The 144,179-nt window shown below is 40.4% G+C and overlaps 1 protein-coding gene and 1 non-coding gene across 2 annotated transcripts; one reads left to right on the forward strand and one right to left on the reverse strand.

Moving 5' to 3' along the window:
- Positions 1-25,167: 25,167 nt before the first annotated feature.
- On the reverse strand, positions 25,168-106,036 carry LOC126476799 (ER membrane protein complex subunit 2-like). The gene is made up of 8 exons (XM_050103569.1): positions 105,882-106,036; positions 93,437-93,550; positions 62,622-62,772; positions 43,152-43,295; positions 42,861-43,017; positions 34,234-34,329; positions 27,060-27,157; positions 25,168-25,492 (listed from the first exon to the last, which is right to left on the reverse strand). Exons 1-8 carry the CDS (start codon positions 105,913-105,915, stop codon positions 25,408-25,410), a joined length of 879 nt encoding a protein of 292 aa, XP_049959526.1. The 5' UTR covers positions 105,916-106,036; the 3' UTR covers positions 25,168-25,407.
- Trnar-gcg (transfer RNA arginine (anticodon GCG)) lies at positions 70,010-70,082 on the forward strand. Its single transcript has one exon. It is a non-coding gene; the product is annotated as a tRNA-Arg (tRNA).
- Positions 106,037-144,179: the final 38,143 nt, after the last annotated feature.

Raw genomic sequence — 144,179 nt, forward strand, 5'->3', positions numbered from 1 at the left:
AGCAAAATGTGGTAGTCTTAGGGCCATATGGCCTGACACACTACCCAAACAATGCACATGGCTGCCCTGATGTGCTTGACATTGTGGTGAGGGGTGTCTGACACCTCACTAATACCACAAGTTGAGTGGCTCCCAAGCCCGACAATCTGGTGGTCACTTTTGACTGACGCTGATGGCATGGAGCGACCGCAAAGACTTTGGCAGCTAGGAAGGGTAAATTGGGAACAGTTTATAGAGGAGCTACAAGACAATCTGCATCTTGTTTTTGTTAAAAAAACACCCTTATCCACTTATTACGAATTATTCAAAATTGATCCATGGAACATGAAAACTAACTAACTTATTTATTTGTTTAAAATACTGTCATCTAAAGCTTGCTCCTGTTTCTTCCAGGCCTCCTTAGCTGTAGTTGCAACTCGTATGTGCACGTAACTGATTGGATCAAATAATAAAATGAACTTTGACTTTTCCCCAACTTCTTTCTTTGGGTTAGTGTTGCCACTATACACACAGGGCCATAGTTTGTGACATTCAACATATTTTTGTATTGATAACTCCCTAATTGCATAATTAGTATCAAGAATGTCCAAATTGCATAATTATTACATCTGGTGATTTTCTCGATGTGGAATTGATTTTGATTGGAAAGCGACATCATCTAGTGTTAAAATACAGGAAAAAAATGGAGAATAACAGTAAATATACACAATACCTGAAGTTACGTTGTTCGCACAAACTCAAAATACAACACATCATAGACTTTTCAGTGACTTTTTACTCAATTATGCACTGGTAACCGCAAAGAGGTGAGCAAGCACTCATCTGCTACCATGAAGAAAATTTCATGCAGTTACATGCAACAAAAGAAAAACCTCCTTTAACTGTTAATTACAAAAACAGAAAAATTTAACTTTACTAACACTAAAGCTCATATATAACACAGGGTGTTACCTCACAGATACCCTTATTTTGTAAGACTCCAAGAGTGTATGATGATCTGCGTTCTAATGCTCGACATAACATTCCAAAGATTTTTCACTTGACCTCATGATAAACTTTTAGCACCAGGTCACATTTGCTTTGAAGAGGGTTTGCAGAGATGATGTATAAAGAAATGTAATGTGTGTCAATAAAATCATCACCCATTTCACCTCTGCCTGTCACTTACTTTGTGAAGAACACATTATGAACAAATATTTCACTTACAACATGTACATAAATGATGGTATTTACAATGTCCTGATTAATCCAAAATTCCTACTAAATCAATATCTGACACAGTAGTTAATGCCAGTCTTACATTTACCCAATGTTTATTGGCATGCTTCTTGATTCTCAACAAGAATGTCATTCATCAACAGCAGTTTTCTTTCCATACCTATATTATTTGAATCAATCACAAAAACATTTGCTTCTCCCAGTTTCTATGATTTACATTTAAACCAGATTATCAGATTTTGAAATTAAATCTTGGAGGGGATGGGAGGGGGGCGGTGTTACCCTGTTGTACTACAATACAAGTCTTTAAAATATTGAGTACCTTTAACACAATACGGTACTTCATTGCATGTTCCCTTGCACCTCACCAACAAGGAGGTTACACCTCATATAAGGGGGATTAACATCTAGCATCTAGCAGGATGTATTGGATTCAACATGGCAGGCTGGATACCTATCACGACTGTGGTTCATCATTTCACAAAATTGCTGCTCATGATGGTGGGGATATTACGACTGTCATGCAAATATTCTGGAGGGTCAAACTCAACATGATGCAGGCTCTCAATGTCCCCACGTGACTAGCACTCCTGGATCAATATACTGCTTGCTCGCGCATGTCTCATACCTAAAGTTCATGAACAGGCTTGTTTGCAGTAAGACGAGTATCTACAGACAGTACTATGACGTTTGTTGTACCATGAAAAAATGTCAGCATGGGAAACATTACTGCATCTTCCCTTGATGCTGCAGCAGAGAAAAGTGTGCCGACAGTGGGCACAGGAGTTGTATCACGTCATCTCAGTTTGGTGTTCAGTATCACAATGCACATATCCATGTTACTAAGCTCCAAGGGGAACAAACGTTGTCAGATTGTATTTATCATGGCCATGTAGACCTAGCTTTAGATATAAGGATATGACGATGACGTTGCCACTGAGAACACACCACCATCACCTCTGGTTCATATACCCTGTAGTTTGGACAGCACCCATTATATTTCTGACATGTTAAGCCACACACATGTGTCACCTCTCAGCCAATTAAAATATATGAACACAGGTTTCCGAGAGACTGGCAAACCACCACTCGCCAACCACTATGACTGATGAACTCTGCCTCACAGCTGAAGCAGCATACGATGAATGTACTCATATCTGTCATCAAATCTCACTTTGACTTGGATCCCAGCCAGGTTAGTGTCCTGGTTGCTGCAAGAGGTGGCGGCCCATGTAGTAAATTTTGCATCATGTGGAGCTCCAAAGCCCCAATAAATTATACAAGGGTAGAGCTGAAGGTAACACAATATCATTTTATTACCAACAAATTTAATAGGTAACAAAAGAAAACAAAAATGAACTTACATCTTCAACCCACTTTTCTAGGCGGTCACCAACATTCTCAACACATTTCTCCCATCGTGGTATCAGTTTCAATATGCCCTGTTCATCTAAGCTTGTTTAGTTGGAGTACAGCCACCTATAGACTGCTGACTTCACTTCCAAATTTGTCGAAAAATGTTGGCCAGCCAGGAATTTGTTCATGGCACCAAACTGATGAAAGTCCAACAATGCAAGGTCAGGATTGGTTGGATTTAAAGAGGGGGAAAAAGGACCAAATTATGAGGTCATCAGTCCCTTCTTCTGAATAAAACAATGCCAAAAGCGTGAGAATAAAACAAATGAGACTGACTACTCAGAACGGAATGAAAGGAAAAATCACAAGAATTATGAAGGGCAACAAACATGTAAATGGACAAAAGGGGACAAGGAAACCACATAAATGCATGAAACGGTATGAAGAGATTAAAACAACAAAGCAGATTACCATGGCTGGCTGACCATGAGAATAAACAAGGAGAATCCAGCTACTCTGCAAAACATTGAAACCTCCACGCTAGAAGCACTAGGGTGGAGGACACAGAGAGACAAAGGACATGCACTAAAACTTAGATCAAATGATAAAACCCACCCTCACAAATAAAACTAAATCAGCCAATGAGGCACTGTCAGATAAAATTAGCAGCAACAAGTCCGGTAACCCAAGACTTCATCGCTGGGCAGTCAAAGTGAGACAGTGCACCAGAATATGGGCCACTGTCAACCGGGCGCCACATATGGGTCTTCACGGCGCAGGAGGTAACTGTGGGTCGGCCAAGCATGGCCAATGCGGAGCTGGCAGAGGACAACTGATTCCCTGCGAGAGGCTCGCATGGAAGACTTCCACACATTCATAGTCTCCTTAATGACACGCAGTTTGTTGTGTGTACCATCATGCCATTCCATCTCCCAAAGCCGAAAAACCCTACGACGTAAGTCAGAATGCAGGTCGGGTTCAAATATGCCCATCTCCAGAAGCAGTTTCCGCGTAACGTGTTTGGCCAACCTGTTGGCAAGTTCATTACCTGGGATTCCGACGTGTACTGGGGTCCACACAAACACCACTGAATGACGGGACCGGTACAGGGCATAGATGGACTCCTGGATGGACGCTACCAAAAGATGGCAAGGGTAGCACTGGTCCATGGCTTGTAGGCTGCTCAAGGAGTCAGTACACAGAAGAAACGATTCCCTGGGGCATCAACGGATATACTGAAGGGCACGAGAGACGGCCACCAGCTCTGCAGTGAATACACTGCAGCCATCGGGCAAGGAATGATGTTCAAAATGGCCTCTGTGGACGTAGGCGAAGCCAAAATGGTCATCAGCCATCGAGCCATGGTGTAAACCACTTCAGAGCCCCAGAACACGTCAAGAATCGAGAGGAAGTGACAATGGAGAGCGAAAGAAGTAACTGAGTAGTTAGGGACATGTGAAAGCTCCAGACAAATCTGCAGCCTAGGTATACACCATGGAGGTGTATGCGGATGGACCTGGATGGGGGGTGGTAAAGGGAAGGACTCCAGTTCAGACAGAAGGGATTGCACACGAACTGCAATCGTTAGCCCTGACCTAGGCCGCTGATGCGGGTGATGAACTGCCATGGGAGGGAAAAGGAGATGGTAATTTGGATGCTCAGTAGAGCTACAAATGTGTGCAACGTAACTGGTGAGCAGGTGTGCACGTCCGATCTGCAATGGAGAGACTCTGGCCTCCACCAGGACACTGGTCACCGGACTCGTTTTAAAAGCTCCTGTCAGTAGGAAAACTCCACAGTGGTGCACTGGGTCGAGTAAACGTAATGCTGAGGACACTGCTGAACCATAAATCAGACTCCCATAGTCAAGGTGAGACTGACCAATGGCTTTGTAGAGCTGCAGCAGAGTAGAGCGATCCTGTTGGTGTTGCTCAGGCAGCGGAGGGCATTGAGGTGCTGCCAGCACTTCCACTTAAGCTGATGAAGGTGAGGTAGCCAAGTCAATTGGGCATCGAAAACCGGTTGTAAGAATCGATATGTCTCCACTACAGTGAATGGATCGTCATGAAGGTAATGTTCTGGTTTCGGATGACCGGTACAACGCCGACAGAAGTGCACAACACACGACTTAGTGGCCGAAAACTGGAAGCTGTGGGGGAGAACCCATGACTGCACCTTGTAGATGGCTCCCTGTAGGCGCCACTCAGCAACACCAGTGCTGGTCAAGCAGTACGAAATGCAGAAGTTGTCTGCATACAGAGTGGGTGAGACGGACAGCCCCACAGCTGCTGGTAGACTGTTAATGGCCACTAAAAATGGAGATACACTCAATGCAGAGCCCTGCAGGACCCCATTCTCCTGGATATGGGAGTACTATGGGAGGCGCCAACTTGGACACGGAAAGTATGGAGCTTCTGGATAAAAAATGGGAGCAGGCCTCAGAGATCCCACCCGTATAATGTGGCAAGGGTATGGTGTCACCAGGTGGGGTCATACGCTTTGCATAGAGCAAAAAAGACGGCAACAAGGTGTTGGCGTCTGGAAAAGGCTGTTCGGATGGCAGACTCAAGGCACACAAGATCTACATGTCCATGGTTACTATGCAATTCACACTTAAGTGCCTGGCAGAGGGTTCATCGAACCATTTTCATACTACTTATTTACCATTCCACTCTCGAATGGTGCGTGGGAAAAAGGAACATCTAAATCTTTCCGATCGAGCTCAGATATCTATTATTTTATTATGATGATCATTTCTCCCTACGTAGGTGGGTGTCAACAAAATATTTATGCATTCGGAAGAGAAACTTGGTGACTGAAATTTCGTAAATAGATCTCACAGTAAAGAAAACCGCTTTTGTTTCAGTGACTGCCACCTCAACTCACGTATCATATCACTGACACACTCACCCCTATTGCGCGATAACACAAAACAAGCTGCCCTTCTTTGCACTTTTTCAATGTCCTTCATCAATCCTGCCAGGTAAGGATCCCTTACCACGTAGCAATATTTCAGCAGAGGACAGACAGGTGTAATGTAGGCTGTCTTTTTAGTGGGTTTGTCGCATCTTCTAAGTGTTCTGCCAACAAAGCGCAGTATTTGTTTTGTCTTCCCCACAATATAATCTATGTGGTCTTTCCAATTTAAGTAGCTCATAATTGTAATTCGTAGGCATTTAATCGAATTGACAACCCTTAGATTTGTGCGATTTGTTATATACCAAAAATTTATCAGATTTCTTTTAGTATCCATGTGGATGACCTCACACTTTTCTTTGTTTAGTGCCAACTGCCACTTTTCGCACCATACAGAAGATTATGAATGGTAGAGTGGCCCTGGCAGAAGCCACCTTGACATGGAGCCAATAGCCCGTGTGATTCCAGGACCCAACCCAACCGCCGACACACCACACATTCCAGCAGCTTACAAACATTGTTCATGAGGCCGATAGGACAATAGCTGTCCACATCAAGCGGGTTTTTGACGGGTTAGAGCACTGGAACGATGGTGCTCTCCCACCATTGCGATGGAAAGACGCCATCACACCAGATCTGGTTGAGGATGACGAGGAGATGGCGCTTGTAGTCAGACGAGAGATGTTTAATCATCTGACTGTGGATCCAATCCAGGCCAGGAGCTGTGTCAGGGCAATGTGCAAGTGTGCTGAGGAACTCCCACTCCGTAAATGGGGCGTTTTAGGGTTCACTGTGGTGGGTAGTGAACAAGAGGACTTTCCTTTCCATCCGCCGTTTGTGGGTGTGAAAGGCTGGGGGGGGGGGGGGTAGTTCTCCGAAACAGAGGCTCGAGCATAGTGCTCAGCAAAGTGCTCGGCAAAGTGCTCGGCAATTGCATTTGCGTCGGTACATAGCATGCTGTTGATGGTAATGCTGGGGACACCTGTTGGGGTCTAGCACCCAAAAAGATGTCTGATCTTCGTCCAGACTTGGGAAGGTGACGTATGGCACCCAATGGTCGACACGTACCTCTCCCAACACTCCTGTTTCCATCATTTTACAAGCTGGCATACACGGGCACGGAGACACTTAAAGACTCTAGGGAGGAGTGTCACTTATGTTGCTGTAGAGCTCGCCAATGCTTTGTAATTGCCTCAGCGACTTCCGGCGACCACCAAGGGACTGTCTTTTGCCGGGGGCACCCTAAAGAGCGAGGGATTGCATTTTCTGATGCAGAAACAATTGTGGTAGTCATCTGCTCAACCATCACATTGATGTTACCATGTGGAGCAGAGTCAACTGTGACCTCAGAGGTCAAAGTTTCCCAATCCGCCTTGTTTAAAGCCCGTCTGGGCAGGTGTCCATGGGCCTGACGCTGGGGCAGTGACAGGAAGATGGGGAAGTGGTCACTACCACACAGGTTGTCATGTGCTCTCCAGTGGATAGATGGGAGAAGTCCTGGGCTGCAAATTGATAAATCAATGACCGAGTAACTACCTTGAGCCACACTGAAATGTGTGGCGGCCACAGTATTTAAGAGGCAGAGGTCGATCTGATACAGTAAAGTTTCGACATCTTTGGCTCGGCCAGTAAGCACAGTGTCTCCCCACAAGGGGTTACGGGCGTTAAAATCTCCCAAAAGTGGGAAAGGTTTAGGGATATACCGGCCATTTGACCATCTTCTTCTGTGCAGATGCACAAATGGTGCCCGAACTCTTACAGGAATTGGCAAAAAGCCGCAAGTAATGAGTGTAATGTGCAGGGGCATTACGAATATAGTGCAGGGCAGTAAGTTGGGAATGTGGGTCTCATGGGAGGTGAGCCAGAGATAAGTCCCTACAGTCACACTATCCTGTGTGTCCTCGGTGGCTCAGATGGATAGCGTGTCTGCCATGTAAGCAGGAGATCCTGGGTTCGGCTCCGGGTCGGGGCACAAATTTTCAACTGTCCCTGTTGACTTATATCAACACCTGTACGCAGCTAGGGGTATTCATTTCATTGTAAGGTTTAGGGAGTTGATCAATCAGTGCAACTAATACATTCAGGGGTACTGCACCATGTGGAGGAAGATATATACTGCAGACAGTTATTTCCTGTGTTGTCCGTATTCTGACAGCCACAGTTTCAAGAGGGGTTTGAAGGGGCACAGGTTCACTACAGACTGAGTTTAGGACATAAATGCAAACTCTACCTGACACTCGATCATAGTCGCTACGGTTCCTGTAATATCCCTTATAGCCATGGAGGCCACCTCTCATGATTGCCGGGAAGAAGGTTTCCTGGAGGGCAATGCAGAAAGCAGGTGTAAAGCTTAACAGCTGCCGTAGCTCAGCCAGACAGTGGAAAAAAGTGCTGCAATTTCACTGGAGGATGACATCATCGTGAGACTGGGAAGGCATGGAACATTCAATGAGGCAGTTTACACCTTACGGTCACCTGCTGCCACCGATTTTTGGCCTGAGCAGTCTATATCCATTGTGTCTGAGGATCTGGCAAGATCAAGGTCCTCAGTAGACGCCAGAATCTCCACCACATCCTCAGCCGCAGAGCTTGTAGGTAGCATTGGTGTTGGCGCCACAGCAAGTTCCTTGTTCCTAGGGGTCTTCTTTTTCGATTTCTTGTGCTGTTTCTTGGGTTTCCCTGGCTGGGAGGACTTCATTGAATCAGTCTCCGAGACTGAGAATGAGGGTGAAGCCCTACGACCAGCTGCTTTTGGGCTCTTCAGCCATGGGCAGGTGTCATCTTTCGCACTAGCAGAATCCTGGGAATGGAGTGACTCAAGGGACCCCTACTTAGCGAGAGGAGCCGAAGAAGCACTACACTTCTCTGGCTCAGCAGTGGGAACTGAAATCCCCCGATGGTAGGAGAAGGCGGGGGGTGGGGGTGTTGCTCCCGAAGTAGGTGTTGCGGGAGCAACAGGGAGGGAAGTGCCCCCCACCATTAAGGGGGCAGGTGTAGTCTCCCAGTTCTGAGAGGTGACAGGAATTCAAGGAACTGATGGGGTGAGAACTGTTCTTGTAGCAGCGGCGTATGAGGAGGTCATAGCCACAGAATGTAGGCTCTCAAATTTCCTCTTAGCCTCAGTGTAGGTCAGTAGGTCCAAGGTCTTATATTCCATGATTTTCCTCTCATTCTGTAAAGTCCTGCAGTTCGGCGAGCAAGGTGAATGATGCTCTCCGCAGTTGACACAGACGGGATGCGGGGGCATGGAGTATTGAGATACAATGGATGTCCTTAATCTCGACAGGTGGAGCTGGAATTACAGCGGGAAGACATATGGCCGAACTTACAGCACTTAAAACACTGCATTGGGGGGAGTGATATATGGCTTGACATCACAGTGGTAGATCATCACCTTGACCCTCTTGGGCAATGCGTCACCCTCGAAGGCCAAGATGAAGGCACCGGTGGCAACTTGGTTATCCCTCGGACCATGATGGACACGCCAGGTGAAATGAACACGTCGCTGCTCTAAATTGGTGTGCAGCTCATCGTCAGACAGCAAAAGAAGGTCCCTGTGGAATATAATACCCTGGACCATATTTGCGCTCTTATGGGGCTTGATGGTAACAGAAACATCCCCCACCTTGCCACAAAGGAGTAACGCCCGTGACTGGGCAGAGGATGCTGTTTTTATCTAAACTGACCCAGAACGCATTTTGGACAAGCACTCCACCTCCTCCAAACTTGTCCTCCAAATGCTCCACAAAAAACTATGCTTCATGAACATGAAAGATTACCCATCAAATCTTGTACATATGAGGTACCGAGGTGAATAAGCTTCACTGCCATCCTTAGTCTGGCATTCCTCTCATGGCGTGGCCAGGGAGGAGAATGACTTGGGGTCATATTTCTTAGCATTTAAGTTGGACTTTGCCTGCTTAGAAACTGCTGGTGGCAGACCACCAGCAACAGATCACGTACTACGCTTCATGGCGTGTCATCTGCCCTGATGCCACCCACTCCGACCAGGGACCTCCTCACAAGCGCCACCCAGCCGCAGCAAAGGCCACCTGGCAGGATGGCCATTGCCGGAGTCCTGATGCCCCAGGGTGACAGGCATCTACTCCTTGGCATACAAGGGGAGTTAATGGCGCAAACATCAGCAGAGCGATCTCTGTGTTGTCAGGGGGCTACAGCCAACAGGGTAGCCCCACCACAACGGACTGGCTCCTGTCCTGGATATGAGGTACAAAGAAGTCCATGGTCATTGTTGGCACCGGAAGTGACACTGCATAGTGCATGGTGGAAAACACACCCAGGAAGGAGTCCTCACCCAAGAGATGGAGAATGGGCAGGACTGCAATGTGACAAGGAGAAATTTGGCTAAAGATCTCAATGCACAATGGACACTATGCAACACGTAAGGTGCGCTTCCCCAGTTGGCTCACTCTTCGGGAAAATTTTGAAAAATGGAGGTAAAACCCTACAGGGGACCATCACATAAAGACCGGAATGTGTGCAAGTCCTTTTAGTCGCTTCTTACGACAGGCAGGAATACCTTGGGCCTGTTCTTACCCCTGGACCTGCACGGGGGCTGCAAGGTCAGGTTGCGTGTTGGATGCTGGAGCACTTCTCATCTATATTTGGTGATTTTCTAATGAACAGGAGTAGCAACTTGGGGGCGAGCATTTCATGAAGGAATTTCACACTGTCAGCATTAACAGTGTGGCATTTGACACAAAGGACACAGTGCAACTTAACATTCAAAGTGGTCCACTGTTCAATGAGGTCCACCAATAACACATCATGCATGTCCCAGAACACTGTCACAAGCAGTTTCCTAGCAGATAGATCCACTTTGAATTTCTTTTTGCAGTGGGAACCGCCATGTTTCTACTCATATAGATCTGCTCGGTTTTGTGCATGTGATGGTACAGCCACAACTCATTACGAGTGACAATTACTTTCAGAAAGTCACGTTGCTCTGTGGCGTGATCCAAGCTTATCACCATTTGCTGAGCCTTGGGGATATTTGTCAGGTTCTTAGGCACCCAGCAAGCACTAACTTTACACAATTTCAACATGTCATCAACAATATCGTGCACTACATCAAAAGAATCATTGCACTGTGGCAATAAGGTTTGTAGTTTCACACACTGGCCATTCAAAATTGTTGCCTCAATGGATCCGTCATTCTGCGAGATTGCAGCTGTTACCGGCCACCTGAAACATTCTGTGGAGTTGCAGCTGTTACTGGCCACCTGAAGTGTGGCGAATTACTAAGGTTCACACAGCCCTCTTGGAAGAATTCACATCACCTGGAGACATTGCTACAGTCCATACAGTCATCCCTGTCAATGCCATACAAATCCCTGTGAATTTCACTCAGTTTATGCCCTTTGGTCCACAAGTAATTAACACCACTTCACTTCTCTTCACAAGTTGACGACGGTAACATGCGCATCATGTTTATTTCATAGTTCAGACTTCTCTCAATAGAGCTGCAAAAGAAAACAAAATACCCTCTGTAGTGCAAACTTCAAACTACATAATCATGAAATTTCAACATTTCAGCTGCAAATCATTGCAGGTTACCTTCCGAGCTTCCCTCGTACATGTAGTTTTCCTACTCACTGTAAGCATAATTTTGTTATTTGCTACCTTTCCTGGCCAGGAGTGCATATTTGATCATTCTCTTATGCTATGCAAATGCTGTTTTATCTAAAACTTCCAACAACGCAATTATCTAACTTCATGCACACCACTATCAGCTGTCAAGATTCACATAAAGTCAGAGTTGTGTGGACTTTACACGCCGAGTACAAATATTCTGATAAATTGTAACAGGAGTGGCTAATGAGCCATTCTTTTACATAGTTTTCGAATAACTCTGTAGCTTCAATTTCCTGTCTGTCATCTACCAGTAACCTGCAGTACAAGTTTTCCGAAGATTAAGGATCAATTTCATAACTGTGAATCACTTTTAAGTCTGTTCCATTATTCTATGGGCTTTGTCAGATATGTTTGCACTTTTTATAGACCTGTCTCGTCGGCAAATGTTGCAATTCTCCAATCTCACAGTTACATCATCTGTCAAATGAAATTTTCACTCTGCAGCAGAGTGTGCATTGATATGAAACTTCCTGGCAGATTAAAACTGTGTGCGAGATGGAGACTCTAACTCGGGACTTTGCCTTTCACGGGCTAGTACTCTGCCAACTGAGCTACCCAAGTGTGACTCATGACCTGTCCTCACAGCTTTACTTCCACCAGTACCTCGTCTTATACCTCCAAACCTCACAGAAGATCTCCTATGAAACTTGCAGAACTAACACTCCTGGAAGAAAGGATATTGCAGAGGAATGGCTTTGCCACAGCCAGGAAGTTTCATATCAGCACATGCTCCACTACAGTTTTACTACAAAACAAAGATTATAATCAAGATAAAAGTTATTAATAAGAGTACTAGGATGACAGATTGCTCATGAAGTTGTTGGTTCAGCTTCATTATCTGAAGCCTTTTTAAATAATTCATTTGGTGTAGTCCTGAGAGAGGATTTGTTGCAACAGTTCACTGAATTAGCCAACAGAGCAAGGGGACCTACAGTTTCTGTAGGATTTTTGTTAAGATTATTAATTTAATTTTAAAATTTTTGTAATAATGATACAATTAGTATATTTATTTATATAAAATTTTTACCTTGTAAACTTATTATAAGGAACTAGGCAAAATTGATTTCCGCCTGTTTATCAAAAACATGTCCTCTTGAAAATACTTTGAGGTCTGGCCTGCTCACTGAGCGGATTTTTAAAGAGCCGCAGTATTTTGACAGTGCAAAGATAGCATAATCATTACTCTCTTAATTAGTGGCTGGAATGAATGGCTTGACGAGAAATCAACTGTCTCTTAATAAATTTTTGAATTTAACTTTTGAGTCAAAAGGCTTAAATTCTTCTATAGGACGAGAAGACCCTATAGAGCTTAACATTTTGCTTTTATATAGTTTTTTTGTTTGTCTTTCTATATTTAATGATGATGTTTTGTTGGGGTGACATGAAGGATAAATAAACTCTTCATTATTATATCATTGATTTATGTTTGTTGTTTTGATCCATAATTTATGATCATAAGATTAAGTTACCTTAGGGATAACAGCGTAATTGTTTTTGAGAGCTCATATCGACAAAGCAGATTGCGACCTCGATGTTGGATTAAGAAAAATTTTGGGTGCAGGAGCCCAGTAATTAGGTCTGTTCGAATTTAAAAATTCTTACATGATCAGAGTTCAGACCGGCGTCAGCCAGGTCGGTTTCTATCCTAAGATTATTAATCCATATTAGTACGAAAGGACCATATGGTTGAAATATTTTTTATTATATTGATTAATATTAACTAATTTACTATTTTGACAGATTAATGTGTTGAATTTAGAATTCATTTACGTAGATTTTTTCTACAAATAGTATTGATACTTTATGATTTATTTACGTTTATTTTAAATTTTTTTATTAGTTATTTGTGTTTTAATTAGTGTTGCTTTTCTAACTTTATTAGAGTGTAAGGTTTTAGGTTATATTCAGATTCGTAAGGGTCCAAATAAGGTAGGATTTGTAGGAATCCCACAACCCTTTAGTGATGCTATTAAGTTGATTTGTAAGGAGCAGCCAATTCCTATTATATCTAATTATTTACTTTATTATTTTTCTACTGTTTTTAATTTAATAATTTCTTTGGCTGTTTCAGTAATTTTCCCTTACTTAACTTATGTATGTTCTTTTTCTTATGGTTTTTTTTTATGTCGCACTAGATTAGGTGTTTATACCATTATGATTGCTGGTTCATCTTCTAATACAAATTATTCTTTATTAGGTTCTCTTTGTTCTGTTGCTCAAACAATTTCATATCAAGTTAGTTTAGCTTTAATTTTATTATCTTTAATTATTTTAATTGGTAGTTTTAACATGTTTGATTTTATAAATTTTCAGCTTTATTGTTGATTTGTTATTATTTCTTTTCCTTTAGCTTTAGCTTGCTTTGCTTCTTGTTTAGCCGAAACTAACCGTACTCCTTTTGACTTTGCCGAAGGTGAGTCTGAGTTAGTTTCAGGTTTTAATATTGAATATGGTGCAGGTGGCTTTACTTTAATTTTTTTAGCTGAGTATACTAGAATTGTTTTTATAAGAATATTATTACATTTAATTTTTTTAGGTGGTGATTTTTTTTCTTTTATATTTTTTATTAAGCTTGCTATTATATCCTTTGGCTTTATTTGAGTTCGTGGTACATTACCATGGTTCCGTTATGATAAGTTAATATACTTGGCTTGAAAAAGATTTTTACCTTTATCTTTAAATTTTTTTATTTTCTTTGTTGGTTTAAAGATTTTATTTATCTCATTCATTTAGTGAAATTTTTTAGGAAAAGTTAATAGAAGAGTTAAACTTCTAGTTTTATGTTTTCAAAACATATGCTTTTCCTAAGCTAATGAACTTATTATTCCTTAATTAGCTTATCTCATGCATTTGCAACATGGACATTAATTAAGAAGTATGTAAAGTAAATAATTGTTAAGATTTGCCCTGTTATAATGTAAGGTTCTTCAACAGGTCATTTACCAATTCATGTTAATAAGCATACAACAATTACTATAATTCAGAATAAAATCTGATTAATAGGATAGAATTGGATACTTTGGAACGGTGTTTTATTATAAAATGGTAAAATTATTAAGATTCTAATTGATAAGAATACTGCAATAACACCTCCTAACTTATTAGGAATTGATCGTAGAATTGCGTATGCAAATAAGAAATATCATTCTGGTTGAATATGAACCGGTGTTACTAATGGATTAGCAGGTACAAAATTATCTGGATCTCCTAGGAGGTAAGGATTAATTAAGCATAATATAATTAATAATGATGTTATTAATACAAATGTAATAGAATCGTTGAAAGTAAAGTATGGGGGAAATGGGATTTTTCTCAATATCACCGTTTAGTCCTAAGGGGTTATTAGACCCTGTTTGGTGAAGAAAGAATAAGTGAATTGCAGCTATAGCTGCAATAATAAATGGTAATACAAAATGGATTGTGAAAAATCGATTTAATGTTGCGTTATCAACGCAATGAATACCCATTGAACTAAATCTGTTCCTAAATATGGAATTGCTGATAATAAATTAGTAATTACTGTTGCACCTCAAAATGATATTTGACATCAAGTAAAACATATCCTATAAATGCAGTTGCTATAACTAAAAATAGAATTACTGTACCAATTAATCAGGTGTGTATGTATATATAAGATCCATAGTAAATTCCTCGTCCTACATGCAAATAAATACAAATAAAAAATATAGATGCTCCATTTGCATGTAAAGTTGAATAATTCAACCATTATTTACGTCTCGGCAGATGTGTACTACACTACTAAATGCTATTTCAATATTTGATGTATAATGTATTTGATTTAAATTATCAAGCGTAACCCTAGCAGGGACCCAAAACTTCATCAAAATGAAATATTTGTTGGTGCAGGTAAATCAACTAAAGAGTTATTAATAATTTTAATTAAAGGATGTCTTAATTGTAAGGGTTTATTCATTAGTAAATTATCTTATTTTACGAATAGGCCCCTGGTTAATATTAGTAATTTTAACTACTGCTAATAGTGCTAAAAATAAATAAATTATTATTATTATTGTAATAATGAATGTTGGTCTGTTATATAATTTTTCTAAAGATATTGTTATTTCTTGGTAATTGATTGAATAATCAATATTTATAGTTTCAGTATTTTTGAAAAAGTCTATAACTATTGTTATATCTAGGATAATTAATGTTGATATAATAAATACTGATGTTGTTAAGGTAATAATTATGGTAATTGATTTAGGTTGAAATATTTCGTTTGATGCAATTCTTGTAATATAAATAAATAGGACTAGTATATCACCAAGAAACATTGAAAATAAAATATATGATAATCAATATCTGTCCATTATTGTTCCTGTTATTAATCCAACTAAAAAAGTTTGTAGGATAATGAAAAACATTATTGATATTGGGTGTCTCAATTTAATAAAATTAATATTTATTACGTTAGATAGTGATATAATTATTGTTTTAATCATTTCAGTGGGTTAGTTTATTTAAAATATTGGTTTTGGGGACCGATGATGGAAGCTTTTTCACCTCTGAAGTTTTAAAAGTGGGGGCTAGACTTATTTCCGGTTTACAAGACTGGCATTTTTTTTAATCTATTAAAACTAATGTTTATATTCTCTGTTTTTACATCTTTATTGGTTTATTTTGCTGGTGTTTATGTTTTTTCTTCTAAACGTAAACATTTATTGATGGTTCTTCTGAGATTAGAGTATATTGTTCTTTCTTTGTTTATATTAATTATTGTTTTTTTTATTGAGTTTGATTATGATTATTTCTTTCCTGTTATTTTTTTAGTTTTTTCTGTTTGTGAAGGTGCTTTAGGTCTTTCTATTTTAGTTTCAATAATTCGTTCTCATGGTAATGATTTTTTTAATTCTTTTGGACTATCTTTATGTTAAAGTATTTATTTATAACTATTTTTTTGATCCCTCTTTGTTTGCTGAATAATTGTTGATGGTTGGTTCATTCTTTAATGTTTCTGTCGGGTTTTGTTTTTATAATTTGTGTTTATTCGTATGCAGATTTGAATATAATTAGATATTATTTTGGTATTGATTATTTTTCTTTTAGTTTGATTTTGTTGAGTTTTTGAATTTGTTCTTTAATAATTACTGCTAGAGGTTCAGTTTATTTAAGTTCTTATCATTCTATTTTTTTTGTCTTTATGGTTTTAATTTTAATGATTATGCTTTATTGTTCATTTGCTAGATTAAGTCTTCTTTCTTTTTATATATTTTTTTAGGCCAGATTGGTTCCTACTTTACTTTTGATTTTGGGTTGAGGTTATCAACCTGAACGTTTACAGGCTGGTGTTTATTTAATTTTTTATACTTTGATTGCTAGATTGCCTTTATTACTGGTTTTATTTAAGGTTTATGATTTTTCTAACACTTTCTGTTTTCCTTTATTGGTTGATTTTGGTTCTTATAATTTTATATTATATGTGTTTATAATTTTGGCTTTTTTAGTTAAGATACCAATATTTTTGGTTCATTTATGGCTTCCTAAGGCTCATGTAGAGGCCCCTATTTCAGGTAGAATAATTCTTGCTGGTGTTCTATTGAAGTTAGGTGGTTATGGTGTTTTTCGTGTTATAAAGGTTATTTCTTATTTGGGTTTAAAGTTTAATTCTTTTTGATTATCTTTAGGTTTATCTGGTGGGGTTATTGTAAGATTTATTTGTTTTTGTCAGGTTGGTTTAAAGTCTTTAATTGCACATTCTTCTGTTGCTCATATAAGAATGGTTATTGGTGGATTGACAACTATAAATTGGTGAGGTTGTATAGGTTCTCTTTCCTTAAAGGTTGGTCATGGTTTATGTTCTTCTGGATTGTTTTGTTTATCTAATATTATTTATGAACGTTTAGATAGACGAAGATTATTAATTAACAAGGGTATAATTAATTTAATACCTAGAATGGCTTTATGGTGATTCCTTTTGAGATCTTCAAATATAGCTGCTCCCCCTCATTAAATTTGGAAGGTGAACTTAGATTATTAAATAGAATTATGTCTTGATCTTCTTTTAGATTTTTTGCTTTAATTTTTTTATCTTTTTTTAGAGCTGTTTATACTTTATATATGTATGCTTATTCTCAGCATGGTAATTATTATTCTGGGGTTTATACTTGTTCTCTTGGTTATTTTCGTGAATATCATCTTTTACTTTTACATTGATTGCCTTTAAATATTCTCTGTTTAAAGGGTGAATATTTCTTTGTTTAATTAGCTTAAGTATTTTAATTAAAAATATTGTTTTGTGGAATCAATGATATGAAGTTTTTCATCTTAGGCCGTGAATTTATTTTCTACTTGTTCTTTGAGTTTTTTTTCTTTATTCTTTTCTAGAACTATAATTTTTATTTTAGGTATTTATTATTTAATAATTGATTATAGAGTTTTTGTTGAGTGGGAACTTTTTAATTTAAATGGTTCTATGAATGTTATAACTTTAATTTTGGATTGAATGTCTCTTATTTTTATATCTTTTGTTATATATATTTCTTCTTTGGTTATTTATTATAGAGAAGATTATATATCAGGTGAAAAGAATATAAATCGTTTTATTGTTATTGTTTTAATATTTATTCTTTCTATAGGGTTCTTAATTATTAGTTCTAATTTGATTAGAATTTTGTTAGGATGAGATGGTTTAGGTTTGGTTTCTTATTGTTTAGTTATTTATTACCAAAATGTGAAATCTTATAGTGCTGGTATATTAACTGCACTTTCTAATAGTATTGGTGATGTTGCTATTTTAATTTCTATTGCTTGAATATTAAATTTTGGTGGTTGGAATTATATTTATTATTATGATTTTATTTCGAACTCTTTTGAAATAAAGCTTATTACTATATTAATTGTTTTGGCAGCTATAACTAAGAGAGCTCAAATTCCCTTTTCTTCTTGACTTCCTGCTGCTATGGCTGCCCCTACTCCTGTTTCTGCTTTAGTTCATTCTTCTACTCTTGTAACTGCTGGAGTTTATTTATTAATTCGTTTCAGACCAATATTAGATACTTATAATTGTGGTTGATTTTTACTTTTGATTGGTTGTATAACTATATTTATGGCTGGATTGGGGGCTAATTTTGAATTTGATTTGAAGAAGATTATTGCTCTTTCTACTTTAAGACAACTTGGTTTAATAATAAGAATTTTGGCTATAGGTTATCCAAAACTTGCATTTTTTCATTTATTAGCTAATGCTTTATTTAAGGCGTTATTATTTATGTGTGCAGGTTCAATAATTCATTATTTAAAGGATTCTCAGGATATTCGTTTTATGGGCTCAATTGTTAATTTTCTACCTTTAACTTTTGTTTGTTTTAATGTCTCTAGTTTGTCTTTGTATGGTATACCTTTTTTGGCAGGTTTTTATTCAAAGGACTTAATTCTTGAAATGGTTTGATTAAGATGAATTAATTGTTTAATTTTTTTCTTTATTTTTTTTCTGCTAGTTTAACTGCTTCTTATTCATTTCGTTTATTTTATTATTCAATATCTGGGGATAATAATTTTTATTCTAGATTTTCTTTTGATGATAAGGGTTATTATATTTCGTTTGGTATAATTGGTATATTATTTGTTGCTGTTTTTGGTGATAGTCTTTTGTCTTGGTTAATTTTTCCTATTCCTCATGTGATTGCTTTGCCTTATTATTTAAAGTTTTTAACTATTACAGTAGTTGTTTTAGGTGCTTATTTGGGTTACCTTATTTCTAAGTTTGATTTTTCTCATGATTTATTTTCTTTAAGTATGCTTTCTTTTGTTAGATATATTCCTTTAAAGTTAGGTTATTATTCATCTAAATCATTTGATTATGGTTGAGGTGAATTATTTGGGGGTCAAGGTTTATATAGACTATTTATTTATTTAATTAGATATATTCAGGGTTGATATGATTCTAATTTTAAGATTTATCTTTTAAATTTTATTTTATGATTATTTATTTTGGTGATATTATTTTTCATGTACTTAAATAGCTTATAATTAGAGCGGGACACTGAAGATGTTAAGGAAGTATTTTTACTATTAGGTATTTATAAATATAGATATATTATTTTTACAGTGAAAATGTAATGTTTTATCTAAACTATATAAATTTTATAAATGTTAACGGAGTTTAACCGCTAATATAAAAAGTTAGCAGCTTTCATATTGGCTTTACATTTCCTTAATTGGAACTTTATAGTTCAATTATATTATTAACAGTAATACGCCTCTTTTTGGCTTCAATTAATGAGAATAAGGGTATTTTATTTACCAATCTTCCAGGTCGAAACTGACTGCAATATTTCGCTTCTTATTCTATTTAAGGTTGATTGATTACATCGATACTTTTTGAATGCAACCCAAATGTTATAGTTAACTACAACCCTTTATTCTGCTCATTGTAAGGCTCCTTGATTTCATTCATGGTATAGTCCTCCTAATAGGACTAGAATAAAAAATATTCTTATAATGTTCAGATTATAATGTCTGAGGTTTTGAAAATAATTACGATTGGAAGAATTAGTGCGATTTCTACATCAAAAATTAAAAAAATTACTGCGATTAGGACAAATCGTAGAGAGAATGGTATTCGTGCTGATCTTTTTGGATCAAAACCACATTCAAATGGGGATCTTTTTTTTCAATCATTGATTAAATTCTTTGATAATGTTGTTGCAAGGATTATAACAATTATTGGAATAATAAATCTAATAAAAACTCTTGTAGATAGAATTAGGATTGTTTTTCTTGATTTATATCAAGATTTCTGATTGGAAGTCAAATGTACTATTTATACTAGAAAAACAATTATCTACCTCATCAATAAATAGAGATGTATAAGAATAATCATACTACGTCTACGAAGTGTCAGTACCATGCTGCTGCTTCAAATCCAAAGTGGTGTCTTGGCGAGAATTGATTTATTGAGTGTCAAAGTAGGCATGTTGTTAAGAAGAATGTTCCAATAATTACGTGGAGACCATGGAAGCCTGTTGCAACAAAGAATGTTGATCCATAAACTGCGCCTGCAATAGTGAAAGGTGCTTCTGAATATTCGTATGCTTGAAGTATTGTGAAATATAGTCCTAATAATACTGTAAAAAATAGTCCTTGTAATGCTTGAGTATGGTTAGATTCTATTAAACTATGATGTGCTCATGTTACAGTTACTCCTGAGGCTAAAAGAATAGCTGTATTAAGTAATAGAATTTGTATAGGATTAAAAGGTTGAATTCCTATTGGAGGTCATAATATTCCTAGTTCAATTGTTGGTGCTAGTCTTCTTCTGAAGAAGGCTCAGAAGAATGAAACGAAGAATAATACTTCTGATGCAATAAATAGGGTTATTCCTCATCGTAATCCAATTGATACAAACCCTGTATGTAGTCCTTGATATGTTCCTTCTCGAACTACATCTCGTCGTCATTGAATTATAGTTAGTAAGGTAATTCTGAATCCAATTATAAATAAGGTGATGTTGAATAGGTGAAATCATTTTGCTAATCCTGATACCAGGACTATTGCTCCAATTGCTCCTGTTAGTGGTCAAGGTCAATAAATCTACTAAGTGGAATGGGTGATTTCAGTGAGTTGTTAACATAGGTTAGTATACTTCTCTAGAATATAAAGTTCTTAGAATTGAGAAAACATAAGCTTGAATTATTGCCACTGCTGATTCTAGAATTAATAGAAGTATTTGTCCAATAATTAGTAGTGAGATTAGGTTTATTGCTATAGATGGACCTGTATTTCCTAGTAAGGTTAATAGTAAATGTCCTGTAATTATATTTGCTGCTAGTCATACTGCTAGTGTACCAGGTCGAATTACATTTCTAATTGTTTCAATTAATACTATGAATGATATTAATGCAGGTGGTGTTCCTTGTGGAACAAAGTGTGTAAATATACGATTAATTCATCCAAATAATATGAATCTTAATCATATAGGTAGGGCGATTGCAAATGTTAATGCTAAATTTCTTGTTCTAATAAAGATATAAGGAAATAATCCTATGAAATTATTAAATAGTATTATAATAAAAATTGAGATAAAGATGAATGTTGTTCCATTAAATGATTTTGGTCCTAGTAGTGTTTTGAATTCGTTGTGTAAGGTTAGGTTTAGTTTATTTCAGATAATATTAATTCGTGATGGTGTAAGTCAGAACATTGATGGGAATAATAACAGTCCTAAAAATGATCTAGTTCAATTTAATGATAAATTGAAGATGTTAGTTGATGGATCAAATGTTGAGAATAAGTTTGTTATCATTTTTAATTTAAGTTTTTTATCTCAATTGTTCTTTTTTCTGCTCTTTTAATAATATTAGGTTTAAATGAGAAAAAGTTTATTTGATTAAATAGGATCAGGGTAGCTGAAAATATAATGAATAGGGAGAGGAGATATTTGAGGGATTTAGATTTAATTTCCCCATCAGAAGTAGTCGTTAATTTACTATTGTTTGGTTTAAGAGACCATTACTTACTTTCAGTCATCTGATGTTTCAAGGTGTACTAATTGTTTAGTTATTTTAGATTGACACTCTAATGTTATTTATTTAACTAACTCCTTAGATTATCTTAGATAATCACTTGATAAATAAATTTACTGAAGTTCTTTCAATTACAATTGGTATAAATCTGTGGTTTGCTCCACAGATTTCTGAGCATTGTCCGAAGAATAACCCAGATCAGTTTATTGTAAATGTTCCTTGATTTAGTCGACCTGGTGTTGCATCAATTTTAACTCCTAATACAGGAACTGCTCATGAGTGTAGAACATCTGATGCTCTTGTTAATACTCGTACTTCTGTATTTATTGGGAGAATTGTTTGGTTATCTACGTCTAGAAGTCGGAATCCATCATTTTCTAAATCTTGTTCTGGTGTTATATAAGTGTCGAATTCTACATCTATAAAGTCTGAATATTCATATCTTCAGTATCATTGTCGTCCAATGGTTTTGATTGTAATTATTGTGTCTACTGAATCATCAAGTAAGTATAATAGTCGTAATGATGGTAAAGCAATAAAAATTAGGGTAACTGCTGGTAATGCTGTTCAGATTGTTTCAATTAAATGTCCATGAAGTATGTTTCGGTTTGTATAGGCAATAAATAATATATAACTTAGGGCATAACCTACAATTACTGTAATTAATAATAATACGACCATAGTATGATCATGAAAGAATGATAGTTGCTCCACTAATGATGAAGCTCCATCTTGAAGGGATAAATTTGATCATGTTGTAATTTATAATCTTTTCTAATAAAAGGTCAAAACTTTATTTGTTGAGCTTAAATCACTGCACTAATCTGCCATATTAGAATCTAGAAATTAATGGTAATTCTGAGTAACTGTGTTCTGCAGGTGGGTTATTTTGTAGCCATTCTGTTGATCTTATATTAGCTCTAAATATAATTGCTCGGTTTGTAACAATTCTTTCTCATATAATTACAATGAATATAATAATACCTACTATAGAAATTGTAGATCCAATTCTTGATACTACATTTCATTATGTATATGCGTCTGGGTAGTCTGAATATCGTCGTGGTATTCCTGCTAACCCTAAGAAGTGTTGAGGGAAGAATGTTAAGTTTACTCCAATAAATATAATTGTGAATTGGATTTTTAATCATGTATTGTTTATGGTTAATCCTGTAAATAGTGGGTATCATTTAATAACACCTCCTATAATTGCAAATACTGCTCCTATAGATAATACATAATGGAAGAGGGCTACTACATAATATGTATCATGTAATACAATATCAAGTGATGAATTTGCTAGTACTAATCCTGTTAATCCACCCATTGTGAATAGGAAAATAAATCCTAGAGCTCATAATAATGGTGGATTGAACTTGAATTTAGTTCCATATAGTGTAGCTAGTCATCTGAATACCTTAATTCCTGTAGGTACAGCAATAATTATTGTTGCTGATGTTAAGTATGCCCGTGTGTCAACATCCATTCCTACTGTAATATGATGTGCTCATACAATAAATCCTATTAGTCCAATTGATAGTATGGCGTAAATTATACCTAATGTTCCGAATGATTCAATTTTTCCTCTTTCCTGACATACAATGCGTGAAATAATACCAAATCCGGGTAGAATTAGAATGTAAACTTCTGGGTGCCCAAAGAATCAGAATAGATGTTGGTATAAAATTGGGTCTCCTCCTTCTGCAGGATCATAGAATGATGTATTTAAATTTCGATCTGTTAATAGTACGGTAATAGCTCCTGCTAAAACTGGAAGTGAAAGAAGGAGAAGAAGGGCTGTAATAGCTACAGATCAAACAAATAAAGGTGTTTGATCTAAAGTTATACTTTCTGATCGCATATTAATTGCTATTGTAATGAAGTTTACTGCACCAAGAATGGATGATACACCTGCCAAGTGTAGTGAGAAAATAGCTAGATCTACAGATGCACCTCCGTGTGCAATAGCTCCTGCTAGAGGGGGGGGGGGGGGGGGGGGGGGTAAACTGTTCATCCTGTACCAGCACCGTTATCTACTATAGAAGATGTAAGAAGGAGGGTTAATGAAGGTGGTAATAATCAAAAACTTACATTATTTATTCGTGGGAATGCTATATCTGGTGCACTAATTATTAATGGTACAAGTCAATTACCGAATACACCAATTATAATAGGTATTACTATAAAGAAAATTATTACAAATGCGTGGGCTGTAATAATGACATTATAAATCTGATCATCTCCAATTAGAGACCCTGGTTGACCGAGTTCAGCATGAATAAGTATTCTTATTGATGTTCCTACTATTCCTGCTCATGCTCCAAATAGGAAGTATAAAGTACCACTGTCCTTAAGGTTTGTTGAAAATAATCATTTTTGCAGTAAGATGGCTGAATTTTAGGTGGTAGACTGTAAATCTACTTATGAGATACTTTCTCTCTTACCATATTTTGGTCTTATATTCAATTATGATTCTAGACTGCAATTCTAGAGGTGTAAAATTTTACTAAGGCCTAAAAGATTATTCTTTTAATTATAACTTTGAAGGTTATTAGTTTAATTAACTTAAGTCCTTAGTATAATGAGATTAGAGTTGATGTTGAGATCAACCCTATTGTTGAAATTATTACTGTTATAGGAAGAATAATTCTTGATTTTTGAGACTTTATAGATCCTGAATTTTCTGAATTAAGGCTGAGAATCTAATACGTATGTAATAATAAAGTGTAATTGTAGTTAGTACGACCATAATAGTTATAATGTTGTTTTCTATTAATGATTGTATAACAATTCATTTTGGTAGGAATCCAAGAAATGGCGGTAAACCACCTAGAGATAGGAGAGATAAGAATATTATGAATTTAATTTCAATTTTTATATTTCGGGCTGAATAAATTTGGTTTATGAAAAATAGATTTATTTGCTTAAATAATAAAACCATAATTAATCTTAGTAGTGAGTAAATAATAAAATATAGTTCTCAGATGTTTTCTCTGACTGTTACGGATCTAATTATTCACCCTAAATGTCTAATTGAAGAATATGCTAGAAGTTGATGTAGAGATGTTTGATTTAAACCCCCTATTGTCCCCCCCTCACCCCCCCCCCCCCCCCCCACACACACACACACACACACACACACGTGTGCACACCAAAATTGATATGTTAGGAGCAGGAAAAATTATATATACTTTAAAGAGGCAATTAGCAAAAGAACACAAATGCAATAAGACAAGTTCAAAAAACTGTAGAGTGTGGCAATAATCTCTGGAAAACTTCAAATAAGAGAAAGTCAAAGAACTGTATATTTACTAAATTACACATTTGAGACTACCAATGATTCCTTCAGTCAATTACAATAGAGAAACTGCATTTGTGATGGCAGGGCATTTCCACAAACTACAATTAAACAGTGTAAACTAATTGAATCGTCAAAGATACTCACATAAATAATAAGAACTATGGAAACTATTACTCAAATGACAAATGGTAGTAGCTCAGTATATAGCTTCCGAGATTACAAGAGCAATGCAACACATAATAATAGAAAATGATTTTAATTTTGCCAAAGATCAAGATTCCACAACTGCAACATTGTTTATAGTTTCCATCACTGCATATACAATGAATCATTCACTATTAACTTAAAATAAATTATACACATTTATTAACAATTTCAAAGTTCACAAATAACAGTGTGTAAAGACATCATTTTTAAAATACTATAGACCTTACAACAATAAACTTAAGTAAAAGTAAAGCATTGAACTTTCAAATTTTATGATGTTCCAGAAATTTGCAATGAACTAACAAGGGATTCCAGGGATGCTACCTGTTTTTTATTTCTACTCTGCCTCTCATACCTGCAACATAAAAAAGTGCTAAAGATTAGAGAGGGATATATCCCAACATGTACAATACATTCTGACATAAAATCAGCTGTTTTTTCACTTAACAAAGTGTCTTGAAGAGTAATTAAAATGAATCTAGAATTGAAGTTTTAACTGGTAATATTGTTAATTTGTACAACGAAGATGATTTTTAGTGGCAATGCAGAATCACAGGAAAAAAAAAAATCACAGCACAGTGCAAAGAATTTAAATGCTATGGAAGTGAAGTATCAGAGGCATGGTCATTGTCAGCTGGATTTATTAACACTGTGAGTCTAATGTTTAAAATAAAAATTATGAATTTAATTGCTAGTTATTACTTAAGGTTCTTGCCAAAGTACGGTCAAAGTCAGTACTTAATGTTCCATCAAAATCAGAGTCTTTAAACGCAGAGCACCAGCACAGACAAGAAACTAGAATGCAATCAGACATGGCCTTGTGTAACAAATGTAGTTGGCATTCACCTACTCTGATTTAGAAAAATTTAAATCAAGAATGATCACTGGGGTTTGTACCCTGTACTGGAACACAAGAATTTTTACTGAGAACGAATGTAACAATTGGATGATGTTTATTAACATTCAACAATGGTTGTAAGAAAGAAAAAAAAACCTATTCATAGAGAGTTTTCAGTACATGAACTGTTTGTTATAAACATGGTTCTACTAATGGAAATATGTATTCAAAGTGATTAATGGAAAATCTCATATAAAGATGTGAAACAAATACTAACAAAGAGATAGAGGGGCTGGCCAGTACTTACCTCAGCTCAGTACAGCTGATAGATAACACAAAACAACAGAAAATTTACATTCCTAACTTTCGGAACTTTGTTCCTTCATCAGGGAGGAGACGGGGAAAAAAGGGAACCCATGGGTTGTGAGTAACTAAATCCACTTTCCCTTCTTCCCTTTTTCCCCTCTCTCCTCCCTGATGAAGGAACAAAGTTCCGAAAGCTATGAATGTAAATTTTCTGTTCTGTTTTGTGTTATCTATCGGCTGTACTGAGCTGAGGTAAGTACTGGCCAGCCCCTCTATCTCTTTGTTAGTATTTGAAATATTTATTCACCCATTTTCAGCCTAAATATTAATTTCAATGGCTGTCTTGAATAAAATTTAAAATTAATCACAATATTTTTTTCCAAAGTTGAAGAATGTTACAGCTAGTACTTTAGAAAGTTTGAGCATATACGGGCTAAGGGGGCAGGGGTCCTTATAAGCTGATTAATCACTTCTAAGAACTGTTCAACAGCCAAATAGTTGTATAAATTTTGGACTTGTATAATTGTTAAATGGAATGCAATTCTCTTGCATCATATGATTTGATTGAATACTACAACATGTGGAGAGACTCAGCACATTGCTTTGCACATATAATCATTTCTTTGTAGCATTATAACTTATACACTGACTCAATTTCATTCCTTTGGTAATCGCCTCATGGTGTTGAAATTTGAGTAAACATTACAGTAACTCTAATAATATTTAAGGTCAATGTGACATATCATTTTTCATTCACCACTTATTAAAATGGCCATACCTGAGAGCAATTTCATGGAGAGCCCACTTTGCTAATTTCTGTGCTTCCTTCTTCTTTGTTGATGTGCATTTAGGTGACAAACCTATGTTGGTTGCTGCCTAAAAGAGAAAATTTCTTTTAATAGTACATGGAAACTCAGTTATTACTTAAAACCGATAGTATTTCATAAATCAAACAATGGAAAATCCAGGATGGAATGTAACAATACCAAAGAAGGAAAGTTGCTACTCACCATATAGCGGAGATGCTGAGTCGTGATAGGCACAACAAAAAGATTCACAGAATTATAGCTTTCGGCCATTAAGGCCTTTGTCAGCAGTACACACACACACACACACACACACACACACAAACGCAACTTGCACACACATCTGCAGTCTCAGAGAGCTGCAACCACACTGCAGTAGTGTATGTGTGTCTATTGCTGATAAAGGCCTTAATGGCCGAAAGCTATAACTGTGTGAATTTTTTTGTTGTGCCTATTGTGACTCAGCATCTCCGCTATATGATGAGTAGCAACTTTCCTTCTCTGGTATTAGTATTTCATAAAGTCATTTCAAATGTAGGTTCCTCAGAAGGTGCTAGAATGACTTACTTTGGTTACTTAAAGTCTCTCATAGCTTATGGCCTAGTTTTCTGGGGCAAAACTAATAGAAAAGGGCTACTCGAATATTGTCATATAGCTCCACAGGGACTCACTGTAAATCCCCATTTAATAAGTTATGCACACTTACAGTGCCATTGTTGCATCTATTCAAATGCGTGTTGATGAAAAATTGTTGGAGACCTGCAAACTAATAGCAATTACCATTGTTATAACACACATAACTGTGGATCCTTCCATGTCAAGTGAGCGAGAACAACTCATACTCTGACACGTAAGCTATTTTGATATCATTCTTTATAGCGCACTGCCAACATACATAAAAAGGTTGAAGGAGGAAGCAGCTTTTAGAGCAGAGTTAGAGAAACATTTCTTGCTGATAAGTATTTCTACAGTGTAAGTAAATATGTTAGCTTACAGACATATTAGTCCCTCACTTGTTGAATACTTTTAACAGATGTGCTACCTATGATGTGTGTGTCTTTGCGTGAGAATGTTTGACATGCTAGTATTCTCTATTCTTTACTTCAGATTAAGTGCGGTTCACTTCTTCCGAGAATGAAATCAGTTGCATGAACAGCTGCGATACTTTAAGTGTTGGCAGGTGTTCATGTGTTTACATTTTCCTGAAGTGCAAATATATGAGTTTATAGCTTTCAGAAGTTTAACATAACATAGTTCCATGTATTAGTTGTACCACAGATTGTATTCCTTGTGCCTGATACGAGGGCTATTCACAAAGTACATTACATTTTGGAATTAAAAATAAATAATGTATTGGAATTTTTTTTTATTATATACAGATGAAAGCCACACTTAAATACTACTTTTCAACATAGTTGCCATTTAAATTAAGGCACTTATCATAGCGATGGATGAGCTTGGAAATTCCTTCATCGTAAAATTCGGCCGCCTGCGCCTTCAACCACGTGGTTACCTCTTCTTGAAGCTGTGCGTCATCATCAAAATGCTGCATAGCCAACCACTTCTTCATTGCTGGGAATAAGTGGAAGTCGCTCGGTGCCAGGTCGGGACTGTACGGCGGATGAGGAAACAACTCCCACTTAAAAGATTCGAGAACTTCACGAGTGGCATTTGCCGTGTGGGCTCGGGCGTTGCCGTGAATCAGCAAGATCTTTGGGCCCAACTTTCCCCTGCGCTTGTTTTGTATTGCTCTTCTGAGGTTGTGCAGAGTTTGGCAATACCTTTGAGAGTTTATTGTAGTGCCTCTTTCCAGAGAATCCACAAAAATCACACCTTTTCTGTCCCAAAAGACAGTCGCCACATGGTTGAAGACGCAGGAGGCCAAATTTTATGATGAAGGAATTTCCAAGCTCGTCCATCGCTACGATAAGTGCCTTAATTTAAATGGCAACAATGTAGAAAAGTAGTATTTAAGTGTGGCTTTCATCTGTATATAATAAAAAAATTCCAATACTTTATTTATTTTTAATTCCAAAACGTAATGTACTTTGTGGATAGCCCTCGTATATTCTCCTTGTAGACCAGGTACACGCGGTTTTATTTCCAAATCATATACAGAACCAGGAACCTAAGGCCGTGTTAACGGAATGGACTCACATTCAAGGGGAGTGTTTCCCATCTGGCTGCCCTGACTTAGGTTTTCCATGGTTCCCCGAGCTGCTAAGGAGAATGCCAGGGTGGTTCCCCTGTAAGACACCAGGTGATTTCCTGCCCTATCCTTGCCTAATCCTATCCTACTCTGTGTGCATCTTTTTTCTGTAATGTATCTGATATGTCCTATACTGCTGTGTTAAATGGTCAAAAGGACAAATAAATAAATATACAATCCTGGAAATTGAAATAAGAACACCATGAATTCATTGTCCCAGGAAGGGGAAACTTTATTGACACATTCCTGGGGTCAGATACATCACATGATCACACTGACAGAACCACAGGCACATAGACACAGGCAACAGAGCATGCACAATGTCGGCACTAGTACAGTGTATATCCACCTTTCGCAGCAATGCAGGCTGCTATTCTCCCATGGAGACGATCGTAGAGATGCTGGATGTAGTCCTGTGGAACGGCTTGCCATGCCATTTCCACCTGGCGCCTCAGTTGGACCAGCGTTCGTGCTGGACGTGCAGACCGCGTGAGACGACGCTTCATCCAGTCCCAAACATGCTCAATGGGGGACAGATCCGGAGATCTTGCTGGCCAGGGTAGTTGACTTACACCTTCTAGAGCACGTTGGGTGGCACGGGATACATGCGGACGTGCATTGTCCTGTTGGAACAGCAAGTTCCCTTGCCGGTCTAGGAATGGTAGAACGATGGGTTCGATGACGGTTTGGATGTACCGTGCACTATTCAGTGTCCCCTCGACGATCACCAGTGGTGTACGGCCAGTGTAGGAGATCGCTCCCCACACCATGATGCCGGGTGTTGGCCCTGTGTGCCTCGGTCGTATGCAGTCCTGATTGTGGCGCTCACCTGCACAGCGCCAAACACGCATACGACCATCATTGGCACCAAGGCAGAAGCGACTCTCATCGCTGAAGACGACACGTCTCCATTCGTCCCTCCATTCACGCCTGTCGCGACACCACTGGAGGCGGGCTGCACGATGTTGGGGCGTGAGCGGAAGACAGCCTAACGGTGTGCGGGACCGTAGCCCAGCTTCATGGAGACGGTTGCGAATGGTCCTCGCCGATACCCCAGGAACAACAGTGTCCCTAATTTGCTGGGAAGTGGCGGTGCGGTCCCCTACGGCACTGCGTAGGATCCTACGGTCTTGGCGTGCATCCGTGCGTCGCTGCGGTCCGGTCCCAGGTCGACGGGCACGTGCACCTTCCGCCGATCACTGGCGACAACATCGATGTACTGTGGAGGCCTCACGCCCCACGTGTTGAGCAATTCGGCGGTACGTCCACCCGGCCTCCCACATGCCCACTATACGCCCTCGCTCAAAGTCCGTCACTGCACATACGGTTCACGTCCACGCTGTCGCGGCATGCTACCAGTGTTAAAGACTGCGATGGAGCTCCGTATGCCACGGCAAACTAGCTGACACTGACGGCGGCGGTGCACAAATGCTGCGCAGCTAGCGCCATTCGACGGCCAACACCGCGGTTCCTGGTGTGTCTGCTGTGCCGTGCGTGTGATCATTGCTTGTACAGCCCTCTCGCAGTGTCCGGAGCAAGTATGGTGGGTCTGACACACCGGTGTCAATGTGTTCTTTTTTCCATTTCCAGGAGTGTATTTAGCTTCATTAAGAAAATGTAACATTTGACAATGTGTAGTTGCCACAAATGGGTATTAAGTAGAAATGTGTGAAGTTTCATGATGTACAGGTGCCTCTACTGTGAGCAATACTAAATTTCCAGTAAGGAATGCACAGGTATTAAAAAAGCCATCAACTTTTTAATCATTCTGCTAAACAAAAAAGCTGTGCTGTTGTCTTAATGGTGGGAACATTATGGAGATATCTTTTGTTCCGAGGTAAAAAGAAACTATACAAGAATTATGTCTCACCACCGTTTTGGTCTAATGTCCCTTCTTTTTTGAACCTATTAGTAGTTTACCAGACCAAAAGTAGTCCAATTTATTAAAAATTAAATATGTACTTGATATTTCCTCAAGAAACACATGATTAAAAATTTGTGTTTTACCTTCTATAACATTTCAGTCAACTTTGTTGTTTTAATACAATACCAGACACGTCTGTACCCTCCTTGTCCCAACAATGTGTGGGCACGTAACTTATGAAGTAGTAAATGGAATAATTTATACTGACAATAGTGTGATATCACTGGCAGCTTGGCTGTCTGATGTGATTATTTTTTACTCCTGTCCACCCTCCTATCCACCAGTACACTCACTCACTCACTCACTCACTCACTCACTCATTCATTCATTCACACACATCCTGTTCAGTACATCTCACTTTGAGACAGCTTTTACAATTTGGGAAGAAGCAAAGTTTTACATTATCATAGATACCTCATGGACTGGACTTCTTCATTTTTCTTCATATTTATAAGATCTGAAGGTTGTACCCAGGCATCATGTGGGCATTTGCTACATGTTACAGTTTTCACCAGTGGGACACAATGTAGTGCTTTTATTCAGAGATGCTTACAGCTGGTAAAAATGGAAAATAATGCAGACTGTTTTTTAATCTCCCATGGACAACAGATGATGATCATTTTTTGTTTAATGGAAATGGATCACAATTGTAAACTGTACCACATCACCTTGGAAACTACTGACTCATAGGGAAGCTAACAAGAAATAAATTATAGTATTCTGACAAATAACATTTTTTGTAATGAAGTACAATCCTGTATCTTTCCATGCAAGTTATATCATGCACTTGGCAATAGTTTTTGAGTTATTGATCTTTCAAGTGTTGTTTTACTTTTGGATCATCTGGCATTTTTTTGTTTATGAAAGGCAGGTAATGTGTGACAGATCCATTATATGAAGTGCATTATGAAAGCACTTGTAGTTATAAAAGAGAGCACTGAAATGAAACAACAGAGCTGTCACTGATGTAAACACTCTTCTAAGAAGATTTTTGTGAAGTGAACAGGCTTCCCACACGAAATACTACTACTACTACTACTACTACTATACTACTACTAACAATAATAATAATAATAATAATAATAACAATAATAATAATAACAATAATAATAATAGTAACCACTTTGTGCACCAGTTACAGGAACATAACAAAAGAATCATGGATAACTAAAGCCTAATTTAATTTATGAGCAACTACTGGCTAAATAAAAACAACAACAATAGTAATAATAATAATAATACCTGGTGAAGTAGTTACAGGAACATAACAAAAAAATCATGAATAATTAAAGCCTAATTTAATCTACAAATAGCTACTGATCCTGAAAAACAAACCACGTACACACTAAAATTAAATTGGGCTTTACACACACACACACACACACACACACACACACACACACACACACACACCTGTGCTAGGCCAAGAAGAACACCCTGTAATATAAGATTGACTGGCACCCACCAGAACTATACCATGTTTCCCGCCTCTAGGCAGACTAAATATATTCAAGTGATCTCATCTGCTGGATACATACAGCAGTGTAGGGGGTGTATCACATACAGTAATTTCATGCTGCAATGAAAATGTAGTTACTTTATAACTGACAAGACTATAGTGACAAAGACTGTCTTCTCCATTAGACAAATTTGCAAATTATTAGTGGATGTGTCAGTCTTAATTGAAGCAAGCTTTGGGGTACAAGGTAGTCATGCTAATTAATAAGCAGAGATGGGTGCTAACCATATAATGTGCTGGGTTTCACAGCTGACACAGTCCATCAATTCTTTTTTTTAACTATTTAAAAACCGAAGGTTCCCAAATGAGCAATGGATGATGAACATAACCAGAAGAGATAGAAAAACAAACAGGTTGATAAGAGAAAAGGCAGGAGTAGGAGATGTGTTAGTGACTTATGAAACTGAAATGGAAATGGGCTGCTCATATAGTAAGATGAAGTGTTGGGAGATGGAGAATCTATGTTGGATTCCCCGTGATAAAGAAAATGTATCATGAACAACCTATTGGAAGATGGACTGAGGACAAACAAGAAGGGTGGATTTAGATGTCAAAAGATGATGGATGGAGAAACCTGTGAGAGGTCAGGTCTATACCCAGTAATCGATGATAAATGGTTGATCAACAAAAAGATGAAGAAGATGTGATGATAACTCTGAACTGATTTTTAAACCTTAGTTTACAGCTGTTATTCTAGTGCAAAACATGCTGTAAGGATGACACTATCCATACAACTGACAGATGCATGCAAGAAGTCTGACTGGGTTAATAAATAAGAGCAAAAAGCGAGTAAGATTCTTGACAAATTATTTACTGATGGATTTTCCAGACATTCTGAGTTTTGCAGTAACAAAAGGAAAATTTTAGACCACGAATGAACATGTGCAACAACAAATAAACATCTTTTTACCTACACTTCTTTTTACGCCTCATACCTGAGACATCAGATTGTCTCAACTTTTGATCATTCTGAAACTGGTTTTATCCCTTTCCTTTAATGTAACAAAAAAATGGCTCTGAGCACTATGGGACTTAACATCTGAGGTCATCAGTCCCCTAGAACTTAGAACTACTTAAACCTAACTAACCTAAGGACATCACACACATCCATGCCCGAGGCAGGATTCGAACCTGCGACCGTAGCGGCCCGCGGTTCCAGACTGTAGCGCCTAGAACCGCACGGCCACACGGGCCGGCCCTTTTAATGTAACCATTTTTAATCAAATGTTTCTGTTCCCAGAGAGATAAGATGTACTGCAGCATACAATAACTTATTTGCAGTTTGTAATCTATACAGATACTGACAGCATATGCAGAGGAGGCAGAACTCACTGTCCAAATCAGAAATTAGAGTAGCAATCAATACTTTGTTATAAATTATGTAAGCAAACTGTTAACTACAATTAATTCTAACTTTTACTGTTTCCAACTGCTCGAAGAGCACACAAAGAAGAGAAAGTAAGACATAAATATAGATAAAACAGTTTAACTTACCAAAAATAGTCCATACAAAGCTCTCATGTTATTTGGATTCAACTTGATGGCTTCACAGTAATGTGCACGAGCAAGTTCCATGTTTTCAAATCCTCCCTGAAAGAACAATAGAAATAACCTGTTTCTAGCAGTTCTCAAAACAGCACTTCATAACTGTTTGCAACAAATCTCAAAACAGGTGCTGGCTATGACAAAATAATTATAATACAATGGATTATTTGCAGCAGTCCTTGCATAATTTATGAAGTGGACAATATATACAGGGTGATTCACAAACTAGGCAAATATTTTAATATGTTATTCTACAAGTAAAACTAAAGAAAAAAAGTTCATATAAAGATAGGTCCTCAAATGTATAGATATGGAGTTACAGCTAATGAAAGATTTTGCCTGAAGTTTAGCAACTTAATTAACATGAAGCCATCACAAAACTGTAAGGGGTTAAAATAAAGCACGATTTCCATTTATTTTGTTGTTATTGGCCTGATGACTCTAATAAAACATGTCCCAGATGTGTATCTGCAGTAGCTTTCCAGAACTTCCAGAGAAGCAAAGATTATTATATAAGTAGATTTGTTTACTTTCCATTAAGAATGTAGGAACATTTATGTCATTGTTGGCAACAGTTAGTGAGTTGTTTCAGTCGTTTTCCAACCTTGAAAGGAGTCCGTTTACTGTATTGTTCAGTGAAAGAACATAATACCAACAGTGTATTTAAGTGAAACCACATAGTAACTATTGTAGTTTGTAGATTGTTATTGGATTCACCAGATATAACAACAAAATAAATGGAAATCGTGCTTTACTTTAACATTGTACAGTTTTGTGATGTTTGTATGAACTTTTTTCTTTAGTTTTACATATAGAATAACATGTTACAGTTTATGCATATCTTCGTGAATCACCCTGTATTTCTACGTGGTAACTGGCTTGGGTTTAATCAAACTTCTGCCTGGTGTCAAAACACTGTAGAAGTACTGGGAGGTTTACAAGCACCCCCCAAGGTAATAAGATTGGGAGTCATTCAAATAATGGTGGGAGGCTATTATCGAGCTTCTTGTATGAAACTTTAGTGCAGCCTATTACATTTAAATTTACAAATATTGTGAAAATATATCCTTATTGGGAGAACTTTAGTGATGTGTAGATCATGTATAAAGGAGACCGTGAATAGGATGCTAGTGCAATCCATTCTTGAGTACTGCTTGAGCATTTGGGATACCCACCAGGTCACATTAATGGAAGATACTGAAAATTCAGAAGTGTGCTGCTACATTTGTTGCAGGTAGGTGATTCTACTGCCACCAATGTACATTTCGTGTAAGGACCATGAACATAAGATGAGAGATATTGGGTTGCATAAGGAGGCTTATGAATGGCTGTTTTTCTATCACTATTTGTGAATGGAACAGGAAAGGAAATATCAGTAGCGGTATGTCGTACCCTCCGCCATGCACAGAACGGTGGCTTGCAGATTATGTACACAGATTTAGATATAATATACATTAACAATAAAATGCAAGACCTTGATTGTAAGTGACAAGTGAAAAACTTCATGTTGGGCTGGCATTTGTCTCTCTCCATATAATATATACAAATAATATATAAATTCAACAATAATCTATTAGAAGAATTACTACAGATTCGAAATAAATCAAAGTAAGTAAGTTTGTTTGTTTCAGAAATAAGTTATTACACGAACAATTAGTGCAGCTTCATTGCCAGTAAGCAAAAGGAAGGTTCTACATACTGGACACAGACGAGTTAATCATGTTTGACCGACTGCCATGTCATCCTCTGCCAATGGTGCCATCGGATGTTGTACAGAGGGGTGTGTGGTCAGCACAACACACTCCTGGCCATTGCTGTTTTTTTTTTTTTTACTACAGAACTGCTACTATTCGGTTGAGTAGCTTCTCAGTTACCCTCACGAGGCCGAGGGTTTGCCATACCAATCCTCCCACTGATGAAAAATCCCTTGAGTTCTGGGAGTCAAAGCCAGGTCCTCTGCATGGCAGTCAGCAGTGCTTACCACTCAGCTATGCCAGTATTTGAAATTAAATGCTGGGTGCAGACACTGTCTGTTGTTGAGGTTAGTTTCTACTAGTTGCTACTAGACAATATCATGTAAAATTAAAGTAGTTTAGCTACAGACATTACTACATATATTACTGTATTACAGCAAGAACACAGCCAAGTTAAATTTCTTTTCCAAAGTCAACAAAAGAAAAGTACAAAATAAAAGTGGTATGGATTATATACGGGTGCTGACAGAGTTTTAGACAGCAACAATGGAAATTCCTGGATGGATAATAAATAAAACAAAAGAAAGGCAACTGTTTACCTACAGCTGACTGATGTGTGACACAAAGACAGCAGAAAGTGAGCTCTTGTTTTTTCTCTAGCAGAAGTACGCACACGCACATGCACGCACACACAGATGCACAAGCCTGTGACTACAGACAGGAAGACTCACCCTTGGCCATGGGCATGTGCGTTTCGGTATCTTTGTGGTTGTGTTTCTGAATGTGCATACTTTAACTATTTAACTAGAGAAAGATAGAGGGCTCACTAGCTAATAAAATGCTGTTTCTGTTGCATGTTTCTATGCACCACATATCAGTGAGATGTAGGTGAAGAGTTTTAGATAGTATATTATGAGGAAAAAGAGATTTGTTCTAACACAATTATCAAGTTTTTTCCTACAAGACCATGTCAAATCAACACACCTATTTTACTTCACAATTTTAGATTTTGCTAAAATTTAGTGTAATTATAGTGGGTGCTGAGACTAAGAAAAATTCCAAATTTAAATTTTTTATCTCAAACCATTCCTGAAATATTGCTATGTAAACTTTTCAAAAACCAGCCAAAGATGAGTGAACAGACTTTTTTTAAATTGCCCTAGGAGCTGCTCTAATTGAGATATAGAACTGGGAAAGGTGTCATTTTGCATGCTTTTTCCAGGGATGTACAACAAAACATAGCTTCTAATTAATAATCTTTTTCAAAATACTAATTAATATTTTGATTTTTTTTTTTTTTTTTTTACAAAAAGTACATAATTGAAAATTTTCAAAATATTTCCACAGCGACTTCATACTGTTGTAAGTCACATGGCAAGATATAAGTGTGGGATGATGATGATGGGTTCATTGTTAAAAAAAATTATTCCGGACTCTTGTTTTTCACTAACAGCTGTAGTCTGACCAAACTGACCTTTAACAAACAGGAATTTCATTAAAATATACTGAAAGGTAAGTAAAAAAAAACTATTAGAAATATCAAAACATCACCTTATTAAAACAAAACTAATCAGCATATATTATAATTGATTGCATATTTTAATTACACACAACTTAACTAATAATATATTAACTGATGAAACAAAAAAGTTTGAGCATTTAACTACAAACTGAAATGAAAAAGTACAAGTATTTACATTATAGTTCTGGTCCATGCTGTTTGGAATGAAACTATTAAAAAAATTAAATACATAATGCTTGTTTTTGAGTAACAGCTAAATTTAACACAATAGTTACTAACAGTAATTTTGAAAAAACTTTCTATAAAACATAAATTACCGGTAACACTAACCTGAGACAAAAATTAAGTTCTGAGTTGAAAGCAGTTTCCCAATAAATTGTCTTGGAACTTCACAGATTACATTTTAATAAAGTCGAATGGGTTTGGTTTACACCACTTTCATTAAGAATGTATGTTCTCCCTGTCAGAGTAAATGGATTTACTTTTGTGAGAACATCTACAACTGACACCCATAGGACATCTGCATGTGCAGGATAGGAGAATAACTTAGTTGGTTGGTTGTTTGTTTTGGGGAAGGAGACCAGACAGCGAGGTCATCGGTCTCATCAGATTAGGGAAGGACGGGGAAGGAAGTCGGCCGTGCCCTTTGAAAGGAACCATCCCGGCATTTGCCTGCAGCGATTTAGGGAAATCACGGAAAACCTAAATCAGGATGGCCGGACGCGGGATTGAACCGTCGTCCTCCCGAATGCGAGTCCAGTGTCTAACCACTGCGCCACCTCGCTCGGTAAACTTAATTGGTCCACATGAATGAAGGAAAGTTGTTTTCACTTCATCAAGTTCTTTGTATTTTTCTAAAATGTACCCAAGACACCAGTTTCTGCCACATACAGTGGTGACATAGCCGGATACATCTTGTAACTTCAGTTTGTCTGGTGATGTAGTTACTTCCCTCTCCCAACTCTGCATATCACCTGAAAAGTATTTGAGTATTAACTTTGATGTAGTGTTGGGAATGAAAGCATGAAATTGCTGTGTTCCTTTGATTGTCAATGCCCCTTCAAGCCGACTTTTTAATAATATTTCTGAAGCAGCATAGTCTTCTTGAGTGGAATATGCAAAATCAACATTTGTGATATTATCTACTGCCAACTCAAATAGATCTTGTGGAGTTTGGATCTGATTTTGGTACGGCCTTTGCAGACTTGCACGAGCTGCCAGTCTCTTAACTGAATCCCCTACTCCATCACAAGGCCCTTTCCCATGTGCTGTGGCTGAAAAGTGCCACTCAGCTTTTATGTTGAAGCCTTCTTAATGAAGGCAAAGGTTCACGAAGTTGTTCTTATTTTTGTACTGAGCAGCAGAACTGTCAGAATAATAGTATACCCTTTTTGGAAGCTTTTGGAATTTATGTGATAGATAGGAAATAAGCTGCTTTTGAAAGGTGTAAACCGCAACTGTATTGTGCTCCAGGCAATCGAAAACAATTACAAAGCTCAATGCCCAATTTTGTCTTCCTGTTTGTAATATATAACAAAAGGATGAATGGTAATCTGTTGTCTTGTTCAGCGGTAACTCTGAGCTTCATCCTGCAGAACTATACAAATATTTTCTGAAAAATCACAAATGACAACAAATTCAGATTACGTAAGGTTTTCTCTTGTGGAGTTAAAGAATGTTCATTGTTGCTTGGCAATGAAGTCATGTCGAATCAAAGTAGACATCTTGCTACAAAATAAATCTATGTATTCTTCTGAAGTTTTCTGAACACTTTCAGATTACAGTGGTCAATCCACTGTCGGAAATGAACTCGTTCAATTAAGTTTGCATCAAAAGAGTCTTGTAAAATTTTATGTATGACAGTTTCTCCTGGGCAGTATTCACAGTTTCCCAAGTTGCAATCAACTGATGATGGGTTGTGTGTTTGCAATGCACTGCTTATAATTGTTTAAGCTGCTGCTGTTTGTTACTATATTTAGTTTGGAATTTTCTATCATTAATTTTATGTTTTGGCGAGTTGTGCACACAGAGACTGTGTGTGTGCGCGCCACTCCAGCCAGCAAATACACAATGTTTCGGCCTCAACTCAGCAAATTTAGAGAAACTTGTCTTTAAAATGTTTGTAAACTTCTCTAAGGTTACACAAAATAAGTATTTTTGATATTTTTAACTTCCACTTGTTTCTGTAACAAAGAACTTTATGAAGTTTCTTTAATACCTGGCATTGCTCGGCTAACTTCACCATTTTCATAAAATGAATGTACAGTTTTGACAGTTTCTGTTGGTAAATACTTTCCTGGTTTTGGGTTTGGACCTTCCATGAATCCTTTCTCTTTCAAAAAGTTTCTGGATTGCTGAACAATGTAATTAGGAGCATTAAATTCCCTCATTATTTTCCTGACACTCCACTTTTCAGGTAAAATTGTAAGAATCATTAGTTTTTTTGCTCTACTTATGGAATTATTAAAGTTTGTTTTGATATTTTCAAGAACAGATTAATCAGTATCAGTATCTGAGGATGACGTTTCAGCAGCAACAAAAAGTTTACATGTCACTGATGAGATTTTTTTCACTTTTGATTTGGCATAACACATAGATGTTACTTTTTTCTAATCAACTGGGGACTCACCTAGTTCTCGAAGTGATGTTTTAAGTGTTTGAACTACCACTGAAGTTGCAGTGAAGTCAGGGTCTTGGTCTGGGATGATTATCTCTGATCCAGAAGAATCTTCTTCAACACTTCTATCACTGATGGGCTCTGGTGTATTTTTCAATGTGGTTACATCTTTCCTACATTTATCACAAATCCTGCCACCACTAGGTAATTGTGGAAATAATTTGAGCATCCATGCTGTGACATTTCTCAGTTTTTTCCTGTCTCTAATAAAATGATTTGACTTCTTCAGTGGATTACAACACTGCACTCTTACCACACCGCACTCTTACAACACACCGCACTCTTACAACACCGCACTTGCACTTTTTACTTGGTTCCATATAGATACAAAAACCACTTATAAACTCTCCTTCAATTTATAGATTTACTTGTAAATGAACTATTAAATATACTAGATACAAATTGGTCAACACAGAGGTAACAATTGATTTGCACTAAAACCACAGTGCACAATAATGCTGTAGGCGCATTAAGCCTTAGAAGGTAACAGTCTTATATCCTCTCAACAGTGGCTCCTGTCTCTGAATGATTGTACAGATATCAACCACGGTGCTTGTTTCAACTTGTTCACAGCCTGCTGCATACATGGACAGAAACACAAGTATGCTCAGCCTTCGTACAGTGGCTAAAGTCTGTGCTAATGAAATGTGTATTTTTGGACCAGAAGTATTACATCAATAGTCTACTCTCAAGTTTTTCACACCTTATTTAAATCTTAGCTATAGGTCCCACACTCAACATTTCGTTTTCCCAGTTAATAGACTATTACATTAAACTGTAAGAAACTAAAAATATTAGCAACCAATGATAGAAAATGGTGTTTAGTTTTGTTTCAAGAAGGCGATATTCTGATATTTCTAGTACTTTTTTACTTACCTTTCAGTATATTTTAATGAAATTCCAGTTTGTTAAAGGTCAGTTTGGTCAAATTACGGCTGTTAGTGAAAAACAAGAGTCCGGAATAATTTTTTTAACAATGAACGCATCATTGTATTGTATTGTATTGTATGTTAAGCGGGGACCTATAAAAATCAGAGAGGCTCCATCGCCGCAGCAGCCGCAGTAGTCCACAACCCCACGACGACTACCGCAGTCCACTTCACCCCTCCGCCGCCCCACACCGAACCCAGGGTTATTGTGCGGTTCGGACCCCGGTGGACCCCCCAGGGAACGTCTCACACCAGACATATGTAACCCCTATGTTTGCATGGTAGAGTAAGGGTGGTGTATGCGTACGTGGAGAACTTGTTTGCGCAGCAATCGCCGGCATAGTGTAACTGAGGCAGAATAAGGGGAACCAGCCCGCATTCGCCGAGACAGATGGAAAACCACCTAAAAACCATCCACAGACTGGCTGGTTCACCGGCCCTTGAGACAAATCCGACAGGCGAATTCGTGCTGGGGACCAGGCGCTCCTTCCCGCCCGGAAGGCCGTACGTTAGACCGCACGGCCAACCAGGCGGGCATGAACCCATCATTATCCCACATTTATATTTCACCATGTAATTTTCAACAGTATGAAGTAGTCATGGAAATAATTTGAAAATTTTCAATTATGTACTTTTTGTAATAAAATTAAATCAAAATATTAATTAGTATTTTGAAAAATAAGAAGCTACGTTTTGTTGCATATCACTGGAAAGAGCATGAAAAATACTGCAAAATGACACCTTTCCCAGCCCTTTAGCTCAATTAGGGCAGCTCCTAGGGCAATTTTTAAAAAGTCCATTCACGCATTTTTGGCAAGTTTTTGAAAAGTTTACATGACCATACTTCAGGAATGGTTTGACGTAAAAAATTGAAATTTGGTATTTTTCTTAGTTTCAGCACCCACTATAATTATACCAACTTTCAGCAAAATCTAAGAGGGTGAGGTTAAATTTTTATTGAAGTGTTTTGATTTGACATGAAATGACCCACATGCTAAAGTAAGAAAAAATTCGCTCAGACAGAGAGGCTAATGTAGACAGGTGACCCGTCAGTGATGCCAGCAGCTTCTATTGTCAGACTGCCAGAAAGAGAACTGGTAATGTCTCTGACACTATATTTCATCCTTTACATTACAGACAAATGCAAGTCATTTACTGACTTTAAATTGTTCAGTTGTAGAACGTCCTCAATAAGATTTTGATTATTATGAATACTTACTGCAAAAAAAGCCCAAATTTTATACACTTACACTTTTTATATACTCATGCATTTTATATCACAATATTGTGAAAAGGAAATTTGCTACCCACCATATAGCGGAGATGCTGAGTGCGGTTTCAGTTGCCTGAAACTGCAGTCGTGTGTGCGAGTTGCATTTGAGAGAGAGAGAGAGAGAGAGAGAGAGAGAGAGAGAGAGAGAGAGAGAGAGAGAGAGAGTTCTGTTGACAAAGGCCAACGGCCGAAAGCTTTAATTGTGAGAGTCTATTTGTTGTGCCTATCTGCGACTCAGCATCTCTGCTATATGGTGAGTAGCAACTTTCCTTTTCATAATATTGTTACATTCCATCCTGGATTTTCCATTGTTTGGTACACATTTTACATACTTGTTCATCTCAAACACAGTATCACTGTGTAAGCAAATAAAATGAGGCAACAGAATATTAATGAATATATATTCCCTGCTTCAAAAGTATTGCTTGAGTCAATGTAATTATTTAATGGCGTAGGTGACAAAAATAGACAAAACACTAACCTGTGTATACTTTATTTCAGCATAACGCTGATGTATTAAATGAGAATGTGGATTGTGCAGTAACAATTCTTCCATACAGAAAGCCGCACGAGCTAAATCTTGTTCCATTAGGTAGAGCTCACAAAGTTCTTGCCAGCCTTCTTGGTCACTCATAAACCTATACAAATTTTTGAAATTGTGTCTTTCACCAGAACAGTAACGAAAATCATCATCATATGAAATTGCATCTCTTTTTTAAGCATATTTTAACACTGAAAAGTAGGTCCACAAGTATGAACACCAAGAACTCACTTTTTCAGGTAGTCTGTCAACTCTTTAATAGCTTCTGGAATCTTGCCCCTTGCTTTAAAAATTGCTACACGCCTTTTTCGAGGTGCTGCATTAGTTTCATCTCTTTTGATTATTGAATCCAACAACTCTAGTGCTTCATCATACCTGAAAAATAATACTATTTTATATCTACATACATGAAGTCTTAACTTATTAAATGGCTGGTAATAACAACACATTCTGAAACATATCACACATTGACTACCTTGGCCAAATGATTGAACTGCTTCCAGACAGCACGCTAAACGTTTGAAATATTATCTCATTTTTGGTCCACCTAAATAAAAAAAAAAAATTGCAAGGAGTCTCGTGTGATTGCTTAACAACTCACAATATTTCTGGAAGTTTTGGTAAGAAACGCTTACACCATTTTGAAGAATCATCGCTGCTGGTGAATCTTGGGTCTATTGTTATGATACTAAAACGGAACGACAGAGTACAGCACGAGTCCAAAAGGGTCAGTTTTGCCCAAAATAAGCATGCGTCTAGAAATCAGTCACTAATGCTTTCAAGATCACACTGTTTGATTATCGTTGCGTGGTATATGCACAAGTTCCCTGTGGTTGGACAGTAACTGCACAGTACTAGAAGAATGTCATTCAACAACTGATGAAAGATCATATCCTAAAGAAATGGACAGAACTCCACAGAAAGTGGAATTTGCATCAAGACAACATATGGCCTCGTGCTGCAGCAGCTGTTATGACTATTAGGTAAGAAGGGCACTTGTACAGCCCCTCCCCCTCCCCCTCCCCCTCCTCCTGCCACCAGCCCACCCACCCTTATAACCCTGAAGTTGCTATATGTGATTTTTCTGTATCCTACTGCAAAAAATGACCTCATGGGATGTCAACTAGACTCCGAAAATCAGATAGTGAAGACTTTAGAGGCAATTTTGAAGTGATTATGAAGAAATTGATTTGAGGATGTCTTCCAAACATGGCTGAGAACACAGGACAAGTAATTTGCTCTTATTGGTGACTATATTTAAGGGGAAAATTTTGATTTTGATTGATTATTTGGTAAAAAAGTTTTTTTCAGTTTCAGTCTCAATCTTTGCTGAATGACCTTAGTAATACATTACCAAGCCAAACTATCAGGATCAACAGTACTGATCTGTCAGCAGAATAATGTATACGGGAATCAACTCTTGGCCTTTTGAGTCCTATTTCAAGCAGTATATTATTCAACTTCAGATTTGATTGTTGGCTAGCTTACTTCGAATCATACACAGTCTTATGTAAGAAACGTATCTGGACACTTCCTGAGTACATCTCTGGTGGTGACATACATTTCAGTGTTAACACACCCTAAAAAAGGATATGTACAGCATCCATCATATCCACATCTAGGTTGTACTTAGCATCCGAAGCCAAACAGGTAATGAACTGAAGAGTACCTTACAAGTGGTGAGTAGACTTCCTCAATCAGCGGCTTTTCTTTGAACATATCCTTCGACCACTAATCTTGCCTTATGTAAAATTATTTCTCCTTCCTCATTTGTCCTCGTTTCAAATGTCCACTTAAAAGGTAAAATACTTTTTCCTTCAGGAAGATATTTATCATGAAGGAGTCATATTCTTCATACATCACTATCTTCCTCAGACATGGAACTGAACAAAATAAACTGATGTCATCCTCCTGTTTCTCTCTGTATTGAATAATCTCTTTCCTTGGATGCACGCCGTAATCTTGTGTCAGTTATCCATCGATCTTCTCCCATGAAGTATGTAGGCATCAGCATCATTGTCATTGTCATAGTCATAGTCATCATCTGATCAACATTCAACGTCATTGCTCCTACTCGTGATGAATCACATTTAGAATCACACACTGATTGCACTGCTTCTATATCCTCTTAGGATTTCTGCTGTTTAATTTGTTCAGATGGTACAATGCTTCCCTCAAATGCACAAAGTAAGTACATTTTATCGCAGTTTACGGCATTTTCTAAAAATTCCACGTTTCTACTTTTAATGAAAATGTAAGTATCAAGACAAACCAGCAGACAAAATACTTTGGTAGACTCACAATTGCCAACAAATACAAACTTTCTGGACCCTAAATCCCTTTTTTGACATATTTGCTTTGGAATTAATCTACTAACTTCTCAGCCAAAAATTCGTATATGTGACAAATCATATTTCCTGCCCGATCATACTGCCAAAGGTGTCTTTCCATTAATCACTCTGGCAGATGATCTTTAATAATATAAGAAGCTGTCACTGTTGCTGCCGCCCACAATTGTATAGATAAACATTCATCAATTAATATAAACTCTGATCTTTCCAGTAGTGTACTGTTCATGCACTCTGCAAGCCCATTCTATTGAGGAGTGTATGGAGTAGTCACATGATACTTAGTACAATTTTTGTTCATGAATTTTTTGAAATTATTGTTACAGTACTCCTTACCATTATCTGTGTGAATTTTTTTTATTTTCTTCTCAAGTTCATTCTCCACTAGGTGTTTGTAAGCCTTGAAAGCTTCTAGAAAATGCACATATATAATTCAGGAATAATCATCTGTGAGAGTAATGAAATATTTCATGCCTCCCAATGATGCAGTTTCCATGGAACCAAATTAGTCGGTGTGAATTAACTACAATGGCTGGGAAGCTCTTGAACCATCATTATTGAATGGCAGTCTGACTTCCTCCATTTCGAGATGTCATTCATGTGACAAGTTCTTTACTACTGGCTGGAGACATACTTACACCCTTGGTACAATCTGGCACTTTATTTACATCTGTAAATGTCCGATGTGCCGATGCCATAGGATAACAGCATTTACATTTTGAGAAGTTAGGTTAGCAATCACTTCTCTGAGTGTGTTTAGTAAATAAAAATTATCTGTCAGTGTCGTGGAGAACACAAATGTTCCCTCCCTGTTGCGTATATTACTTGGGATCTATTTTTTGACCACTGCACAAACTGATAGCGGATTAGCAGCAAGTTTTGCTAAATATGCTATAGGGCAGTGTAAATGGAAAACTATTTACCATATGGGTATCCAATTTTATAAGAATGATGTGTAGACTGTGCGCTGCAGTATTTGCTTTGCTAGTAATGTCATTACTTGCCATTAGGCACCAGTACTGGTATGGCAATGTAAGTTGAAACCCAAGCATCAGTGTGCATTAAAGTTGGCGACAGTCAACATGAGTCTGAACAATGTGAGCAGGGCTTTATCCGTAAAGCTGTATTATGAAAACAGCTGTAACAGCACTGCGGCTCTTCATGAGTATCAACGCTTTAAAGGAATATGGACAGGTTCTCTTTCTGCATTGGGGTTGAAAAACATGATTTGGAAGTTCGAATTAACTAGCTACTTGGGAATTGGTACTGGGAGAGGCTAACAGCCAATTGCACCACAAATTGTTGAAGAATTTACTATTGCCATGGCTGAGAATGCTGGATGCAATGCACGATCTTTGTGCAGTGTCATGACACCTGAACATTCCATGGTCCTCCATTTAATATGTGCAGCGAACAATTGTGAAATGGTTTCTGTACAAACTTTCACACTATCATGGATACAAATGGTCATCACACTGACAAGGGAACCTCCCCATCGCACCCCCCTCAGATTTAGTTATAAGTTGGCACAGTGGATAGGCCTTGATAAACTGAACACAGATCAATGGAGAAAACAGGAAGAAGTTGTGTAGAACTGTGAAAAAATAAGCAAAATATACAAACTGAGTAGTTCAAGGGAAGATAAGCAACAATAAGGACGATAGGAACGCAGGAGCGCCGTGGTCTCGTGGTAACGTGAGCAGCTGCGGAACGAAAGGTCCTAGGTTCAAATCTTCCATCAAGTGTAAATTTTATTTTTTTATGTTCGGTTTATGTGACAAACTCTTATGTTTTCATCACTTTTTTGGGAGCGATTATCACATCCACAAGAAAACCTAAATCGGGCAAGGTAGAAGAATCTTTTTACCCATTCGCCAAGTGTACAAGTTCGGTGGGTCGACAACATATTCCTGTCATGTGACGCACATGCCGTCACCAGTGTCGTATGGAATATATCGGATGTGTTTTCCTGTGGAGGAATCGGTTGACCTATGACCTTACGATCAAATGTTTTCTGTTACCATTGGAGAGGCACGTCCTTTCGTCTACTAATCGCACGGTTTTGCAGTGTGGTCGCAAAACACAGACACTAAACTTATTACAGTGAACAGAGATGTCAATGAACGAACGGACAGATAATAACTATGCAAAAATAAAGAAAGTAAAATTTTCAGTCGAGGGAAGACTTGAACCAAGGTTCTCTCGTTCAGCAGCTGCTCACGCTACCATGGGACCACGGCGCTTCTAAACACACTTCGTCCATGATGTTGCTTATGTGGCCCATGGACCACTCAGTTTGTATATTTTGCTTATTTTTCACAGTTCCACACAACTTCTTCCTGTTTTCTCAATTGATCTGTGTTCAGTTTATCAAGGCCTATCCACTGTGCCAACTTATAACTAAATCTGAGGGGGGTGCGATGGGGAGGTTCCCTTGTGAGCAACATTTGTAAACTGGAACATAAAGACAGTACGCAATTAACAAATGTTACTGTCTCATGTGGAAATTACAATGTATTTCTTTTATGGTTGATTCATTATTTTTCTTCCACATGTCTTACAAATGTTCCACAAGTTCCATTGCCCTACAATCACTCATTTCACATCGGGGTTGTCTCAAGTAGCAGAAGTTAGCTGCAACCATCCGGTAAATCACTTACCCAAATTCTCCCACGATTTAGCATCAAACTGACAGTTCTCAAATTTTCTACATAAAGCAGTGTCTTGCTGGCAAAAGTTATGACAGGTATCAGTGGGCTTTGTACATTATAAACTCAGTCACATTGATCTGTCATATGCATTGAAGCACCTGAGTCCACATACCATATGTCTGGACCCATTGAATGTGAAGAAGCTGTAAAACCTGTGAAAAATTTTATCTTCTTGAGATTTACTTATTTTTTTCCCTTCTATGTTACACAACTCTGTCCATCAATGAGCCCATAACTGTTGCAATGAAAGCACAGTAACTTCCTGCTGCCTTTCACTGCATTTTGCTTGTGTGCCTGTTTTGCTTATACATGCCTTTTCCTGTGCAGAAGGATAATCTCTCTGGATTTGTTATTTTTTTATAAAAGCTTTGTTTTTATAAGGTAATTTTGTTCAAGCCTCTTTATCTCTGAACTATTGCAACTTACATCCTTCTGAATCTGCTTACTGAATTAATCTCTCAATGCCCTCTACAATTTTTGCCCCACCAACACTTCCCTCCACTACTAAATTGATGATCCCTTCATGTCTCAGAATGTGTCAGATTGAGCCACAAATTTCTTTTCACTCCAATTCCATTCAGTATCTTCTCATTAGGTACACACACCTAATCTTCAGCATTCTTCTGAAGCATCACAATTCCAAAGTTTCAATTCTCTTCTTGTCTAAACTATTTATCATCCTTGTTTCACTTCCATATATGACTTCACTCCATACAAATACATTCAGAAAAAGATTTCCTAACACTTAAACCTACATTTGACATTAACAAGTTTCTTTTCTTCAGAAAAGCTTTTCTTGCCATTGCCAGTCTACATTTTATATTCTCGCTGCTTCAGCCATCATTTTCAGTTATTTTGCTGCCGCAATAACAAAATTCATCTACTACTTTACATGCCTCATTTCCTAATCTAATTCCTTATGAATCACCTGATTTAATTAAACTACATTCCATAACCCTTGTTTACCTTTTCTTGGTGTTCACTTTATATCCTCCTCTCAAGACAACGTCCATTCTATTCAACTGCTCTTCCGAGTCACACGCATACACTATCGGTATATCAACAGTAAACCTCCCCAGGATACACAAAACTTCTCTCGTAGCATCTGAAACTGGAATTTGTGCAGTATTTTCAAAATTTTCTCACACGAACAAAACAGTCCTGTGATGAAATGCACCACCCTTTGCTGGATCTTCTTTCTTTCTCTCCCTTATTTATCTAGCTTGGTATGGTCCCGAACTGATGAGCGATACAAACTGGTCGAAAAAATATTTGATAAGCTACTTCCACCATGGGTATATTACATTCATTATGATTCTCCCAATGAATTTTAACTTGGTACATATTTTCCCACAGTTTGTTTTAAGTGGTCATTTCACTTTAGGTCAACCTGGACGGTTACTCCTACATATTTCACAGTAATTCCTGTTTCCAGTTATTTATTGCCATTAGTGTAACTAAACAGCAATTGACCTCTTTGCCCATTCTGCTACTTCGTTATGTTTATCAAATGACTTTTTTTATATAAACAATACTCCTGCCAATTTTTGGTGCTTTAGCAGAATTGGACAGACACTTTAAAACCCCTTTTCAATGAATCTCTGGAAACTGTATTATTTTTTCCTTAAATATCGAGTTATCTCCAATATGGTAATGAAGTGCCACATAATAGAAATTTCGAAGTTTTGAAGCAACATAGTTACGTCTATTTGACCATAAACATACACAACTTGACACTAGCAAATCCTAATCTACACTGAAGTACCAAAATAACTGTTATACACATGTGTATTCAAATACAGAGATATGTAAACAGGCAGGATATGGGACTGCAGTTAGCAACGCCTATGTAAGACAAGTGTCTGGTACAGTTGTTAGATCAGTTACTGCTGCTACAATTGCAGATTATCTAGATTTAAGTGAGTTTGAATGTGGTGTTATAGTTGGTGGACGAGCAATGGGACACAGCATTTCCGAGGCAGCGAGGAAGTGGAGATTTTCCCATATGACCATTTCACAAGTGTACTGTGAATATCAGAAATCTGGTAAAACATCAACTCTCCAACACTGCTGCGGTTGGAAAAAGATCCTCCAAGAACAGGACCAATGACTGGATAGAATCCTTCAACATGACAGAAGTGGAACCCTTCCACAAACTGCTGCAGATTTCAATGCTGGGCCATCAGCAAGTTTCAGCGTGCAGACCATTCAACAAAACATCATCAATATGGACTTTTGGAGATGTAGGCCCACCCGTGTACCCTGACTGCGCAACACAAAGCTTTATGCCTCACCTGGGCCGTCAATGCTGACATTGGACTGCTGATGACTGGAAACATGTTGCCTGGTTGGACGAGTCTCATTTCAAATTTTATCGAGCAGATGGACGTGTACGGGTTTGGAGACAACCTTATGAATCCATGGATCCTGCATGTCAGCAGGGGACTGATCAATCTGGTGGAGGCTCTGTAATGGTGTGGAGCATGTGCAGTAGGTTGATATGGGACCCCTCATACTTCTACATAAGACTCTGACATGTACATAAGCATCCTGTCTGATCACCTGCCTCCACTGTGCATTCTGACAGACTTGGGCAATTCCAGCAGGACAATGCAACATCCTGCACATCCAGAATTGCTACAGAGTGGCTCCAGGAACACTCTTCTAAGTCTGAACACTTCTGCTGGCCACCAAACTCCCCAACATCAATGTTATTGAGCATATCTGGGATGTCTTGCAATGTGCTGTTCAGAAGAGATCTCCATCTGGATTTATGGACAGCCCTGCAGGATACATGGTGTCAATTCCCTCCAGCACTGCTTCAGACATTAGTTAACTCCATGCACTTCTGTGTATTTGCGGGGACCCTACACGATATTAGGCAGGTGTACCAGTTTCTTTGGCTCTTCAGTGTGTATACACGGGCATGCTGAAAAGTAATGCCTCTGACTTTGTTTTACTAATATTCTACATCTTTATTCTTAATGTTTACATATTTATATCTCAGTATAAGGTAATTGGATGAAAAAAAAATCTACTCACCAAGCAGCAGCAAGAGAATGCACACACATATATATATATATATATATATATAAAAGATTTTACTTACGCAAGCTTTTGGAGCCAGTGGCTCCTCCTTCCAGCAGAAGGGTGAAGGGGAAGGAAGATGGGTGAAGGGAAAGGAACTGGTGAGCTTTAGGAAAAGTGGTAGTTTGGAAAAGTCACCCAGAACCCCACGTCAGTGGAGACTTACTGGATGGGATGAGAAGCTCTCCAGTTGTTCTCTCTTCACCCTGTTCCTACCCCTCCACCTTTCTGCCAGAAGTGAGCTACTGGCTCCAAAAGCTTGCATAAGTAAAAGCATTTTTAAATATGTGTTCTCCTGCTGCTGTGTGGTGAGTAGATTTTTTTATCAAATCAGTTACATTACATTTTTACTAGTTTCATTGTTATATTTATATCTCAACATAGTCACGATGGTGATGAAAACATTTATCTCGACAAGAGAGCAGTTTGTTGATACCGTCAATGAAGAATGTTTGACTTTGTTAACAGAGCCACAATCTCATCCCTGTTTGCAACACTTCATGATTATCAAAGTGAAGTCCTCAATGACATTCTTTAAGTTTTGGAAATCATATGGGGCAAAGTCGGGACTATGTAGGATGATTGATGATAGTGAACCCAATGCTTTGGACTGTTGCAGATGTTGCAGTGCTCTGTGTGGTCTGGCATTGTCACTGTACACACCTTTCATTCTTCATTCTCTGCAGTTAAAAACTCTAGTACAGCCTGCTGTTTCTCACCACCAGACAGAGGTACATTACACACAGGCACATTACATGCTACAATTCAGAGTGTTCTAGCAGCAGAAGGTCACAATTTGCATCAACAAAATGGGAAAACTCGACTGAGTAGTGTGCATGACATGTAATACTACAAACAATATTGAGAACAGAGTAAAAAATTTGGAGGCATTACTTTTCGGTATTCCTTCATATTAACTGATGAACCAACCTGATTTCGCACTGGTAGCTCTAAGTATTATGGCTATATGATCAGTCTGGAATAGTGATAATTAGACAATGTATTTTAGGTAAAAACCTATTTTGTTCCTCATTAAATAAAGGCAATAACAGTTGTACATACACCAATTATGCCAATTTACGATCAAAAACGCTGGTTTTATAGCACCTAAAAACACCTAATTTCAGGTTAGTACCTTATTGTACCTAGACTTTAAAAACCCAATTAAATGAAATCTTTTATGACTAACATTCTCTCGTCGTCTTCCCAGCTAAGAATGACAAATATTTTATCGAAAATTGTAATCTTACAGTACCTAAAATAGCTAATTTCATGTTAGACCCTGACTGTACCTAATTTTTAAAAATCCAGTCAAATAAAATTTGTAGGACTAAAGCTACTCTGCTGGTAAACCGGCTGCTTAGAAAACAGTAATTGAATGACAACTGGTTTGTTTGCATGCGTGAACGCCAATTGTGAGTCAGATGACTGCATACGCCAGGCTGTAACAGCCCACCCTGCTCCACAGAGCATTGTTGCTCACTGTAAACCTTCAAATGGGCCAGCAGGGCACTGAGGAGGTTTGTGATATGCCTCCAGTGCCTTCCTGCCCTGTCAGAACAGCCTATTGAAAACACCTGCACCATTCAGTCGGTCAGCGTGCTGCTAGGATGTGGTGTAATATTTCACAGCTACTGGATTTTTAAAAATTAGATAGTCAGGTTCTAACATGAAATTAGGTATTGTAGGATTTTTAAAAATAAGGTACAGTCAGGTTCTAACATGAAATTAGGTATTTTAGGTACTGTAAAATTACAATTTTCGATAAAATATTTGAGAGTCAAGCATGCCGAAAATAGCCAGCTCCAAATCATCTCTGATTCGTCATTGGTTACAAGAATTTCCTGGTTTCTCTACAGATGAAAGAGTTATTCGCTGCAATGTGTGCAACAAAGATGTAAGTAAAATGTTAATCTTTTATCTGCTACGTCCACTCAGAGAACAGTGATGCCACTGTTTTTCCTGAGTTAACTTTGACCAGACACATGCAAATGCAGAAATATTGTTTCTAAACCCTCAATGTACATTACTTCTGCTAAGTAGATCTTGTATGTAAATTCTCCCACAAAGTCTTTCTCATTTCTTTTTGTTTTTATGCATGTTCTGAACAGAGGTCGCATTTGAGTCAGCATGTTGCAGGGATTAAACACCGGGCAAATTCAAAAAAATAAATAAAACTTGCCACAAAGTTTGTAACTAAACTAAATGCAACAAAAACAAATTTCACATTGACCTTTGTTGAGCCATTGTTGGAGCAAACATATCATTCAATGCAGATGAAAAAAGCCCAATTCAAAAGCTTTCTAGAGAAATACTGTCACTGCAGCATTCCATCAGAATCCACACTGAGAAGTAACTATTTCGATACTTTATATGAAAATACATTGAGCAGGAAAAGGGAAGATATATGCAATTCATACATGTGGATCTCTTGTCAATGACACAATTGACAGACAATGTCAATAGGTGGTTAATTTGGTTGTTGGAAAGTCAGGTCCAGACACTCGCTCTGTATCTCATCTGATCTGCAGCAAGGGGCTATAAATGATTAACCAGAAAGCAATTGCTCACTTTGTTAATGAAGTTCTCAAATTACTTTTCCATGACAGTCTAGATGAAAATAAAGTACTTGATAAAGTACTTGCAAACTACACTGATGCACCCACATACATGACTGCTGCTGTTAAATTGTTGAAAGTATTTTCCCAGCCTTGCTCCATATTACATGTCTTGCCCATGCCATGAATTGTGTAGCTGAGATGATACATCTTGAATTTCCACATTTAAATAAGCTAGTTTCAACCATCAAAAAGCTTTTTATTAAACCACCTACAAGACTCCAGTTATTTTAAGAGGAACTTCCCAACGTACCACTTTCACCAGAACCCACACTTACTCGCTGGGGAATGTGGCTACAAGCCATGGAATATTACAGCGAGCATTTGGAAGACATTAAAAACATTGTTCTTAAATTGCGGGAGGAGGCAGTGAACATTACTTCAGCTAAAGATCTTCTAAAGGACCCAACTATTTCCAACACCACCGCATACACAAAATCTCATTATGCATTTTTGGTCCCTGTTATTAAAGCTCTAGAGTGTTCAGGAAAACCAGTCCACACACAACTGAGACTGATAGAAGAGGTGACAGAAAAAAATCAACTTGGTCCCAGGTTCTATTGGTATGATAGTTAGTAAAAAAACTACAGACAGTGCTACAAAAAAACCCCGGACTGACCACCCTCTGCACAATGGCTGACATCCTATCAGGTAAATCAACAGAACATGAGTGTGCAGTCCCATTTTGCCTAATACCCTCATTTAAATATGCCCCGGTAACATCTGTTGTCGTTGAATGCTGATTCTCAGCATATAAGATGCTATTAACAGACAAGAGATACAGCTTCTCTACAGAAAATCTGGAGAAAGTGTTAGTAATACACTGTGACTGTAATTATGGACATGGACAATAATATCATGTGGATTTTTGTCAATCTATTTATCTTTCTACACAATAAAATGTCAGATTTTGGTCATTTATTTTCTGATTTTTATAACCCATTTTTGTAAGTGATAGAACCTATTTTAGTACCTAATTTAACATTTTTAGAACCTAAAAGTCCAAGGTCTAGTGATAATGTTACATACAAAAACCTTCCCCCCCCACGAACCATAGACCTTGCCGTTGGTGGGGAGGCTTGCGTGCCTCAGCGATACAGATAGCCGTACCGTAGGTGCAACCACAACGGAGGGGTATCTGTTGAGAGGCCAGACAAACGTGTGGTTCCTGAAGAGGGACAGCAGCCTTTTCAGTAGTTGCAGGGGCAACAGTCTGGATGATTGACTGATCTGGCCTTGTAACACTAACCAAAACGGCCTTGCTGTGCTGGTACTGCGAAAGGCTGAAAGCATGGGGAAACTGCAGCCGTAATTTTTCCCAAGGGCATGCAGCTTTACTGTATGGCTAAATGATGATGGCGTCCTCTTGGGTAAAATATTCCGGAGGTAAAATAGTCCCCCAATCGGATCTCCAGGTGGGGACTACTCAGGAGGACATTGTTATTAGGAGAAAGAAAACTGGCATTCTACGGATCGGAGCGTGGAATGTCAGATCCCTTAATCAGACAGGTAGGTTAAAAAATTTAAAAAGGGAAATGGATAGGTTAAAGCTGGATATAGTGGGAATTAGTGAAGTTCGGTGGCAGGAGGAACAAGACTTTTGGTCACGTGAATACAGGGTTATAAATACAAAATCAAACAGGGGTAATGTAGGAGTAGGTTTAATAATGAATAGGAAAATAGGAATGCGGGTAAGCTACTACAAACAGCACAGCGAATGCATTGTTGTGGCCAAGACAGACACGAAGCCCACACCTATGACAGTAGTACAAGTCTATATGCCAACTAGCTCTGAAATTGAAGAAATTGAAGAAATGTATGATGAGATGAAAGAAATTATTCAGTTAGTGAAGGGAGACAAAAATTTTCTAGTCATGGGTGACTGGAATTCGATAGCAGGAAAAGGAAGAGAAGGAAACGTAGTAGGTGAATATGGTTTGGGGGTAAGACATGAAAGAGGAAGCCGGCTGCTGGAATTTTGCACACAGCACAACTTAATCATAGCTAACATTTGGTTCAAGAATCATAAAAGAAGGTTGTATACATGGAAGAAGCCTGGAGATACTGACAGGTTTCAGATACATTATATAATGGTAAGACAGAGAATTAGGAAGCAGGTTTTAAATCGTAAGACATTTCCAGGGGCAGATGTGGACTCTGACCACAATCTATTGGTTATGAACTGTAGATTAAAACTGAAGAAACTGCAAAAAGGTGGGAATTTAAGGAGATGGGACCTGGATAAACTGAAAGAACCAGAGGTTGTACAGAGTTTCAGGGAGAGCATAAGGGAACATTTGACAGGAATGAATGGGGGAAAGAAATACAGTAGAAGAAGAACGGGTAGCTTTGAGGTATGAAATAGTGAAGGGAGGAGAGGATCAAGTAGGTAAAAAGACGAGAGCGAGTGGAAATCCTTGGGTAACAGAAGAGATACTGAATTTAATTGATGAAAGGAGAAAATACAAAAATGCAACAAATGAAGCAGGCAAAAAGGAATACAAACGTCTCAAAAATGAGATCGACGGGAACTGCAAAATGGCTAAGCAGGGATGGCTAGAGGACAAATGTAAGGATATAGAGGCTTATCTCACTAGGGGTAAGATAGATACTGCCTACAGGAAAATTAAAAAGACCTTTGGAGAAAAGAGAACCACTTGCATGAATATCAAGAGCTCAGATGGAAACCCAGTTCTAAGCAAAGAAGGGAAAGCAGAAAGGTGGAAGGAGTATATAGAGGGTCTATACAAGGGCGATGTTCTTGTAGACAATATTATGGAAATGGAAGAGGATGTAGATGAAGATGAAATGGGAGATATGATACTGCGTGAAGGGTTTGACAGGGCACTGAAAGACCTAAGTCAAAACAAGGCCCCTGGAGTAGACAACACTCCATTAGAACTACTGACAGCCTTGGGAGAGCCAGTCCTGACAAAACTCTACCATCTGGTGATCAAAATGTATGAGACACGCGAAATACCCTCAGACTTCAAGAAGAATATAATAATTCCAATCCCAAAGAAAGCAGGTGTTGACAGATGTGAAAACTGCCGAGCTGTCAGTTTAATAAGTCACGGCTGCAAAATACTAACGCGAATTTTTTACAGACAAATGGAAAAGCTGGTAGAAGCCGACCTCGGTGAAGATCAGTTTGGATTCCGCAGAAATGTTGGAACACGTGAGGCAATACAGACCCTACGACTTATCTTAGAAGCTAGATTAAGAAAAGGCAAACCTATGTTTCTAGCATTTGTAGACTCAGAGAAAGTCTTTGACAATGTTGACTGGAATACTCTCTTTCAAACTCTGAAGGTGGCAGGGGTAAAATACAGGGAGCAAAAGGCTATTTACAATTTGTACAGAAACCAGATGGCAGGTGTAAGAGTTGAGGGGCATGAAAGGGAAGCAGTGGTTGGGAAGGGAGAGAGACAGGGTTGTAGCCTCTCCCCAATGTTATTCAATCTGTATATTGAGCAAGCAGTGAAGGTATTAAAATCCATGGAGAAGAAATAAAAACTTTACAGTTCGCCGATGACATTGTAATTCTGTCAGAGATAGCAAAGGACTTGGAAGAGCAGTTGAACGGAATGGACAGTGTCTTGAAAGGAGGGTATAAGATGAACATCAAAATGAGGATAATGGAATGTAGTCGAATTAAGTCGGGTGATGCTGAGGGAATTAGATTAGGAAATGAGACACTTAAAGTAGTAAAGGAGTTTTGCTTTTTGGGGAGCAAAATAACTGATGATGATGGTCGAAGTAGAGAGGATATAAAATGTAGACTGGCAATGGCAAGGAAAGCGTTTCTGAAGAAGAGAAATTTGTTAACATCGAGTATAGATTTAAGTGTCAGGAAATCGTTTCTGAAAGTATTTGTATGGAGTACAGCCATGTATGGAAGCAAAACATGGACGATAAATAGTTTGGACAAAAAGAGAATAGAAGCTTTCAAAATGTGGTGCTACAGAAAAATGCTGAAGATTAGATGGGTAGAACATATAACTAATGAGGAGGTACAGAATAGGATTGGGGAGAAGAGTAGTTTGTGGCACAACTTGAGTAGAAGAAGGGATTGGTTGCTAGGACATGTTCTGAGGCATCAAGGGATCACCAATTTAGTACTGGAGGGCAGCGTGGAGGGTAAAAATCGTAGAGGGAGACCAAGAGATGAATACACTAAGCAGATTCAGAAGGATGTAAGCTGCAGTACGTACTGGGAGATGAAGAAGCTTGCACAGGATAGAGTAGCATGGAGAGCTGCATCAAACCAGTCTGAGGACTGAAGACCACCACCACCACCACCACCACCACCACCACAACAACAACAACAACAACAACAAAAACCTTCCTCATGCATTAGTTTATCTATTAGTGAAAATTGTATCACAATCTCCACAGTAGTTCCTGAGATTGGCCTACAGATACAAACAGAAAAATACAGCAGCAGTTCAATTTATAATTTGTATACATGCCACATACTTTCATTAATTTAATACGTATTTATTTCAAAGCCTCAGGCAAAAACACCAATTGGCATCTCAGTTGAAAGACAGCATCAAGAATCAAAAAGAAATTGCTGTATTCAAAAGCTGTTTTATTCAGCTACTGGTACAGAATAAAAGATGGGTAGAACATATAACTAATGAGGAGGTACTGAATAGGATTGGGGAGAAGAGTAGTTTGTGGCACAACTTGAGTAGAAGAACGGATTGGTTGCTAGGACATGTTCTGAGGCATCAAGGGATCACCAATTTAGTACTGGAGGGCGAATGCTGGTTTACAAATCACTTGTCAATGTGGACGGCACTCTTGGTGCTTCGACATCTTCTGCTAAGGGTAAAAAGAACGAAGTAAGGGGAGTAGGTAAAACTACTCAATTTGTTCTTATTCATGGACCTACTTTATTTTGTGGTGCGAAGTTAAATTTTTCTTTAATGAAAGTTTCATCTTCTTCCAGTTTGGGTAACGGATGGATAACAGTTGCTTTCGTTGCTTGTAACAATGCAGGGAGAGCCGGTTTGGAATCCTTTGAAACTCGTGAAATTTTGGCTTACCGTACTATACCTGTTTCTGAGATTATTATTGCTAGTGAGGGTTCCTACCTTTTACCGCACGGGAGTTTGTTTTTGTCTTGTCATAGACGTTGTAAGATAAATTCCGATTGTAGTATTCACTTATGAGTGAAGGCTAGTGGTCCTTCTTCTTTGGAAGATTGTCGCATTGTGGGTGAAGAAGTGTACTTTACTTTTTGCTGCCAGCATAACATATTGAGAAAAGTTATTGCATTAGCTGGCTGACACTGGGTAGAACCAGCTCGTCCACACTAAATGAGGAAACACCGTTTCTCAGCTGCAGCAAAACTTAATCCAGCTGAATCCTCATCCATCAACAGGGTCTTCCCTTCTCCCTCCCACAACTCTGCTTGGTTCTCTATTTAAGCACATTTTACTGATGTGGAAAAGACAGGCTATTATCATCACAACAAAGTCCTGATATGTCACACTTGCTGCAATATTTACGGCAGCATTCAGAGAAATCATCATTTCCTTCTACAGAAACTGATACTGACCCACAGTCTGCAGGGTTCAACACAGTCCATTTGGTTACAGCATTTTAGGCAGCAGCAAACATTTGCATAACCTATAAAACATTCTTTTCATGACATCCTTTCTTTTGAGGAATGAAGTTGACCGCTGCACAACAGCCATTCTTTATTTAGTTTCCACAGGATGAATTATGCCCAGGTCTAGAGGCTTCAGCTGTTTTGTACAGTTAGCAGGAAGATACACATCAACATTCCTGAGAAATGGCATTATGTTTGGTTGTGCAGGACATCTGTCAGTCAAGAATGACATTCCTTCCTGCTGCACCCATCTCGGCATCTAAATTCCTAAGAAACTTCATAAAAATTTCAGCAGTTCTCCAGAGACACACAGTAGTTTCCTCATATTTTTAATAAATTAGGGGAGACCCCACTTCTGCCAAGACTGAAATTATTTCTCATAACCTTATCAGTTGTAGCAAAATATTCATACTCCAATGTTCAATAACTTCTAAGTCCACTCTCTCTGTATAGTCTTTTTGTTGCCTGTCTTCTAAACCTCAACTTGGGCCATCATTAAAAGTTTTGACCTGCTTTTAGGAAAGAACTGAAGCAATTCATCTGCAATCACACAAGTTGCAACTCTCTCTTCTGTTACCCATTGTCTCTTCTTCACCACAAATATTGCATGGAATGACAGAATCGAGAGAACTGAGGCTCAAACTGTATGTAGCCTACCCACTTCCAGTTCAGATAATTGTACATATCTGACTGGAACAGGTAATTGTCCAATTAAACTGTACACACCTTTAAACAACAAAGCATGACAGTTCTCCCTTTTTAATGCAGAAGGGTGGTGACTTTCAAGATTCAAAAGTGCTTGGTTATTTTTCACTGTATACTGCACAAAGAAAACAATGCCAAATTGTATTTCTTTGTCGCATTGAAGAGTTTAATGTACCGATTGAGTTCAACATCACAAACAATTTTCAGTTGTACTGAGTCTTAAACTTTCTTCAGTGTAAAATTCAATATTCAGATAAGAAACACAATGTGATCAATTGGTGCACTAGTATCTAATTGTAACATTTTCTGTGACATATCACGTGACTCACACGAGGAAATTGGCAGTTGTTCAAAATTATCAATCAAATATTATGACCTACCTACTGGAATAAGAGTCAACTTTTTTTCCTTCAGGAATTTAATGCAACTGATTTGAAAAGATTGGGAATTTTGTGGTAACTGGGTTTCTGTTTCCAAACTATTTAGTATTTGTTCCTTAAAGCAACTTTTGCTAAACAATTTCAGTAACGATGTTCTTATGGCAATTTTGGCAGGACTGTACCATTATGCTGAGCCCTGCAAAGTGATGTGAGTCAAGTATTTGCATATAAAAAACTAATGATTACAGCATCAATTAATCTTTAGAATAATACAGAATGGTGCAGAGAAATGAGAAAATCTGAAATAATCAGAGAAAATGAAGGGAACTTCAAAACTTTACCTGATGCCGAAATGAGTGTGCTATACGAGTGAAATTTAATTATGCTCCGCTTTTTAAAAATTGCACTATTTAAGTGTCGTCCTTTCGCTGGATACATTCATTAAGTCAATTCTGAAGTTTTTGCACAGTGCAGCACAATGTGTTCTCCAGGATGCTGGCAACGTTCTTTTCAACTTGAATCTTGAGCTAGGCAAGTTTTCTTGGTCTAATCTGGTACACTACACTCTCCAACAGTCCCCATAATAAGTAGTCACAGACTGAAAAGTCTGGTGATCGACGTGGTCACCTGATGTTAGCATTCCTTGAAATCTTGTAATCCCCAAACAAACATTTCAATATACTTGGGGAGTGTGTGAGATAGTTCCATCCTGTGGAAACCAGATGTGCTGAATGTCACGATTTGGGAGAGAATGGAGCCTTGGTCCAAAAATGCCTCTCTCATGCTAGCATAACAAAGAGAGATGTCACACAGTGAAGCAGCCTCCATCTTCAGGGAAGTAAGGGCCTGTCATCCCACGACAACACAGCACATTGTACAGTAGCTAATGCGCTGTGTGATATCCATAAATTTTGAATAAAGTTAGCATTCTCACTTATTTTAGCCAAGAGGATTTCACAAAACTGTATGTGTAGGATCAGCTGTGGTCATCAGTCTCTAGGGGCTTACACACTACTCACTCTAACTTACGCTAAGGACAACACAGACCAATGCCCGAGGGAGGACTTGAACCTCCGGTGGGGGGAGCCGTGCAAACCGTGTCAAGGCACCTCAGGCTGCACGGCTACCCCACACAGTTGTATGGGTGAAATTGAACGTTACGGAGTATTCTTTGCACATTCCGATGTCCAAGTCACAAGGACGAAGCAATTTTTTACACTGAATGACGAGGATCCTTCCCACTGCAGCCTGCAAAGTATAAATGTTTCCTGGGGTATGTACCGACAATACACGCCCCCTGGGCCACTTTTTCAAAGCCCAATCAGTTTCTTCAAAGCTACAGACCCAGGTGTTGGTTGGTTGTGTGTGAAGAAGGAACTTGACCACGGGTTGAGGGGAGAGGGCGATGGGGTTTGAGATCTCATAATGATGCTGAAACACACTTCATATAGCTGTCACATTGTCACCAATTTTGGTGTGCACACTCACTGTGACTACACTCCTCTGCAACTAAATGTCCATTACTACTTGATAGTATGGCATCTCCCTCCTTCCCTCCCCCCTCCCTCCCTCCACAACCACTCATTCTTATTGAATATACAGGGCTTCCAACATCAGCTTCAAATGTTCTTGGTTCTCTGCAACACCCTGTACAAATACAGACTTTTTAAGAAATTACTACATGCATAATGTTTGCCAAATCCCATACCTATTTATGATGACTTGTCCATATCATTGCAAAAATGATCGAAACATAAATATGTAAGATAACTGTAGTAGCTCTTGTCTGCTTTAATACTGGCTACGTGTTTTCGACAGCCTCCATTTCCAATCCTAATATTGGCATCAGCACAGAGCAAGAGCTATGTGTGCTGTCTCCCTCCCTTCCTCCCCCCCCCCCCCCCAACATTTTGTACAGAAACTGTATGATAATACATAACATGCACTAAAATTACTGTATGAAACACCCCCCCCCCCCTCTCTCTCTCTCTCTCTCTCTCTCTCTCTCTCTCTCTCTCTCACACACACACACACACACACACACACACACACACACACAGAGAGAGAGAGAGAGAGAGAGAGAGAGAGAGAGAGAGAGAGAGAGAGAGAGAGAGAGAGAGAGCCCGTATCCTCTTACTGACTGAGCAAACAGATCATAAATTGGAGTAAACACAGTATTATTTTATATTTTATAATCAATTTAAAAATGGTCACAACATTTAAATGTACCGTTCCATTGCTTCCAACTGAAGAACTCTAAGACGTCGGACTCTTAAGCTAGTAGGAAATTCTGTAGAAAGTGTGTGCACACATCTGTCTGCGACATCCAGTCTGTTACAGTCCAAGGCTGCAACACAGACCTGCTCAAGGACCAGCAACCCTTTAAAAAAAAAAAGGTCAGGATAATGAAAATAATATTTTTGGAAAAAACAAAATGAAAATTGATTTTATTGCATGATAAAAATAAAGTATGTGTAGAAATAGTTTATTAAGATTATGTAACATTTCATACAATAAGAAACACTGTTCACTTGCACCCATAATTTAGGAAACACTGAAAAGTAAGGGAAGTTGTTTTTGTCACCACTAACATGCACCAACCAAGATGTTTCTGGCATCTAAGCTGAAATGTGCACCTCTTCCCTCATTTTAAATATTTGTCACTTCAAGATTACAGATTGTAGAGTTCCTGTTACGAAACTGCAAAAATTGCAGAGATGGCTTGTGTAAAGAAATTTGAATGAGATTCATTTCTACTTTTGTGATTTCAATTGCAGTTTTAAAACATAATGTTACCAGATATACAAGAATGCTGAGAGTTGAATAATTTGCCACTTATAGCTGACTCAAGTTCCTACAATGTCACTGGTTATACACTTACAGAATGTATGTATGGTAAGTCTCCCCTGACCCACAGTTCTGGGTGACTTTCCTGAAATCTACCCCTTTTTCTAGACCTCTCCAATCCTTTTCTTTCACCTCTCTTCCTTTCCCTTCAACCCTTCTGCCTGAAGGAGGAGCCACTTGCCCCAAAAGCTTGCCGGCTACAACCATCTTACGTGTGTGTTCTGCCGCCGCTTGGTGAGTAGATTTTTTACATATCCATTAAATAATTTACAGCTTATAGCTAGTGAAAAGATGGCATCCAAGCTTTCTTGAAAAAGCTAAGGTGGCCTGGGCTGTCATTAGTACTCTATTGAAAATTGTGTAGATATTAAAGATAATTTTAAAGAGGACATTGGAAACAAACTGCATGCTACAAAAAGTATAAGTGTTTATTCACAGTTGTAATACTTGTACATATGTATTATTAATCTTTGAAAGTTGTCCGTTGTTAGTGTAGAAACTTCTTGAGTTGACTTCAGAGGGTGTTGCTTGTGCTTAATGGTACTACCGATATTTGAAATGTTTTAAATAAATTTTCTGTTTTAAAATGCATTTCATATTTTATTAACGTGGTAGCAGGGATGCACAGTTGGTAATGTTTCCACAAATTGTGACAATTTTAGTTGATTTTAATGGTAATTTGACATTACAGAATTGAAAATAATCACACAATGGCTGACGAAAGACAGCAAATTGATAAACAGACTGGTGAAGCAAATTGGGGAACCTGGGGGATTATAATGAGAACTGCTTTAGAGTTTAACATCCTGTTGATAGCAGGTTATTAGGCATTGAGCACAAGCTCTGATTTGAAAGGATAGAGAAGGAAATCCGCTATGTCCCTTTCAGAGGGATCATCCTGGTATTTACCTGGAGTGATTTAGGGCAATTGCAGAAAACAGAAATCAGGATGGTCAGATGTCCTGAATACAAGTCCAGTGTGCTGATCTCTGCACCACCTCTTACAGTCTATCTTGAGACTGTGACAAAATCTCTGACATTGTATATGGTGATATGATTAAGCTGCAAGTAAGTGTGCAAAATTATGAAACTGATCTTGCTAAAAGGATTGACATCAATGTAAAATGAAGGAAACAGCTAATTCTATCCCTTGACACCAAGCCTTTATACTTTGTATTTGGGAATTCAAAGCTGCCAAAGATTCGGGATAAGCTACATAGGATTATGATGTTTGCACAGCATAAAACATTGATCTGCTTAGACACTAACTTTGTAACATTGTGTGGTTGTATACGAGGCCACCTAGCCAAATTTGATTAGGTAAAATCTGACTTTATTGGACAAAATGATCAATGGCAGAGACCTTTGTGCACAATTTTTGCTAAAAGAGTTCAATTATATTTAAGTTACATGGCATGATTTACTTACTGAAGAGAAAACGGAATATATTATTAAAAAAAGGAGTTTAAATTATAAACTGAACGTAACAGATCGTGATGATGAAAATGTTGCAATGAGGTTGAAAAAGAAAGTTAACAAATAATGGTGAAAGCGCATCAAACTTCATCTGAAGCAGATGTATCAAAAAGTCTCATTACAAAAAGAGTGAAGGTAGAAAATGCTTTTCATGTGACAAAGTGGGTCACTAATCAAAACAGTGTATAAATGTTCAGTTTGTCTTAAATGTAAGAAAAACAACCACTGATCAAATGAGTGTACTAGCACAGAGAGTAACATCAGTGGGAAGTTTAAGAAGTTCTTGCCACACAAATACTTCAAAATTTGGATGAGAGACAATTTTTCTGTAGATGCAAACAAACTAGATTGTGACAAGTGGAACAATGACAGCAGTGTGCCAACACATAACAATCAACGTGATTGGAACATTATATTTAAGCATCTGAAACTCCAAGGAAGATCGATAGTGCCAAAAATGGCGTACAAACTGAAGTATATGACACAGGTCCAATAGATTACAGGTATTCAACGAACAGGACAATATTCTGAAGAAGACTGGTTTGCTGAGGTGGATCCTTTATTTTCTGTTACGAAAGCTATACAAAAAGGAATAAATCAAATAACTGGTAATGAGTGCAATCATGGATATTTTTCAATGATTATATTGCAATTGTTGTTGCTATTCTAATGGCAAAAATGACTTATTGTTTGGCTGTTCATCAAGAAAGATCTTGTGTTTTGTTGAAACTGGTAATGTACTGAGATGGCGTGGAAAAATGCTACCTGCACCAGTTTTTGAAGGATTGTGGTATAGAGGCAATAACTGATACAGTTTTATGAGGGTGTGCACAATGATAAACATCATTAGATATTATTTTATGAAAGAGCGGAGAAACCCACTGAATGTGTAGGACTGGTTTACACAGATGTTAGCAGACAAAGGTGAAAGAAAATGATTTGCAGGGCCATCAATACTTTGCTGTTTTTAAGGATAATTTTTCCACTTTCCGGATGATGTACCCTTTGCGACACAAAGATAAAGGTAAAGAAAAATTAGCACTGTTTATTAAAATAATAAATGACTGAGGCTGAAATTACTCTTAAAGAATTACAGACAGACAGTGGCAACAAGTTCCATAATAAAGATGTACATAAGCTTGCTCATTCAACTGGACTGAAACATTCAATTACTGCATCATATACTCTTCAGCAGAACAGAGTTGCTGAGTGGGAAGATAAAATCCTTTGTGAGATGGCATGTTCTTGGCTCTGTTCTGCTGAATATCTACCAGAATCATTGTGGGGTGAGGCAATTTTGGCCCCAACATACACTTTGAATCGAATTGTTCAAATGAAAATTAAGGGTACAACTCCAACTGAAATATTTTTGATGAAAGAAGATCTTTTGATAATGTGGTATTTGGAATAGAATGCTATGCTTGGATTCCTACAAGAAACTGGAAATGCTTTGAAAGTATATGAGGTTGGTTATGATAATTGTGTGTGTATGCAGACATGTAAAACTCAACTGCAAACAAATTGCAAAAACCACTTACTGGAGAGATTAAAAAGGTTGTCGATCAGCCACCACAGTTGAGGCTCATTGCTGCTGACTACCAAGCAGAGGACATGTGTTCAATTCTCAGTACTGCCATGGATTTGGAGGTACACTCAGGCTTGTGAGGACAACTGAGGAGGTACTTAACAAATAGCAGTGGATCCCTGCCACAAAGACTGGCAATAGCCATGAGAGCAGTGTGTTGACCTAAATTTTTCCATACTGGAGGATGATTGGTTGGTACTGACAATGTAGATGAAAAGGAAGATGCTGCAGAAACTGACTGTAATAATACTGACTTTAAAAAGGGTGATCAATGGAATTGTATGAATGACACTGAGGGACAAGTTGACAAAAACTTGTAAGCAACAAATGAAGGCAAAGGAAGCCACAATTCTTCTTCTTCTTCTTCTTCTTCTTCTCCTTTTCTTCCTAGGCTAAAGCCTATTACCTTCAGTACCCCTCATTCTACCCTGAGGTGGTTGCTCCATCTTTTTCTTGGATGGCGAATATTTCTTTTACCAGCTGGTAATTTATCTCTTACGATTTTCACACTCTCCTGTTCATCGATCCTATCTATGTGCATCTATGTGCACGTTCCATTCATACTTTCTCTTATGTACCCACTCATTAATGGAGTCCGCTTTACATCCCTTTCTAATGCTTTTCTCCTCCCCCCCCCCCCCTCCAGCTCACAGTGTCATCCCTGTAATTCTTAGCAGATTTTCTATCCTGTGGGTCAAAAAGTTGTTTTGTTTCCCGTCTTGTCTGAGCTGTGTATGTCATAATTTGTCTCACTATTGTTTTGTATATTCTTGCCTTTGCATCTTTTTCTTTATGCTTGTTTTTCCAAACAGTATCATTTAAACACCCTGCCACTTTATTTGATTTTGCTACTTGTTCTCTAACTTACTTTTTGACAATTCCACTGCTGGACAGATCAATATCAAGATACTGAAATATTCATCACCTGTTGAAACTTTCAGATTGCATCTAATTTGTTCCACTGAAGTGGTCATACATCAGGTATTGTTCTCTAACTTACTTTTTGACAATTCCACTGCTGGACAGATCAATATCAAGATACTGAAATATTCATCACCTGTTGAAACTTTCAGATTGCATCTAATTTGTTCCACTGAAGTGGTCATACATCAGGTATTTTGAGTGGATATGACCATATTTAGGTTTCTGGCTGCCACAATAAATAAATGTATAAGTTTCTGCATGTTATATTCGCTGTTTGCCAGCAGAACTGCATCAGTATAACAAATGTTTTTTATTTCTTCATCCCCCATTCTATAACCACTACCAGCCAATACCTTCCTTTATCACCTTGTCCATGACTACATTAAAAAGTAGCGGGCTCAAAGAGTCATCTTGCCTAATCCCACTATTAACAGCTATGCAGCTAGTTACCCTGGAACCAATTTTCACTTGGCTGTATTTATTGGTATAAATGTCTTCAATTGTTTTTACTTATTTGGAAGAAAAACCCCATTTGTAGAGCAGGTTTACCGCATCTGTTAATTGAATCCTATCAAAAGCCTTTTTTTAAATCAATAAGACAAAGATAAGCTTGTCTATTGTATACAACGGACTTCTCTATAAACTGTCTAAGAATGAATGCTGTATCTATGCATGAACTATGGGATCTAAAACCACACTGCTCTTCTGCAAGGATTGTAATACTTTTCATTTATTTTCCTTTTGTTATGAGTTTAAGGACTGAACTCAGTAGATTTATCCTTCTGTAGCTGGATGGCTCTATCTTATAATTTTTTTGTACATCATCAGGATTGTAATACTAGTTTTCCATAGATCTCTGTTAACCAAATTGGTTAATTGTTCAGTTAGTGTACACCCTCCATACTTTAGTAATTCATTGGGGATCCTATCTTTCCCTGGAGACTTTCTACTTTTTAACAAAGTTAAAGCTTCTTGTGCCTCTGCATGTGAAACAGTTACATCATCATTTACTTGTATACAGATCTCTCTTCATTTTCCTGCGATTTTTTACCTTTACACAACTCCATTAAATATTTAACCCATTATTCCTCATTTACTTTCAAAATTTCATTTAATTCTTCCCTCTGCTGACACATCATTCTCCAAATTTGTTTCTGCAATTCATAGAGGTCACAATTTATGTGAATGACAGAATTTGGAGAGACCATCATGTTACTATGATGATTCAGCCCATCAACCAACCAAGATTAATGCTTCTTTGTGAGACATCAAGGAGTTACAAAAATCAGTGCAGTGAGAAAATTCTAAATAAATGGAAGAAAGCAGTGGAAGAAGAAATGAATATTCTGAAGAAAAATAAGACACTGGAACTAGTTTACAAGACTAAAACTAAAAGGTGATTGAAAATCAACACGATTCTGCTATAAAATTAAATGAAAATAATGAAGTGGTTCGATATAAGACTTGACTGGTGACAAACAGATATAGTCAATGTTTTGGAATTGATTACTTTGACACATTTAGCCCTGTAACAAGATCTGAGACAAGAGCCCCCTGAATGTTGCTATTTAACATGATTGGTGTGTAAGTCAATTTAATGTAAGAACACCATTTCTCAACAGTATTTTGAAGGAAGAAATTTGTATGTATGAACCAGAGGACTTGGATAGTGGGTCACCTCTTTTAGTGATAATGAACTCTATTGAGAAACATTTGGAAGTCTGATGTATTTAGCACAAGGTACAGGACCAGATTTATAATATGCTGTTAATACTGAACCAAGAGTTCAATACTCACCAACACAAGAACATTTTACATTGCTCAAAGGAATATTCAGGTCTTTTAAATCAACAGTTACAGATGGCACAAACTTTGAGAAGGATGAAGTCTGCAATATTAAAGCTTATGGTGATGCTGATCATGGTTGGGACAGAGGTACAAGCTGATCAACAAGTGGCATTCTACTCACGTTTCAGGGAGAGCCAATTACACAGTGAAGTAAATTACAGCAGTGTGTTGATCTTTGCACAATGAAGGAAGAACATGTGGCTGTATGTGATGCTTGCAAATCTTTTGTGTGTTTAGATCAACTTCTAAATGAAGTTACAACTGTTGTGAGTCCTCAGTTTCTATTTTGCAAATAGACAACCGAAGTGTATCAAATTTACTAAATGATCTGGGTTTTATGAATGATCATAACATGCAGAGACAACAACTCATTATATCTGCCAAGTAGTTAGTGAGAAGAAAGAGTGAATTACACGTGTTACAGACGATGAAGGAACTTGTTAGTATAGTGTCTAGAAGTTTATTAGTTATTTTTACAGAAACTTCTTGAGTGCACTTCAGAGTCGCATTGGTTGCACTTTGGTAGTTTTGAAAAGTTCCTGCAGTATTGTCATACTTTTGTGGCATTTTAAAAAATGTTCTGATTTAAAACTGCATTTGACATTCTATCAACGATAATCTAGTACCACTGATTAAGTAGTTTACACCTTCTTGTTTTTTGGGAATGGGACAAACACTGCTACACTGCAAATTCCTATAGTAAGCAACTTACCAATATGAAACTTCCTGGCAGATTAAAACTGTGTGCCCGACCGAGACTCGAACTCGGGACCTTTGCCTTCGCGGGCAACTGCTCTACCACTGAGCTACCGAAGCACGACTCACGCCCGGTACTCACAGCTTTACTTCTGCCAGTACCTCGTCTCCCAGCTTCCAGGTAGGAGGTAGGAGACGAGGTACTGGCAGAAGTAAAGCTGTGAGTACCGGGCGTGAGTCGTGCTTCGGTAGCTCAGTGGTAGAGCACTTGCCTGCGAAGGCAAAGGTCCCGAGTTCGAGTCTCGGTCGGGCACACAGTTTTAATCTGCCAGGAAGTTTCATATCAGCGCACACTCCGCTGCAGAGTGAAAATCTCATTCTGGAAACTTACCAATAAATACACATGGTACACAAGCTCCTGGAAAAGAAAGTATGATTTTCAGTGTCTCTTAGAGGGAATGAAGGCTAGACCTTAATGTCTCACTGATACTGAGGTCATTAGAGACAGGGCACTTGCCTGGATGAGAGAAGGAATTGGGTGTTGATTTGTTAAAGCAAACCATTCCACAGATTGCTTGGCTATAGTCAAGATGATATAAGCAGATCCCTGACGGATGCAAAGGGCTAGGCACAGCAGCTTTGCATGCCTACCTCAACCAATCACGTAATGAGATTTTGTAAACCTCTCTATGGAAACACCTCACCTCAGTGTTGTTGCAACTCTATACAAGGCTCTTGTCTCACTTACAGCTGTTTGTGCTTAGCAGCTGAAAACTGGAAATACTGCTGCTAGCTGTCAGGGATCTTATGCTGCCTCTATAGAAATTTAGTGTAGTCAGAATCAATGCACTAATAACTGAATAGAATGCATGCAACATTAACAAAAGTCATGGGATGCAGGAAACATTACGCAACTGCAATACTAAAAGAGAGAATTGTGTATTTTAATGGAAGTGATCTTGAGTCATGGATAGGAGAGGTAAAGACATGTATCTGAAGATACCACTGATAAGAAAGTCAGCTGTTTTTTTTTGTCATCAGTCTTCTGACTGGTTTGATGTGGCCCGCCATGAATTCCTCTCCTGTGCTAACCTCTTCATCTCAGAGTAGCACTTGCAACCTACGTTCTCAATTATTTGCTGGATGTATTCCAATCTCTGTCTTCCTCTACAGTTTTTGCCCTCTACAGCTCCCTCTAGTACCATGGAAGTCATTCCCTCATGTCTTAACAGATGTCCTATCATCCTGTCCCTTCTCGGTATCAGTGTTTTCCACATGTTCCCTTCCTCTCCTATTCTGCACAGAACCTTCTCTTTCCTTACCTAATTTTCAACATTCATCTGTAGCACCACATTTCAAATGCTTCGATTCTCTTCAGTTCCAGTTTTCCCACAGTCCATGTTTCACTACCATACAATGCTGTACTCCAGATGTACAATCTCAGAAATTTCTTCTTCAAATTAAGGCCAATATTTGATATTAGTAGACTTCACTTGGCCAGAAATGCCCTTTCTGCCATTGCTAGTCTGCTTTTGATGTCCTCCTTGCTCCATCCATCATTGGTTGTTTTACTGCCTAGGTAGCAGAATTCCTTAACTTCATCTAATTCATGGCCATCAATCCTGATGTTACGTTTCTTGCTCTTCTCATTTCTATTACTACTCACTAACTTCATCTTTCTTCAATTTACTCTCAATCCATACTCTGTACTCATTAGACTGTTCATTTCATTCAGCAGATCATGTAATTCTTCTTCACTTTCACTCAAGACAGCAAAGTCATCACCGAATTGTATCACTGATATCCTTTCATCTTGAATTTTAATTCCACTCCTGAACCTTTCTTTTACTTCCATCATTGCTTCCTCTATGTACAGATTGAACAGTATGGGCGAAAGGCTACATCCTTGTCTTACACCCTTTTTAATACAAGCACTTCGTTCTTGGTCGTCCACTCTTATTATTCCCTCTTGGCTGTTGTACGTATTGTATATGACCCCTCTCTCCCTATAGCTTACCCCTACTTTTTCCAGAATTTCAAACATCTTGCACCATTTTACATTGCTGATTGCTTTTTCCAGGTCGACAAATCCTATGAACGTGTCTTGATTTTTCTTTAGTCTTGCTTCCATTATTAACTGCAATGTCAGAATTGCCTCTCTCGTGTCTTTACCTTTTCTAAAGCCAAACTGATCATCATCTAGCACATTCTCAATTTTCTTTTCCATTCTTCTGTATATTATTCTTATAAGCAACTTGGATGCATAAGCTGTTAAGCTGATTGTATGATAATTCTCACACTTGTCAGCTCCTGCCATCTTCAGAATTTTACGGATGATGCTTTTCCGAAAGTCAGATGGCATGTCGCCAGACTCATACATTCTACACATTAATGTGAATAGTCGTTTTGGTGCACTTCCCCCAATGATTTTAGAAATTCTGCTGTAATGTTATCTATCTCTTCTGCCTTATTTCCTCTTAAGTCCTCCAAAGGTCTTTTAAATTCTGTTTCTAATACTGGATCTCTTATCACTTCCAAATCGACTCCTGTTTCTTCTTCTATCAACATTGGACAAATCTTCCCCCACATAGAGGATTTCAATGTATTTTTTCCACCTACACACTCTCTCTTCTGCATTTAACAGAGGAATTCCTGTTGCACTCTTAATGTTATCACCCTCACTTTCAATGTCACTGAAGGTTGTTTTGACTTTCCTGTATGCTGAGTCTGTCCTTCTGACAATCATTTCTTTTTCAATGTGTTCACATTTTTTCCTACAGCCATTTCGTCTTAGCTTTCCTGCACTTCCTATTCACTTCATTTCTCAGTGACTTGTATTTCTGTATTCCTGAGTTTCCCGGAACATTTTTGTACTTCCTCCTTTCATCAATCTGCTGCGCTAGTATTAGTCTTCGTCATAAGAAGGTGGAATTTTGTTAAAATTCAGCAAAGGCGCAGTTGGGCGATGAAGTCTGGGGCCACTGGCAGTGTGTGGTAATAATCGGCAGCCAGTAGGCCTGGCAGAGTAAACATGGCACGGAGCTGCAGCAGCATATTGCACATACAATTTGTTTGGTGTGAAGCAACAGCAAGGCAGGGAACTGCAGCGTTGCTTGAAGTTATTGCGATGTATGAGGTGGGGCACTAGGCCAGAGCCAGGAGGGCGATGTATAAGTGGCTGACATGTGAAAATTTACCCCTGCCACAGTTTCTGTCTCTCTCTGACACTATGTCAGAAGTGAGGGGAAAAGCAGTATAAATAGTCAGGCACTTTTAGCTAAAGACGAGTGTGTGCCAGGTCAATTGAGAGTTGGGATGGACCTGTGCTGGCTTACGCTTATAGGGGCCAGTCTGGCAGTAATGTTGTAAATATTCTGTGTAACCTGTACTTTATTTCTATGTACTTGTTCAGGCTGTATTCCGCCTCCAGGGAAACAACACCGGGGTCGGACGGAACAGCAGCTGGGTACTTGGAGATTGCACGGTCTGCCTGAAGGACAGCAGTGATAGCAGTCTGCAACGGGTCCAGGATGGGCCACATTCGCTTCCCACCTAACATACTGGGGTCCGGGCGAGGCGTACGCTGCGGGAGGGGCTGCAGTGCTGAAACAGCGTCAGGGATGGCGGCGGGTGTTGCCATCCGGCAAGTATTAGTGGCAAGTTTTCGCACTGCATCCAGGAGGGCACGAGTTAGAGTCCGGTCCTGTCCTGGGGGAAATGGCGGCTGAGGGCCATGGGTGACCAGTACAACCACCTTCGTCCCATGGTCAGACAGCAAACAGGGCAGAGGGCGGCGGGGACCAGAGACTGTAACAGTCTCCGGAATTGCGAGCAATTATGCGGTGCAACACCCGACGCATTGGTGAGCGGGTACCAGGCGAGTGCGGCCATCTCCCAACTGAGCGGCCTTGATGGCAGAGCAGTGGCATCAGCATACCAGGAGTTGCTGAGCTGGCTGGACTCACGGGACAATGCTGCGGTTGGCACGCCGACACTGCACTGCACCCATCGTAGTACTGTAAATTATGTGAATAAAGGATACTTCCGAATACCGCTGTATGACTCTGCACTGCCCCTTGACGCTATTGAACTTGCTCAGCCTCCTGACGAAATACGGCATGGTGGGTCCCAGCTTCAGCTCGGCCATCTGGAGTCCCGGGTTCGATCATCGACACCCCGCAACAGTGGTGTCAGAAGTGGTGCCGGTTACAATGTTGGTACCGGATTTCTACTCCCACATCTTATGTCGAGCAAGTAGCGTTGGGGTGTGCCTGTGTAGAGGGGTAGTTAAGGTGTTTGGTTGCATTTGTGATGGGTGGTCGTACACTTCTCGTTACGTCTTGTCATTTGGGAGGTGTTCGTCTGTACCATTATAGAAAGCAAAACAGGAATGTCACCTGCACATGAGCACGATGGGGATGGGTGAGTGATGTTTGATTTATTGTCATTCTTTTGTGTTTTAAGGGGTTAAGTGTCAATTAGGGTCGACTTTTTGAAGGTGTCTTTTGTAAGGCCGGAGGAGCGTGTAGATTTATCTGAATTCAGAAGAAATGGGGGACATGATGACATAGCACCTAAGTGATGTAATTTTTGTAACCTGTCAGGTCATGTATTACCGTATACAAAGTGGGTGCCAAAGAGTTGTTTTATTTGTAGCAGATTTGGACATTTGGTGCGTAATTGTTCAGAATGTAGATGGACAAAGATTCGCCGCAAGAACTAAGTTTTAGGAGTAGCAGAGTGGAATTAATACTAACAGTAGAGCTATAAACAAGAATAGTAGAAACAAGACAAGCAGCAGAGGCTGTGGCAGCGGAAGTTGTAGATGCTCTAACTGAGTAATTCAGGTATTGTTGGAGGCAATGATAAGGGACAAAGAAAAATATGAAGGATTAGTGGGTTGATTTGAGGCACTGCAAGTAGGGGAAGGGACATTGGGTGAGAGTAAATTACAAGTCGTGGAGTGGCATAGACCGTTTGACCCGGCAATCACGGCATTGATTAACCCCTTTTCAGGTAAAACAACGGAGGATGTGTCGGTATTCCTTAATGACATTATCACAATGGCTGAGGCCAATAGGTGGTCGGATGTTGTAAAGTTGAGAGTGGCGAAGTTACACTTGATAGGGGATGCCAAGTCGTAGATACTGTACCGTGAAACTTTGAACAATGTGGGGACGTTTGCAGAGCTTGAGGCTGGGTTATCCCAGAGTTTTTGAAGGGACCAGACTACTAGGGTCATCGGTCCCTTTTTCCATGAACTTTAAACACCCACAAAGAATAAGAACAAACAACGGTGATGACAAAGGGACGACATAGGACAGGAAAGACACAGACAGAGACCAGAAAAAAGGAATTAAAATCACACTGAGTGTGACAGTGGTTGGCCGACCACAGAAGCAAAAAAGGAAAAGTTAACCACCAAGAAACGCACTAAAAACCCCAGTCTAAAATCGTAGGCCAAAGGCCACACAACACAAAAAAAGGACAAACACTTAGATCAAGCGATAAAAACCCCTTGCACGAATAAAACTCAAAACTAAATCTGCCATCGCAATGTCATCTGATAAAAGTGCAGGAAGCGTATCAGGCAGCGCAAACGTCTGCCTGCGTGGAATTAAAAGCAGGCAGTCCAACAAGATGTGGACCACCGTCAAAGCTGACCCACAGCGACATAAAGGTGGGTCCTCGCGGCGCAATAAATAGCTGTGTGTCAAGCAGGTGTGGCCAATGCGCAGCCAGCACAGAACAACAGAGTCCTTACGAAAGACCCGCAAGGAGGAGCGCCACGCACCGGTAGCCTCCTTGATGGCTCAAAGTTTGTTGGGTGAAGGAAGGGTGTGCCATTCTTCACCACAGGTGCGAAGTACCTTCTGCCGCAAAACTGACCTCAGGTCACTATCTGAAAGGCCAATCTCCAAGGTTGGTACACCGACAGCCTGTTTGGCCAGCGTGTCAACACGTTCATTTCCCGGGATGCCGATATGACCGGGGGTCCACACAAAGACCACAGAGCGGCCGCAACGGGCAAGAGTATGGAGGGTCTCCTGGATAGCCATCATCAGACGAGAGCAAGGGAAACACAGGTCGATAGCTCGTAAACCACTCAGGGAGTCACTACAGATAACGAAGAACTCACCTGAGCAGGAGTGGATATACTTTAGGGCGCGAGAGATGGCAACCAGCTCTGCAGTGAAAACACTGCAGCCAGCCGGCAATGAGTGTTGTTCATAATGATCCCCTAGGGTAAGAGCATAACCAACACAACCAGCAACCAATGAACCATCAGTATAGACAACATCAGAGCCTTGAAACGCGGCAACAAGTGAAAGAAAGCGGCGGCACAGGGCCTCAGGAGGGACTGAGTCCTTTGGGCCCTGTGCCAAATTGAGCTGAAGGCATGGGCGGGGCACACACCATGGGGGTATACGCAGAGAGGCCCAGAAGAGAGATGGAAGAGGGAAACCTCAAGCCCAGAGAGAAGAGCTCTGACGCGAACCACGATCGTACACCCTAGCCGGGGCCACCATTCCGGAAGATTGACGACCGACTGAGGGAACAGGAGATGATAATTGGGATGCCCAGGCAAGCTACAAACGAGTGTAGCATAAGCGGCCAGTAATCATTGGCAGAACCGCAATAGAGGGACACCTGCCTCCACAAGTATGCTGTTGACACGGCTTGTCCAGATCCCGCTGTGAAGGATGGGGTTCAGTAACTGCAAAGCAAAAGGTGATGCCAAACCGTAAGCCAGGCTCCCATAATCTAGACAGGACTGTACAGCCGTAGAAAGGTAGACCTATTGGCACACCAGCTGATGTGACTCAAGCAACGAAGAGCGTTAAGATGCCACCAACATGTCTGTTTAAGCTGCCGAATATGAGGGAGCCAAGTCAACCACGTATCAAAAACCAATCCCAAAACTGATGCGTCTCCACCACAACAAGAGGTTCGCTGACAAGATAAAGCCATGGCTCAAGGTGAACAGTGCGTTGCTGGCAGAAATGCATAACGCAGGTCTTGGCAGCCGAAAACTGGAAGCCATCCGCTACAGCCCAAGACTGCACCTTGCAGATAGCACTCTGCAGCTGCCGTTCAGCAGCTGCAATGCCAGTGGAGCTAAAGTATAGGCAGAAGCCATCAGCATACAAGGAAGCTGAGACAGACGTTCCCACCATTGCAGCGAGCCCATTAATTGCAATTAAAATGAGGCAGACACTTAAGAGAGATCCTTGCAGTACCCCATTCTCCTGAACTCAGGAAGTCGCAACTTGCACATGGAAGGAACGATGCGACAGAAAATTTTGTATGAAAATCAGAAGCAGATCCCGAAGACCCCAATCATGAAGTGTAGAGTGGATGTGATGTCGCCATATCATATCGTTTGCCTTCTGCATGTCAAAAAAGACGGTGACCAGAAGCTGACGGTGGGCAAAGGCCGTACGAATGGCAAACTCCAGGCACACCAGATTATCGGCGGCAGAGCGGCCCTTATGGAACTCGCCCTGAGACGGAGCCAGAAGGCCCCAAAACTCAAGCAGCCTACTCAACCTCCAGCTCACCATGCGTTCGAGCAACTTCCAAAGAACGTTGGTGAGGCTAATGGGGCGGTAGCTGTCCACATCCAGTGGGTTCTTGCCAGGTTTCAACACGGGGATTACGATGCTTTCCCGCCAATGTGATGGGAAGTCACCCTCAACCTAGATATAGTTGTAAAGGTTTAGGAGGCGTTGCTGGCAGTCCACCGAGAGGTGTTTGAGCATCTGACAGTGAATGCGATCTGGCCCAAGAGCTGTATCAGGGCAAGCGGCTAGGGCACTTTCGAATTCCCGCTCACTGCACAGAGTATTGTACGATTCAGGGTGGCGTGTGTGAAATGAAAGGATCCAACATTCCCACCGCTCTTTCAGGGAGTGCAAGGCCAGTGGGTAATTTGCAGAAGCAAAACTCTGAGCAAAATGCTCTGCTAAGTGTTTGCAATTGTGTCGGAGTCATTATAGACTGCTCCATTCAGTGAAAGCACAGGTACGCTAACGGGGGGTCCGATAGCCATAGTGTCGAGTAATCTTGGCCCAAACCTGTGATGGAGAGGTACGGAGGCCAATGGTGGGAACATACCTTTCCCAGCACTCCTGCGTGTGTTGGCGAATGAGGTGGTGGGCTTGCGCACAGAGCCGTTTAAAGGCGATGAGGTGTTCCAAATGAGGGATGCTGCTTGTGACGCTGTAGTGCCCGCCTGCGATCTTTAATCGCCTCAGCGATCTTGGGTGACTACCAAGGCATAGTCCTCCGCAGAGGGGACCCAAAAGAACAGGGAATGGCAGATTCTGTGGCAGCAATGATGCAGGTGGTGACCGAGTAAACCGCGGAATCAATGGCGTCATTGGAAAGAGGCTCAATAGTAGCAATGGAGGTGAACAAGTCCCAGTCAGCCTTATTCATAGCCCATCTGCAGGGACGCCCAGAAGAGTGACACTGTGGAAGTGACAAAGATAGGAAAGTGGTCATTACCGCACAAGTCGTAGACTAGGGTTCCAGATCGAAAGGTCGATGGCTGAGTACGTGCCATGCGCCACACTGAAATGTGTGAGGGCACCATTATTTAAAAGAGTAAGGTCGAGCTGTGCCAATACTTCCTCAACGATGCTGCCTCGGCCTGTTGCCACTGATCCACCCCACAGAGAGTTATGGGCATTGAAGTCGCCCAGTAACAGAAAAGGTGGCGGCAATTGGGCTATCAGTGCAGCCATGACATGCTGCGGGACATCACCATCTGGTGGAAGATAGAGACTGCATACAGTAACAGCCTGAGGCGTCCACACTCGAACAGCGACAGCCTCTAAAGGTGTTTGTAGAGGGACGGACGTGCTGTAAAGGGAGTGAAGAATGTAGATGCAGACCCCACCAGATACCCTCTCATAAGCTGCCTAGTTCCTATAATAACCCTGATAGCCAAGGAGGGCGGGAGTCAGCATCGCCGGAAACCATGTTTCTTGAAGAGCAATGCAAAGGAAAGGGTGAAGGCTGAGAAATTGTCAGAGGTCAGCAAGATGGTGGAAAAAACCGCTGCAGTTCCACTGGAGGATGACATTGTCCATGGCCGAGAAAGGCGTGAAGGGACTGGGGAGGGAGATTACGCCAATGGGTTACCTGCTGCCACTGATTGAGTACCTGTGCGAGTGACATCCATTGTGTCAGAGTCCGGCGAGATCTAGGTCCTCAGCGGATGCCAGAATCTCTACCTCGCTCTCAGACACAGAGCTTGTAGGTTGCGATAGGGTGGGTGTCACCTCAAGTTCCTTCGTCTTAGAGGTCTTCTTCTTGGACTTTTCTCACTGCTCCTTGGGTTTCACTGGCTGGGAGGGCTTCACCGATTCGGTCTCCGGGACGGAAGGAGGATCGCGAAGCCCTACGACCAGCTGCTTGTGGGCACTTATGCCACTGCCGGGCATCATCTTTCCCACTTGTGAAAATCTATGAAGGGAGGGACCCAAGGGACCCCTTGCTTGTGGGAGGAGCCGATGAATTTTGACTCTTCTCCAATGGGTGTGAGGGGGGGGGGGGGGGGTGTTGCTCCTGATGTAGGTGGTGAGGGAGCAACAGGGTGGGTAGTGCCCCCCATGGGCAAGAGGGCATGTGGAGTTGTACGGCTTGGTGAGCCGACTGGAATTCGCTGAACTGATGGGGCTATCACGGTTGTCATAGCGGTGGCATATTAGGAAGTCATTCGCACAGGATGGAGTCGTTCGTATTTCCTTTTAGCCTCAGTATAGGTCAGTCTGTCCAGGGTCTTGTATTCCATGATTTTCCACTCTTTCTGTAAGGTCCTGCAGTCTGGCAAGCAAGGTGAATGATGCTCTCCGCAGTTGACACAGTTGGGAGGCAGGGCACATGGAGTATTGGGATGTGATGGGCGTCCGCAATTTCGACATGTGAGGCTGGAAGCACAGCAGGAAGACATATGGCGGAACTTCCAGCATTTAAAGCACTGCATCGGGGGAGGGATATGGGGCTTGACATAACAGCGGTAGACCATCACCTTGACCTTTTCCGGTAATGTATCACCCTCGAAGGCCAAGATGAAGGCACCGGTAGCAATCTGATCATCCTTCGGGCCCCGATGAACGCACTGGATGAAATGAACACATCAACGCTCTAAATTGGCGTGCAGCTCATCATCAGACTGCAAAAGAAGGTCCCTATGGAAAATAATAGCCTGGACCACATTTAAACTCTTACGGGGTGTGATGGTAACTGAAACATCCCCCAATTTGTCACAAGCAACTAAGCTTTGTGACTAGGCAGAGGATGCCGTTTTTATCAATACTGACCCAGAGCGCATTTTGGACAAGCCCTCCACCTCCCCAAACGTGTCCTCTAAATGCTCTCTGAAGAATTGAGGCTTTGTTGACATGAAAGACTCCCCATCAGCTCTCATACAAACTAGGAACCAAGGCGAATAAGTGTCACTGCCATCCTGAGCCTTATGTTCCTCCCACGGTGTGGCCAGGGAGGGGAACGATTTGGGGTCGTACTTATGAGCGTTGAATTGAGCCCGCGAATGCTTTGAGACCGCTGGCGACTGGCCACCAGCAAGAGATGATGTACCACGCTTCATTGCGGGTCATCTGCCCTGATGGCACCCACTCCGACCAAGGGCCCTCCCCACAGGCACTGCCCAGACTCAGCAAGGGCCACCTGGCAGGATGGCCATTGCTGGGAGTCACGATGCCCCAGCGAGATAGGCATCTACTCCTCGGCATACGTGGGGAGTTAACGGCGCAGGCATCAGCAGAGCGATCCCTGTGTTGTCAGGGCCAACAGGGTACATGGTGCCCCCACCACAACGGACTGGCTACCGTGCTGGATATTAGGTGCAACGAAGTCCATGGTTGTTGTCTCCGCAAAAAGCAACACTGCACAGTGCATGGTGGAAATCGCACCCAGGAATGTATCCCCACCCAAGTGATGGAGAACAAGCAGGGCGGCAATGCAACGAGAAAGGTCTCAATGCACGATGGGTATAATGGACCATGTAAGGCGTCCTTCCTCAATTGAGGAGGTCAAACCCGTGAGGGGGACCATCACATATAGGCCGAAACATTTGAGACTTAGTTGCCTCTTATGACAGGCAGGAATACTGCGGGCCTATTCTAACCCCCCGAACCTGCAGGGGAGAACAGAATAGTACCAGGTTTTCCCAGGAAAAATTGAGTGCATTAGTTATGAGAAGAAATGAGACTGTGAAGGTTTTCTCAGGCAGGATTCGAAAGCTAAATGCACAAACATTCAAACTGTCACCGAATGGGGAGACGAATAAAATGCTGTTACAAGAGGACGAGAACAGGGCGTTAGACGTGTTTTTGCGGGGAGTACCGCCGGAGATGTCACATCGGGTGAGAATGGAGAATCCCAGTGGCCTTGCGGCAGCTCTAAGGATTGCCGCATACTTAGACGAGGTAGATTATGCGAGGAAGCAAAGGGTGGAGCAGCAGAAATTAAGTGTTTTTGTTGTGGCCAGGTAGGGCATATTAGGAGGCAGTGTCAGCGTCAGTTGTGGTGTTACTCATGTGGGAAAATGGGTCACCAGGCAGTGAACTGCAGGAGTAAAAGTAAGGGGGAACCTCAGTGACAGTAGCCGTTAAACGAGAATGGGACTGCTTCAACCGTCGGAGGGTGGTCCCAGGGAAATTAGGTAAAGTGCTTGCAGATGCACAGACGGAATGCTTGGTGAACGGAAGGGAACAGAGGTTTCTGGTTGACGCAGAGCACACGTGTTTGTTGTTAGTCTAGACCTGGTTAGCAGGAGAAGGCTTGAGCCACCATGTTGTAGGTTACGTGGGGTGGTGGATAATAAAGTGGAGTCATTGGGTACGATGGTGCTTCAATTTGTGATCACAGGAACTAAGTTTAGTGAGCAGGTAGAGGTGTTACCATGTGTGGGCGAGGGGTATTCGGTGATTCTCGGGCTAGACTTCCTTGACAAACATCGTGTGAAGATAGATCTTTGGCAACAAACAGTGGAACTCAGTGGAACAATGTTTTGCATGGGGGAAACGGTTGCAAATGGACGAATGTCACAAGGTGCACTTAACGCAAAGATGACGCCAGCTACACTGCGAATGGATTCATTAAAGGTCAATCAGCAGGATTACATACTGGCAGATACAGGGAAGGTAGTCTGGGTTTCGATAAATACGGACTTACCAAAGGAGACATCTTACATGGTGGAGCCATTCTCGAGTTATGAGGAGTTGGATAATGCGCACTGTTTTGTGCAAAGGAGTTTAGCTCACGCAAGTCATGTGGAAGGAGATTATAGGGTTCCTGTAAGTATGGATAACTTTGGCAGAGTGGATTTTAGCTTCTCGAAAGGGCTGTAACTGGCCACATTGGGGGTTTTTGATGAAGATGACCTCTATAGGGAGGATTTAGATATGAGCCATAAGCAAAACGTCGATGCAGCGCAATTGAGGGGAAAATTACAGCATTTGCAGAGAGACGACAGGGTCGCATTGGAGGCATTGTTATTGACATTTAGCGATTTATTCGGAGTGGTTTACCGGCAACACTGATTACGAAGCATCACATACCAACGGAGGATAATACACCAGTGTTTAGGAAACCATACAGGGTAGCATATCATATGCAATTGCTACTAGAGGAGTTTATAGAACGACAACTACGGGATGGAATCACAGAGCATAGCGATAGTCTATATTCAAGCAATGTAGTTCTCATACCTAAGAAGTCAGTGGATGGTACAAGGAAATATAGGTTTTGTTGTGATTATACGTTTCTGAATGCGAAAACCATTTTGGACGCATATCTGATTCTGAATATCACAGACACATTGGATAATATGGGACAATGTAAGTATTTTACGATGATAGATTTACGGAGTGGATACCACCAGTTGGAAGTAAAGCCAGACGATAGGGCAAAGACAGATTTTACTGTTCCTGTGGGACACTTATCAGTATATACGTATGTTGTTCGGGTTGAAGAATGCACCGGCCACTTTTCAGCAATTATTAGATGGTATTTTAAGGGGATTGAAACCAAAGACATGTATGGTTTACCTAGATAACATTATAGTATTTTCAAAGGCTATACCAGAATATGTATCGCGTCTAAGAGAAGTTGACATTAAGTTTAGAAAAATGTAATTTTGCACAGAAACAAGTCAAATATTTAGGTCATGTAATCAGTGAACAAGGGGTTCAAACTGATCCTCGGTTAACAGAAGCAGTTCAAAATTTTCTGACACCACATGCAACGAAGCAATTACAACCGTGTATTGGGTTACGTTCATATTATCATAAATTTGTAAATTATTTTGCGAAAATAGCTGAGCCGTTAACAAAGCTTTTAAAGAAAGATGTTAAATTTCAATGGACAGAGGAATGCTAGTAAGCTTTCGATGAATTAAAAATGAGATTAGTTTCTCCTCAGGTGTCGATGTTTCCGAATTTTGAAGAAGACTTCATCTTATCATGTGACGCTTCAAATGGCGCAGTAGGATGTGTTCTGAGGCAAATGGTAAAGGGACAGGAGCATCCAGTGGTGTATGCTTCCAGACAGTTAAATAGGGCAGAGCGGACGCATTCCACAATGGAAAAGGAGATGTTGGCTGTAATATATGGAGTAACCTATTTTTGTTGTTACCTTTATGGTAGAAAGTTTAAGGTCGTGACAGATCATGAGGCGTTGAGATGATTACTGGGACTCAAGGATCCTTCTTGTCGGTTAACACTCTGGGCTCTAAAATTGAGTGAGTTTGACTTTGAAGTAATTCATAAGCCAGGGAAGAAACAAGGGAATGCAGATGTATTAAGTCGCAAGTTAGACGCATTAGAGGTAATGGGTAAGAGTATCACGGAATGGCAAAGGGCACAAACAGAGGAAGAGAAGTACCAGGGTTTTAGAACTCAACCACATTTCATTGTGGAGAGAAATTTGTCATGTAGAGTTACCAGGCGTGGACCACGGGTAGTGGTACCAACAAATTTGAGAGAGGAAGTCTTAAAGCAGGCCCATGATCATGTGCTTTCAGGGCATGGGGGTCATTGAGCAACGGAAAGGCAAGTAGCAGAATGATTTTGGTGTCGCACTCGGAGAAGGGATATGGAACAATTTTTTTTTTGTTTTTGTTTTGGTTTTAGGGCGCAAAACTGCTATGGTCATTAGCGCCCGGTCTGTGACTTAGGAAACAGTAAAAACCGAAAATGGAAACCAGCAGCAATGGGAACGAAACTCAAAAAATTGGAGAAACTAAAAGCAGGAGGAAGGCTTAAAAATTCACTACAGAAAGGGGTTGGTCGTCCCAAAAAAAAAAAAAAAGCTTCAAATGACTGACGTCATTTCACTGGCACTAATAAACTCGAGAATGCGATCGGCCGAGCGTGTGTCATCTGCGAAAATTGACGATATATCAGGCAACAGCTGTAGACAGGCGCGTAACGGAGTAAAATAGGGGCACTCAATTAAAAGGTGTCTTACCGTCCACAGCTGAGAGCAGTGGGGACAGAATGGGGGAGGATCGCCGCTTAAAAGATGTCAATGGCTAAAAAGACAGTGCCCTATCCGGAGTCTAGTTAAAATTACCTCCTCCCAACGACGCGTTCGGGAGGAAGAGGTCCAAGCACAGGGAAGAGCTTTCACTTCCCGCAATTTATTATGGGGAAGTGTCGACCAATGTGAGTGCCATAAAAAAGCAACACGACGACATAAAACGCTCCACAGATCGGCGAAGGGAATAGATTGAATAGCTGGCCGAAGAAGAGAGACTGCAGCGTTGGGCGCAATAGCGGCCGCCTCATTTCCACAGATACCAAAGTGTCCCGGGAGCCAGAGGAACGCCACCAAGACGCCCCCCAGGTGGAGCAAGCTCAGACAGTCCTGAATCTGGTGGACCAGAGGGTGCACAGGGTAAAGAGCTTGGAGACAGAGGAGAGAGCTGAGAGAATCTGAGCAGATAACATACTGTATCCGCTGATGGCGGCGGATGTAGTGGACAGCCTGGAGAACAGCGTAAAGCTCCGCAGTATAAACCGAACACTGGTTGGGAAGCCGAAGTTGATTTGGGGTGTCGCCAACAATATAGGCACTCCCTACAACTAACAATGTTTTCGAGCCATCAGTGTAAATAAATGTGGCTTCCTTCATTTGTGCACATAGAGCAGCAAATGCCCAACGATAAACAAGTGAAGGGGTACCATCCTTGGGAAATTGACAAAGGTCACGGAGCAGGCAGATCGGGGGACGGAGCCAAGGCGGTGCTGTACCCCTAGTTGTCATGAAGGTTTTAGGAAAGAGAATGGAGCAGTTGACAGAAGTGGACTCCCGGTGGAAGTAGGGAGGAGGGGCGGCCTGCATACCCTACATCAAAGGAGGCGTCGAAAAAAATGTCATGGGCGGGATTAGCGGGCATGGAAGACAGATGGCTAGCATAACGACTCAGAAGGACTGCTCGCCGATTGGACAGCGGAGGTTCAGCAGTCTCAGCATAAAGGCTTTCCACAGGGCTGGTGTAAAAAGCTCCAGACACTAAACATAATCCACGGTGGTGGATAGAGTCGAGACGACGAAGAATAGACGGCCGAGCAGAGGAGTAAACTATGCTTCCATAGTCCAATTTCGAGCGCACTAAGGCGCGATAGAGGCGGAGAAGGACCACTCGGTCCGCTCCCCAGGAGGTACCATTCAGGACACGGAGAGCGTTGAGCGATCGCAGACAGCGAGCCGAAAGATAGGAAACGTGGGAGGACCAGCACAGTTTTCTGTCAAACATAAGACCCAAGAATTTATCGACGTCCGAAAACGGAAGGTTGACAGGTCCTAGATGTAAGGAGGGTGGAAGAAACTCCTTACGTCGCCAAAAATTAACACAAACGGTCTTACTGGCAGAAAAACGGAAGCCGGTTTTGGTGCTCCAAGAGTAGAGGCGATCGAGACATACTTGAAGACGTCATTCAAGAAGGCTGGTCCGTTGAGACCTGTAGTAGTTCGCAAAATCGTCCACAAAGAGGGAGCCCGAGACATCAGGAAGGAGACAATCCATAATTGGATTTATGGCAATAGCAAACAGTACAACACTTAGCACGGAGCCCTGGGGTACCCCGTTTTCTTGGGAGAAAGTACGGGAGAGAGCAGTGTTCACCCGCACTCTAAATGTGCGCTCTGCCATAAATTCGCGAAGAAAAAGGGGCAGCCGACCTAGAAAGCCCCAAGAGAAAAGTGTGTGGAGGATGCCTGTCCTCCAACAGGTATCATATGCTCTCTCCAGATCAAAAAATACTGCTACTGTTTGGCGTTTCCGGAAAAAATGGTTCATGATATTAGTGGAGAGAGAAACAAGATGGTCAACTGCAGAACAATGCTTTCGGAAACCGCATTGGGCAGGTGTTAAAAGACTGCGGGACTCCAGCCACCAAGCTAAACGGCAATTCACCATACGCTCCAAAACCTTACATACACTACTCGTGAGAGAAATGGGGTGATAGCTAGAGGGGAGATGTTTGTCCTTTCCAGGTTTCGGAACAGGAACGACGATAGCTTCCCGCCATCGTCTGGGAAAAGTACTGTCGGTCCAAATTCTATTATAAATGCGAAGGAGGTAACGCAGACTATGGGTTGATAAATGCAGCAACATTTGGATGTGGATACCATCCGGTCCTGGGGCGGAGGAGCGAGAAGAATAGAGTGCATGTTGGAGTTCCCGCATGGAGAAAACAGTATTATAGCTTTCGCGATTTTGAGAGAAGAAAGCAAGAGGTTGCACTTCCGCTGCACGTTTCTTCGGGAGAAATGCTGGCGGGTAATTTGAAGAGCTCGAAATCTCTGCAAAGTGTTTACCCAAGGAGTTAGAAATTGCGACGGGGTTCACTAACGTATCACGCACGACAGTGAGCCCAGAGACCAGAGAGAAACTAGGCGCACCTGATGACCATCGAATCCGACTCCAAACTTCCGAGGAGGGAGTGAAGGTGTTAAATGAGCTAATAAAGAATTTCCAGCTTCCTTCTTGCTATCGCGGATGACGCGACGGCATCGCGCACGGAACTGCTTATAGATACAGTTGGCCAAAGTAGGATGGTGACGGAAAACGCGAAGAGCACGTCGCCGCTCACGTATTGCGTCACTGCATGCCTCGTTCCACCAAGGAACTGGGGGGCGCCGGGGCAATTCGGAGGTGCGTGGTATTGAATGTTCCGCAGCTGTAAGAACAACGTCGGTAATATGTGTGACCTCATCGTCGACGCTGGGAAAGTGACGGTCATCGAATGTCACTAGAGACGAAAAAAGTGTCCAATCGGCTTGGGCAAACTTCCAGCGTCACGGGCGCATATAGGGCAGTTGAGGCTGCAGTCTAAGGACACATGGAAAGTGATCACTCGAGTGTGTATCATCAACGGCGAACCATTCGAAGCGCTGAGCTAGCGGAACAGTACCGACCGAAAGGTCCAAATGAGAGAAATTTGTCGTGGAGGCAGACAAAATTGTAGGGACCCCAGTGGCACTAAAGGTGAGGTCGCAAGTCCGCGTGGCCGCCTCCTTTGTTGGCCGAGGAGAAGCAAGGACAGTGCTGTATTTTCCTGTCTGAGGCACGGTGGGCTGTCGACTGGCGAATAATTTTCGAGCAGTAAAGGTCGACACCTTTTCCTTCACTCTGATTTCCTGGATGAGCTTTTCGTCTTTAAAAATGGGGCAATCTCGAGAGGAAGCAGCATGGTCACCCATACAGTTGATGCAGCGAGGGGATGGAGGTGGACAAGCACCCTCATGGGCATCCTTGCCACACGTAACACATTTGGCCGGATTGGAACAGGACTGGCTGGTGTGATTGAACCGCTCACACCGATAGCAACGCGTAGGGTTTGGGACATAAGGGCGAACGGAAATTATCTAATAGTCCGCTTTGATTTTGGATGGGAGTTGAACTTTGTCAAATGTCAAGAAGACAGTGCGGGTTGGAATGATGTTCGTGACAACCCTTTTCATAACTCTATGAACAGCCGTTACGCCCTGGTCAGACAGGTAGTGCTGAATTTCGTCGTCAGACAATCCATCAAGGGAGCGTGTATAAACGACTCCACGCGAGGAATTTAAAGTACAGTGCGGTTCCACCCGGACAGGGAAGGTGTGGAGAAGTGAAGTACGCAGCAATTTTTGTGCCTGGAGGGCACTGACTGTTTCTAACAACAAGGTGCCATTCCGTAATCTGGAACAAGACTTTACAGGACCTGCAATTGCGTCGACACCTTTCTGAATAATGAAAGGGTTGACCATGGAGAAGTCGTGACCTTCATCAGACCGAGAAACAACAAGGAACTGTGGCAACGATGGAAGAACTGTCTGTGGCTGAGACTCAGTGAACTTACGCTTGTGAGCAGACATAGTGGAAGGTGAGGAAACCATTGCGGAAGGATCCCCCATGATTACCGGCGTCTCCGATGGCACGCTCCTCCCTTGTGGGGGCCCTCTCTAAGGGCACTCACGCCTTAGGTGATTGTTCACACCTCAGGTCACACCTCCCGACAAACGGACGGAGGGACCAATCGGCACTTTCGGAAGGTATCAGCTCGGGTAATCACCCCTCCCTGGGCCCAGCCGTTACCAGGGGGTACGTACGTGTCCTACCTGTCTACCCGGGACGGGGAATTACGCGTTACCCTGTCACCGGCTACGCACGAAAATGGAAAATGCATGGGTCGGCCTTCAGACACGCACAGGGAGGAAGAAAGAGAAAGGGAAAAACAAGGAAAGGGAAAGGAAAGAAGAGAGGTCTCAAATGCCGCAGTAGAGAAAAGGGTAAAGAGAAGAGGTAAGGAAAAGAGAAGGGCAAAGGAAGGATGAAGACATACAAGCAGAGAAGGTGAAGAATGTGTTAAATTTATGAGTGTCCGTCTCCCCCAGAGGGGGAGAAAGGGAAGGAAAGTGCCAGATGTGAGGGGAGGGGGGGCGAAGATGGGGGATAGGGAAGGATGCGGAAAAGGAAGGTATGCAGCCTGGAAAGGAAGGAGGGCCACATTAGCTCGGGGTCCCGTGCTCGCTACGCACGTATCCACAAAAGAGTTGTGGACCCACTGGGGGGGGGGGGGGGGGGGTGTGGAACAATTGTGTACCGTGTGCGCAGCGAGCGGATGTGATGTGCACAAGAATTCCATTGCAATGGTTACCTTTCGAAGTTATCAGGCTAGATTTCTACGGGCCATATAACAAAACGCCAACAGGGAATCATTACGTTTTAACTATAATTGATCACTTTCTGTGGTTTCTAGCCATGGTCACAATACCAGACCAACAGGCAAATACGGTAGCACAAGCTTTAGTAAATAGCTGGTTATTGAAGTTCAGGGTGCCTGATATCATAATTACGGATCAGGAAAAGAAACTTCATGTCTGAATTAATGACACAGTTGTGACGGTTATTGAGAATTAAAAAATTATGGACCAGTCCACTTCATCCGGCGGCGAATGGGAGAATCTTCCATACATGGTATCAAGTCATAACACTAAAATGCATTTGGGGGTCGGAATGTCACTGTTCGAGGTGGTCTATGGAAGATAGATGCCATCACTGTTTGACGTTCTATGTCCAAAATCGATAGCTAAAGGGCACGCAGTGAGGAAATTTGCACGAACAATACAGGAAGTCTGAAAGAGGGTACAGAAGGCCAATATGAAGGCATTGGAAAGGCAGGAAGAACAGAATAAGTGGTTGGGACCTTTACCACAGTACAGGGTAGGTCAATGGGTACTGATCACAAATCCATACACACCTAAGGAAAAGACGAAAAAATTCTTGAAGTACCAGGGACCATACCAGGTCATGGCGATGACTTCGCCTGTAAATGGTGAAGTGCAGCTGCCAACAAAAACCTCCGTTATCCACGAAAGTAAAGTAAAACATTTTAAAGGAATGGAGGACAGATTACCTCAATTACAAGGAAGTGACCCAATTGCAGAGGCTAGGCAAAGCAAACAGAAGAAGAAAGTCATGGCGGAGGGACAACAATGGATGCATTACGTTCCATATGCATTACGATCAGAGAGACAGTAAATTATTATGTATGTAATATTGTATGGCATGTTTACATTTTGTTTTTTTGTATCAAGGGATAATTTGAATCTTTTTGTGTTTTGGTGGGTCAGATAATAGTTGCATTTTTTTGTTTGTTGTTTTAGTTTTGTCATTGTATGGGGGAGACTATTTTCAGAGAATTCGATAGGAGTGGAGTGCACTATCACGAATTTTTGAAGATGTCGTAATATGCTGTAGTGACTTGTAGTGGGAAGGGGTTCTGGAGATATTGCAAATACCGAATCTGACACATTTAAACTCCACGTTAAATCCAGAGCTTTGGAAACATTGCATTCCTTTATTGATGCGCAGGAAGAATCTATCACGGTTAATAAAGTACTGGAACACATTTGAACGTTACAACAGCATCGCACCGACAGAATAAGGACAGTGAGCATTTCAGCCACAGGGTGTGCCATTTTTCTATTTTTATTGAGTATAGCTTTGTGGAGGGTGTGGAAACATGCACCAGTAGAGGAGGTACCAACACATCAATTGCCTACGGCATTGGTAACCAGTGTAAAAAGTGTATAGGGGTAGGATTAATGTTTTTACGTTCTCATTAGTTTTAGTCTGTAGCATATAAGTTTTGTGAACAAGATAAGTTTATGCAGTCACAGGCCATGCCTGTTATATTTCAATTCGGGACGAATCTTACTGAAAGGAGGGAGGAGTGCTCTGCTAGTATTAGTCTTAGTCATAAGAAAGGGGAATTTTGTTAAAATTCAGCAAAGGCGCGGTTGGGCGATGAAGTCTGGGGCCGCTGGCAGTGTGTGGTAATAATCGGCAGCCAGTAGGCCTGGCAGAGTAAACATGGCACGGAGCTGCAGCAGCATATTGCACGTACAACTTGTTTGGTGTGAAGCAACAGCAAGGCAGGGAACTGCAGCATTGCTTGAAGTTATTGCGATGTATGAGGTGGGGCACTAGGACAGAGCCAGGAGGGCGATGTGTAAGTGGCTGACATATGGGAATTTACCCCTGCCATAGTTTCTGTCTCTCTCTATGACACTATGTCAGAAGTGAGGGGAAAAGCAGTATAAATAGTCAGGCACGTTTAGCTAGAGATGAGTGTGTGCCAGGTCAGCTGAGACTCGGGATGGACCTCTGTTGGTCTACGCTTATAGGGGACAGTCTGGCAGCAATGTTGTAAATTTTCTGTGTAACCTGTACTTTATTTCTATGTACTTGTTCAGGCTATATTCCGCCTCCGGGGAAACAACACAGGGGTGGGACAGAACAGCAGCTGGGTACTTGGAGACTGCATGGTCTGCCTGAAGGACGACAGTGATAGCAGTCTGCAATGGGTCCACGACGGGCCACGTTCGCTTCCCATCTAACATACTGGGGTCCGGGCGAGGCATATGCTGCGGGAGGAGCTGCAGCGCTGAAACAGTGTCAGGGGCGGCGGCGGGTGTTGCCATCCGGCAAACACCATTAGCGGCAAGTTGTAGCATGGCATCCAGGAGGGCGCGGGTTCGAGTCCAGTCCTGTCCTGGGAGCAATGGCAGCTGAGAGCCATGGGTGACCAGTACAACCACCTTCGTCCCATGGTCAGACAGAGCAAGCCAAACGGGGCGGAAGGCGGCGGGGACCAGAGACTGTAACAGTCTCCGGAATTGCAGGCAACTACACGGCGCAAGACACGATGCATCGGCGAGCGGCGACCGGGCAAGCACGGCCGACTCCCAGCTGAACGGCCTTGATGATGGAGCAGCGGCGTCGGCATAGCAGGAGTTGCTGAGCCGGCTGGACTCGCGGGACAACGCTGCGGGCAGCACGCTGATACTATGCTGCAGCCACCGTAGTACTGTAAATTATTTGAATCAAGGAATACTTCCAAATACCACTGTATCACTCTGCACTACCCCTTGGCGCTAATGAACTTGCTCGCCCTCCTGACGAAATACGGAGCGGTGGGTCCTGGCTTCAGCTCGGCCGTCTGGAGTCCTGGGTTCCACCATCAACACCCCGCAACAGATCAATTGAAGTATTTCTTCTGTTACCCATGGTTTCTTCATAGTTACCTCCTTTGTAGCTATGTTTTCCTTTCCAATGACTGTGATGGCCCTTTTCAGAGATGTCTATTCCTCTTCAATTGTACTGCATACTGAGCTATTCCTTACTGCCGTATCTATAGCCTTAAAGAACTTTAACCATACCTTTTCATTCCTTAGTGCTTCAACATCCCACTTCTTTCTGACTAATGTCTTAATTTCAGCCTACTCTTTATCACTACTATATTGTGATCTGAGACTATATCTGTTCCTGGGTACACCTTACAATTCAGTATCTGATTTCAGAATTTCTGTCTGACCACGATGTAATTTAACTGAAATACTCCCATATCACCCGGTCTTTCCCAAGTATACCTTCTCCTCTTGTGATTCTTGAACAGAGTATTCGCTATTACTATCTGAAACTTGTTACAGAACTCAATTAGTGATTCTCCTCTCCCATTCTTTGTCCCAAGCCCATTTTCTCCTGTAACCTTTTCTTCTACTTCTTTCCCCACAACTGCATTCCAGTCTCCCCATAACTATTAGATTTTCATATCCCTTTACGTACTGTATTACCCTTTCAATATCCTCATACACTTTTTCTATCTCTTCATCTTCAGCTTGCGATGTTGGCATGTAAACCTGAACTATTGTTGTCGGTGTTTGCTGTTGATTCTGATAAGAACAACCCTGTCACTGAACTGTTCACAATAACACACTCTCTGCCCTAACTTCCTATTCATAACGAATCCTACTCCCTTTATACCATTTTCTGCTGCTGTTGATATTACCCTATACTCATCTGACCAGAAATCATTGTCTTCTTTCCACTTCACTTCACTGACCCCTACTATATCTAGACTGAGCCTTAGCTTTTCCCTTTTCAGATTTTCTAGTTTCCCTACCATGTTCAAGCTTCTGACATTCCATGCCCCGAGTCGTAGAATGTTATCCTTTCGTTAATTATTCCATCTTTTTCTCATAGTAACCTCCCCTTTGGCAGTCCCCTCCCAGAGATCTGAATGGGGGACTATTCCAGAATCTTTTGCCAATGGAGAAATCATCATGACACTTCTCCAATTACAGGCCACATGTCCTGTGGATACATGTTACATGCCTTTAATGCAGTGGTTTCAATTGCCTTCTGCATCCTCACGCCGTTGATCATTGCTGATTCTTCCGCCTTTAGGGGCAGTTTCCCACCCCTAGGACAAGATAGTGCCCTGAAACTCTGTCCGCTCCTCCACCCTCTTTGACACGGCCGTTCGCAGAATGAGAGTGACTTCTTATGCTGGAAGTCTTTGGCTGCCAATGCTGATTATTAATCAAAATTTAAGCAGCAGTGGGATTCAAACCTGGGACCGAAAATGTTTTGATTATGAAACAAAGATGCTACCCCAAGACAATGGGTGCTGCTGTCAGCTGCAATGGATACAATTTTACTAACTGCAAGAGTATTAAATGAGTATAAAGCATGATAAAATTTAATGTTATGCAGCTAATTATGTGGAAGTTACAAATTATGTTATATTAATGAAACTTTATGTGGTTAGAATTACTTTAACTCTCAGCTAGAACTCACTTTCGTCACCTAGTTTATGAACTTTCTTCATCAGAACAGTTTCCCACAAATCAACTATCTCACGACTGTTCCTCTCATTCTCTTCCCTCCACTTCCGAAACAAGTCACGAACCTCTGAAACATAATACAAAGAAAGGTAAACAAAAGCAACCGCTTTTTTAAAATTTGTAAACAACCTAGGCACCAGAAAAACTCATTACGACAAGGTAAATAGTGTGCACAAAACAAGCAAATAATGTATTGGATTGAAAGACAGAGTCTGCACAGCTAAGCACTGAAAAATTAAATTGCTACGAGAAAGAAGAGGGAATGTGTCTCATTAACAGTTTAATTCATACACCACTGCAATTCAGGGTCATGTTTCAAAGATGAATAAAATCAAACACAATGTCTTTAGGGAAAAAATGTAGAGTGTGGCTGGAACCATTTCCCTACAAGTTCCACCAGTTTCACTCATAGCAGAACTAACTTTCTTTCAACATTCTTTATGATCCTAAGAGATTAGTCTCATGGCCAAGGGCTCAGACTTAACCAAAAGTGAAAGGGCTTCATTGCAAGCTTATCCATATGTTCCCAATGTGTTCCACACCATGGGATTGGGTATTATAATAAATAAAATCTCTTGGAAGCACTTGCTTGAGTGATTTTTGTTTTTTAATGTGCTGTGGTTTGAAATATGGCATCCCGGCTATTACACAAGTTGAAAATATGGTCACTATTTTTTATAAACTTAAATTTGCCATATTTCGTGACAGTACCTTTTCCATTAGACGTTTGCAAGCAAATATAAGTCTTGGCTTCAGTTGTCTAAGTATGATTCCACAATGCATCGTTGTCGGCCGCAGAAAATGACGTGGTTCAGCGTGTTTCTCTCATTTTGATGTTTCAAATACAGTTTCTTCAAATGTAGTTTCTTCTTTTTTAGTTAATACAAAAATAATAGTAACATAATTCAAAATTATTTATGACTGCGACCTTCACATTGTTCTTCCGTCAACACACACCAAGAGTTAGCTTCCGACTCGGACTGACTATAGTCAAAGACTACTCCAACGTCAAAGATATTTTACACAATTAGTTTCTTTGCTATTCTTCGATACATTTTCTAATAGTAATCAATATGCTTTTACTCTCAAAAACAGAAGTAAATTAACATATAATAAGACAAATTATAACAAATTCTGACAAAAATATAAGAAAACATTTTCAATTCACTATCGACAAATACGGTAAAAAAAAAAAAAAAAAAAAAAAAAAAAAAAAAAAAAAAAAAAATCTCCCAGATCCATTACAGGTTCATGCACAAGGATATTAAATGTAGTCTGGCAATGGCAAGAAAAGTGTTTCTGGATAAGAGACTTTTTAACATCAAATACAGAGTTAAGTGGTAGGAAGTCTTTCCTGAAGATATTTGTCTTGAGTGTAGCCTTGTATGGAAGGGAAAAACAGATGATAAACATTTCAGGGACGACTGGGCTAGAAGCTTTTTCAATGTGGTGCTGCAGAAGAATGCTGAAGACTGGACAGGCAGATCATGTAACCAACGAGGAGGTACTAAATAGAACTGGGGAGTAAAGAAATCTGTGGCATAACTTGATTAAAAGTAGTGATCGGTTGATAGGACACATTCTGACAAGGGACAGTGGCACAGTGGATAGGCCTTGATAAACCGAACACAGATCAATTGAGAAAACAGAAAGAAGTTGTGTGGAACTGTGAAAAAATAAGCAAAATATACAAACTGAGTAGTTCATGGGTCACATATGCAACATCAAGGAGTACGTGAGTTTAGGAGCGTCGTGGTCTCGTGGTAGCGTGAGCAGCTGCAGTTGAAGAGGTCAGAGGTCCTTGGTTCAAGTCTTCCCACAAGTGAAAATTTTACTTTCTTTATTTTTGCATAGTTATTATCTGTCCGTTCGTTCATTGACGTCCTTGGTTCAAGTCTTCTCACAAGTGAAAATTTTACTTACTTTATTTTTGCATAGTTCTTATCTGTCCGTTCGTTCATTGACGTCTCTGTTCACTGTAATAAGTTTAGTGTCTGTGTTTTGCGACCGCATCGCAAAACCGTGCGATTAGTAGACGAAAGGACGTGCCTCTCCAATGGGAACGGAAAACATTTGATCGCAAGGTCATAGGTCAACCGATTCCTCCACAGGAAAACACATCTGATATATTCTATACGACACTGGTGACGGCATGTGCGTCACATGACAGGAATATGTTGTCGACCGACCTAACTTGTACACTTGGCGAATGGGTAAAAAGACTCTTCTACCTTGCCCGATTTATGTTTTCTTGTGGATGTGATAATTACTCCCAAAAAAGTGATGAAAACATAAGAGTTTGTCACATAAACTGAACATAAAAAATTAAAATTTTCACTCGATTGGAGATTTGAACCAAGGACCTTTCGTTCCGCAGCTGCTCACGTTACCACGAGACCACCGAGCTCCTGCGGTCCTTGATGTTACCTATCTTCCCATGAACTACTCAGTTTGTATATTTTTCTTATTTTTTCTCAGTTCCACACAACTTCTTCCTGTTTTCTCAATTGATCTGTGTTCAGTTTTTCAAGGCCTATCCACGGTGCCAACTTATAACTAAATCTGAGGGGGGTGCGATGGGGAGGTTCCCTTGTGAGACATCAAGGGATCACTGATTTAGTACTGGAGAGAAGAGGGAAGGGGGTTAAATTGTCCAGGCTTTCACAGGACAAACTAGTGTGGAGGGCTGTATCAAACCAGTGTTTGGACTGAAGACCACAACCACAACATAGACAGACAGCGCATGCAAATTTATGTGATATCATGGCACATTTTTTGCAGAGCATCAGAAGTGATCTCTTCACAACAACGAAAAAAGCTAAATGTAGCATTCATGCATTCTTGGCAGTCACCTTTATTTTATTGTGGCCTAACCATTCCATGTTCACCCACAAAGTGCCTGGATCAAACTAAATGATACATTGCATGAAAACACCAGCTGTAATGAACAGAAATTTTCACTATCTGTACGGTGACACAGCATAGGGCAATACCACATACATAGAACTTACCAGTTGGCATTTAGTGCTCAGTACACCAAGATGGTGCATTCCTTTCAACATTTTGAGTTGTAAAGAAATGAGCAAATTGTTAATGTGTGATCTATTGTGCAGTTTCTGCCATGATGATCTCAGCGAGTAAGTTGTTTATGGTTCACCTGTTATTCTCTGCCATACGGACAATGTATCAATTGAGAACAGAGGGCCACGAAAGGTAGCAGGTCATGTGTACAACTGTCCCTTGTAAATACCACTGGGTCAGACATTTTCTGCAAACTAGAATAATTTTATCACACACCAAACTGACTAATCCAGAATGGCTGCCGCTTGCTATGATGCATCTTCATGCTGCCAGCTGGAAATAGGTCCTGTCCCATTGGCAGATCTCTATCAGGGAAAAAGTAAAGATTGTTGTCATGGGCATCTGAACCCTAATTTTCACACATGCAAAATGCAGAATAGTACTGCATGAATCCTGCTGGAGCAAATACAGAGAAAATCTGAAGAAATGAACCTAAGTAGTGCCACTAAGAGCAATAAACATACTAATGGTCACATTTTTTGGTAAGGATTTTTGTGACCTACAAAATCAATTTCCCCTCCATTTCTTGACTAAATTCTGTGTCATATACACTCAGTACATCCTTTCAAAATATGTGCTGAGTCATGAAGTCACACAGGAGAAAAGTGTACCATGTGTACTCCAAGCAATACATTATCTGATATTTACATATTCAGACCTCCACATTTGTCTTAGGATGGTCAAAGGAAGCAGGATGGCCCACTCTTATACAAATTTATACACGACTCAGTAGAGCTTTCCTCGAATCCACCTAAATTAGATATTTATATAATTTAGGAGTAAAAAAAGCCCATCCACCAAATAGAAGAAGTCTGATGCATCAAAATGCACACACAAAAGAGAAAGAAAACTTCCTAGCTTCCAGAATCAATCATATCTCGTATTACAAGAGAAGTACACATATGAAATACACATGCATACACGTCTGTGCATCTACGTAGTTCCGGCTGGATGCAAAATGTCATGATTGCAGTTTGTCTGGTGGATGGGGTGGAAGTTTGTGTCGGAACGAGGCAGGGAGGGAAGGATGAAGAGGTGTTGAGAGGGGTAGCTAGAGGCTTGGAGGGAAACATCAGTTTCCTGGCTAGGAATGTGGGAGGGAGGGGTGGCAAGTGTACAAGCTAGGCATGTGATGCACAGATGCTGGAGGTGGTGGGGAATGGCACACAATGTAGGTGACATGGAGACATTAAGTGGGAGGTAGCAAGAGGACACAGAAAATGGAAACTGTTGGGAGGACAGTGTGGGGATAGTTGGTTAATGGAGACTGAGGCCCGGAAGGTTATGGAAACATTGCAAGGATAACTCCCTTCTTCGTAGTTCACACAGATGGTTCCCCGGGTTGGGAAGCAGCCATTGAAATCAAGCCTGTTGCATTCAACTGCATGAGGAACTACTGGGTGGTCAACTCTGTTTTTGGCCACAGTCTGGTGGTGGTCACTCATTCCAGTGGACACCTGTTTGGTTGTCATGCCAACATAAAACACTGCACAGTGATTGCAGTAGATTTGCCATATGACACGTCCACAATGACATGGCTGCATTAACAAGTGGCTTTGCCTCTGACTAACCACTGTATTTCATCTCCAAATCAACCCACCTCTCCACACAGATTTCTCTTGGCAGAATTTTACACATTTCCTCTTTTTCATGTGCAATTAAATATCCTCACGTCTCAGAACCCTCCCAATGTCCTCAACAAAATTTCTTGCATCCCTTTCATTCCCTAAAATCACACTCTGTTATCAAGTTCCTTTAAGACCATCTAATGCTTTCATTCATCCAAGTCCTGCATTATTTCCTGTTTTCCTAGCAACATCCTAGACAATTGGACCACTGCTCCATCTACCTGCGTCAGTTCAGAAAAGTATCGCTTTTCTCATCAAAACCCAGTCCCTCATCCTGTTCCTTAAATGCTGCCTAAGCCATGGAGCCCTCAAATCGCCTCTCCCAAAAATGCTAACCATAAGAAATCCATTTTCTGGATCCCATCCCTCTTTCTTAATAACTTCACCTTTTCAGATTCCCCCAGTCCCTATTCACAACAAATATGATACTGCAGAAGCATACCACCATGGCACAGATATCTCAGTACCACCACTGCTCCCTCTGGAATATACTTTATTACACAATCATAACTACCTACACCACATCTTCAAAATTGAAACCATTATCCTCCAAGAGTATTTCAGACAACACCTTCATAAACTGTCCAACCTGTTGACATTCCCGCCCTGGAGCACTGCTATCCATCAACACTTCTCCTACCCACAGTGAACCCCTTGTTAAACCCTCGCAGCATCCATAACCTGCTTAGCTGACCTTTTCAATTTGTCTCATCCTCCGGAACTCCCTCCTAACACTCCACAAAATCCACAACCCAAAAAATCCAAAACACACAGTTTTAATCTACCAGGAAGTTTCATATCAGCACACACCCCGCTGCAGAGTGAAAATCTCATTCTGGATCCAAAACACTGTTGATAATCTTGCCTCTCCCAATTCAACCATCCAACTACAACCTTCCCTCCCACCTAACTAATTCCTTGACACTTTCCAGGAATTTCTTACCTCCAACTCAGCCTCAACATCCTCCCCCAGGCCCATTCCTAAGAACACTAATCTTTTTGTAGAAGAGAGGACAGCTGTACACAACCCAAAAACATACCATTATCCCACAATCATCCTCCTTGCAGACAAAGGCTCCACCACTGTTACCATGAATCACAGTGACTACCCAACAGAATGCTTCCACCAACTGCTGCCTGTCTCTTCACCTAAGAGCTCTGCCATAGCGATCCCATCACAGAAGTCCAACACAGCCTTTCATCCATTCCAAAATCCTTACGCCCATCACAGAACCTCTCCGTCAAGTCCATCTCCCTCCTCAAGCCAATGACACACTTCACAACCACCTTCTAGGTGTTCCTCACAATCCGTAAAGCCAACAATCCTGGATGCCCCACTGTAGCTGGCTATTGTGCTCCCACTGAGAGAATTTCCACTTTTATAGACCAACAGCTTCAACCAACTGCCATAAACCTAGCCTCGCACATCAAGATACTAACTACTTCCTTTACCAATGCTCCACCATCCCCACCCCTTTACCTCCTGAATCCCTACTTGTTACTACTGCCCTTGCCACCATCAAATACTACATCTCTTAACATCCTTCATGCTCTAAAGCCAATACCTCATTTCTCATACTCATTATCAACCACATCCTAAACACAACTGCTTCTCCTATTGGGGGGGGGGGGGGGGGGGGCGAGGGAGATAAATAAAGGAAATCCATGGCAAAGCCATGTGTACCCACATGCCACCCCTCTATACCAACCTGTAGGGATAGCAGTAGACCGTAATCGGCTCACGCCTGACAGCTAGTGATCAGCTGACTGCGAAACATCAGCTGAATTCATCTGAGAGCCACAAGGAATGCTGGCAATTGACTGATCTTTGCTAAGGTGCAGATGTTCCATGCAGTGAACTTTAATTTGCTTATTTCTTTTTTACTTTTGCTTGGTTGCTGATGTGCTGGTGGAGACTGTATGGTTAATATTGATTGCAATTAAGTAATTTATTTTTCTTTTAATGTATTGGATGTAAGCCACACTACATGTCATTAGAAATAAAGTATTGAGTTTAATTTGCATACAGTTGTCCTCTGTACATGGACACCATATTGATTGCTGGTCTCACACTTCAAACTGATGCCAATGACAAACCTTTCTATGGGCCATATGCAAAAAGCCTTCTTAGCATCCCAAAACCCCAACCCTTGTCCGTTTCAGGTTTATTAATGATATCGTCATGATCTGGACTCAGGGCCAAGACACCCCTATCCTGATTCCTCCTCAACCTCAACTCCTCCTCCCCCGCCCACTTCACCTTGTCATCCTCAACTCATTGCACCACCTTGTTCGATATTGACATCCACATCTCTAATGGCTCCATTCACCTCCGTTCATATTAAACCTACTAACCATCAATAGTGCCAGAATTTTCAATCTGACGTCCATTCCACACCAAAATTCCCTATCCCATATAACATCGGCACCTGTGGCTGGCATATCTAGTGATGGGAACTCCCTTGCCTAGTATGCTGAACTTCACGAGAGCCTTCACAGACAGGTATTAACCTCCAAACCTAGTCCACAAGCAGATTTCCTGTGCCATATGCTAACACAGCTGCAATGCTCTCAATCAGGCCCAAGAATCAGCTACGAAGGAGCATTCCCTGTCATCACCCAGTACTATCCTGGACTGGAACAACTCAACCATAACCTTCATCAGGGTTGTGATTCTCTATCATTGTACTCTGAAATGAGGGACATTCTACCTAAGATCTCACTTGTCCCTCCTAAAGCGGTATTCTGTCATGCACCCACCCTACACAACACCCTAGTTCATCCCTATGCCACTCCCAACCCCCTTCCCACAGGGATCATATCCCGGTGGAAGACCCAGGTGCAAATCCAGCCCAATCCACCCAACCAGCACTTCCTATTCCAATCCTGTCACAGGCTCCTCCCACCCCTTAACAGGCCGGCCACCTGTGAAAGCAGCCGTTTCATTTACCAACTCTGCAGCAAGCACTCCACAGCTTATGTCATTATGACAACCAAACAGCCACCCAGCAAAACAAATGATCATTGCCAAACTGCGGCAAAAAATGAAGTTGACCATCCAGTGGCACAAAATGCTTAATTCCAATCACTGCTTCACAACCTGGGCCACACGGGTTCTTCTTTCCATCACCAGCTTTTCTGAATTACACAGATAGTAATTGTCTTTGCAATATATCCTTTGCTCCCATAACCTCCCTCTCTGTCAATCCACTGTCCTCACACACTCCACCCAATAGTTCCCTATTCATCTGTCCTATCATACATCCTAATTCACATCTTCACATCACCTTCACCTTGTGCCTTTCACTACCAGCTCTGGCACCCATGCATTAAATGCCTATGCCATAAACATGCCACCACTCCCTGCCACATTTCTCGCCAGCAAACCAGCTGTATCTCTCTGAGCCACTAGCTATCCACCCCCAACCCTTCTTCCTGCCTTTCCCGCCCTCTGCCCACCCACCTGACAACATCCCCAGGACACCCTTCCACTTGCTGAACTACAATCACGGCACTGTGAGTCCAGCTGGGGATATGTAGGGGCACAGACAAGTGTTTTTTGTATGCCATATGTATTTGTGCTGTAGTTCCAGGTAGGACTGATCCTGAAAGCTGGCAATGTTTATTTCTTTTTCCGTGTGCCTGTTGACGACACAATCTTTCTACTATTCAGTGAGTAGTCTCCTTCACTCCTAAATTGTACGGTCCACTCACATTAATGTGACCACTGGCTACGTTAAATGACAACATGTAATAACCACTCACAAATGGCAAGTGGCAGCACTAGCAGTGGCAAGTAGACAAAGCGTGTTAGGGTGACCCGAAAACAGTGGAGTTGCCGTAACGCAGAAATGGAGTGATTTATTTGGCGTCTGAAAGGGCATGAACACTGGCTTTCACACCAAGAATGGAAGCATTTCCGAAATGGCAATTTGCAAAATTGTTCACCCGGTGCTGTGGTTAAAGTATGTCATGCATGGAAAAATGGCACTGTCCAAAATAGCTGTCAAGATGACTGTGGTGCATCATAGACCACAAAAGACAGGGGTGAATGTCAGTTGCAGAAATGTATATGAGCAGGCAGGCATGTAACTGTTGAGCAACTGACCGCCCAAATGAACCAAGCGGATCCCAACAGTGTCTCCTCAACAACCGTTCAGTGAATGTTGCTGCATATGGGCCTCTGCAGCAAGTGCCTGGTTCTTGCAGCCACACCAACTGCTGGTCATCAGTGACGAAGACTGAAATTTGTGTGCCAATAACACAACTGGACACCCATTGTGTGGCAATAGGTAACCTCTTCAGATGAATCACATTTTATGCTCCATCGGAAAGATAGCCATTCACCTCTAGGGCATGAAATGTCAAAGCATACACGGTGTAGCAACTGCCGGAAACGTCCAAGCTACAGGAAGGAGTGTTATAGTCTGGGGAATGTTTTCGTGGCATCCCCTGGGTGATCTTGTCATTCTGGAAGGTACAGTGGATCAACACCTGTGCATCTACCCTTGAGGACCATGTCCAACCCTACATGCAGTATCTTTGCCCGGCACAATGCCACCTACCATCAGAACAATGGAACATGTTATGCAGCTCACAGTGTGTGTGCACGTTTTGAAGAACACCACGAGAATTTACTGTACTCCCCTAGCCACCAAACTCCCCAGATTTAAACCCAATCAAGAATATGCACAATCGTCTCAATCAGGCTGTTAGTGCCATGGATCAACTGGCCATGGCACTGGAGACAGCATGCCTCCCCATCCCTGTTCGTAACTTCCATAACCTCACTGTCACACTTAGTGCCCATTAGTGCTGCCCAAGGTAGTATTTCAGGCTTCTGACAGGTGGTCACATTAATGAGACTGGACAGTGTACACTATGCGATCAAAAGTATTCGGGCACTCACAAAAACATACATTTTTCACATTAAGTATGGAGTACCTGGCAGCTACAGCCAAGTACTCCATATCAGCGACCTCAGTAGTCACTAAACATCGTGAGAGAGCAGAATGGGGTGCTCTGCAGAACTCTCGTACTTCAAACGTGGTCAGGTGATTGGGTGTCACTAGTGTCATATGTCTGTACACGAGATTTCCACACTCCTCAACATCCCTAGGTCCACTGCTTCCGATGTGATAGCGAAGTGGAAATGTGAAGGGACACGTACAGCACAAAAGCGTACAGGTCAACCTACTCTGTTGACTGACAGAGACTGCCAACAGTTGAAGAGGGTCGTAATGTGTAATAGGCAGTCTTCTATCCACACAAACACACAGAAATTCCAAACTGCGCCAGGATCCACTGCAAGTACTATGACAGTTAGGCGGGAGGTGAGAAAACTTGGATTTCATGGTCGAGCAGCTGCTCATAAGCCACACATCACGCCGGTAAATGCCAAACAACGCCTCACCTGGTGTAAGGAGCGTAAACATTGGACCATGAACAGTGGGAAAACATTGTGTGGAGTGATGAATCACGGCGCACAATGTGGCAATCCGATGGCAGGGTGTGGGTATGGCAAACGCCCAGTGAACATCATCTGCCAACATGTGTAGCGCCAACAACAAAATTCGGAGGCAGTGATGTTATGGTGTGGTGTGGTCGGGTTTTTCACGGAGGGGGCTTGTACCCTTGTTATTTTGCATAACACTATCACAGCACAGGCCTACATTGATGTTTTAATCACCTTCTTGCTTCCCACTGTTGAAGGCAATGCGAGGATGACGACTGCATATTTCGACATGATTAAGCACCTGTTGATAATGCACGGCCTGTGGCAGAGTGGTTACACAACAATAACATCCCTGTAATGGACTGGCCTGGACTGAGTCCTGACCTGAATCCTATAGAACACCTTTGGGATGTTTTGGAATCTCAACTCCGCGCCAAGCCTCACCGACCGACATCAATACCTCTCCTCAGTGCAACACTCCGTGAAGAGTTGGCTGTCATTCCCCAAGAAACTTGCATCAGATTGAACGTATGCCTAAGAGAGTGGAAGCCGTCATCAAATATAAGGGTGGGCTAACACCATATTGAATTCCAGCATTACCTTTGGAGGGCACTATGAACTTTTATGTCATTTTCTGCCAGGTGTCTGGATTCTTTTGATCACATAGTGTACTTACATTCTGCCACAACTTTCCTACTACATTTAAATTAAATACTTCCACTATCTACCTTCTTGCATAAGTACACGAACATAACTATACCATCTGTGCTCTGCTTAGTGACCTCAAAGGGCCAAATGAAGATGTCTATGTACTGCCTGTCCTCTGTTTACTGACCTCAAGGGCCCCAATGAAAATGTCACTGTGTTGGCCCAGAACCTCAATTGACTTTAATTGCCAATACTACGAATTTATGTTGCCTAGGAACAAAACAATGCCATTCCCTTAACAAGTTGATCTCTAGATTCTGGGACCGATTATTCCAGTTAGATATTCTACAAGTACCAATGTGTAGCCTACTGTAAACAAAACTATAACCTTATGATTGAGCAAAGTCGCACAGTAGTTGAGGCAATGGACTAGCTAGCATTCAGGAGGAATGGGGTTCAAATCACCATCTGGTCATCTACATTTATGTATTCCCTAGTTTAGTCGTACGGATATTAGGTCGGCATTGGAATAAATGACAGTTATTCACAGTAACAGAAGTGACTCCCCTGTTAATTTTAGCTCTACGTAATAAGCATAAATAGTTAATTATCGACACAGTCTAACAACTCATTTCTTTATTAATGTATATCTTGACTTATTCCATGCATTCTACTTGTTGGGATTTTTGGAACATAGTGATTTCTTAAGTCTTACTCAGTCTGGAGGTGACTGGCGATAATACAATCAGACTAACTCCATGTAATATGTTCACTGGGCAAGAGCTTTTTCACCTTGACTCATCTTAGCAATTTACTACCATTGCAAAGGCCAGACCTTTAAATTAAATCTAGTAAAAGATTTTTCATAATTTGTATTAAAATCCCTAAATAGCACAGAAAGCGATACTCACACCTTTGGCATATGTGCATGACAAACTGAATAACACTTTTTGATAACACAAACAAGCTTGCTGAAGAAGTACTGAAGATTTAACAGTTCCAATGTTAATATTAATATTTCACAATACATTACTATAATCATCTGGAAGTAAATGCTAAGATGTACAGCTTGTGCAGTAATGAAGCACAAGGCAAAGTCCTATCAACTTGAGACTAAATCAAACTGTCATAAATGTTTGTGGTGGAGGTGTACTCAAATGACTTTACTGAAGGCGCATTTTGCTAATTTATCATTAGCGATATGTCATTTATTATTGTGTATACGTGTAACTAACACACCTGCATGCAGTTAAGATATACACACAGTAATAGGGCGAATATAATACGGTTTACTGGTGACAAGGGAAATTAATTCTTAATGAAGACTGGACTACTCCACTGTCTTCACAAAAATGCATTATAAAAACAAATAAACACGATGTTAAATAAGCCTAACGAGGTCTGACACTCTACCACATGATCTAGTGCCTGGCCAACTTAATACAATACCGACTAATACAATGGCAAGTAAAATTAATTCTTAGTGATAATCGATTCCTCCGCTCTCTTGTAAAACTTACGCCTAATGCTTGTGAAACGCGACAATAAACCTAACACCCAAGCATCTGTAATTTGCGATTTCTTACCAGACCAACTAAGTTTTCCGGAATTCCAAGACATGTTTATTAATTTGTTCCTGTCTGCTTATTTCAAAACAGCCCACATCATACATGGACAGAGAATTCAACACTAAAGATGTACCACTTTTAGTATTTGTATATACTGTATTTTTAAGCAAAGTCCTTCCAAAGTGTAGAGTAGAAACAATATATGAATTGTAAAAACACAAACTTCAAACGAAATTTACAAAAAATAGAAATACCCCCGGAGGAACGCCAAAACAACGCCAAATTATAAGAAGTCCAAGGCTCAATCATAGATCACAAAGATCTACTCTCTATGGGCTCATCCAACGCCACCTAGGTGGCGTTGGCTCATCTCGGGGAAATAGGGAACTTCAGTAGTGCTCGTAGTAGCCTGTCAGTGAACTTCGAAAACACGAAACTACAGCGCGAAAAGCCCTATCCTTACTTTGCGAAATGTAAATATTGAATGACAATATTTCTCAAAAGTGGGCCTGATAATCTGGTAGTAAAGTGTGTACCTAGAAACTTTTTTGTGACCTTGCGATGCAATATATTCGAGAAATCTCAATCAAAAACTATGTTTAGCTTCTCGTAGCTGGGGTTCACAGCCATGTCAAATTTTGTAAATGACAAAGTCGTCGTCTTTTGACTGTAAAATAATTTATTTGTAAAACTCAATGCTGCAGTTTTGACAGTATGGCGATTATCAAGTGTTAATAATTGCCCCTTATCACGTGGCAAAATCTGGTTTGGTATGACATACAAGCTGGTTTCATTGCAATGTGATCCTTATTATGACGTTGTATTACCCACTTTCAGTTACATTGTAAATGTGTTGCTCGTATACTGGTAAATTTTTGCTCGCATCCGTAATATTTGGTGGGGAAAATGATTTCGTATTTGTTTTTGCTTCCTATGAAACAGATGCCGGTTTTGTAGCATGGTATTCTGTGGAGTCGTGTCTATTTGTCAATGATTACGGATCCGTACATGAAATCTCGTTTTAATTGCATTGCAAGTATATTACTCTTATTCTAAATAATTTTTGTTTGCATCCGTTTTCGTACTTTCTCGCATTTACCTCCGAAATTTTCACTGTAGAGGATGATTCTAATACATCGGTTTCTGTTAAAATATATCGCTTGGAATACCTGTTAATAACGTATTTGCGTTACTACTGTTGCGTTTGTAACTTTTGCAAAGAAGAATTCAAACCATTGTGAAATGCATGGCACTCAGTGACATCAGCAATACTAGTCAAAACAGAACGACATACTCATTTCGTTTACTCGCGACGCATCTTCCGAAAGACAAAAGAGGAATTGCAGAAACCTTTCTCGCTGTTGTGTTTACATATTAGACTGCGGTCATAGTGGCACCGACATCGATGAATTTCACCGACAGCCAGGTTCGGCGGAAGACAGCCGATGTTTCGGGGTGAATTCTAAACTCAAAAAATAATTTGTTGAAATGAGAAGGGTGGTGCTTAAAGTTACTGTAACAGATCTTTTTTGTGTTTTGGTAGGTGGCCATTAGTTGTCTAGAAATTATTATTACTGCTTACTGACGTTTTTAGCCAGTAAGGAGGGTGATTCTGTTACTTACGTGGTTTGCAAATGTGGTGTTATGTGCGTTCACATTTCAGTGCTTTACATTCGGAGTATCGTATTCTAAGCTTTGTTTATCTTTCACACGTATCCTTAATGATAGCCATTGAAAGTTAATTACTGTGTGCCTACACAATTGCAAATAAATTCAAGAATACATAGGGTTTATAACCTTGCTGTTCAAGGTCATCACTAATCATCTTGAGTACGTAAAGCTGAAGACTCGGGTCTAGTGAAGCAGGGGATACAACCCGTCGGCTTTGAACAATGACGTCATTCCTTAGTCATAGATAGTAATGTCTTCACTTCGAGGCATAGATAATAAAGCAGTTCTGTGTTCTAATAAGCGCTATCATTAAAATAATTGAATGTGAATCTAAAAGCGATCGTTTATCTATATTTCACTATTTTACCATATTTCACTTTCTTATTCCACCAATATGCTTCAGTAGCTGATAAGTGTTTTTTGGCTTATTAAAAAAAAATCTCACGAGATAGAATAAACTGATCCTAAGATACAGATGCTTCAGTAGCTGATAAGTGTTTTTTGGCTTTAAAAAAAATCTCAAGAGATAGAATAAACTGATCCTACTTCATTAAGCAATCAATAAAAAACTAAACTAAAACATAACAGCAAAAGCTGTTATGTTTTAGTTTAGTTTTTTATTGATTGCTGTTATGTTTTAGTTCAGTTTTTTATTGATTGCTTAATAAAGTAGGATCAGTTTATTCTATCTCGTGAGATTTTTTTTTAAAAAGCCAAAAAAGACTTATCAGCTACTGAAGGGAGCTAAAACACTAAGAAGAATCACTTCTCGGCTTTTGACAAGATCAATGTTTATCTCTCTCGCATTCCTTTGTTTCTCAACATTCTCCTCAGCTCTTTCATCTTTGTAATACATGCTCTCTGGCGACTTGTGACGTCATTGTTCAAAGCCGACAGGTTGTATCCCCTGCTACACTAGACCCGAAATGTTTGATATGTACGATGCTATTTATAGTGTCCTAAATACTAACTTAAAAGCTAATATCTTCACTCTTGCGCCCCAAATACTACGAAATGTTAAATTTATTCTGTGCCGAATTTTGAAACTATGCCTTGTGCAAATGCACTAAAAAGACACTGTGATGTTATGATTTCCTTTATGAAAAGCTACATTCTACTTGGAAATAATACTGCCACCAGAAACCTTGTTGCTTCCTTTCTCAAATACACTGAACGTGTGTTTAAAGAGCAGTGAGCAAGTGTTTAAAGAGCACTGAAACTTCTCATTCTGGAATCTGATCAAATCTATCTTTACTCTCACCGTTTATCCTTGTATCATATAATGGAAACGACATCTACTTGCACCATGTAACGTAAGTAACCTATATTGCTCATAACCTCAGTGGCAAAATATTTATACACAGAAGTCACACATCCTACGACTGTTGCAAAATAAACCATACTCGGATAACATGTCTGGGAGAGAGCCTTAATGTGGTTTATCATTGAAACTACATATTTTATTAATATACAGGTATAAATATGAAATACTTCAAGAATGGCATTTTAGATTCAAAGGTAGCGGCCCCTTCTCAAGCTAATCGGTGGCAGGAGAAGGAAAATGTCATAAGTTAAAGCATTTTTAACATTTATAGCATGGCGTTTTTCTCTTCATCTCCTGTTCATAAAACTTGTTGCATATTTCCAATCACTGATGACAGAGTGTACTGTGCTCGTCATGTTCTTTTCGAGACAGGTATAGTTTGTTTACATGTATTTGGTATCTTGTTTAATAGCAAACGCTGCATTACAGCAGTCATCTCCAAGCACAGAAGCATCGTGATAACCGTACCGTCCATGGAGGTTAAAATCTAATCTACTTCATACATAGAATAGATTCTAACCTAATCTAACCTCCTCGATCCCGTCAAAAACCGACGAATGAGATTGAACGCATAGTGACCAAGCTATTGGGAAACCTTTGGCGAGCACTATCAGTGCCACCACAGCCTAACCGAAAGTAATCAGAAACTGCCAGTTCATCTTCGCCATAGCAGTTATAATCCCATTAGTATGCAGTATCAGTTATCTTTATTACACCAGAACATTCCGGGACTCAGAAATAAAGTTGATGAACTACTCATTTGTATTGATGAAATCAATTCATCTAACCAAATTGACATTATCTGCCTCTCTGAACATAAAGTGACCACTGATATAGATGTGCCAGACATTTTAGGATTTAAGCTAGCATCCTACTTCTGCAGAGTAGATATGGATGGAGGAGGAGTTGCCACATTTATTAAAAACTGCAATAAATTTAAGAACATTGACATTAATAAATTCTGTTTAGAGCAGCATCTAGAAGCATGTGCAACAGAAGTAGAGTTCCATAACAGGTCCTATGTAATAGTAACTATTACGCGAGCACCTGCACGAAATTATAATCTATTCATAAATCATCTAGAAGCTCTTTTGGGTTATTTAACAGGAAGAAACAGAGAAATTTTGATTGCTGGTGACTCAATACAAATTTTCTAATGCAATCTTCCAGTAAACATTTACTGCAGTTAGTAATGTAGTCTTTCAGTCTAACTCACACTGTAAACTTCCCAACTAGGATCACTAAATCCTCAAGGGTAGCCATTGATAATATTTTTATATACAAATCAAAGGAACAAAATCATATCATAAAACCCTTAACAAATGGAGTATGAGATCTTGGCATGCAGCTCCTTGTTTTAGATGTAAATTCTAAACAGATTATCAAGACTGCTGAATATGAGTACAGGAGAGTAGTCAATCAACCAAAAATTGAGTGTTTTAGAAAACTGCTCAAAGATATGATCTGGAAAGATGTTTATAGTGCTCATGACATGAATGAAAAATATAAAACAATCATGAACAATGTCAGTACCATGTTTGAAAACTGTTTTCCTCTAAAAATTACTCGTATTAAACAGAAGTCTATAATAAAATCATGGCTTACACAAGGAATAAAGATTTCATGTAAGACAAAAAGGAAAATGTGTCTGTTGACCAAGAATAGCTCCAATGCTGATGATTTAGCTAAATATAAGGAATACTGTAAAATACTAAAAAAAGTAATTCAGACATCTAAACAAATGCACTACGAGAAGAAGATAGCAATGTCAGGGAACAAAATAAAAACAATATGGGATATAGTGAAAGAGGAGACTGGTAGAACCAGAAAGGAACAGGAGCAAATAGCATTAAGGGTAGATGGCACATTAGTAACCGATGGGCATAGTGTGGCAAATCTATTTAACAAGTACTTTATATCCATTACTGATAGAATGGGATTGTCAGGATCAGTAAATAATGCCCTTGAATATCTGAAACTAGCTTTTACAAATAGCCTCAGGTAAGTGAATGTCACTCACTTCACCAAAAGAAATAACTTCCATAATAAAATCTTTAAAAACAAAGCATTCTAGTGGTTACGATGAAATATCAACAAAGTTAATTAAGGCATGTTCTTGTGGGTTTAGTACAGTTGTAAGTTACTTGCATAACCAGTCAATTATAACTGGGACATTTCCTGACTAGCTGAAATATGCAGATGTTAAGTCTCTATTCAAGAAAGAGGATAAAGAGATACCATCAAACTACAGACCGATTTCACTTTTGCCAGCATTCTCAAAAATTTTAGAAAAAGTAATGTACAGGCAGCTTCTCAACCATCTGACCACAAATAACATATTATCATGAACACAGTTTGGATTTCTGAAGGGCTCTGATATCGAGAAGGAAATTTACACTTACAGTGAAAATGTACTTAATTCATTAAATACCAGATTACAAGCAGCAGGTATTTTCTGTGACTTGTCAAAAGCATTTCATTGTGTGAATCGCAACATCCTTTTAAATAAATTAGAATTCTGTGGTGTCACGGGCAGTGCTGCAAAGTGGTTCAAGTTATACCTCCCTAACAGGAAGTATGAAGAAGAGCAGATAGAAGAGGTTGACAGTCTTAAATTCCTGGGACTACAACTTGATAATAAATTCAGTTTGGAGGAACACACCACAGAACTGCAGAAACGCCTTAACAAACCTGTATTTGCAATTCGAGTGTTAGCAGACATAGGCAACATAAAAATGAAAAAGCTTGCATACTTCCATAATGTCATATGGTATAATATCATGGGGTAACTCCAAGTCAAGCAAAAGTTTTCAGAGTCCAAAAGTATGTAATATGTATTATTTGTGGAGTAAATTCCCGGACGTACTGTAGAAACCTCTTCAAAGAACTGGGTATACTAACTACTGTCTCTTAGTATATTTACTCCTTAATGAAATTTGTTCTAAATAATGTATCTTTTTCCCAACAACAGCTCAGTTCATACATACAATACCAGGAACAAAAATAACCTGCACAAGGACTGAAAAGCACTTACTTTAGTTCAAAAAGGGGTCAATAATTTGCCAGCAAACATAAAAAATTTAGTTACAAATAAAGATCAGTTTAATAGGAGCCTGAAAGACTTACTAGTGGTCAAATCGTTCTACTCCATTGACGAATTTTTTAATAGAAACAAATGGTGTATTGTTTATACTCATACTATTAGTATTGTTATTTCAGCTTTAAAAAAACTGACATGTTCCACATCCACGAGGATCTCCTCAGCATGGATCTATGGAACGAAAAACTAATCTAATCAAATCTAATCTAACATAACAGTCGCGACACTTCGCCTCGATTTTGTTGCCTACCGCGCCAGCAGCGCTCCAAGCAGCCAGTAGCTTAAGCTGTGAGTTCGGCGCGATCGTGAAAGCGAATAGTGGTTGTTTATATTGATTTATACAGTGGTTTTTACAAGCGGGAACGTTTGTAGCGCAATAAATTGCAGCAACAACAGGAAAAAGACACCACAGCTATCTTTGTTTAGGTTTCCTAAGGATCCTGAGAGGTATATACCATCATGTTACTAAACTATATCGTCAGGATTCACTTGCAAATTACATTTGTATTAATGATTAATGTTTCGTTTTAGGAGCAGAAAATGTCTAGTTAATAGCAGACGAGAAGACCTTATGAAAAAAGACCCAGTTTAGCTGTGTAATAATATTAGGTTTTATTCGGTACATTTCGAACAAAACCAGTTCTTGAACGCAGACAATAATAAACTCGTGTGGAATATAGTACCCATACTGTTTGACATCCCAAATAAGCCACCTCAGCTGACGATGAAGAGGAAACTGCCACAAAGATTCGACAGTCCATCTAAAGCTGTAAAACAGTCCTATGACACAGAAGCAGCCAGTTCAGCTCTCTGAGTATCAGTGTCAGATTCGTGTGAATCGTCAACACAGACCTGCTTTGACGATGAAGTGGTTAGATTAAGTGCAGTTATTTACAAAAACGTAATGTTTGGCACATACTTCATTCACTTCTGTTGTTAGTCACATAATTTTCCTTGTTTCCTTCGTGTGATGACATTATTTTGTTAGCACTTTGTTCACTGACAGATTGCTTGAAAATTATTCAAATATTTGGTTTTGCGTGAAATGTAATGTATTCAGCTCATTATAATGTTTTCAACATATTTCACCCACTATTCGGCAGTTGCTTGTCCCACTTAGAATAATATAAAGATGAAGGTCGTACTTGTGGCAACAGGCGACAATGACAAACACAGTAGGCCTACAGAACGATAAATGAGCTATCGATCGCTTTTACATATAGAGGTACATGTCTGTGCTTCTTACGTGTGAATCTGTGTGTTTATATTCTTTTGATATCAACGAGGTACGCTGCTATTCCATCCAACGTCACAAGTGTTTCATCACGAATGTGTTGTAGCTTTCCACTCGATTCATGGTTTTTGTCCATACTTGCGCTTATTTTAGAATCATTTTTAGAAACAGATATGCCTTCTGATACTTCAAAACCCTTGGAGGCACGAAAATAACTCAAATATTTCATAAATTACGTAGGAAATGGATGCAAAACAAACAGGCAGCTCGGCAACTCCTCGGACTGTACAGAGCATGAAGTCACTTCAACTGCTACCTTGACAACTAGACAGACAGAGGCCAGGTTCGGTAGTAGATCGAGAAATGCAAGATCGTCAAAGAACAGGAACACTTTTAATGCCTGGTCCCAGAACTTATGTAAGTGAACCAACTCAGTGCATTTTAAAGGAAGATAATCAGAGTGACCAGTTAAAAATACCACTAAGGCTCATGCACCTAAACATACAGTACCTTGGAAATAAGCTTAATATATTACAGGTTTTTGTAAATAAACAGTCACCTCATATAGTAGTGCTAACTGATCATGGATTAAAATCTGATGAAATTATTTACTGTAAACTAGAGGGCTACTCCTTTGCAAATAGTTATTGTAGACAGCAACATAAGGGTGGTGGTGTGGCAGTTTACATTAGTGAGAATCTCAAGTACAAGAAAATAAACTATCTAGGCCAGTACAACAAAGAAGGCTTGACTGAAGTGACAGGCATTGAAGTCAACACCAAAGAGTGTAGAGAGGTTATGAGAAAACATAAAGTTATTGGGATTTATCATCCACCAAAGGCTGATGTAGTTAGCTTCATAGACATATTTAGTAGAGTAGTGGGACATTGTGGTCCCAGTGACCTAACTATACTTGGCGATCTGAATATTGAGGCAAAATCTTCCAGTTTGTGTAATATGAGGTTAATAGATACTCTTAACCCATATAATCTCATAAATGTAGTAAATAGTGATACCAGGGTAACAAAGTCCACATCCAGCAGAATTGATTACGTTATACTATGTAAACATATTAAAGACAGTGTTAGGTGCTGGAATATGGATTTTCCCTACTCTGACCACAAATGCCAGCTTGTAGAGTATGTAAACACAAGCATCCCAAAAATGACAAAAGTTATCGAAAATAAAAGAATCCTAAAAGAGGGTAACATCCTTGCCCTAAGAAATAAATTAGCTATAGAGGACTGGGATCTGTTTTACCAGACTGAAGGATCTGAAAACAAATGGGCCAAATTCTATGATACTATGCTAAGACGTTTTGACAGATGCTGCCCTGTTAAGAAAATATAAAGAGTGTTCACCCATAACCAAAGTGCAAAAACCAACAGACTGATACTTCCAGCAAATATGATAAAACTCAGGCAAAACATCCAGGACCTGGATGTGTTACACAAGTCAACAAACCCGCAGGTTTTTAAGGCCAAGTACAATGAAGCCAAGAAAATCTTTAAGAAAGAGCTTTCAAATCTAAGAAAACAGATATACAGCAGTGAAATAGCTCAATCAGACAATATAGCCAAGGCCTCATGGAGAATTGTAAATCAATTTCGCAAAGCCACACCGAAGCCAGAAACTGAAATTGTAAATATAAGACATGAAGGAAACACAATTAAAGATCCTAATAAAGTCTGCAATGTTTTCAATAAATACTTTATATCTGCAGCTGCTAGTCCAGTTAATAACACAATTGTGAGTAGTGAGGTAAAGCTCTCCCCTTTGAAGAGACACCTTTTGAATTCAAACAAGTAAGTGAAAAAGAAACAAGAAATAGGCAGGATAATAAATAACCTAAAGAATAAGTTCTCATCTGAATGGGGTGGTTTGAGTAGTATCATGATTAAAAAATGTAATAAGGAATTAGTTAAAATAATCACCCACATGGTAAACTGCAGTATTAGAGAAAATACATTTCCAAATGTATTGAAATGGAGCACAGTTAAACCAGTGCATAAAAAAGGATCCAAGGAAGAGATTTCAAATATCAGGCCCATATCATTAATACCTGTCTTTAGCAAAGTATTTGAAGTTGTGCTGCTGACGCAACTTAGTGACTATTTCTTGAAAAATAAGTTCCTAACAGAGACACAACATGGATTCTGAAAAGATCGTAGTACTATCACAGCAATTACGGAATATCTTCACAAAACGTATGGTGCCCTTGATCAAGGAATGCAAACAGCTGGCATATTTCTAGACCTTACTAAAGCCTTTGACTCGGTAAATCATGAGTTACTTTTAAGTAAGCTTGAGTCATACAATGTAAATGCTGCATCCATGCAATTGCTGGCTACATATTTATTTGACCGCAAGCAGTGTACAAAGCTGGCTTACAAAATCAGTACTCAGATCATTAATTTCCAGTCCAAATATGAGGCAGTCACTCAAGGTGTACCCCACGGCTCAATTTTGGGCCCTTTCCTTTTCCTAGTGTACATAAATGATATAGAGCATCCTCTCAACTCCCAATTTGTAACCTATGCAAACAATACCTCACTTTTATTTCTTGGTAAACAAAATGATAGTTAACGTTGGTAGCAACTGAGGGACTACGTCAAATAACTACTTATTTCCAAGATCAAGGTTTGAAAGTTAATATCAGTAAATCTCAGTTATTGCCATTTAAACTTACAAACTCACACCAAACCTCTATCAGTAACATAGGTGGAATTGAAGTAGTGGACACAGAAGGCTGCAGATTTCTAGGTATTCACCTAGATGTAAATCTAAGATGGGTAAACCATATCAAATTTTTATGCAATAAAATCAGCAGTTCATTACATCTAATCAGCCAGTTATCAAAAGTAGTCCCACGTTGTTGTTGTTGTTGTTGTGGTCTTCAGTCCTGAGACTGGTTTGATGCAGCTCTCCATGCTACTCTATCCTGTGCAAGCTTCTTCATCTCCCAGTACCTACTGCAACCTACATCCTTCTGAATCTGCTTAGTGTAGTTATCACTTGGTCTCCCTCTACGATTTTTACCCTCCACACTGCCCTCCAATACTAAACTGGTGATCCCTTGATGCCTCAGCCATGTCCTACCAACCGATACATTTATCATTCAAATACTTTACTAACAACATTTAACTGGATGGCCCAAATTTAACTGCGTAGCCCTAAATAATTTTCTGAACTGGGTGGCTCCAGCCATTTTTCACCACAGACAGCTGAACTGGAAAACAGCTGGTCAATTTTGTAATTCAGTCAGCGCAATCGTTATTTCTCTTCACTTAAGTATTACGGGTAGAGAGCTTCATGCACAGTCCAATATTTCTCCTTCACAGGACAGTAAATCCATTTAACTGAACATTCTGAAAACAAGACCTTACTTGACAAAAGATGCATGTTTCAAAACTGGTTCTGTTTATATGGGAGCGAAAATTGATTGCACAATTGGAAAACAGGCAACTATACTCTGTCCATCATAAGAATAAACCTGATGTAAACATTAGGCCACGATTTCTTTCACTTTCACTTGAATCTCATTGTGTTTCGTTTCATGTGGAACGAAAGTCAAGTTGTGACCAGTACAGTCAAGTACAATCATAAGGATACCTTTTATGCTGTGTTACATGCACACACATTGAGCGATAATGTGCGGGTAACGGCTTTACCGGCGCATTGGACAGCACTGGTCAACCAATGGTCCAACTAGTCGGCAATGATGTGAGCTGTTGCTGTTTAGACGTAAAAAGAGATGGGCAAAGAAACAATATAGCTTCAAATGTCATTTAATATTTGAAGAGAATGAAATAACAATTGGGAAAACTCCAGCACTATGAGTGCTTCTTAGGTGTCCAGACAGAAAGCATAACATGCTCCCATTCTTACTTGACATTATATTATAATCACAAACAAGATGATGAAAATTCCTAACTTAAACACAGTGTAATTTTTCTGAGCGAGCCATGTGTGATGCGAAAGTGTACTGCTGGTATTTCACGTTACTGTTGAGCACTGAAGCCACTGAACGTATTAATTATAGTCAGTAGTCTGGTAATCTTTTAGCTCCTTCGTTGCATTTGCTACATTGATAACGAATCGATCAACAACAGAATCCACGAAGCCACCCAAGTGCCGAATTTTCTCCTCTTCTTTTATGATATGTCACTCTATATACCGCCAACGTTCGGCTGTTACATGAAAAGCTGCATGCATTAGATCTAGTACATCTGGCAGCTTAACAGTCTTGTTATTTCTCAGGGCCAAATCCCTTAACTTGGCACCAGATCGGTTCTGTTGTGTTCATAATGTAATGGTACAGTGGAAAATGTAAACATGCAGCATTTGTATGGTGTACTCGATGTTGTGAAAATGATTGTTTTTCATGTTTCTACAACATTTCAGTGGTATAAAACAATGGACATAGTCCAAATAATGAGTACTTAGTTTTTCACTTTTACCTAAAACAATTAGATTTTCCTAATTTAAGCAACCTTTGTTAACAGTCTTTTATAAAATATCGATAATCGAGAATTTATATTTGAAATGATAACAGGAATTTTGCGTGCAATATGCAATTAAAAACAAGAAGATGCGTATTATTAATAAAAAACGATAATGAATGTTACAATTATGAAATGTAGGTAATTCAAATTGAACGAGAAAGAAATTGATTCAACTGAATCTAATATACTCCCTCATAAAGATACAAAGCTGACTACCTCTATAAATTTATGACAAACATTAAGAGCAACCTATTTTTCGGCACTTTTTAATCGTTTTCCACACGCGTGTTTCACTACGGAACAGGAAGCAGCCTCAGCCATTTTCATACTGTGTATTAACAGCACCAGAATCAGAGTGCAGCAGTGCAGAGGCTATGACTATACACGAGTTTTGAAATAAAAATTACATAACCAAAGTGTAATTAAGAAAAACTTTGATAGCTGTTAATACATTTGAATGCCTTAAAGTTTCATTTAAGGAACTTTATAAATAATATATCTAATACATAAGTAGGGCCTACTTCCAACAGTGTAACAACACCAGTATACGTGTGCTAGGGCTTCTGACCAATCATCGCGTTTGTGTTTGTTTACATGAGGTTTATTCTTATGATGAACGAATCAGAATCGATTTTGAAGTGTTTACATGACCACCCAGAGGCGGTACTGTGAAATCGGTTTGGAAAATCCGGTTTTGGGAGCCCATGTAAACGAGGTAACACATTTTGTGAAAATGTACAATAAAGTCTGTAGTTTTGCGGTGTATAGACAGTCACCCTTTTATATGGGACTCCCGATGCTGTACTTTGTAAACCGGTACTACTGCTTCTGGGTGGTCATGCAAACAGTTCAAAATGGGCTCTGGAAATCCGCTTATAGTTGCCGGTTTTCCAATTCCGCAATCGATTTTCGCTGCCACGTAAACGCACCTGGTTTTGAAATGTTCTTGGGTTGTCAAGCTACGTCTTATTTTTGGAATATTCGGGTAATGTGCAGAGAACGAGAAGCAGAAATATTAGACTGACCAATCATCGCGTTTGTGTTTGTTTACATGTGGTTTATTCTTATGATGAACGAATCAGAATCGATTTTGAAGTGTTTACATGGCCACCCAGAGGCGGTACTGTGAAATCGGTTTAGAAAATCCGGTTTTGGGAGCCTATGTAAACGAGGTAACACATTTTGTGAAAATATACAATAAAGTCTGTAGTTTTGCGCTGTATAAAATACAGTCACCCTTTTATATGGGACTCCCAAAGCTTTACTTTGTAAACCGATACTACTGCTTCTGGGTGGTCATGCAAACAGTTCAAAATGGGCTCTGTAAATCCGCTTCTAGTTGCCGGTTTTCCAATTCCGCAATCGATTTTCGCTGGCACGTAAACGCACCCGGTTTTGAAACGTTCTTGGGTTGTCGAGCTACGTCTTGTTTTCGGAATATTTGGGTAATGTGCAGAGAACGAGAAGCAAAAATATTAGTCTGAGCATGAAGCTGTCTATCTGTAATATCTGTGATGTCAGCAACTGGATCAGCGTTTTCCAGATGCCATATTTAACTGGAATAGGAAATTCGCTTCCGGCCTTTTCATGTAAACACGACGCCGAAAAACGGTTTCCGAAATTCGGTTTTCGTCTTGTGGAAGACGTATTGCACATACATGCAGTGAGTGATGATGGCGAACAATCAAAAAACATAGATTCAATATAACACACTTTTATTATCGAAAGCAGCATACACTTCAGAGGCATTTGAACTCATATTCACAACTGTACCAAAAAAATGGCTCTGAGTACTATAGGACTTAACTTCTCAGGTCATCAGTCCCCTAGAACTTAGAACTACTGAAACCTAAGTAACCTAAGGACATCACACACATCCATGCCCGAGGCAGGATTCGAACCTCCGACCGTAGCGGTCGCGCGGTTCCAGACTGTAGCGCCTAGAACCGCTCGGCCACCCCGGCCGGCACAACTGTACCTACACTCCGGAAACCAACTCCAGCAAACTTGGATGATAACTGTTTTCAACTCATATACTGCTGCATAACTGTTTTCAACTCATAGTTTGACTAAGTTTTCAACTGTTGCCAACAATTGTTTTTAATCGCTAGTGTGAAGAACTAGCTGAGGGAAATTTTGTCAAGTATTCTATAGTTCATGGTTAGTGAGCAAAGATATGGATAATCTGAGTAATTTGCGCATAGGCACTGCTGTATTGTCTGCTTTGTTTGTTTCTTGTGTTTATACAATGGAGAGACTGCCGAGTACTAGCTTTGCAAAGTCCTTGAGTATATTCACGATTACTTAGCATATTGTAGGCAACGTTTCACTAATTTTGGCCATTGATTTTCGACGAGAGTAAATTAAACTTGTATAGCTGTCACCTGTTGCCAAATAGCGAAGGTTTACAATAAGTTGTTCTGCTGATGATACTGCAACTCTAAGATATGTGTCTTTCTGTTGAATATGTGTTCTTGCCACACGTCATTCTCAAAATTTCTTGAAATGTCACCTGTCTTCAACATAGAGTTCCTCCAATACAGAATTGTGAGGTCCATGGGTTTATCTTTGTAAAAAAAAAAACTTTCTGGACCATGTCTTTTTATGATTGATTTTCGTGATGCATCTTCACAGTCAGAATCCATTTTCTTTTCTGTAATAGTACTACTAGTACTAATAATAATAATAATAATAAACGTCGAATGTGTGTGTTTACAGGAGCTTGAAACGGTTGTCAACATTTAGCAACAGTTGACAATAATTGTAAGATTGCTGGACTCACAACAGTTACGAGATCGCCACCTGACAACAGTTGTGTAGTTTTGTTTGTTGGAGTCGGTTTTCATTGTGAAGCTCCCTCAACATCGACTAACATCAGAGAGTTTTGTGCAAGGTCCTGGTCAATGGGAGTGTCTCATGCCAGTAATATGCCTGGCTGCACTAGACTAGACACTGACAGTTTGTGGCCATACCCACCTGGCTTCACAGAACACCTGGCTCCGTGTGTTCTACCAGTCAGAAACCAGCTGCTAAGACATATGTTACAATTGCCTACTTCCATATCACTTGCTTATTCTCACTTCACTTGCTTCCTTTGTTATTTTTGTTTCTGTTGTTTTGTATTTGTTGCTGGAATTTACTTATTTTTACATACATTATGCTGTTAAAGAGATGAAAACAGTAATCAGGTCCAAAAGATTGTAGGTTGCAGTAGTTATTCGGAGACGATGAGGCTTTCATGGGTTAGAGTAGTGCGGAGAGCTGCAGCAAACCAATCTCTGGACTTTAGATAGCAACAAAAACAACAACAACAACACTGTTATGATGATGACTGTCACTGTTTAATAGTCTGCTATTCATTGCCCATTAAGTTAGTTTTAAAATACGGGCATCTCTATAATGTAAATACATGGTAAAGGTAGAATACCCAAACACTTAAATGGGGACTTAGAGGAGTTTCTACATTTAGACCCTTTATGATCCTAATAGAATTTTTTTGCATTCCAATGACCCTTTTTGTCTTAGCTGCCACCAAATTACCCCATTATATGACCCCATTTTTAAGGTGGGAAAGAAAGTAGGCATAACAAGTACTCTTAATTCTTTTTTCTTTTTTTTTTTCATGTCATGTGACATTTATATTTTACAGAACACTGAAGCTGATATATTTGGATTCTCCACCACAAACTCGGTGACAGAATTTAAGTACGCCCAGTCAGACAGCTAGTCATACATCTAGATCTCAAATTGATGTGGTAAATCGGTAAACATACACTCACTACATATAGGACAAGCTATTAAAAGATTTTTTATCATTCACAAATTAAAAAGCATTGTAAGTGAAAAACAGTTGCTTATATGCTACCCTATCTTCTGTCAACATTTTCTTTGTATTAGTCTCTGTGGAAACTATACTGTACACTAACAGTACTCCTGTGGAAAAAAGAGCAGTAAAAGGAGTATTTAATATTGTACTTCGCTGAATTATATAGGCACCTTTCTCAGTGATTTCTGCATTAATTGTATTATCAGTGTATACTAAAAAGACGCCTTATTCCAAAGGTGAACAAAGTTGGGTGAGTCATTATCACAAAGATGTAATGTATAAAGACATGACCATTGAATTGCCTTTACCTAGTGATACAGACACCCAGGAAATTATGAGAGTTTTATGTATTTTCATCTATTTTATGGGAATAGAGTAATAATTACACTTAAAATGTCTGTGCAAATGTATTTAAAGTAATCCCCAATTTTCCAGTGGCATATGGTATGGTCTCGTTGCATTAATTTCGTGGGAAAAGCTTTAGTACCACAATACCTTTCTCAATAATTAATGCACTATTATAATTAACTGGACCATGTACGTACAACAAATGTTGACTGTTGTTTAATCTTGAGTACACTTCTAAAACTGGGTCAGGTACAAAAATAGCAGTCATATATTTTTTTCTGTCAATTGAAAGTTCTTTATGCGCAGCTAAAATGTAATTTGCTCCATATTTTTCCCATTAATAACAGTCAGCCATTTTAGTATACTCGCTAATTTCTTTAGTGCATATAGATAAGGGAGGGATCAAAATGAGGAAAAGTACATGGATTTTGTAGCTATGAAGATATAAGCATATTCCAGTCAAGCACAGAGTTCTGTGTCAGCTGTTTATGTGTAGCTGCAGCCATGCATGTACAGCAGCTGGTCATGTGATGCTTGTTTCTGGTTCAAAAGGTGAGTGTGGTCAGGTGTTTTACTGGCGAGAGACACTACTCTGCTCTACCACTATAGAGTATGCATATATATTGAGTAGCATAACCTACTGCACATATTCTCAACAGAAAACTGCGGTAGTCACATGATTTTGGGATGACACTGCTTTTCTGCAGTTTATGGTAATGGCGAAACTTGAATATTATACATATATTTACAAACGTTTCTGCATTTTTGAGTTTTAGTAACAGTTATGGTCCACTGTTGTCGTTGCTACGATACTAAAGAAAAGTATGTGAAAGGAGGACCAGTTACTTTTCGTAGGTATGTACAACCAAAATGTATACATGAAAGTTTGATTAATTTCCTCGAATTTATGCAGATTCTCAAACCCTTGTGTGTCTAAGCATTTCTGCATAAGACATTTCCTATACGGCGCCATTGTAATGTAATTAATTAAGACATACTGACAATATGAAACAGTGCAATAGAAAATCTGAAAAAATGTTGGTTGGTTCTTCTTTTATTACTCCAAAATCCTAGTATTGATCTAGTATTTTTATTTTTTGCTCATAGTTTGTTTTGTAGATATTTTATTGGTCTATAAAAAGCAAAAGGGCAAGTAAAGAAAAATTGAAAATAATAATGGACAAGCAGATGGTGCAAATCGCTTACCATATTTACTGTAGGTAACAATTTTACAGTTCCAAATATGCTATCATATTTTGGGGTAACTCCACAAACCGAGAAAAATTTTTTGGAGTACAGAAGCATATAATAAGAGTAATGTGTAGTGTAAATCCAAGAACATCATGTTGAAACCTATTCAAAGAATTGGGCATATTAACCACAGCTTCTCAGTATATTTATTCGTCAATGAAGTTGGTTGTAAATAATACATCTCTTTTTCCAAGTAACTGCTTAGTACACAGTATCAGTAATAGGAATAAGAACAATATATATCAAGATTAAAAATCACTTACTCTTGCCCAGAAAGGAGTCCAGTTTTCAGAAACACATATTTTCAATACGTTACCAGCAACCATTAAGAGTTTAGTTTCAGACAAGGCATAATTTAAACATAATTTAAAAGAATTTTTGGTGGCCAACTCCTTCAATTCCATCTATGAATTTCTCAACAAGTGAAGTTGACCACTTTAATGAAAATTTATCATACTTTAATTTTTGACAAAACTTGGTTGTAACAGCCAAGTAACTACCTACTGTGTGAGTGATGGATGTGTGGAAAACAGATGTAAGTCTTAAGTCTGTAAATAGTGGAAGTTTCATTTTAAATCTTGTACATAATTTGGCTGTTCTTACCTGAGATCATTGAAATGAGTAATTTACTTTAATTTTTGACAATACTTAGTTGTAATAGCCAAGTAACTAGCTACTGTGTGAATGATGTATTTAATGAAACCAAATGTATGTATTAAACCTGTAAATATTATAAGTTTAATTTTAATTCATGTACATAATTTTACTGTTTATTGACTGAGGATCATTAAAATTAATGAAACTCAAGTTTTTCTAATCACGTTTTTGTAATGTGTTTATCTGACATGTTCCACACCCAGGAGGATCCCTTCTTTTGTGGATCTATGGAATGAATAATTAATCTAACGTAATCTAATCTAATCTGTGTTGTTTTTTCGTAAATATTCAGCGCCATCTATAGTGGCTAACCCATGTCTCTACGACATCCTTTCTTCCAGGAGTGCTAGCTCTACAAGGTTCACAGAAGAGCTTCTGTGAAGTTTGGAAGGTAGAAGACGAGGTACTGGTAGAATTGAAGCCATGAGGACAGGTCGTGTATTGTGCTTGGGTAGCTCAGCCGCTAGAGCACTTGCCTGTGAAAGGCAAAGGCCACGAGTTCGAGTCTTGTTCTGGCAAACAATTTTAATCTGCCAGGAAGCTTACAAATCTGTTAAGTAATTCTGCACACAAATGGAGGTGAGAGAGTTTGCAATTTACACAGAGCACAAACTACTCGTCTATGCCTTCAGTCAAAACAATAAAAGCTCGCCACAACAGTGCAATCAGTTGGGATTTATTGCTCAATTTAACACTGACATATGCCACACATCAGAAATTAACAATACAGCTGACTGCCTATCCCATGCAAATATTATAACAGATGTAGTGGATTTTACTCAGCTCACCAAAGCTCAATACTCTTACCAGGAGCCTCAGGGTCTGCTGAAAGACACTTCCTCCATCCTTCAGCTGAAATTGATTGACATTCCTGCCACAAATGTTAAGCTATAAAGCGAGAACTCTAATGGGATATCACGTCCATTTCTATATTTCTCATTCCATTAACACGCTTTTGAGAGCCAGCACAACTTATGTCGCTTTGGGATCAGGCCAACAGTTAAACTGATCGCTAGCCATTTTGCATGGCTCAGTATATAGGAAGATTATAGAATGTGGACTCACGTATGTGCCCAGTGCCAGCATAGCAAAGTATCTCGCCATGTACACACGTCTCTCTGAGATTTCCCAGACACAACTGCAAGATTTGCACATGTACATATTGTTGTTGAAGGACCATTACCTCCATCCAAAGGCCAATGATACCTATTAACAGCAATCGATAGCTATACCTGCTGCCCAGAAGCCGTACCAGTAGACGATATTTCAGTGAAACACTAGCCACCATATTTGTTTTGTACTGGATGTCCCTGTTTAGTTGTCCACTACACGTCAAAACAGATCAGGGCCGATAATTCAAATCTTAACTATTCACCCAGCTGAGCAAATTCTGCAGTGCCATACATCACAAGACGAAAAGCTGTCATCCAGCAAGCAATCGAATGATTGAAGGCTGCCACCATTTGTTAAAAGCCACACTAAAGCGTCGTGAGTCAAACTGGACTACTACTTTACCATTGGTCTTGCTTGGCCTGCGAAACACTTGCAAACCTAACATGGATTTTTCACTGGCTGAGCTAGTTTACGACGAAGTACTATAACTTCCTGATGAGGTCAGTGATCCACGTGCAATCTCAATGGAGGGCACAAATCAAACAAACTTCATTTCTCAATTGAGAGAATGGGTGACACAAATGCAACCACATCCAGTATTGAGGCATTAACATCACAAAACCGCAATGGCTCAAACACAAACAGTCAGGACTACAGCCCAGCAACCGAAACCAGGGCACAATTACCGGCCAATGCCCCAACAGTTCAGCAGCATCAGCAGTCACAGTTTCCACAACCAATGCTTCTGTGTCAGGGATGGCATACGGACTCCCATCACATGATTGACCAACCTACCTATGACACCAAACCAGGCCACCGAACCTGCTCCAGATTCTCGGTGCAATCTCGATACAGGGGGCCTTCAGCAGCTGCCAGCATGGGGAAACAGGATTTGAACCAACAGGACCATCCTGTCAGTAATTCGTCACAACTGGGCCATCAGGTGATACAAAGCCTCTGTCAGTTGTTGCTGCATCTATGACACTGACTCTGTCAGGCTGCAAACCAATGAATGCTGCCTGAGTGTCCAACCTGGACACAGGGACGCTGCCTTGCTGCTGCACCCAACTCACATCCATCAACCATCATCTGCCAGCATGGTGTGTTAGTCGGGTAACAACTACTGTCCACAGAAAACGCCTGTGTTAGCACGCCTATACTGGTGTGCTGGGGTCAAGGATCACCTCCTGTCATTCACAGTCTGTCCGTTTCCAATGTGCTGAACCATGTCTGTTCGTGTTCGTCAGCAATTCAGCATTTAATAAATGAGATAGCTAATGTCTGAGCTGACAGTGAAGTTTTGTATAGAGAAGTGAATCGTTTGGATGTTGAAGGAAGGGAAGGACCACCTTTGGGCACGGCTTCACCTAGCCCTTAATGCTGGTACAGCGTCATTGGCGGCACCGTTTTCTTGTATATCTTTGGATGGATTTTTTTAAATTCATGGATAGTTTGCATACAGCTGTAGAATTAGGGAACTGGAGTGATGAACTATTCGTAATTGTAGCTCATTTATGGGATTCCTGTACAAATGAAGAGTACAGGAAAGTAATGTGCTTTGTCCACTTTTTTTTATCAAAAATGAATTATGTACACCATGATATGTAGGATTCTGAATTGTTTAATAGTATGAATAGTCCGCATTCTATAGCCAGTTTTACATTAGGCATGCAGGGAAAGAACATACTAATGTCTCTCGCCACAGGGAATAAATGTGCTTTGTCGAACGTTCTGTATGAATTTTTAGATTCCTTGTGGGTTGGCAAACAATGTTTAAGCAAGAAACAAAGAATTTTTCTTTATTGTGCATTGTTGGTATTAGAGGGAACCATTACTTTATTTTGAGACATTGTGTTTAGTAATGCAGTTGTTGTAAGTGATTCTTCTCAGGTTTAACAGTTTATTGTTTACTGTAAATGATGTGTACTTCAGCTGAATCTCAAGGACAGAGACCCTTAGATTGTAACAATGTTAGGAAAAGGAAAGTATGAGGATGAATGAGCACAGTCATGAAGAAATTAATGGTTCAGTCAAACAAAGTAAGAAGACTACAACTGCAAGTGAAAGTGCTTTGAGATAGTAAGTGCCAAAGTAAGATCAAATATTATACGAAAATTTAGTGATATGGTAGACTGGAATGAACAGCCACTGTATCTGACTGGCCTCATTACAACACTTCCATTTCTCAGAAGGTGATCAAGGAATAATGGTAAAGCATGGCTTCAAGAGTGTAAGTTCAACTACAGAATAAGATAAAAGGCGGCGAAATCGTACATGAAATCCTTATATGAAGAAAAGTCTTCACAGCAGTACATTGAGTAACAAGGAGATGACTATTGACAATTCAGAAATTTTTGAAGATGCACAAGTCTCTTCTTGCTGGAAGGGGTAAGCATGGAAAGACCACAGAAAATTAAGGAAACAGTGCAAATGGCAGTTCATGATCAAATTAATTCATTTAAGGGTAGATCAAGCCATTACATCAATAGCAGGATCTGTAAGTTGTATCACGCAGAAGAATGCTCAAATTCTGACATCTCACGTAAAATGCAGATAACAACATTCAACACAGTATTCAACATAACTTTGGGGTACTCAAGGAATGATACACACTTAACATGCAATAAATACACTGCTAAGATGAAAGTGCTGAATGAAACATTATCTGCAGACTTTGTCAGTGACATTAAGAAACAAGTCTTCAAACATTTCAACAACATCACCATTGACCAGGAAGCACACAAAGTGAAAGCTGAAAATTTTATACAAGAAAGAGTAATGCTCATTTAAGAAGCCAAAATTGACAAAAAAAAAGAAATAATCTGCACAGACTAACAAAAAATGTGTGCTTATGAAACATAAGTAGTAATGATGTCTATTACAAAAGGCAGTTGACTGTTTACTCTTTCAATATTCATCAACTTTCAAATGCAACATCAGTATTTTACACTCACACTGAAGGTTCTGGAACAAGAGGGGACAATTCAGTTGGTTTCTTTTTAAATGGCTTTGTGATATAATTATTGCACAAGACAGTGAAACATCTAAGAAGTTCTTTGTGATTTGTGTTTACGCCACAAGAATTACACTGCAGCAAAGTATCTTAATTATTTTGAAGAAGAAATTAATTATCTTGAAGAAGAAATATTTGAGGAGGCGTCCTTTCCTAACAAGGACGATTCGACAGGTAGCCATCACAAAAAAAATCCACACCTCATTCACAAAGAAACTTATACTGAAGCTTGGATATTATTGGCGGTGAGAGTTTCACGATGACTTCAAGAGCAGCAGTCTGGATAATATCAATCCCCAGCTTAGAGAGGTAAAATATAGAAATATAATAAAACATCATTTTTGAATAACTGTGTATACTGCTGATAATAATACACTCCTGGAAATGGAAAAAAGAACACATTGACACCGGTGTGTCAGACCCACCATACTTGCTCCGGACACTGCGAGAGGGCTGTACAAGCAATGATCACACGCACGGCACAGCGGACACACCAGGAACCGCGGTGTTGGCCGTCGAATGGCGCTAGCTGCGCAGCATTTGTGCACCGCCGCCGTCAGTGCAGCCAGTTTGCCGTGGCATACGGAGCTCCATCGCAGTCTTTAAGACTGGTAGCATGCCGCGACAGTGTGGACGTGAACCGTATGTGCAGTTGACGGACTTTGAGCGAGGGCGTATAGTGGGCATGCGGGGGGCCGGGTGGACGTACCGTCGAATTGCTCAACACGTGGGGCGTGAGGTCTCCACAGTACATCGATGTTGTCGCCAGTGGTCGGCGGAAGGTGCACGTGCCCGTCGACCTGGGACCGGACCGCAGCGACGCACGGATGCACGCCAAGACCGTAGGATCCTACGCAGTGCCGTAGGGGACCGCACCGCCACTTCCCAGCAAATTAGGGACACTGTTGCTCCTGGGGTATCGGCGAGGACCATTCGCAACCGTCTCCATGAAGCTGGGCTACGGTCCCGCACACCATTAGGCCGTCTTCCGCTCACGCCCCAACATCGTGCAGCCCGCCTCCAGTGGTGTCGCGACAGGCGTGAATGGAGGGACGAATGGAGACGTGTCGTCTTCAGCGATGAGAGTCGCTTCTGCCTTGGTGCCAATGATGGTCGTATGCGTGTTTGGCGCCGTGCAGGTGAGCGCCACAATCAGGACTGCATACGATCGAGGCACACAGGGCCAACACCCAGCATCATGGTATGGGGAGCGATCTCCTACACTGGCCGTACACCACTGGTGATCGTCGAGGGGACACTGAATAGTGCACGGTACATCCAAACCGTCATCGAACCCATCGTTCTACCATTCCTAGACCGGCAAGGGAACTTGCTGTTCCAACAGGACAATGCACGTCCGCATGTATCCCGTGCCACCCAACGTGCTCTAGAAGGTGTAAGTCAACTACCCTGGCCAGCAAGATCTCCGGATCTGTCCCCCATTGAGCATGTTTGGGACTGGATGAAGCGTCGTCTCACGCGGTCTGCACGTCCAGCACGAACGCTGGTCCAACTGAGGCGCCAGGTGGAAATGGCATGGCAAGCCGTTCCACAGGACTACATCCAGCATCTCTACGATCGTCTCCATGGGAGAATAGCAGCCTGCATTGCTGCGAAAGGTGGATGTACACTGTACTAGTGCCGACATTGTGCATGCTCTGTTGCCTGTGTCTATGTGCCTGTGGTTCTGTCAGTGTGATCATGTGATGTATCTGACCCCAGGAATGTGTCAATAAAGTTTCCCCTTCCTGGGACAATGAATTCACGGTGTTCTTATTTCAATTTCCAGGAGTGTATGCAGAAGAGTGTAAATCAAAAGTGTATATGAGCAGAAAGCAATAGGGAAAGTATAAGAGAAAACGTGTCTGTTTTAAGGGATGAGATGGTGGCTGATGTCACAAGTGGTTTAGTGGGGGAGAAGGGGCGCACAGCACGCCGTTGTGGAGGATTAGCAGTACGGATGGTCGGCAGTTGCGCCCCCGCAAGATTACAGACTAAGCTTTGTTTTTGCTAAGTCTGAATAAGAACATGATAAAGTAATGTTCACGTAGGTGGTGAAGTTATTTTGACCATGAATGAATGTCTATACGTTTGTTTATGTTATGCGTTTATACGTGACAATTATTGAGGCATAGACGCAAATAGTTAATTGAGCAAAGCTTACTGTGTGCAACAACACGACGGTCATTGAACACGGTAAGTCAGCTGCTGCACTCGCTCTTGCTGTTGCAATTCTGTTTTTGTTTTCTGCCAATGATCATTATGACCAAGTGGTTATGATTGTGCTTATTTTTATGTGGGGTATCAAGCGTAAGTAAAGACTGAGTTCCATGGCATCTGGTAAGACAAGATCCTGGCCTTGTGCATTAAAAGACGTATTTGCTAAGTCCAGACTCCACAGGGTGCCGAATAATGTATGAGTAGATGAACTGCAGGTAAGGGCAGGTAAGTTTACAGGTCGAGAAAGTGTGGTGGCTGATTACACTGCCACTGTGCAGGTAAGTCACAAAGAGGACCTGCCACATGTCCCTGTAAATCTACCGCTTACCGTACGAGGCAGCCCAAGGGGTCCAGTACACTATAAGTTAGGGTTTATCATTCCACAGAGGGGATCGTACAAGGTGGTACTTTGGCCTAGAGAATTTTACAAAATGTTGCAAAAAAATGGTTCAAATGGCTCTGAGCACCATGGGACTTAACTTCTAAGGTCATCAGTCCCCTAGAACTTAGAACTAATTAAACCTAACTAACCTAAGGACATCACACACATCCACGCCCGAGGCAGGATTCGAACCCGCGACCGTAGCGGTCGCGCGGTTCCAGACTGTAGCGCCTAGAACCGCTCGGCCACCCGGCCGGCACAAAATGTTGCAATCAGCAAGGAAATGAGTAAACGGAGATGTACCACAGAGTAGTAAGAAGTGCTTCACAGGCATGCTGCAAGCTTGTGAAAGAAATGCTACAAGAGGTGGCCAGTAAAATGTGAGAGGAACATAAAAGATGGCTAAATAGTCGTTATGGAAATGAATGGTAGATGGAGTCATAGGTCAGTGTAATTTATGCAAAAGGATTTTATAGTAGGATAATGTACTGTAAGTAATTGCAGCAGCGGAGCAGCTCAGTAGTTTGGCTTGCGTGCTTAGTACGTAGAGACAGTACCGGTCGAAAGGGGCTGCATAGTAGCCGTGAATCGTGCGAGTGTTGCGTTGCAAGAAAGCGGTCGCTGCAGTCTGAGAAGCTTTGCTGGGCGCGCCGAACGGTCACACAAAGACGAACGGCGACAACACGCGGTGGACGACAAAGACCAGCGAACAGCAGACCATGCGAGGGTGGAGCCGGTTCAGAAGACCACTCAAAGAGGAACGGCGACAGCGCCCAGTGGACGCCAAAGACTAGCAGACCATGCGAGAGTGGAGCCAGTGCAGAAGCACCGCACAAAGAAGACGTCGCTAGCAGACCAACGTGGGGAGCACAGCAACCAGGCAGTACCTCGGAGAAGTCGTTGAAATCTAAGAAACCTACCAACTATTGAACAGCGTTCCAACTTTAGAAAATAGAATGGCTGAGCAGGATAAAAGTATCGTAGCATGGAAAGCTGAGCGTGATACTGAGGAGGTTGTTAAAATGGATAGTATAACGAGGGAATTAAACAGTACAGAGGTGTTGGGCCCAGGTCTCTATTCAACGAGAATTTTATTGGCGTTTGACAGCAAAGTAGGGACCAAAGAGACAAAAGAGGAGCCACTAAACTTGAATGATTCAATCTCTGAAGGGGTTGAGGCTGCTCAAGGCAGGTCAGAATCAGAAGTACACCGATGATTTCGGCAGTGCCAGGGGAAGAGAAAAATGTCTTCTGGCTGGCACTTCTTGCATATTTAACACAATTTTGGGAAGAAATCAGTAAAGATATTAGGCAAGGTAATGAACAAATAAGCTCCAGTATTGCGCTGGAAGTGTCGAATTTGCGTGAGGACGTAAAGAGAGACATCGCTGAGCAGTTCATTCAGTATAAGTTGCAATTGGATCAGCAAGTAGACCTCAAACTACAACAAGTAGTAGATAAAGTGAGTACTGATCTGGACCAAGTGTAGAAAGAATGTGCTAAGGGGGACGAGGAGGGGTTAGACAAAGTAACCAAAGCCTTGGAGGAGCGTGCTACTGCATATCACAACTACTTCACAACTGAGGTAGAAGGTAAGCAAAGGGATTTTGAAACGGAAATAAATACTGAAGTGGGTAATATAAGTGGTAAGATAAGATCTGAACAACGTACTAGCTTTAAGTTGCATGTTAAGGATACGATTCAGATGTTGGCTGCTAGTTGAGCATCGTGTGACTCGTTTGAGAAACATCAAGAGGTCCATAATCGGCAGGTGGATGCTCGAATATTGCAAAATGAACAAGCAATCGCTAAACTGGCCACAAGGGCAGGCCAGGTTTCGTCGAGAAATTCAGCAGAAGCAGCGTTTATTCAGTGTCATATGTTTAGTACCTTTGAGCCACAGGGAACCATTAATCCTAAAGTATGGGGTAATGCCAGAGTACCGGATGGAATGAGAGCGAATTTCGTATTTAGTGGGTCACTTAATGGGTGATGCATTAAAAGACCCCCTGGCCGCTAAGTAAGTCATATTAATACGATCACAGTTGGGATTTGTCTGACTGAGACACTAACCAAATGCAATCAGTATCCGACAGTGGTCTTAAACCCACTTAGAAGGGCATATCCGTCTGACCGCTTTCTGGCAGGATTCTGGCCCCCAAACTAAGATTTTGCAATTTTTTTGCAATAAACTGTATCAATGGATTTTGAGGTCAATGTGTCTCTAGAATATAACTGCTTTTATCAGAGCTGCATTGCAATATTTAGTAGCACCGGAATTCCTCTCCAAAAAACTTAGTTCTATTTATTTGCTAAGTCCGGAATCCACAGGGTGCCAAGTAATGTATGAGCAGCTCAACTGCAGGTAAGGGCAGGTAAGATTACAGGTCGAGAAAGTGCGGAGGCTGATTACACTGCCACTGTTCTGGTAAGTCACAAACAGGACCTGCCATGCATCCCTGTAAATCTACCACTTGCTGCAAAAGACAGTCCAAGGGATCCAATACATTATAAATTAGGGCTTATCATTCCACAGAGGGGATGGTACAAAGTGGTGCACCGGTCTACGGAATGTGTTATAGGTGTGGGGCTCTGGACCACATTCAACTTTCTGTATGAAACCACAATGTCAGAGGTGCAAGCAAATGGGGCACTCTCCTCAAAAATGTCCAGAAGTGCATAGGTTGGATAATCCACATAACACCCACGCCAGTGCTTAAACAGTATAGGAAGTGGTGTGACCACAGTGTAATGCTCCCAGTAGGTTCAACTGTGAGACAACCCACTGCAAAATCAGTGGCAGACATTGCCTATTCAGCTATATAAAGGGAAGGTTGTGTATGTTGTTGTTGATGCAGGATTTTAGGTACCCATAGATAGCCAGAGTATACTGAGTGGTGTGAAATAACCCACAACACTGTAGGTTAAGTGGTGTGCTTGGTAAAAGTGTGAATTGTCTTTGTCCCACACTTGCTGGGTGAGGTGGAGAGACTTCCTAATACATGTGAAACATCTGCTTTCCATGGGCATTAGTATTGGGACAAAGTGGTTTCTAGTACAAAGTACCATTTTCCAAGATGGCGGCGATGACGTCATCAACTGACGTCAGTTGATGACATCATCCAAGATGGCGTCCGTGAGGTCAGTTTATGACATAATCCAAGATGGCGGCCATGACATCAGCTGATGACGCAAGTACTGTTATTCAAGATGGAGGGAATGTACCACACCCCCTCCCCTGGTGGGAAGTTCAAATTCCATCAAGACAATGCAACCTCTACTAATCTAAGATAATGGCGGGAAAGAAAGGTCACTAGTGTTACCTCCACTAACCTAAGTGATTCGACTGCCACCTTATCCTGGGAACTTGCGCCAAGTTTGAATTTTGGTAGGAAGATAGGTCAATTGGGCTACCTCTACTAACCTAAGAAAATGGCACGGAAGAAAGGACACTTGGGCTACCTCCACTAACCTAAGTCATCCGACCGCCACCTCTTCCTAGGGAATGGTGAGAAAAGGACTCAGCCTGCACAGGGCTGGTGAAGAGAGGAAGGAGTGCATTTTATTTATTTTGGAACAATTTATTTAGGGATGGAGTATATTTATTACACTGATACAAAACACATGCTCTGACATGCTTGGGGTCACGTAACACAGCCACAGACATGCGAACCACTAAAAGACTCTGTAAACATGCTTGCTAATTGTCAATCGTTGTTATCATGCACCAGTCTTTACTTACACAATTTGAGCCACTACTGCCATCCGGTGTGTTCTCCATGATGTCCAGAGCTCAACTGATCTAGTACAAAGTGCCACCGCCAGAGAGTGCTATCGTCCTTCTCATGTGTTTGAGTGCTTTCTGTCTCCTGCGATTCTAATGGGACATGTCTGACATGCCTAGCCTGTGTCAAGGTCTGGACTCCAACTGACTTAGTACACAGTACCACCACCAGAGGGTGCTCTCAACTGTGACATAATCCATGATAATGGGCTTGATGTCATCTGATGACACAAGTACCATTATCCAAGATGGCGGCAAACAGTGTGTTCACCACTAGGTTTGGCCCTAATACATAGTACTATCACCAGAGAATGCTATCGTCCGTTCCATGACGTAATCCAAGATGACGTTCTGGGGTGGGGGAAATGGTGGGAACCAATAGCAACCCTTAATCCAGTCATGTGCTCAGCCAGTAGGGTGGTAGTATCTGGTGACATCATTGTAGGAGATATAGCTGAGGCTCAGCAGCTCTGGGAACTCAGTCTTGTCCAGTCAGTCAGCAGCAGCAGAAGAAGAAGAAAAACCACGAAGCGCCAACAGCAGTCGCACTCCAGCACAGTCATGCAGAACAGGATTAAACGGAAAAGTAAATATCCTTCATCACATCTTTTTTTCTGGTTAGCCTTAGTATTATTATTACTACTATTATTCAAAATTTTCTCATCTTGATCCATGTCTAATGCTTCCTTGTCTTTGTTCAATGGGGTCGAGAGCCAACATGTAAGCTCTGCTGCCACATCCAGACCTGTAGCACCCTGAGCTACCACCTTGTCGATACCTGCAGCAACAACCTCCAGAGCATCTGAACCAGTAGCAGCCATGTGGGATCCGGTAGCGCACATAGCCCACTTGATGGAGCAGGACAAGGAGTTGCTGTTATCTGTCCCACTCATTGATCTGTGTGATGAGGACACGCGATCTGCCCCCGACACATCAAATGCTGTCGTTGGCGGTGTTAAATAACAAAATGGAGGACAGTACTGGTCACCAACATCTGACCCATCCCAGCAGAACACCCCTGTGATGGTAAACCACAGAGTACGTATACTGTTGATAAGAAGGCGTCGAGTGCGCCTATGCTTTTCACCTCCACATAAAATTTAACTCCCAGTGGATCGAAGCGTGTGAACATAAGAAGCGCATCATGTCTAGGGATTCCATGCGAGAATGTAGATTGAAAATGTATCCAACTGTGTTAAAGTGCCAATTTCCGAGTTCGACTGGGATGAAATATGTCATGCAAGGCGCTACATCAATCAGCAGATGATACACAGTACTATCCAACTCGTTATCCCCCAGGCATTCGCCTTACTGGTGTGACACTTTCTATTACAACAGTGTAAGATGACTGGGCATTATGTGTGAAATCGGGTGACAACTGCGTTTATCTAAGACATGCTTCAGTTATGAAGTTATACGATCTGGACCCTGACATATGTCTTGCATTGGACAGACTGAATCGTTGGTTGCCTAGCATAGATTCTGCATACAATGATGTTGTAAACTCCCTATGTGTGGTCCGCAGCTCTTGGTCGTGCAGTAGCGTTCTCACTTCCCGCGCCCGGGTTCCCAGGTTCGATTCCCGGTGGGGTCAGGGATTTTCTCTGCCTCATGATGACTGGGTGTTGTGTGCTGTCCTTAGGTTAGTTAGGTTTAAGTAGTTCTAAGTTCTAGGGGAGTGATGACCATAGATGTTAAGTCCCCTATATGTGCATAGTGTACATGTTGATTATCTTAAGCAGCACTTTTGTTTGTGCATGAATGCTGAACCTAAAGAGAAACAGATTAAATGTGTGTGTGAAAAACCTGAGTACTGTGAGGCACCTATTGGTTTGAGGGAGATACGCACTGAATTTATTGCATGTCAAAAAGTTTTACATGGTAAATACTTGGTAAATAAGAAGAAGATACATACAGATTGGAATGATATTCCTGAAATACTACACCCAATGTATGATATTGAAATAAATAATTTATGTATATATATCTCAAACCGTGTTTGTGTTTTATTTCATACTCTCTCATTATAATCAAAGTATTACAATTATTAATTTTTTCAATGCTATACGAGTTACTGAGATGATCATTGATCAAGTTACTCTTCATGAGTAAAATATATAGCTGTTTTCTCTGTGTAGTCAATATAGCTCATTCGGTTAAGTGATGGAACTGTAGTGGCTGCACATACTATTATTATCTTTTCAAGTGTATTTTCTATATAAGTCAACTACTTGTCTGTACCTGGCGTAGTTAGTATCATGGCAGGGTGGGTGAAACATCCTCATCACAAGGACTTTGTTGTCAGTGACTGGTCCTGTGAAGATGCAAAAGAAGACCTCAAGAAGAAGAAACAGAACGGAATTCTCCTTCCTGATAATATATGAGCAATTATTGTAGGTCCATCCAATTGTGCGAAGACTAATGTCCTCATCACTCTGCTATCACATGTAGATGGGGTCCGATTTGAACATGACTGAGTATTCTCAGAAACACTGTTTCAACCCAAGTATCAGCTGTTGCAGGAGATATTGCGCAGTGTAGATGGTGTTACATTCACGACATTCAGTGAAAGCGGTGATATCCCTCCACCTGAAAAAGCAAAGCCCAACACTGTCTTCACATTTGTTACTGTGGAAAACCAAGATGAAATTCGAAAATATTTCCGTTTCGGTCGTCATATTGGTGCTGATGTTTTTTATCTAAGCCAAACATACTCCAGAATCCCCAAGCAGTTGGTTAGGGGTAACGCAAACCTCATTATAGCCTTCAAACAAGACAACCTGAATTTAAAACACATTTACCGGGCACATGTCGGAACTGACATGTCGTTCAATGATTTTGTAAAGATATGTGCAGATTGCTGGAATCATTCACAGTATGGGTTTCTCGTTATTGATAACACAAGAAAACTGATTGATGGTAGGTACAAGCGAAACTTTCAAGAGTTTTTGCATATATAGCACCGTAAGAGAGGCTAGTACATCAGTATAGCCACACCATGGAAAAATTCGCGCTTATGTCTAGCTCTCAACCAGAGAGAATGGGTGTACACAGACAGAACATTCGCCTGTACATGGATACAAAAATTCAGGCTATTGTGCATAAAGTTGGAGGTATGCGCAGGGAACTAGAGACGTGTTACCAGATTCTTTTGAGAATGGTGAATGCGTTAAATGAGTTAGTTAAAGAAGTCGGTAAGAAAGTAGCCAACTTAACTGAAAAGGTCGATGCTACTGAGGGGAAAATAGATGTAAAGTTCCTTGTTGTTGAGAAGGGGGAGCAGGTACATAGTAAGAGGAAGACGAAAATGAGCGGATATATAAAGCCTCACGGTGCGGAGATGTCTGATTAGTGCATACCGAGATGTCAACGAAGCAGAAAGTGATTCGGGCGCAGAAAGCAGTTCATGAGAAATTACGGTTGCTGAGGTTAGGGTATATGGACCGACAGCAAACACTAAGAGCGATCTTTAAGCCGGTTACTGAATCTCTCCAACAGCTTTCAGCAAAAACAAAACACACGATGACGAGGGTGTTGCCATTGACGAATTCATTATTCATCACACCCCTAGTGAGATAGATAAAACATTCGGCGTTAGCAGGGGAAGATTGTACATGTTGGGTACGCATCCTATAACTGTAACTGATGACAATAAAGATTGGTGATGGACGTGTTGAGATAACACTCGGCTTAATGAATCTTATTTTCCTAAGACCTACCAAAAAACCTATAAATTATTCAGTTAATGACAGGGAGATGTACTATGAAATACTGCACATGACTGGTGTACACAAGATCACGAAAAGCCTGAGCAACAAGAAGTATAAAACAATTATAAAACCAATACTTGAAGGCGAAAACAACAACAACAGCAGCAGCAGCAGCGGTGATGGTATTGATATTGAGCATAAAGCAGTGAACAATCGATTGCCCTACGAGCTAATAGATCGACTATGGCTGCTCATGGCATAAGCTGCTGCAGGGCATTAAGATGCTGGATCCACACAAAGAGAAATATAATGTAGGTGATTTAGTGCGTATCTCAAAATAGAAGACGGCATTTGAGAAATAATACCTACCGAACACTCCAACGGAGATATTTACAGTTTCAAAGGTGCAACGAACGAATCCTAGAACTTATATACCGAGGAGTTGCAGAAAAGCTCAGAACCGGATGTTTTTCTCGTGGGGAGTATTATAAGACTTCAGGGAAATAAAGCACTAGTTAAAGGGCTTGGTTTTTCCTGCTACACAAGATGCCCGCGGTTTGCTATATAACGGGCGTGCATAGTCCACAACCACCACAGTAGCATAACGTGCGTGCTAGGAGACGCATTAGAGGTGGTAAAATGTAAATGTGTGACTAGGGCCTCTCTTCGGGTAGACCGTTCGCCGGGTGCAACTCTTTCTATCTGACGCCACTTCGGTAACTTGCATGTCGCTGGGGTGAAATGGTGATGATTAGGACAACACAACACCCAGTCCCTGAGCGGAGAGGATAAAATCTCCGACCCCCCCAGTTGGCTGGTTCAAATGGCTCTGAGCACTATGGGACTTAACTGCTGTGGTCATCAGTCCCCTAGAACTTAGAACTACTTAAACCTAACTAACCTAAGGACATCACACCCATTCATGCCCGAGGCAGGATTCGAACCTGCGACCGTAGCGGTCACGCGGTTCCAGACTGAAGCGCCTTTAACCGCACGGCCACACCGGTCGGCCCCCCCCCCCCCCAGTTGGGAATCGAACCTGGGCCCTAAGGATCGACATTCTGTCGTGCTGACCACTCAGCTACCATGGTGGTGGTATTCTCGACAAACTGCGAGTGGAATTACACATCCCTGGGTATAACTACTGTGGACCTGGGACAAAGCTTCAGAAACGCTTGGAGCGTGGTGATAAGGGAGTTCATCTGCTCAACGAAGCACGTATGGAACACGACACTGCATACGCTGCAAATAAAGATCTATCAAGTCATCACATTGCAGATAGGATTTTAGCTGATAAGGCTAAGGCGATATGGAGAAGAAAGGATATTGGTAAAGTCAATGCATCGCAGAATTTGCAGTTGATAAAACTATGCATTAAAAAATTGAGCTGGGTTTAGGAGTGATGAATTTCTAGCTAGTTATGAATGCTGCACTTTGTGCGCTAAACAAGAAGAAGAAGGACAAGTGCGGGAAATAGAGCTGTTTGAAGAACTGTATCCTGACAGCAATGTATGCAGCTAAAAACGCACTGAGCAGAAAGATGTGTGAAGAAGAAGAAGAGGATTGGTTAAAGCACCTCAAGTTCTACCAGTACCCAAGACATTTGGCGGTTTTATTCCATTTCTCATCCCGGCCCTCTCCGCACTCTCGGCGGGAGGTTCCCTTGCTGGTGGTGCTGCAACTATTGCTCGAACAGTCAAGAACGCGCAAAACTCCGAAGTTCAGTTAGAAGAAGCAAGAAGACATAACCGCATGATGGAACCTGCAGCCATTGGAAAAGGACTACGCTTGAAACCGTACAGGAAAGGGCTTGGTCTATTCATAAATTTAAAAAAGCCCATTAGCAGCACTACCAGATCACCCACTCACAAATACAAATCTTCTTAAGTTTGTTAGAGCCAAATTCAAGATACAAAGATTCCGTGGTATGTTTACGTGGGATACATTACCGAAAACTATGTGGAAAACTGGTGAATGCAGCATTGTGAATTTAGATTTTTCTAGAGGCCCCGGCACCCACGGGGTTATGAATAATGCGGATACCGACTATTTCAACTCATTGGTGACCTGCAACCACCAGAAGAATTACAACGATACTTCACTCACAGAAGACGTGTGCTCTACAATTATCGACGCTATTAGGACTTTAATACACAACTCTGTGGACATCTATGCTTCATGTTTCTCTTGACGTTCACAAAGTAGAAGAAGGAGCATGCTACATAAGGAGGAGGTTTAAACATTCATTCATCAGTTGAGGTTCAGATGCAATGTCGTACACTTTGACACTAAAAGAACGATCATCTGTATTGTGTGCAAATTACTTCCCATCAAGTGATCTGAGTGTTGTTGAATGGAGTATTGCATTGATTGGACTGGAGACGTACAACAGCATCCCAAATATCACTAAGACTAACAATAAACTGCATCTGGATATTAATGGTGAAAAAGATATTGTGGAAATAGAACCGGGTGCATACGATATCGACGATATAAATGAAGTCTTAAAACAGTCTGGATAAGGTATTGAGCTATATGCAAACATAAATACACTTAAAGCTGAAATAAGGACTGTAAATGCAACGATTGACTTTAACCAGAAAGGTTTAATACGACGCCTGCTGGGTTTCACAAAAGGACAGGTTTTGAAAAGAATCCGAATAAATTTTACTAGTCAGATCAGACAGTGGACAAACTTCCCGTCAGCCTAATCCGTGTCTAGTGTAACATTGCAACGAACTCCTATTTCAACGCCAGTCTGATTCACACTATTTACGGATTCTTCCCCTCAGTTGCAACGGGGTATAAGATTGTTGAGACCCCTGCCAATGCAATACACCTTCCAGTGACAGCTCAGACATTGGACTACTTGAAGCTGCATATTGTGGACCAGAATAATCAACTTGCTGACTTTCGTGGTGAGGAAATCATTGTACGATTACATCTAAGGCAGGATGGGCGTATGGTATAAGTGCACACAATCCACAGCATGCCACTTTGCTACCGAACAGCAAAGTGATAACAAATGCGAAGTACGAGTTTCTTAAATCAGTTGGCCTGAATCCCCGCAATGACTTCCAGTAGGGTATGATGAGTGAACAATACATCAGGAATACTTCTCTCATAAACCTTACGCTTCAACCATGTTTAACAAGAACGATGAAATTAGGATTGTCATCCAGCACCAAGCCGCACTCACGCTTCCATGCAAGAGTTTCATATATCTAGAGGGGTAATTCATGGAAACCGGCGGCGGCGATACCGTGGGACCCAAGCTGACACGTAACGCCTTAGCATTCCTGTTCGAAAAGAGACGCTATGAACTTAATGGGTCTGAGATCGACTGTACACGCAATGTTGGCATAACATCAACCCTTAAAACATACGCCTCGGCATCACCAGCAGGTCTGCATAGTTTAGAAAATGCAGGATGTTTCGTAGACGATCCAGAGGATAGAAGAGTTGCAGAGTACAAGCGATTTACTACCTGCATACCTCTAAAAATACTTATGGGGTACTTTGAGGACATGAGACAGATTATTATGAACGCTAAACAGGAACTCATTCTGGTATGGAGTGCGACAGCCAATAACTCATACACTCAAGGAGCTCAAGAGGAGAATATGATCACAATCAGCAAAATAATATGGAAAATGCCTCACATCAGTGTATCAGACGAGGAGCGTTTGAAGCTTTTAAAAAGTCTTGAATTCAGGTACATTTCTGTCACTGACATTTCGCTCGTGGGAGATATTCGAATACCCAGTGTTATGAACTGCAAGCAGACAAACATGGACTATTAAAACGTCCACCCATCTAGATACACCTAGATTCATCATACTTGCGTTTTAGACTGATAGAAAAGGTAATATAGCAAATGATTCCACCGTGTTCGACAACTGCAAGTTAACTAATGCCAAAGTCTACCTCAATTCAGAATTCTACCCATATGACATTCTACTTCTGCATTGGAAACAAAATGTACACAGTCTAGCATATGACATGTATGCATGTATGCAAGGTTTCATGCTTCTTAGTATGAAATTGCTGAAGGAGAGGGAGGAGGGTGTCTACTCCATCCATGTAAGTTCAATGAGCTTTCACCGATCATCATAATAGACTGCTCTAAACCGAATGAGATAATTAAGTCTGGACCTATAGATGTGTGAATTGAATTTGAATTATCGACAAATTTACCAGAAAACACTGCCTCATATGTTTTAGTTCTACATTACGGTGTGATCAACTACTGCCTGCTCACAGGTGTTGTGCAATGAGCTGTATAAATGAATAGGTGCTTCACTATACCTAGAGCATTTCACAATGACATCTCGAGGTGTGAACATCATTGCGGATGCTCAGGATTTCTATGATGGTGAGTGTAGACAGTTTGTATTTAAAGATGTTGCGTTTGTAGTGCACACACAGGATGCTGGAATAATGGAGACTTTCTCAGGAAACATTGCATCATCAAGATCTTTCAAGTATGTGAGGTGTGCTAAGACATGGAAGAGTGCAAAGTGGTTAACACATTTCTACCATGGAATTCACTGGGATGATCCTGGCATTCCCTATAAAGATATTGTGAATGCGTTTAAATTATTCGATCACATGGACACCATCATCTACATGAAGGGGAAGGAGAAGATCTCATGGATGCATCAAATCTTTAAATTTGCTTCTATTCAAGACCTGGAATTTTACGGCTGTCCTGCTGTCCATCGACTCAAGAACATGTATCAAAAGAGTGCTGTTGTATCTGCTTATGAAAATGTAAAATTACTTTTAAGTTGAATGATAAATAAGTAATTTTTCTTCCCTAACAATCCTGGTATACTTTTCCTTTTTGACACCTGCATCCTTAGCATGTAAGTTTATCCATATACTATACCTGCTTCCTTTTATACCTGCATTCCACTGGAACTGTGTGAGTGACTTGCCAGAGCCTTTGCACACTCTCGACATGGGGTAGCGGTACTTGTGCTATTAATAGGTATGCTTTCATATCACCTGCAGCGAATTCTCTGAAATTGTGTGTTAAAGGCGCTACGTTTTGTAGACGCATGCGAGTGCAAAGCAGCTGTAACTGCAGAATGTTCAAAGGTATATATTAGCAAAAACATAATGATTAGGGTATTTTTAAATAACAACAGTGATGTAGGGTAACGAATTTTTTGCTTTATTATTTTCAGTTCAATCCTCGAGATTACAATTTAGTTCATGATGTGCAATATATATATATATATATATATATATATATATATATATATATATATATGTCTTGAGGTACATTTCAGTTCAATGCAGTTATACTCTTAACTTTATGTTATTACTAGAATTCAACACATGTTGGGGATTCCTCAAAGGGAATGTCAGTTATAGAGCCACTCTTGAAACTAAAGCAGAGGTATAGACTAACTTCCACGCTAAATACTACTACTAATGAAAATCCATCCAAACAGACTATATTGAACCTAGCTGCTCTGTGAATTAACGTTCTCCCACTTAACTAGATGACTAAATTTTTTTGTTTGAGGTAGATATTTTCTGTGAAATAATTAATTAATTGAGTGGCTCCAGCTTAACAAGTTCCATATATATGTTTGAAACATACATTTATCATTCAAATACTTTACTAACAACATTTAACTGGATGGCCCCAATTTAACTGAGTAGCCCTAAATAATTTTCTGAACTGGGTGGCTCTAGCCATTTTTCACCACAGACAGCTGAAATACTTTAATAGTAACAATTAATTGGGTGGCTCTAAAGCGTCCAACCCAAACAGCACACTCACACACACACACACACACACACACACACACACACACACACGTGGATAACGGAAGAGAGACAATAATATTATTTTTCAGCACATTGCGCTTATATATAAATAAAGTTGCAATAGTATATTTTATTTAACAGCACATGGTGCTTATATATACAGGGTAGTCCATTTATCGTGACTGGGCCAAATATCTCACGACATAAGCGTCAAACGAAAAAACTACAAAGATCGAAACTTGTCAAACTTGAAGGGGGAAACCACATGGCACTATGCTTGGCCTGCTAGATGGCACTGCCATAGGTCAAACTACGTACTACACGAATATGTAATAAAAATGGGGGTTATTATTTTAAAAAACCGCAGTTTATATCCGTTTGACCTATGGCAGCG

This window comes from Schistocerca serialis, chromosome 1, assembly GCF_023864345.2.
Source record: "Schistocerca serialis cubense isolate TAMUIC-IGC-003099 chromosome 1, iqSchSeri2.2, whole genome shotgun sequence".
In the NCBI taxonomy this organism is placed as follows: domain Eukaryota; kingdom Metazoa; phylum Arthropoda; class Insecta; order Orthoptera; family Acrididae; genus Schistocerca; species Schistocerca serialis.

Bases quoted from the DNA above. Each gene is read 5' to 3' on its own strand.
- LOC126476799 (XM_050103569.1), bottom strand. From the start codon at position 105,915: ATGTCTTGGAATTCCGGAAAACTTAGTTGGTCTG. The intron at 43,018-43,151 runs GTGAGTTCTTGG...AAATTTGTATAG, and splicing joins TTGACAGACTACCTGAAAAA to GTTTATGAGTGACCAAGAAG. The intron at 25,493-27,059 runs GTATGGCCATTT...TTTATGTTGCAG, and splicing joins CTCCATGAAATTGCTCTCAG to GTATGAGAGGCAGAGTAGAA.